Genomic DNA, 143727 nt, shown 5'->3' on the forward strand with positions numbered 1-143727 from the left:
ATGACAGACGTCCTTCTCAGCCGAGGAAATGTACCAGAATTTTGACTTGTGTTCTTTAAATACTGAAATATTTGAAAAAACAGCCGACTTATGTATCTTTGATCTTTGTTTTGCAGAGCAAAAGGGAGGCAATGATGTTCTACCCGATAGACCCCAATGAAGCGCACGGCCTGTTTGCGCTCAGGTTGGGGAAGTACAAGGCTCACTTTTACACACGAGGTAGCAGGCTGCTCTCAATCAAAACAATAAGTGCAAATCAGTCATGAAGACAGAACTGAGTTACCGTAATATCGTTCATCTTTTTGCATCAGGTGCATCCCACAGCGGTACTACCCCAGACCAGGACTGCCCGGTGTATGCAGTTCTCAAAGCCCATGACCCCCCTCTTATTTTTGACCTGGAGGCCGACCCCTCAGAGCACTACCCTCTCCCGCTGGAGGAGAGACCCGACATCCAAACCGTGTTGGAGCGGATCATGAAAGTCAAGGCACAGTTTGAAGCCTCCATGGTGTTTGGACAGAGCCAGTTGGAAAAAGGGACAGACCCGAACCTTGCACCTTGTTGCAATCCCGAGTGTACTCCCAAACCCGGGTGCTGCCACTGCTGACAGAACAAACTATTGCTGCTGTGTGTGAAGACGGTGAGGAAACGTCCTGGTTTGTTGCTCCGACATCACTTTAAAATTACTACATCAAAGTACGATATCAATGGTGCGATGAATATCAGTTTGAAGTTGTGCTGTGTTGTTTTCTTGCGGACGATTAATCTTCTCTTCATACTGAAACAATTTTCCTCAGTGAGGATGTTTTCATGATGTTAAAACTGAGTACTCTCAAAACTAATCTAAAACTCCAAATAAGAAAAAGTTGGAACAATATAGAAAATGAAAAAAAAAATATATGATTCTTATATTTACTCTGACTTGTATCTTGGGAGACAATATAAAACCCAAGATATGTGTTTCTTTGTCAAAGTCATTTCAGAGGTTTATTTACATCCTCATTGCACTTTATGCCTGAAACACATTATTAGCAGCTGAGGCAGTAAGGACACTTTGGCGCATGCCAGGGTTGGGGACAGATAGAGATGGAGACCTCCGAGTTGGACATTAATCAACTTTAACCACTACGAAGACATTTGTTGGCCTAAAATGCAAAATGTGTTTTTTAATACACAAATTAAATGACTGAAAACAAATATATAAACCGCATTTCTGGACTATAAGCTGCACCTGCATATAAGCCGCATCCGCTCTATTTTTAAAAAAATAATAAAAAAAAGATATACAAGCCACACCTGCATACAAGCCGCATCCGCTCTATTTACTACATGTACAGAAGGATTTTGAACTGTAAATGATGTACATGTTTGTACCTAAATAGATCCTTTCCTAACAGTGTCTTTTAACACGGCAGCAACTTTGCAACTTTGCTTCTACCTACTTCTATCTGCTAAAGAAGAAGTAGCGTATTCTTCTTTGCATTTATTTTTTCTTAGTTTTGATTGTAATTCCGGTTAGAGCAGCCTGAGCGGTGGAAGAAAAATCTGCAGAATAGCCGCACCTTTGTATAAGCCTCGTGGTTGAAAACCTATGAAAAAAGTAGCGGCTTATAGTCCAGAAAATACGGTATATATGGTTCATCCCATCTGCAAGGAAATAAAAAGTTATAAGTTATAAGAACCACTTCATTTTTATTTTTTTATGGATTTTTTGTTTATATTGTATATTGTTTCCACTTTTTGGGGGGTTTCTATAACTTTGTTCACTTTCTTTGATTTGTACTGTAACGTCCACTTTGCAATGTGATATTAAAAGAAGCGATTTGTTTGTGTGAAAATGTTTGCAGAGGATTTCAGAGATACAGATGAGCTGCTCAAAAAAATGTTCTGGTTCTGCCACATACTGTTTTGCTCTAGGTATACGGTAGAAATAGAAAAACAGAAGCAAGGTGATACAGATCGGGGATGGGTCACACGGTGGGAGGCAATTATTATAACAGGTTTTATAACTAGTTTCCCAGTGGCGGATGGCTCGGTCACTATTCAGGTCTAACAGCAGTTTACTCATTAGTGGGCGTGTCCCACACTGGTGACATCACATCTCACAAATGTGCCCTAAATGTGCAGCTGAAGCTGTCTGTGGAGTGTCGTGGAGCTGGCGTGGACCAGAATGCCACCTGCATCACAGGCTGAGATAACACCTGGTGCCAAAACATCAGACACTGAAATAAAATGATTGCAGATCACATATAGTTAGGTTGTTTCCTATTCTTTCGGGAGTTTTGTAAAGTTGCAATCTGTTTTAAATGTCTTTTTAATTCATGTACTTATTTCTTTAACATAAAAGACAGCACTATTTCAGATTTGTTATTGGAAATAAATCTGATCTAACGCACAGCGATACACGTGTGAATAATACTGTTTTGCCAGGGTTCCTTCAGGTAGAAATAGGGAGGACAAAGTGAGCATGAGTAGAAGTAACAACCTTTATTCAGAATACATCTAGGCAACCAGTTTCAGACCTGTAGGGGGGAGTCAGCTTAATTGTCCGATCCAGGATGACCCCCACACTTGTGTTTTATGCACGGGAAGTATGGGAGGAGCCAAAAGGCAAACACTTCACACCACACGACCCCAGCTGCCCGCATGCAGCTAGGGCAAGCAGAGGGCAGCACTGAACTTCCCATCAACTGTGCATCCCTTAGCCCCTTAACAGGATTTCCCGCTGGTGTATCTGAAACATCCAAACCAAAACTTCCTCTCCACCACCTGTTAAGGACCTCTAAATCTTCTCTGTAACTTAGGACAGAAACCCCTACGTTGGGCCTTAGAACGGACCAAGAGATGTTCCCCTTCAGTGTAATATTGACACTGAGCCCTCTCATTAAAGGGGACATATTATGAAAAACATGTTTTTTCTTGGTTTAACATATTCATGGATTTCATGTGACGTCACACAGTACTCGCAGCGCCATCTTTAGGACCGACTTTCAGCATGCCGTCTATCTGTTGTGCCGTGGGATGCGACAATAATAAGTCTAAAAAAACGGGATTGACCTTTTATCAGTGCTTTAAGTGGGCCGTGGGATATTGTGATATTTAAATGTTCTTTTATTTTCTTCCTTTCACTCGTGTTAAAAGCCGGTTGAAAGCGCTGTAGGAAACAGTCATGATGAGGAACGGCTGATCCAGTTAGTTGAAATGAGAAGTTATCTATGATTCCTCCTCATTTCACCACAAAAACCACAATAAAGTGGCAGAAATAAATAATATCCTATTATTATATAGGTCCCAGAACATCGGACGGGAGGGAGAGAAAAGGTCCTGTAAGTGGGGGGGGGGGAAACAATTAATAGCGTGGAATGAGCGGCGTGTTCGTGGTGTTAAATGCAGCCAGCATGTCAGCATGTCAGATCATTACTGAGATGTGGGGAAAAAGCAGAGGACACGAGATCCAGGCTGAGTTGGATTTGGGAGAGCCGCTTGGTGATGGAGACGTCACGGGACGCACCGCGCAGGAGATCGGGAGCGCAAGATGAACATTTGCATTAATAATATAATAAATCATATTTTATATTTTATGTTTTAATAAAGTTTTATGGTGACATGATGATATGCTTTTACTTTCTAGAGTAGTAACGTTACTGAAAAAGTGAACTGCCTTCTTACTTTTCATTACATAAACGTATCCTGTGCAGGCAATTCAATGCTGATGCTCTTCATCACCAGACTGTCAGTTACCTTTCCTGTTACCACGAACATTTTTTTGGCCTCCACATGATGAAGTTTGGCATCTTTAACCCATCCTGATGTGAAGTAGCGGTAAGCTTTGGTACTTTAAAAGCTTTGAGAGCTTGGCCGGTGTATGGAGAAGGATTGTGGACCAGGTAGATATGTCCGCAAACGACAAATCTGGCAGGTTTTTGGCAGACTGGAGTGGAGTCAGTAATTGATTAGCTATTATATACGGATCGAAACCTAAAGTGTCAATTTTCTGTAGATACCGTTGCTGTTCTTCGGGAGTTAAGTGAGTTATTAGGTGAGACGTCATATTGGCTGCGCGACGGAAAGGTCCTCGGTCGGTCCTCAAGATGGCGCTGACAACAAAAAATGTCACGTGACTGAAACCCATGAATATAAATTGGTCTCCCCTCACCCTGCCAGTAGAGGGGAGACAAAATCCCATGAATTTCTGCAAGGTCTCTGACCCCCGCCTTACAGAATCCCCCAGTGTCACGTGATTTTTTTTGAGCCGATTAGAATCTGCGCCTAGGGTGACGTCACCCGAGGCGCAGAGGTTCGGCCTCCGCTGCTGAAACCACGCCCACAACCAGCTCTCTCCGCCGGCTCGAGCGTCCGCCATTGTTTAGAAGCGGTGGCTGTTTGAACAGCGAGGGAGAGTAGAAATGAGATTTTGCATCGACATTTACCCTCATAAAAGGATCAGTTCCCACAGCACGGACCCGGCAACTGCACACGAGTCAGCGGTAAGTTCCTTTTTTTTTATGTTATTTATATTTGTATGATCTTTGCATGGGCTAAGTATTTAGCTTAGCTCCGGAGCACCGGAGCTGCTCACGGACCGGACCGTCGAGGAGCCCCGGGTTCGGAGCTCCGAACCCGGGGCTCCAGGGGAGCCGGCGGCTCTATTAGTACCGTAATACATTTTTCTTCTGTGGTTTCAGATCTTTCAAGCACCTGGAGCTGTTCACATTCAGAAGACGCGCGGTCCTTCCTTGAGCCAGCAATAGTGCATACATTTTATTTATATATTTTAACAATAAAGTTGCCATTTGTGAAAATTCAGTGTTGTGATTTCTTTACAGTTAACATGATTCATTTGTCTTGTAACATAAGAAGTGAAATGATGAGGAATTGGAGTAAATAACCGTGGTGTACCTGTTTAGAATTAAATTCAATCTTCCTGTTTGAAGACGAGGTGACTAAAGGCTGATTTATGGTTCCGCGTTACGCAGAGCCTACGGCGTATGGTACGTGTCGATTTAACGCAGAACCGTGGACACGCTTTGCTACGCAGCCACTGCTCTTCTGCCCGGAGCGACGCTTTGTTTCCTCCCCTGCTACACGTCATTCAAGCAGCCAATCAGCACAGAGCCTCATTATCATAGCCCCCCCCCCGCCCTGAAAATGAAGCACAGAAAAAGGCTTTAGAAGCGGAAAAAATAAAAACATGGCCCAGAGACTGAATTTCTGATTTATGTAGAAAAAACAAGCTTTAGATTGTTTTTAAGACATTCAAGGCCTCTTTAAAATATGCATTAAATGCCATAATATGTCCCCTTTAAATGCTTCTTTCTGCTACCCCGATGCTTTGATGCCTCTTTACTGCCCCCATTACTGTTGACAAAGTGTCCTTCGGTCGAGACACATAATCTGTCACTGCTGAAAACCGCTCTCCTTCTTCCACATCCAACATGATGTCCACTGGAAGCACCATTTCCTGACCAAACACAACTTTAAAGGGTGTGAACCCAGTGATGGAATGGACGCTACTTCAGTAAACCAGCATTACATAAGCCAGGAGTGCGTAGAAAGAAGGGTACGGTTAAACCTTTCAACAATCCCATCCGATGGATGGTATGTTGATGTACGAGTCTTTTGAATGTTGAACAGCTGACAAATTTTTTAAACAGCCTGGACTCAAAATTTCTCGCTTGGTCGCTATGAACAGTGCAAGGGGCCTCGAGTCGACAAATCCAACCCTCTACTAACACCCTAGCCACAGTCTGTCTGTGCTTCCTGCTTGGGAATGGGGAATGCCTCAGTCCGTTTAGAAAAATAGTCCCCAATGACAAAGTTATACTTGTTCCTACTTGTTGTTTCTACCAAAAGCAAAACCTCCAATGCCACCCGCTCAAAGGGCCTGGAAGCTGATGTAAAATGAAGGGGGGCATGAGGCTGGGGCCCCACGGATTTTCAGGACCCACAATCTATGCACTCTCTACAACAGCGACTCACTCCTCATCAGGATCCACATCCTACCATGGCCAATAAAATCAATCTTTCACCTTAGCCTGCATTTTTTGTTTATGCCCAGATGACCTGCGGTTACAGCTGTTCCAAGACTGCAGGATCAAAGACTTGGGGAGCACTACCTGCACCTGTTTGGCTGCATCTGAGCTAGCAGGAGGTATTCTGACCAGCCACGTGGCCAGCTGCCCCTCCAGCCTCTGGAAATTATGCAACCACCTCAAGGAACCATGATCTGTCCTCAACACAAACTCTTTGCCCAACAAATTATGTTTAAAGTGTTTGTTTAAGGTCACCATACTCAGAGGTTCCTTTTTTGTTGTAGCATACATTCTATCCTGTTTGGTCAGGACCCGGCTGGCAAAGTATGTGCCCCAAGTACTGCACCTGTGATGAAAATAAATTATACTTTACAGGTTCCACCTTTGAGTTGGTCAGTACAATTTGGTCAGTACATCATCCAACTGAGATAGACGTTCATGAAACGTGCGACCAAAGACAATAATGTCGTCTAGATAAACTAAACAAGTTGTCTGCCAACACAAGATCCATCAACCTCTGGAATTTTCCCGGGCTGTTGCATAATCCAAAGCTCAACACATTGAACTCAAAAAAGCATTACCGTGTTATCAAAGCAATCTTTTGTTTGTCTTTTGGGTCTACCTCGACTTGCAAAGTGAGTGTAGAAATCCAGCATGCTTTATTTAAGCAGTCAAGAGCATCATCTATGCAAGGAAGGCGTCTTTTTGAGTCACTTCATTTAACTTGCAATAGACAATGCAAAAGCGAAGACCACCCTCCTGCTTTCAATTCAATTCAATTTAGTTTATTTGGGAAGGGACAGTGTACATTCATATACATTTAGAATTAAAAATGCAAATGCACCCAATTTTGGCTACAGAGCTAGTTTCCATTGGCAGTTGACTTCGGACCAGAACAACTGGGCATGCCCATGCAGGGGCTATGAGATGGCTGTACAATATCCGTATAAGATGATCCGACACCTCCTGCAGTAAATGAAGAGGAAGTCTTCGAGGGGGTAACTTAACGGTTCAATTTTTACATGCAGCCCTTGGGAAGTATAAACCAGAATCACAGCATACATTTTCATTGCTATGCTGATGATACGCTGATGATACGCAGCTGTATTTGTCTATGAAGCCAGATGAAACAGAGCCGTTAGCTAAACTTCAGGCATGTCTTAAGGACACTTACTATGGAACCAACTTGAACCAACTTCCAATTTGGGTTAAAGATGCTGACACTACCTCCACCTTTTAAACCAAACTTTAAAACGTTTCTGTTTAATAAAGCCTATAGTTAGTGTAAACTAGTGTGTTAGGGCCAGTAGTCATAGCTGCAGCTGAAGGACAAAACTAGAACAGCTTGTCTTAAAACTTGCCTCGACATAGATATGCTGCTATGGACCTACGCTGCAGGGGGACTCCAATATGATCCACTGATCGGTGCCCATCACCCCTCCTTCTCTCCTCTTCTTCTCTTTCCTTTCTCCGGAACAACCCAAGTTTTTCCTTGACACTATTTGGCTTAAGGTTTTTCTCCCACTAGGGGAGTTTTTACCTGACATTGTTTATGTAATAATTGCTCGGAGGTCGTGTTCTGGGTCTCTGGAAAGTGCCTAGTGACAACTTCTGTTCTAATAGATGCTACATAAATAAAATTGAATTGAATTGCATTGAATTTAACTGTGCACACATGTGCAAAGATCTGTGGCTGGTATGAGAAAGAAAAAAGACAAAAGAACTGGATCATCATAATCCTCTCCTGCAACAGTTGAAACTGTTTTGTGGTGAAAAAAATGTATACTTAAAACAAAACTTTGACACAAAATTACAATTCTCAACAAGTCAGTCATGGCTAAATATGATCTACTTCAGGTCTTTTTTTTATGCGTTTTGGCATTTTCATGATCTTGACAGGGTATTTATTATTATTAAACACTGTAATATATTTGGAGTAAACTTCTGGAGTTTAGTTTGTTGAGTTTTTCTTAGTCCCCATGATTCTGCCGTTCTCCTGTTTTAGGTTAGCCAGTGTGTTTTAAGTACTGATGTAGTTTGAAAACCTGATTCCTTGAGCGCAGGTTCCGGTTTGACCTCCTTTCCTCTCATTTCTCACGATTGTTCTCATTTGTGTCAAGTCAGCCTTTTCTATTTCCTCTCCCAATCTGTCTGTTTTGCTGTCCTTCTGTGTCTATGAGTTCTTCTTTGCTGTGTAGCTTTATGTGTCCCTGAAAGTGTTGCTTTTGGGTTTTTTTCTGTATAAAGGTGCATTGCAGCACTTTTTGTTAAAATGAAGGACTTTTGTTGGCTCCTCGTGTTTGTGCATAATAACAAAATGTGTTTCAGAGGACCAAGTATCCAGATCAATTACTTACATAAAAGGCGGTTCATTTCAGATCTGGCAAAGAAATACATTTTAATACATTTGTAAATAATGTCTTTATAATAATAATACTAATTATTATTATTGTTGTTATTATTATTGTTATTATATTTTTATATTACATAATATTACTACTACTAATAAAAAAATAAATAATAATAATCATAATTATTATTATTGTTATTATTATTATTATTATTATTATTATTATTATTATTAGTATTATTATTAGTATTATTATTATTATTAGCAGTAGTAGTAGTAGTATTATTTCTGCGGGGGTCCAGCTCGGTGGAACCACTGATGTAGTCCAACACGATGAAAAGAAAACTACCTGTATGAGCATGTCGTCAAACATGCATGTAAACAAGCACATGACTCCGTTGCTGCATTCGCGTCGCCTGGGTATGAGGGTTGCTACATAACAAAGAAAACACCATTGTTAGGATTTAATGAAATTATTGAAGCTCAAAACTGTCTAAGCTCTCTCTTCAAAGTAATCTCATTCTGATTAAGAGCAAAAGGTTTAAATTAGATTAGAAGTGAAATACAATACACATATTGTTGGAGAGGAAACGGGGGAAAAAGGCGACACCTTAAGGTGACTTTCCTTGAAGCTGGCTCTTCCAATTAAATTAATTAGCAATACACATACAATTTGTTGAGAGAAGACAATGGGCAGAAACAGATGTTTAGCATTGGGGGGTCTGGTCTGCGGTCTGGTTTGACACCTCAGATGGGAGACAGTTAAAGGAAATGTAGAGCTGGAAGTGACAAAGTTTGGGGGTTTTTTCCCGTAGCTGACTCCCTCCACCAATGAAATTCACTTGCAAAGAACATCCTCCTTTTCAGTATAAATTCAACTGGACTCGTGAAAACGTGGTGCATTTCTCTCCGACTCACGCGGTCTGACAGAAGTGTACCCCGGCCGGAGACAACTGTACCTCCGACCGGAAAAAACCTTGTGCTTGACATGATTAAAAGTGTATTAACCTGTAATTCTTTCCACTAGTCTTTCTTGATTCACCAGACAAAAGAACATGTTTCTTTCACCATCAAAAGTTGTTTTTTTTTTCAATAATTCAAGACTTGTTTTTTAGATTCACACTATTTTGCAACGGTGTCATCCCTAAAACTTGTTTTCTCCAAAAGGCAACTCGAACACTAAAAACTAGTCTTTCTTTTGTTATTGTTGTTCAACCAAAACGCAAGACAAAATCACTTCAGAGCACATTAATTAATCTGTTATGACAGTTTATTAAGACACAACACCTGTAGGCTGTAGGGTTTGTTTTCTTTTCCGCGTGTGATCACAGAAATCATAGAATTTCGCGTATCAAACTGGATTTTCCGAGAACCTTAAATGCATCACTGTTTCAACCTGTAGATCTGACGATTACACTTGTACCGTCTTGGCTGCTGACACAGAACACGATGGACAACATCCGCCTTGCCTATGTGATTATTTGTCTCTTGTATTCCTGCTCGGCTTTGCAGCCGAATTTCGTCCTTCTCTTCGCAGACGATTTGGGTTTTGGTGACTTGGGCTGTTACGGCCATCCCAGTTCCCTGACTCCTAACCTGGACCGGCTGGCTGCGGGGGGGCTCCGCTTCACAGACTTCTACTGCACCAGCGCTGCCTGCAGCCCGTCCAGGTAACACATAGCTCATTGTGACTTTCGCAGCATTGCAACAAGTTCTACACGAAGCTTGAGTTGATTTAACCCTCTGATGCACAAAATAAGTACACCCCTTTTAATGCACAACATGGGTCAAAAATGACCCGCATTCATATCCCATGTTATCTCATGCAGGCTTCTTTTTCTTTCCTGTATCTTTTTAGATCAATGTATTTTAGTATTCAATAATCCACATATTATATAGATATCTTTTTTTTGAGTACCATGCATCTTTATTTATATGTCCCCAGCCTTACTTTTTGAATATACTTCATTTTTGTATTACTACAGTATATCAAGTTTACACACATGGGTCAAAAATGACCCGTTTATCCAAGTATGATTTAACAAGTATTTATTTCCGCCTCGGTTGTGTTCATGTTTCTCAGGGCGTCGTTGCTCACAGGTCGCTATCAGACTCGCTCAGGTATCTACCCAGGTGTGTTGTACCCGGGGTCCAGAGGTGGTCTCCCTCTGAATGAGACCACCATCGCCGAGGTGCTGAAACCAGTGGGCTATGCCACCGCCGCTATGGGCAAGTGGCACCTGGGATTGGGGGCCAATGGGACGTTTCTTCCAACCAGACAGGGATTTGACCAGTACCTGGGGATCCCATACTCCCATGACCAGGTCAGTGTGTGTCTGAAGTGGTGGAACATGTTAATGTTGCTCTGTTAAAAAAGAAAAACAAAACGAAACAGGAACAACCTGTCCGTCTATATTTGGTTGTCTGACTTCTCCGTTTCCTCCACAGGGCCCCTGCCACAACCTGACTTGTTTCCCTCCAGATGTCAAGTGTTTTGGAACATGTGACGTTGGTACTGTAACCGTCCCACTAATGCACAACGAAAACATCAAGCAACAACCAGCCGACTTCCTCAATCTGGAAGGAGCTTACAGGGACTTTGCAACCAATTTCATAAACACAGCCGCGAAGAACAAACAGCCGTTCTTCCTTTACTACCCATCACATGTAAGCTGCTTGATCAATCTGGGAGAGAAAACCTATCAGTAACTATTGTTATTAACCTCTAGAGAGGAATAAATGTCTTTAAAAATGCAAAGTACATTAACGTGACTTGTGAAGAGATTATAGTGTATTCAAATAACTGCACTCTCTTTCATGTCCTGTCACAGCACACTCACTACCCACAGTATGCGGGCAAAGAGGCAGCAGGTCGCTCTTTGAGGGGTCCATTTGGAGATGCTCTCTTGGAGTTGGACAGCACAATAGGAAACCTGATGATAACTCTGGAAAAGGCCGGAGTGATTAACAACACACTTGTCCTCTTCACATCTGACAATGGGTTGGTTTCAGGTCTAATCTTTATTTTCCACTTGTTTGCTTGTAGTATTAAAAAGAAATGGAAATCACAAGGTGAAGTTGATTGGTGAATGTTGAACAACATAGATGGACACTGGCCTAAAACATGTTACAAACTATAGACAGGGATTGAGCCTATTAGATATTGTTTTGCACGACTGTTGTTGCCTAAATAAATGGAGAAAGAAGAAAATGCATCCAAAGACAGCTGCAGTAAAAACCTGGCAAAGTCCATTCATTGATGAAAATGAGGCTGCACCCCTCAAAGAGATGGGATGCCTAATTTAATCTTGCAATCATTAAATTGCGGCTTCATATGTCAAGTCCATGTGCATTATGTAACTATAACTTTAATATGTTTTGATGAATAGCTAAAAAGACAAAAAAGTTAACTTTTATTTGTTCAGCCCTGAACTGATGCGCATGTCGCGTGGCGGACATTCTGGTCCGCTGAAATGTGGTAAAGCGACCACATATGAAGGAGGCATGAGAGAACCAGCCATTGCACACTGGGCAGGGACCATCAGGCCAGGTAAGGACACTAGGAATCTTAATTAAACTATGATGAATGTGAAGAGAGTCACTGGAACGGATAGTTAATACAGAAAAGGATGGTGTTTTTGCTTGTTTCGTTCCCACTGACTGAACTTTACTGCTGACCATATTCAAAAGAGCCATAAAGTGTTCACACATTTTTTTCATCCCTTGTGGTCATGTCACTTTCCCTGTAAATCCAACCCCCATGGACCTTGTCAACATCTACAACAGCACACTGTCTTTACCCCTAAACAAACTGGTCCCCCAGAAAACCAACACTGTCATGTTCACTCGCTCCCTGGTTCAAAAAACAAATGCAACAACTTTAACGACTTCGAAAACCGGTCTCCCAGTACACGCCCTCACACACAAAGAGCACACACCTCTAAAATTGAGCACTAAACAAAGCCAGTTCGGTCTACCACTCTGGCATCTTTCACTCCAACCTCTAACCCCCACACACTGTTTTCCACTATAAATAAACTCCTCAAGCCCCATGACAACTTTTCCTCCTCATTCAGCCCCGAGAAATGCGGCATCATTTCATTTTTCAACTGTAAAATAGAAAACATTCACAACTAGCTTGCAACCTCTTCTGCCTCCACCCTGGTCCCCCAACCCACACCTCTTTCATCCTTAGACCACCAGCTCCCTACCTTCTCACCGATAATCACAGCCCACCTCTCCAAAATATTCTCCACCATGAAATCAACCATCTCCCCCCTGGATTCCATGCCCTCGAAACTAGTCAAAGCATGTTTGACTTCTCTCACCCCACTCATCACTGACACCACCAACTCGTCCCTTACCTCTGGCACTTTCCCCCCACCTCTTAAGCTTGCTGCCATCGACCCTCTCCTCAAAAACCAGGTCCTGACTCTGAAGACCCCAACAATTTCAGACCCATCTCCAACCTCACATTTATCTCAAAACTACTGGAAAGAGCCATCATAACTCAACTCAATGTAATGTAATGTAATGTAAACTTTATTTGTATAGCACCTTACATCGACCTCAAGGTGAACCAAAGTGCTTTACATAACATACAACAAAATAAAACAAGAATAAAACATATGAACATATAAAAACATCAAGTATAAAAAGTGTCGCCACACTACTGGGTATTAAAAGCCACCCTGAATAAATAAGTTTTTATTTTAGATTTAAAAAGGCCAAGGTCAGAGATGGTGCGTAATTCACAGGGGAGCTTATTCCAGAGCCTGGGGCCGGCAACTGAAAAGGCTCGGTCACCCCAGCGCTTCTGCCTTGACCTGGGCACTTCCAACAAACGTTGGTTGGAGGACCTCAGAGCTCTGCCAGGCTCATGCACTGTTAAAATCTCCGATAAATAAGGAGGGGCAAGGCCATTAAGAGCTTTAAAAACAAACATTAAAAGTTTAAAATCAACTCTAAAACGAACAGGCAGCCAGTGAAGGGAATAGAGGACCGGGGTGATGTGCTCTCGTCTGGGTGTGTTCGTTAAAAGACGGGCAGCTGCATTTTGTACCAGCTGAAGACGGCTAAAAGAGGATTGGGCAATGCCAACATAAAGTGCATTGCAATAGTCCAATCTGGAGCTGACTAGAGCATGGATAGCTCTCTCCATGTCGTGACGGCTCAAAAATGTTTTGACTTTGGTTAAAAGACGCAATTGATAAAAACTTGTCCTCACGACATTGTCCACTTGTCGGTCAAATTTTAAAAAGCTATCAAAAATAACTCCCAGATTCCTAACTTTGGGACTAAAAGATCCGGACAAAGAGCCAAAGTCAGCCGTCACGGTGTCACCAAACAAAATGCACTCAGTTTTGCCCTCATTTAAATGTAAAAAATTGCGTGCCAACCACTGTTTGATGTCAGCAATGCATTCCAGCAGGGAGCTTTGTGCGCTAGTGACTTTAGGCTTCAGTGGCAGATAGATCTGTAGATCATCTGCATAACAATGAAATGATAAGTTATGTCTGGCTATAATGGACCCAAGTGGCAACATATATAATGAAAAAAGAAGTGGGCCTAGAATAGAACCTTGCGGGACGCCGCATGAGAGGGAGGCACAGGAGGAGCAGGAATCACCAAGCATAACGGAGAAGGTTCTATCTGACAGATATGACGTAAACCACTTGAGTACAGTGCTGTGAAGGCCAACATAATGTTTCAGGCGTGACAGAAGGACTGTGTGGTCGACTGTATCAAAAGCCGCTGTGAGATCTAGCAGCACTAAGACAACAGGGCACTTGACATCAACAGACAGGGCAATATCATTGTGCACCTTTAACAAGGCAGACTCAGTGCTGTGACGAGACCTGAACCCAGACTGAAACTTTTCAAAAACAGAGTTGTTCTCCAGAAATGATCTTAACTGGGTAAAAACAACTTTTTCTAAAACCTTAGACAGAAAAGGCAAATGAGAGACTGGTCTAAAATTTGACAAAACTGAGGAGTCAAGATGCGTTTTCTTTAAAAGGGGCCTAACCACGGCATGTTTAAAGGCAGCTGGGACTGCTCCTAAATTAAGACAGGCATTGATAAGCATCACAAGACTGGGCCCAACAGTATTAAAAGAACTCTTTAAAATTTTGGCCGGAATAACATCCAGAGGACAGTTAGTAGGCTTCAAAGACTTCATGATGTCAGCAAGGGAGGAGAGAGAAACCAGTTGAAAGTGGTCCAATACAGCGGAATGGGCCGGGGAAACAGATAAATCCGTACCCGAATAATTGCTGGTAGCCTGCCTGACAGAGTTTACTTTATCAATAAAAAAGTTGAGAAACTTCTCACAAGTAGCAGTTGAGAAATCAGTCACAGGAGAGGTAGGTGGGGTTATAACAGAGTTGATTGTACTAAACAACACCCTGGAACAGTGGCCACTTCTGGAGATGATATCAGAGAGAAACTGAGATTTTGCCTCCCTCACAACTCTCTGAAACTCAGCAAGACAGTCCCTTAGAATCTCCAGAGACACATGTAGTTTGTCCTTTTTCCATTTTCGTTCTGCTTGCCTGCACCGCCGCCTAACGACCCGTGTGGTTTCGTTTAGCCATGGCTCTGTTCTTGGCTTTGCAATTTTTTGCCTTAGAGGGGCCACAGAGTCCAAAATCCCGGAGCAAGTGGTGTGGAAGGAGGACAGAAACTCATCTGGACAAAGAGGGGGGACCATGTCATTCAACGCAAAAAACTGAGAGTCCCTGAATGCAGCAGAAAATTCTTCAGCTGCAGAAGATGTGATGATGCGACGCTGGCGGGATGGAATGAGAGGCTTGCTGACTGGTGAAGGGGCTAGAAATTCAAAAATAACGGGGAAATGATCTGAGATGGCAGTCTCAGAAATCTCATAAAGGGAGATTGACAGCCCGGAATAAACAATTAGGTCAAGAGTATGCCCAAGATGATGTGTAGGTTTGTCCACTAATTGAATTAAATTAAAAGTTTCTAAAAGCCTTTTAAAATCAGTGGCGAACTGATCAGGAGCACAACAAACATGAATATTAAAATCCCCACAAATCAGTAGTTTGTCATACTTGGGGAGAAAGTCTGCTAAAAACTCAGAAAACTCATGAATGAAGTCCTTATTATATTTGGGAGGGCGATAGACAACAGCGCATAACACAGGACTTGCAAACTCCAACACAAATAATTGTAGCTCAAAACTGGAGTAAGTATCTGTGTGGAGAAGCCGACATTTAAAACTGTCCTTAAACACAGCAGCAACCCCGCCCCCTCTACCCGAAAGTCGAGGCGAGCTGAAGAAGGAACACCTAGGTGGGAGGAGCTCTGAGAAGGCGCTGTTGTCACCTGGTTTCAGCCAGGTTTCCGTCAACAAAAGGAAATCCAGGGAAGAAGAGGCAAACAAGTCGTTCAGGATAAAAGTCTTATTAGCCATGGACCGAGTGTTCACCAGAGCCATGCGAATTAAACACTGGTCAGATTGTCGGGAGGCACGACCGATCGGGCGGAGATTCTCCAACACACAGCCCCGTCTGTGGATTCTCACGGGCCGGTGACAGGGGAGCGGATACCCGGCCTCCGGGACTGCCGGCAACAGCCATCGATAGCAGTAATCCGTGGAGCCTTGCGTGCTGTAGCCGGGTTGACGACCATAGTTATGGGTGGATGTCGAGGCCAGGTAAGCTCTCAGCCTATACACTACTCCACCTCTCCTTCCTCGTCTCCTGCGTCGGCCGTTGCGTAGCAACCCGATGGATGAACGCCATATGCACGGTGGAATAGACGCCAGCAACGGCGGCGGCGTCTTTGGCTGTCCATTAAAGTCCTGGATCGGTAGCTTGACCACAGAATTGCGGATATTTAAAAGGGCCAGACGATCATACACCAGTAGCGGTGACACATTATGGACAAAAAACGCCCAAAACAGGACAATACAAAGAAAAAGTAACAGGGGCAGACGGCCAGCCACACACAACGGCGCCATCTTCACCGTTTGACGTACATGCACGAAAATCGGTACACCAAGACTTGCCTCCTCTCCTACAACCTAAATGAAGGTCACCATTCTTCTCTTCCTGGACCTCAGTGCTTCCTTTGACACCGTCAATCATGCCATCCTCCTTAGCCGCCTGAAATCCATAGGCATCACAGACTCTTCCCTTTCCTCATTGAACTCATACCTGTCTGAAAGATCGTAGAATAAACAATCACAAATCTCACACCACCCTTGTCTCACACGGAGTCCCCCAAGGCTCAGTGGTTGGCCCCATCTTCATCATCTTCTACATGCTCCCACTTGGTTACGTCATCCACTACCATGGAGTTCATTTTCACTGCTATGAAGACGACACTCAACTCTGCATAACCACCAAAACCATCACTCCAGCTATTCTCTCCACCCTCACCAACTGCCTCACCAACATAAAACCTGGATGAACCACAACTTCCCAACTCAACAGCAATAAAACTGAAATTATAATCTTTGGCCCAAAATCCACTCTCACCATCTCCCAGAACTTCTCAGACTGCATCGATGGTCACTCTGACACTCCCTCCCCCCTGGTCATAAACCTTGGCTACTACATGGACCCCGCACTCTCCTTCAAATCACACATAAACCACATCACAAAAAAATCCTTCTTTCACCTTCGGAATATAGCAAGTCTTCGACCCATTCTCTCTTTCTCAGGCGCTGATATACTAAAGGGTGAATTATGGTTCTGCGTCAAATCGACGCCATGCCTACGCCGTCACCGTGACGCCGTCGGGAACCCTTCGGACTTCTCCGTCACTCCATTTCGCCGCGGTGCAGTACCCCCCGCGACTGCTTGGTCGCGATCTTTTCCTGAATGGTTTATCCGACTTTTCCGGTCACAGTGAATGAAAGAGATAAGGACAACTATTGTGCAAAAAACCAAAACAAAAAAAATCACACATACACAAGGAAAAGAGCGCTGAAAGTTCACGACTGCTTCAAGCCGGAAACCGGAAATGTGTTGCTACGAAGCGAACCAATCACAGCCCTCTCGTCTGCGTTTGGTCTGCGTCGCCTCGACGTGTAGTTACAATTTTTGAGAGGTACGCGTCAGCGAAAACACGTCACGCCCATCATCAGTCAACTTCACTGGCTTCCCGTAAAACAACGTATACATTTCTAGATCCTCCTCACCACCTACAAAGCCCTAAACAACCTTGCCCCTTCATACCAGGCAGATCTCCTCCATTGCTCCCAGAGAACATGCTCCACTGATGCCAACACCCTCACTCGCATCACAAAGACCAAATATCGCACCATAGGGGCCTTTGCCGTTCCCGCCCCTACTCTCTGGAACTCCATCCCTCACCATCCGTAACTCTGATTCACTGCCGTCTTTCAAGTCATCTTAAAACCCATCTATTCAACATCACATACAACACCTGATGAATCATTTGCCACCCTTTGAGTATCTGTATGTGTTTGTATGCATGTACTGTATGTACTGTATTTATTGTCCATTTGTATCCTTTATGCTTTTGGTTTTTGTAAAGCGTCTCACGGTACCTAGAAAAGCGCTATATAAAAATCATATATTGTTTTATTTTGTTATTATTATTGTGTCCTTTACCTCGTTGAATCTTTAAAGGTGTGACTCATGAGATGGCCAGCACTCTGGATATCCTCCCAACCATCGCAGCCCTGGCAGGAGCCCCACTACCCCCTGTGATGCTGGATGGCTTTGATATGACAGACGTCCTTCTCAGCCGAGGAAATGTAGCAGACTTGTGACTTGTGTTCTTTAAATACTGAAATAATTTGAAAAAAAAAATGATTTATGCATCTTTAATCCTTGTTTTGCAGAGCAAAAGGGAGGCAATGATGTTCTACCCCATATACCCCAACAAAGCACTTGGCCTGTTCGCGCTCAGGTTGGGGAAGTACAAGGCTCACTTCTACACACAAGGTAGCAGGCTGCTCTCAATCAAAACATTGAGTACAAATCAGTCATGAAGACAGAACTGAGTTAATATCATTCATCTTTTTCCATCAGGTGCCTACAAAAGCAGTACTACCCCAGACCAGGACTGCTCAGAGCATGCAGCTCTCAAGGCCCATGACCCCCCTCTTATTTTTGACCTGGAGGCCGACCCGTCAGAGCGCTACCCTCTCCCACTGAAAGAGAGACCCGACATCCAAACCGTGTTGGAACGGATCATGAAAGTGAAGGCACAGTTTGAAGCCTCCATGGTGTTTGGACAGAGCCAGATGGAAAAGGGAAGAGACCCAAACCTTGCACCTTGCTGCAATCCCGAGTGTACTCCCAAACCCGGGTGCTGCCACTGCTGACGGAACAAACTATTGCTGCTGTGTGTGAAGACGGTGAGGAAAAGTCCTGGTTTGTTGCTCCCACGTCAACTTAAAATTACTACATCAAAGTACAATATCAATACTGCGATGAATGTCAGTTTGAAGTTGTGCTGTGTTGTTTGCTTGCGGATGATTAATCTTCTCTTCATAGTGAAAAACTATATTCCTCAGTGAGGATTTTTTTATGATGTTAAAACTGAGTATTCTCAAAACTAATCTAAAACTCCAAATAAGAAAAAAGTTGAGACAATATAGAAAATGAAAAAAAAAAAATATGAGTACTTTCAAAACTAGTGATTCTTATATTTACTCTAACTTGTAACACAATATGAACCCAAGTTATTTGTTTCTTTGTCATCAAAGTCATTTCAGTTGTTTGTTTAAATCCTTTTTTGCATTTTATGCCTGAAACACAGTCCTAAACAACAGGTTGGGACAGTAAAGCCTTTACTTTACTTTTCTTGAAATGCAGCCCTCTGCATTTGTCTTGGCTTGGGACCAGCTCCATTATTAGTAGCTGGGGCAATAAGGGCAGTTTGGGGTTTGGTTTCCTCCCAAAGGACACTTTCAAATCAAATCAAATCAAACTTTATTAATTTAGGCCTTTTCGCACTTAGTAGCACAAAGTGCTTAGAAAATCAACGACATATAAAATCTGACACATTCATGGTTAAAAACACACATCGAAGGAACCTTGGAGAACCTGGAGACCTTCTAGTTGGACATCAACCAACTGTACCCACTACAAACACATTTGTTGGCCTTAAATGCAAAATATGTATTTTAATTCACAAATCGAATGACTTTGGTGATAAAAAAAAAACATCAAAATATATTTGGTTCATACCATCTGCAAGGAAATAAGGTAAGGTAATTATAAGAACCATCTCATTTTGTATGTTTTTTTTTGTGCATATTCTATATTGTTTCCACGTTTCGAGGGGTTTCTATAACTTTGTTCACTTTATTTGATATGTACTGTAAATTCCACTTTAGGAATGTGAAATCAAAAGTTTAAAATTAAATGTTTGTGTGAAAATGTTTGCAGAGGATTTCAGAGATACAGATGAGCTGCTGAAAAACGACAACAAATGTTTTGGACATCAAGCATATATTTTATTTGTAAGACCAAACCCATGACAAGGCAGAGTGTTTTTTTTTTCTTTTGTAATTTTCTTTGTTTTCCCTTAAAGTTTACAAGTCCTTCTTTTTAAAGATACGAGAGAGGATATGTTGGTTCTGCCACATACTGTTTTGCTCTAGGTATACAGTGAAGAATCTTGTTGAAGTCATGAAATCAAAAGTTGGTTTAAATGTATTTCTCAGCGGTTATGTGGGACTAGATCATCCTCAGAGGTTGTATTTGTGTAGCTGTGGAAAAGACAGATTTTAACTTGGTTGTAACAAGATAGAAAAACATAGAAGCAAGGTGATACAGATCAGGGATGGGTCACACGGTTTGGAGCTCGGAGGCGATTATTATACCGGGCAAGACACATTGATAGTTTCCCAGTGGCGGATGGCTCGGTCACTATTCAGGTCTAACAGCAGTTTACTCATTAGAGGGCGTGTCCCACACTGGTGAAATCACATCTCACAAATGTGCCCTAAATGTGCAGCTGAAGCTGTCTGTGGAGTGTCGTGGAGCTGGCGTGGACCAGAATGCCACCTGCATCACAGGCTGAGATAACACCTGGTGCCAAAACATCAGACACTGAAATAAAATTATTGCAGATCACATATAGTTAGGTTGTTTCCTATTCTTTCGGGGAGTTTTGTCAAGTTGCAGTCTTGTTTTTTCTCTCTTTTTTTAAATGTCTTTTTAATGAATGTACATATTTCTTTAACATACTCAACATAAAAGACACAGCACTATTTCAGGTTTGCTATTGTATATACATGATCTAACTGACAGCGATACACGTGTGAATAATACCAACTCTCCAGCCGTATTGAGTTCCAGTGGAGTCTTTCCACTGAAGTCCTGCAGATCTCTTTGCTTTGGTGTACTGGGTCCTAAAGCAGCAGGACAAGATGCAAAATGGTGTCTGAAATAAACCTGAAAGCCTGAAATTACAGGTTACAGTTGAATGTGGCGCCTGTCTCGTTTTTTTTCCAGATATACCAACTTCTCTTTATAAATATCATAAACTACAACACCAGCACAGGTTGATGTGTAACGTGAGTGATTTTTTTTTTTTTTAAACTTTTGTCCAACCCACAAGCAATAAACAAAGGAGGAGACAGGTAGTTATTTCTTATCATCCGTACTTAAAAATGAGATCAAGCCACATCATTTACACTGCTATAAAACCTCCCTTTTTAATGCTTTGTGAAGGAGCCGGTTCCTCTGTGGTACCAGGGCCAAGAGTTAGCAGGAGCTGTGCAAAGTCACTGACATGCAGCCGCTGGTCGATCTAGTCGCCCCCCCCCCACCCCCTCACTGAAAGGTCCGGGTCAATAGAAAACAGAGACTAGCACATCACCATAAATCAGTTAAACAGTCAAAGTTGTGGGAATATGGCTTGTCAGAGGGCCTTAGCTTTTTCTCACCTCAAGGTTTCATCGGTTTCACCGACGGGTACGGTGATCTACGATGTGCAAGTTTAACCGCTGAGTGATTTGCCATGAAAGCTCACGGTAAAAGGTCAACAAGCAAGTGCGACTTTCAGGACCGGGACAGAGGGGAAAAAGATGGCATCACATCATTACAGTTTTGCTGACAGTTAAGTCAATCTAATTCACGTTGAGTACAGTGTCTGTGAAGCTAATGACATTCAGAGTCAAATCCAAATAAACATTTCTTACTTTTCCAGAAAACAATTCTCCCCCCATGTCAAAATTATGAACAAAACCCACCTCAGCTGCTTCTTCACCGGTCTGACTGAGGCGCCCGCGTGTCTACTTTCTATACATGTATTTACAACACACACACAATGTTTTGTAGGGGACACAGGGGTACGCTCCACTCAAGGACTGCTCACTCTCTCTACCTAAATTCCAATGCCACCATCAGTAGAAAGCACATTAGCTGTATGTCAGTATTGGAAAAAAATTATTTACATTTAATTGAAAAGCAACCTCTTGAATCTACACCATTCCCTTTACTGATTGTTGAGCTACTTGCCATTCACCTGGATATGTGTACTTCTTAGTGTGTCTGTGTGCAGGTAACCTACTAGCCATGCATTAAAAAGTGATACAGCCATCGTAGGTATGTTGTCTTCATTTCAAAAGAGAAACTCTTAAATAAACAGGTGCTCAGCGTCTTGGTTTTATATGATAGAAAAAAGACAAAAGGAACAGGCAATCAGTCAGTCAGGAAATCAATCAATCAATCAATAAATAAATAGAGAGGTGAATGAGATCTGTCAGATGACTAGCATTCTGTAGAAATGATGATCCCAACTTTAGTGGGATGCAGAAGAGTATTTTACAATGAAGCGGAAAAAGAAATCCACTGACAGCGCTCTTGGATGAACGTACACAAGCTGTAGAGGAAGGAAGCTGTCATGGCAACTCGTCTTACTCCAGGTAGATGTCCTCGGTAGGGCAGGCGTACTCCAGGTGTTCTTGGTAGTACTCTTGGAAGGCTCGTCTGCAGAAAAGAGGGACACATGGAAACTAACCCTTTACCAAGGAGCTGCTAGTAGGTCGTTTTGGTCATTCTTTGTTTTCCATTGAACGGATGATGTTTGGGCGAGCAAAATATTTATTTTTAGTAAATATGAAGCGAGTAAAACTCCAGTTCCTACTCTGTTACTGCTGTTTGGTTCCATTCCAAGAGAGGAAGATGAACAGGAAGCCTCGACTCCGCCTCATCTAACTCCAGACAGTGAATTATCTGCATCTTTAATTATTTAAACTCAACACGGCTGAACGAGACATGACTAATGCTGCAATCATTTAACTGTGCACACATGTGCAGAGATCTGGGGCTGGTATAAGAAAGAAAAAAAGAAAAAAAGAGTTTTGTGGTTAAAAAAATTATACTTAAAACAAAACTTTGACACTAAATTACCAGTGTTTTAAATGTTATTCATGACCAAATCTGTATCACTTCTGGTCTTTTTTTGATCTGTTTGGCATTTCATGATCTTGACAGGGTATTTATTATTAAACACTTTAGTATATCTACGGGAGTAAACTTCTGGAGTTTGGTTTCTTGAGTTTTCCTTAGTTCCCATGATTCTGCTGTTCTCCTGTTTTAGGTTAGTCGGTGTGTTTTAATTACTAATTAATTATTAATTACATTCATTACTTAATGTAGTTTGAAACTCTGATTAATTGAGTGCCAGGTTCTGGTTTGACCTCCTTTCCTCTCATCTCTCACGATTGTTCTCATGTGTCCAGTCATCACCGGTGAGCGTATACATGTATATTGTCTCGTTTTTTCTCTTTCCTCTCCTGTTCTGTCTGTTTTGCTGTCCTTCTGTGTTTGAGTTCTTCTTTGCTCTGTAGCTTTAAATATCCCTGAAATTGTTGCCTTTGGTTTCTTTTTTGTATAAAGGTGCATTGCAGCATATTTTGTTAAAATAAAGGACTTCTGTTGGCCTCTCCTGTTTGTGGGTCTTTCACATCTCCATCATAACAAAATGTGTTTTAGAGGACCAAGTTTCCAGGTAATTTACTTAGATAAAATTGCTAAACAGCTATTGCTTAATGCTTAATTAAAAGTAAATGACCTACATTCTTCAGCTCAATAGACAAATAAATAATCATAAAAACGCCATAGTATTAAATTAGCCCCTTAAACCAGTATGAGTTCCCACACAGCAGAAGAAGTCCTGACAATCCCTTCGATATCTGTTTGACTTGGAGCACTTGATATTGTGATAACAATATGGACATACCCGACACACTCAGCTACAGGCCGCATGGACTCCTGGGATACAAATACATGGCAAGCAAATCTGTTGAGCATTGGATGCTTAGTGATGAAGCCAAAGTAACTGCAGAGAGGAAAAAAGAACAATCCCATACTGTCAGCAAGTTGTTATAGTGTGCAGTGGTAGCAGGAGCAGGAGAACAGGTCTGGCTGTTTACCAGTTGTTCCTCGGATGGCATCCGCAGAACGAGATGTTCTTCATCTGGAAGAAGTGACTACATCTGTCGTACTGAGAGAGAGACACGACACGACACAACAAAGCAGAATTAAATCACAGATGAACCCCTCATATAAGATTATTTGAAACTCAAAGGATTTATTGATTCATTTATTTGTCTTCACCTCATCAAGGGTTCCATATTCATCCTCCAGGCTCATGATTAATTTAATTCCTTGCAAGCTGATCTCCAATTCACACAGAGAGGGGGGTCGTACATGCACCGTTCGTTTCCTCGATATTGCAATCTAAAAGACAGAAAAAAAACTGTGCGTTGATTCTGGATGGTGCGTTTGCTGAGTGCAAATATGTACACGCGCTTTAAGGTTTGCCAGTTTTCTTACCTTCTGCATGGCGGCGCAGAGGATGCCATTGCCTTGGTGGTAAGGCACCTCAACAGACCCCAAAAACTGAACGGTGAACGTCTCAATCCATGCTGGATTCCTTTTCAAGCCTACAAATTGGGATTAAAAAAAAAAAGAAGTGATTTATTTGAGTTTTTCAAATGCATTAAACAAAAGAAGTGAGTCATCCACTCACTAAGCAGTTCTTTGGACTGGCCTATGACTTCGTGGGCATAAAAGGCGGGGAAGATGCCCCTCTCCCCTGTCCGCATGTTGTAGCCTCGGTACCAGTAGTCGTCCTCTTCCTCCTCCACATATAAAGGATCGTCCACGTCCAGCTCCAGCTCATCAGCATGTCTGGGGATAAACCTGCAGAGGGCAGCAGAGTGGTAGAGGACACGCAAAACAAGAACAAAAACATCTTCATTAAAGACATTGTTGGACAGGGTTACATCTGCTCTTCAACTCCATTTAATTTTCATAAAGGACCGTCCTGTTTGGGTTTTATGTGTCTTCAAGAGGGGGAGGAGTGAAAGAGGGGGTTTGGAAGCATCTGGCAAGGAAAGATGATGATGTGGATGAAGGAAAGGGAAAGAGCTCTCCACACGACACCTGAATGTGTACAAGAGGTCTGTTTTTGTCTGTGTACGCGTACACGCACGCGCACACACACACACACAGACTGACACACACACACACACACACACACACTGACACAGGTGGTGGGTGATGGGATTATTGTCAGCCACCCTGCAGCTCTAACGTCCAGCTGTAACCAGGACATCTGTGCTCCTCCCAAATGTAATTAGTCGTGCGGTCGAGCAGCAGAACCCCAACAGCAGAGAAATCAGGACACAAAGGAACAATGGATCGGTCACATACACATGATTTTCTTCCCCTCAACCCTTTCTATTTCTATAAGAAATTGAAAAATGATTTTCTTTTACTATTAATGTACGTTTTGTTTTAAATGACGTACTGTACCTACTACTGCTGTCTTTTAGTTCAAATAAGTCCACTGAAAGCTTACCTGTAGACGGCTCTGTGTGTCTGGTCCCGTTCCTCTCCATTGATGGTACAGGAGAACAGCCCAAAGGATTCTGTGCCTGTATGGGAGTCGGACATTGGTGATGTTACTATTATTATACATTATACATTACACATATATATATTATTATTAAGATGCAGGACAAAATTGATGGAACGTTGTGTTTCTGTGAAAGGAATCAATTTATGGAACAATCTGAACAAAGAAAACAAAGAATCCAAATCAAACATTACATTCAAAAGAACAATTAAAGCCTGTATGAAAATAGGAAATATAACGAAAAATGTTGAGTTTGATTGACATACCCGTAGGCGGTGGTAATTTTATTTAATGTTATTTTAATTTTATTTTAGTTGTATTTATTCACTTAGTTGTTTTTTTATTATTATTATTAATTTATGTTATTTGTGAAAGGGGCAGATCAGATAAGATTCTTCTTCTTTCTGCTCCCTTTTCATTCATAAGTTAGGAACATTTGTATTTGTGTTTGTATTAAATTGTTTTGTTTTTTGAATGAAATAAAGAATAAAATGAAAATGAAAAGAAATGAAATGAAAATTATTATTATTACTTGTATTCCTTGGAAGATGTTACCTACGAGAAACTTTTACGAGTCACATTAACCAAAATGAAAGCTTATTTGTCTGTAAAGAAATACAAATTCATAATGAGATTCTCTCTCTGATGCAAATAACCCATTATTAAAGATGAAAAGCTATCTTGAGGGAAAAAAACACATATTAATGAAGAAGTGGAGAATGTCTTCCAGTGGTTGTGGGTGGTGCTCCTGCCTGCCAAATTTGCCAAATATGGATCTATAAAATTCTCAAATGTAATCATAATTTAATAATAATTTCTGTTCATGGTTTTATTTTTTATTTTATTTTCTGCTCCTAAGTCCTCCCCCCCGTCAGGCTCCTGAATATCGTCTCAGATTTGAGAGTGAATTCAGACAACTTCAAATACTTCTCAAATTGCCACAGAGCTAAGTGTGTGCCTTACTGGAGGAGCGGGACGTGCCGTTGACAAACACATTGAGGAACTTCTTGGAAAACGGCATGTCGGCCTCAGGAGATGAGTCTTCAGAGGAGCTGAGGAGTTCTGGCCGTACCTCGTCGTCGTCGCGACTATAGCCCACCTCCCCTGTCCTCAAAGGCTCCTCATCACATATAGTGGAAAGCTCACTGTCGTCACTCAGAACAGAGGTGCACCTGAAAGGAGAAAACATGTGTATCTCAGCTGAAAAATGGACAACCACAAGAAGCAAGACGATATCCAGTCTAGGGCTGTTCGATTAATCGATTTTAAATCGTAATCACGATTATGTAATTAGAACGATGTTAAAACGTGAAAATCGTAAAATCGATTTTTCACTTTTTTTATTTATTTTTTTTTTACCTTGTCTGCACACATATTAATGATTGATACCATATTAATGATTGATGGAAATACCTCTCAATACCTGCGACAAGTGCCCCATCAGAGAGGCTCTTTAGTGTAGGAGGGGGCGTTGGAACATGCCACCGGGTAGACCGGCTCGTGTTCCTTGCAAAAAACTTGCAAATGTGAATAGCAAATGTAATGACTGACATTACACACCTCTACCTCCTTCATGGGTTGCATTATTATTTAGCATGCAAAGACCCAGTTTAGTTTAATTAGAAAATGTCTTGTTTTATTTAATTGGAAATATAACTTACTGTATGTTTGCAAGTGCTGATTTGCTGATTTTTTTTTCAGAGATAAAACTTTATATTTTATGATATTTTTAAAAACTTTTTTTCAACTTATTTTACAGAGTTTTGCACTTTATTCATTAATTTTTTGTTTAATAAGAGCAAAGTTTGCACTTAAAGCCCAATGGGGCAAGTTTTCAATAAAAAAACAGCATATTTGAAATCATTTCTTTGCCTTTTGTCAATTCACAAAATAATCGTAATCGAAAATCGGATTTTGAGAGAGAAAAATCGAGATTTTATTTTTGGGCAAAATCGAACAGCCCTAATCCAGTCCTAAATACTCTATTCTCCTGCTTTCCAAACACACTATCATGCGTACCTTCTGAGGCTAACGAGCTCCAGAGTGGTATTCTCATCCACCACTAAGGTGTACTTCATGGAGTCATATGCCAGTCCGTCCGCTTCATTGGGCTGCCTTAGAGCCAGGTCTTTCTCGCACAGTGGGAGGTCGTGGTCAGCTAAGGAATGCTCCCGCACACTGGAATCGATCGGTGGTGAACTGTCAAGCTCTAGGCCGCTGCCGGTAAAAGACTGCTTCCTCATGCTGCCTAAGAAAGGATAGGGGTCACCGTCATCCTCCTCTTCATCATTGTCCGTGGAGTAAGTGAGACTGAAGCAGCGGTTGGTCTGAGAAGTCGGTATGTCGAGTGTCAGGCTATTTTTGACCTCTGTGATGCGCTCGATGGAGGCCGACGAACGACTCGATGACCTGGGCTCCGTTTCTCGTCCTTCGTCTTTGTCGCTGACCACACTCTCGCTGAGGCTGGGTGAGTCCAAATCCCGTCTTCCCTTCAGCATCATCAAGTCATTATTGGGCTCTTCATCCTCCTCCTGTCCCCCAGCGTTCTTGTCCAGGTCTTTAGTGCTACACAGGGAGTTGAAATGCGTGGTTCCCCTCTCACCGTTTGAGCAGCGCTCTAAAATCAGCGGGGCAATGATGTCACCGGTAGGATTGCTAATGTAGAGGTGAGATCTCATAGACTCCTCATTGCTACTCCTGGATCCTGGATCCATTCTATCTATCCTGCACGCTTCACCTTCTTTCTCCTGGGAATTCCCCTCTTCTGCCTTAGTCTCTTCGTCCTCGTCATCTCTTTCCCCTATGTCTGAAGATGGAGAGATGGTATCTGAAACAGACACCTTCCTCTTAAAACACTCTTCAGGGCAGCTGATTGGATACGATCCCTCTGAGATCATTCTGTTGACTAAGTTGCTAAGAAGCCAGGGAGAGTCTGAGTTCTCACTCAGGTCATCTTCACTCTCAGATTCAGAGTCTCCCTCACTTGTTCCATCGTAGTCATCTGCATTCGGCATGAGCCTGGACCCCACCGGCAGGTAGAAGGAGCGCTTGAAACTCTCTAGACTGTGGTCTGGTTCTATTTCTAGCAGCATGGGTCTAGATAGACTGTCATCGCAGCATTGGGTAGGAGGCAGAGTCTCATCTGGGTCAGCCTGGTGCTCAAAGGACAGCTCATCGTTTAAAATGTGCAATTCTATGACAGCGTGACCGTCTTCGTAGGACTCGGGAGGCAAGATAGGCGAGTCAATAGGAGAGGGTGTAGCAATAGTGGGCGAGGGAAGAGGGGAAGGAGAAGGTAGAGAAGAGCCTTCTTTGATTGGGTCGGGCTGACCCAGAAGCAAGGATGTTTTCAGTCCAACAATGCCACTGTCCTGCTCTAACTCCGTGTCTGGGTCCAGTTCCTGGTCCGACGTGGGTGAGCTGGCCTCCTCAATGGAGTTGGTGAGGTGAGATGAGCGTCCGCTGCTGCTCTCATCACTGGTCAGGTCCAACTCTGTCTCTGAGATAGAGGAGATCATGTTAGAAACTACAGCACCCCCACAGGCGAACGCTGCCTCCAGCTCCACTTCAACATCAGAGTCGGAGCCTGGAGAACTGAGGTCTTTGTCCTGGTCCGAGGTCACATAGCCCCGCTGGTTCATATCTGCTATCCCTGGGTCTGAGGATGGAGAGGTGGAATCGTGCGCCGCTCTCTCCATAGTCGAAGCTGCTGGAGTATCTGAACTGCTCGACTGGTCGAAGGCTTCTGAGCGACTAGATGACTGGTAACTGGAGAAGGATCGAGGCTCGGAGGCTTCGATGGAGGGGAACTCCACATACGCGGACTGATGCTCCTTACACTCGATATCGTAGGTCCCCTTATACATGAATTCCACTTCAAAATCCTTCTCCAGCTCTTCATCAGACAAGGGTGTATCTGCACCGTCGTTAGCGCCCATGGGCGCGGTGGATGACAGGCAGCGACTGGTTCCGTCCGGGTCTAGATCCTGCTCCGCCTCCATCCCCTCCATCCCCGACTCGCTGGTGATTGTGTAGGTGTCTGTCGCACGCCGACTTGAGTGTTTGAGGTTGTGGTCGCTGTTTAGGTCATGGTCCACTTCTGTGTCTGAACACTGCGAGTGCTCGTCTACGGAGGGTACTCTTGGTGTCTGAATTAAAGGATCTGTCTTCGGCTCAGTGAGATCAGCAGTTGGTGGGCGGGAATTGTGATGACCAAAGGAGCCTGTGAAGATAAAAGATGTGGGGAAAGAGGAAATGGCATAAGGAGAGGGCATATGATAATATAGCAAAATACTGGTGATTATGAAGCAGATAATGACAAGGATTAGGGCTGGGCGATATATCCACATTTTAATATATATCGATATATTTTCAAACGCGATATGGTACGAGACAATATCGTTTATCGATTTAAAAAAAAAAAAAACATTTTTTTTTTTAATGATTTTGATATAGCTTATTTTGTGACAAATTGACTTGAATGTTTTATTTGAGATTTGCACAAATGTTTTGTTATTTGCACAACTGTCAACCTCAGTGGAAAAGTCTGCCTGTTACTGTCTACATTGTATTAATTGCACAGTGTATTTTAATTTCATTGTTATGCAGGAAAGGGATATTTGTTTTATTTTATTCAAGAAGCATTTTTATTCTATATATGCAGGCAGGTTATTTTTATTTCATTTGTTTTATACATTTTGATATTGTGCAGACCTCTGTTAATAAATGTGCCTGTGTGACATTTGGCACGAGGCTTTGTATTAAAACTGACTGTTTTTTTAAAGGTTTGCCTCAGAAAAAAATGAAGCTAACAGAGATGCTATGCTATAATGCTTTGGGGGAAACCCCAATTAAGGCACAGAAAAAATATCGAGATATATATCGAGTATCGCCATTCAGCTAGAAAATATCGAGATATGACTTTTGGTCCATATCGCCCAGCCCTAACAAGGATGATAAAAAAAGGAGACAGGCTAAGCGAGGAGACAAATAAAGTATGATCGTATTTACTGTTTAATAATCTGCTGAAAATGAGATGTTAAATGAACAAGTTCAGCAAAGCCTTTGTAATGAAATGTAATTAGAGCATGCTGGCTTGCAAGAACTGACACGACAGTGCTTTGCTGAACTTTTCAGTGAAGTCAAATTCACATCACATGATTCCACAGCACAACACTGATTTTGATGTGATGATCTCCGAGCTTGCCGACGGGCCTTCTCGTTACCGTATTCGAGCCTTTCTCGCCTGTTGCCCTCCATGTCGCAGAGGAGGGGCCTATGAGGAGACTGGGGATTCCCGCGCTCCCCTGCCTGTTTAGGGGGAGTACCTTTGGTCTGGGACCCCGGGGCTTGGGAAACGGGAGAGGCAGGGCACTGGCCTGTGACGTGACTGCCATCCTCCAGACATGTGTGGGTTGGAGACAGACGACCTGGAAGGAAAGTATATGTTTGTTTTTTTTAAATGTGTGTAATAAAACTGTCCTTGTTGGGAGGTACATCATAAAAAGAAAAGACTTTAAAGGAGCTTGAGGCAGGATTTATGAAAAAAAATTGTAAACGTTTTAAGTTTTCTAGTAATAATGTCAGATGAAGCGTTCCAAACCAAAAAGAATGAGCCCTCTAGTGTATCTCTCCGTTGCCTTGAACAGGCTGTGTGCTGCAAAATGTGCTGCAGTGCTGGGGCCGAATTTCCCGCGCTGTCCTGTGGATGTGACGTCACATGACGCTGCATGCGCGTTCTCCCCGTTCTCCCGTGCCGGCTTCACTGTTGGCTGCAGTACCCCCAACGGCCGTCGTTGTGAAGGGTGGCGCTAGAGAGTCTCATTTCTTAAAAGGAGCCTCATGCTCCTTTAAAGGAGCCGTCTGTAAGAAATGTCCAAAACTGGTACTGCAGTCACTTTCAAAATATTGTTGAGTGGCGTGTACCCTCCCCCTCCTCCCCCCGACCAGAGGTTGCCAGGTAGGCTGCAGAATGCAGCAGGAACGTAGGCTGCCATGGCTGCGATAATTAGAGCCGAGCTGGCAACCCGGATGCCGAAACAATACTGACTTGGTGATTGGGAGATAGGTGGAGGGTGGAGCTTCAGAAACAATACTGACTTGGTGATTGGGAGATAAGTGGAGGGTGGAGCTTCAGAAACAATACTGACTTGGTGATTGGGAGATAGGTAGAGGGTGGAGCTTCAGAAACAATACTGACTTGGTGATTGGGAGATAGGTGGAGGGTGGAGCTTCAGAAACAATACTGACTTGGTGATTGGGAGATAGGTGGAGGGTGGAGCTTCAGAAACAATACTGACTTGGTGATTGGGAGATAGGTGGAGGGTGGAGCTTCAGAAACAATACTGACTTGGTGATTGGGAGATAGGTGGAGGGTGGAGCTTCAGAAACAATACTGACTTGGTGATTGGGAGATAGGTGGAGGGTGGAGCTTCAGGCCAAAACAAAAAATGACAACATAAATATCAGTTGAGGGCTGCAACTCCTCTTTTTAAACTGGAATATCCTGGCTTGAGTGCTGTTGTCAGTGACATAAGTATTTGAAATGAACATGATTTTTAAATGTCTGTTTACATATCGGGGTCATTTTATGATTTGTTTTATTATTGCTCTTACATACAGCTCCTTTAAGGTGACACGAATCTTTAATGCTTCTAAATACCATAACAGCACAATAATTTACACTTTGTGTTTAGATAACTTATGACGCTCTAACCTTGTGAGGCTGGGTTGCGTAAAGAGTCTTGCCAGCTTCCTTTCTTCGGGGACAGACTGCTGTTGTTGTTTAGCGAGTCCTATTTCAAACAAGACAGACAATATTTAAAAGCTCATTTATGACTATAACAAAGAGCAAATACACAATACTTTTACTGAGACTGCTGCAGCCTCGGTCTACATGCCTGCGACACAGCAGTGGTTAGGTTCAGCGTGGTGGGTCTGCTCTTCAGAGTGCCAAGAGTTGGAGATAGAGGAGGGGAGGCGGAGGGGGACGGGGGCGCATCGGGGTCGACCTCTTCATCGTCTTCCTCCTCGTCATCGTCGTCTTCATCATCAATCATCTCAAACTCTTGGAAGTCATCCTGGAAGGAGCAGACTGGGTGGTGCATGTCATTCTTCTCCAGGATGAGGGAATCCTGAGCAGAGACAACAGAGAAATAGAGCTACTTATAGGAATGCATTACTAAATCAACTGGGATCTAATTTTTTGAATCAACAACACGGGAATCGGGGGGGAAGGGTGGCATCCGCTGCAAGTCTGAAATGAGAGAAACACAGGAAAACACACAACGGGCCCACAAGCCTTTGAAATCTGCAAGAGAGAAAACAAACGAACAGAAAGCGGAACAGGCAGAGACACAAACAGCAACCATTCAGGTCTCTAAAACTGAATCAAGACTACTGTGGGCTACTGTGATTAACTGTCCCCAAAACTGTGGGGTGAGCATGTAGGTGAGTGAGCAGGTGTTTGTGTCTGTGTAGCTGTGGGTGTGTGCAAAGTGAAAACAAGGCTTTATCTGAACTACAACTAGAGTGAAGGAAGGACGGCACAACCACGCTACCCGAGAGACCAGAGTACTAGATGTACTCTTGATAACAAGAAAACAGTCTTATAGGAAACAGTTACAAATTTCCCTAAAATGTGTTGTGACCAAAAAAAAAAAGCGACAGTGACAAATGAAATGAACTAGAAAGATCAAAGATGGTGGTTTGTTTAAACTTGTTCAAGAAGGAATCTATGGAGGATCAAGTGTGTCATGTAACATATAATAGGCCATTTTCATCATCAGGTATTAATTGGTAAAAAAAAACATATTTCACTAATTCTACTACTACTATCACTTCTCCTTTTCTTTTTTTTCTTGGCGCTTTTGGCCTTGAGCAAAGAAAAACAGATTAAACAATGTCACTCATTTATCTGACCAATCAGAGAAGTCCTTGAATGCAACAAACCTTGAATGCCATCGGTCAGAGACCTGATTTGCATTGTTTAACCATAGACTGTAAAAAAAAAAAAACACGCACAAGTTTCTGATGAGTGGTTTTTTAGCCTCTTTTTCTTTGATGGAGGCAAGTTGCCCAGGAAGCCGAGGGAACACACCCACGGCATGTCAATCAAAGTTATCTGTGGCTACCAGCTTCTTCGGCTGAAACTCTCCTGGTGTGGTATGAAAAAAAACAAACTAAACCCCCTCAGAGCTTTCATGGGTGTGATGTTGAATGCTTTTTAGAACCAAGCTGCAAATATATAGACTCGCTTTTGAAGCCACGCTCCAGCGACCAGTCGAAGTAGTGCAACTGATCTTACTCATGCGTGAGACTCAACCCGGAGGTTAGATGGCCCGGGCGCTTGCGTTTAACACGCTTTTCTTTGCTAAAGGCCAAGGTTTAGGTTCAGAAAAGACCATTTGGAAAAGGATTTGAAAATACAGCGGGGAAAAGAATATTGAAACAGAATTACCATTTCAAATCCCTGATTTAATTTAGCTGATTTAGCTTATTGAACTCAATACTCAACAAGAAAACACTTTATAAATTAGACAATTCATTCATGTATATATTAACTAATTTGCCATCTAATTTAATAATATATATTTTCATTTTCCAATAAAAAACTGATGATGATGAAAATTTGCATGAGATTCCTGGTCGTCCGGGAAATCATGTTGATCATGTAGATCTTCAACTTGTATAGACGAGTGCACGTGAAATAAAGCAGCTGAACTTCATAAACATCAAGTAAAGTTAGTGGCCAAATGAAAACATATAGGTGAAACTGGATTCCCACAAAAGTCCTGCATACAATAATAGTCCAGCCCTGGACGGTCATTCCTTAACTAAAGACTTGTGGCCTGTCATATTGACGTCTGCTCCTGTTTGTGAATGCTCATATGGTAAATAAATGACACATACGTTCTTACGTGCTGGTATTACACAGGATATATGAATTGATAAATGAATGAATGAATGAATGAATGAATGAATGAATGAATGAATGAATGAATGAATGAATGAATGAATGAATGAATGAATGAATGAATGAATGAATGAACTGCATGGAGAGGATACGTTCATAGAGCTTCCAGGGTCTCTTGACATATTTGTCTGTTTAAGAATCACCTCCTTAAAGTTTTTTCTGCTTGAATTGAGTACAAAATCAAAAAAAAAAAAAAAAGATTTTGTTTGCTATTACAACATAATAACTTACAAAGAAGACTACTTTGGTGTCAAGCTTTTTCATAGTAGGAGTTTAAATGGACCCGCTCATACTGGATGTTTTGTCATCAGGGACTTTACATAAACTCATGGATGTTTATATTCTAACATTTATCTCAAGTCAACATTTTTCATGACAACATTTTTAGCCTCTCCTCTCCAGCTGTGACAGCAGCTAAGTTTAGTTATTGCTGATTCTTCAGAATCGACTGCAGATCAAAATAGTAAATCAGAGAAATAAGTTCCTTCTCTAATTCAATTACCGGTAGTTGCATTTGAAAGGACACAAGGAATCCTCCATGTGAGCTGTTTCTTTTCTCTATTGGTGGTTTTTCTGAGCCGTTCCGTGCTCGCAGCCTCTTGTTGTCTGAGGTCAGAGCCTTCTGTTGCTGATCTGTCGTAGTGTTTAACGCAGCTTTGCAAATGCACATCTGGCCGTGGTAGAGGTTTGATGGCACAATGGGTAGATAAAGCCCAATTGACACATATAATCACAATTCCCTGGTGCATTTCAGTCTTACCATATGGGTCCGATATCATCCGGGACCTGGAGGGCTAACAGGAGTCCCACATGCTTTGAGACGCTCTGTACAAAAGTTGTGGAAAGAGCTAATACAAAGTATAAATTTGTTGGGGTAATGTGTCCTTCCGAAGTTTAATTCCTCAACCATTATCTCACATCTTATTTTATGTACTTTAGGGTTTTCAAGATTGTGAGGAAGTACCGCTTGAAACGTTATGTAACTCTTCAAAGTCATGGGCATGTTTGGAAATCTGAAAAGATGACTGAAGCTCATGCACTTTGTAATATAGGAACATAAATTGATTCCAGTGTAATTAACGCTGAAAACTGGTGTATTCACACAGTTGTAATAGTTTTTTTTCCCCTTTGTGGCAACGATATAATTATTCTCTCAGTTAGAGAGAGGTTAGGCTGTTATCAGCTTTGTACAGCATGGCTCAAGCTGGAGTGGAGACGGGAGGGACGCGCCTCCTCTTTTTTACTTACAATCCTTCAAATGATGCGAGTTGGATTTTGTTGTCTCTGCGCATACATGCACCCGCCGCGACCCTGAAACCACAGAGCTCGTCCCCATATTAGCAGTTGAAACAAGGGCTGGCATCAGCAAAGAGAAATAGATGTTTGCCGAGTATGGAATAATAGCGGGGCAGTGGGATGAGGGCGGATCGATGAGACGTCTCTCAGGTTTCAGCTTGTTTACCGGAAAGAGGATGACTAAATACGGTTTGAGGTTTGATAGACCACCGCCTCCATGAAATAAGCTTTCTAAAGTAGAGATTAACACATTTAATTAGCAAAAGGCAGCATGTTGTTTGGATACTATTACACCCTAAATGGTGCTGACCATCTATCTGTATAATAAGTCCAGCCCACTCACAGCTGAATTTCCCTGCTCTGAATTTGACCAAAACAGTCCTCTAGATTGATGTGTCAGGCTTCTCCGTTTGAACAGCGCAGCAGTTTCTTCGCTCCTGGGTGCAGGGGTCCTTGTGGTGGACGCGTCAAAGCTCACCCTCTCCACAATTTTGCTGACGTGTGGCACATCCTGAGGCAGCTGAAATCAGCTCAGTCTTCTGCCCGGAGAGTAAACATGAACATGCACACTTCTCGCTACTAGAGATGGGCGGTATGGACTAAAAAATGTATCACGATAATTTCTTGCATTTATCCCGATAACAATAAAAATGACGATAAAAAAAATACCAATTCAACTCCACCTATGTAACTATAAATCTATCTCGCTCTCAGATCCGCCATGTTTGTTACACAAAAACGTCATCAATGGGAATTTATCTTACTTTCTTTCTTTCAGGCTCATTTCTTTCTTTCTTTCTTTTTTTCTTTCTTTCTTTCTTTCTTTCTTTCTTTCTTTCTTTCTTTCTTTCTTTCAGGCTCATTTATTTATTTATTTCAGGCTCATTTCTTTCTTTCTTTCTTCCTTTCCTTCTGGCTCATATCTATCTATCTTTCTTTCTTTCCTTCCTTCTGGCTCATATCCTTCCTTCCTTCCTTCCTTCCTTCCTGTACGTTGTGCGTGGATTTAATGCAGAACCATAAATCAGCTTTACACAAAAACGTCATCAACGGGAAAGATTTTTCGTTTTTACCGCGAGATGACAAATTGACGGTGAGATGACGGTTTATCGTGAACGGTAAAATATCGTCCATTCCTACTCGCTACGTCATTAACTCGTCTGATTTTGCTGTAAGATGTGAAAATACGCCTGGAAAAGAGCCATTACTGTCGATACAAAAACACTCTCTGGCAAAGTTTAAACACCGTCAGATCTCACAGAGCTCTCATAGTCCATCACCAAAGCATAACTGGTTGACAGTGTGGAAAACCCACAGATCCAACACTGGTTGTGGATTCTTTATCTGCCAGAGGGAAACCAGATGCACTGTTCTCTAGCAAGGCCACCTGACAGGCAGACAGGGAGGCGGGCTTCAAGAAAAACTAAAAATAAGAGTTGTGTGTCGGCAAGATTCAACCCCCGCCTTCTCCAGTTCCCAAGGACATCCCATCAAGCCCTGTGACTGTTCTTTCTCTATCACCCTGCAGATAAACCTGCGCTCCAACGGGGGAGTTGTGAATGAAAGCGACTCTTATATGCACTCACAGAAATCTGAGAGCAAATGTGTTTAATATAAATTAAACCAAGCTCTTTAAATATCAGTACGCCAGGAACTTCTTTAACCTATACTAACCATACCTGTCCAACTGTTTGACGAAGGTATGTTTGAACTGTATGAAATCATATTTATCTGTTTATTTAAACAGTAAGCAGAGATATAAATAAAAGAAAATAGTTGAAGACAGAAGCTTGTTGATGTCTAATGAGGAGACTGCAGGCTTTTGCACTATGGCTATTTCTTTACCTTCTGACTCTGATGCTGCTGCTGCTGTTGCGCATCAGGAAATCAGTGAGACGGCAGCTCCGCTTTACAGTGCTGTACTTGCAGATGATGCAGAGAACAGAGGTTTTGGGTTAAACTGCAGGACCATCTTGCCCTGACATTAATTTATCTGACCCACTGTGCTGTAAAGAGAACAATCCAGCCTGCAGGACAAAAAGACTATAGCAGAATAGGAGAAATACACAACTCCTGTTTGGCAGTTCTGAGAATAATTTGATTACCGGGGTGTTAATAAAGGGTTGGCCACTAATAACTGAGAAAGGCCAGGCACACTTATATTCATATTGTCCCTAGAATGTTTAAAGAACCCGACACAGCCAAATTTCATCCTTAAAGATTTCAAACATACGGCCTTGTCATTTAAACATTTCAACATTAAGAGGAGCCCCACAGCTGAGACATGGACACTGCTGCTTTGAATTATCCATGCCCACATGTATCACAGGGTAATAAAAGTCACCTGGGCCTTAAAATTAGGTAAAGCCAACAGCTGAAGAATAATAACACATAACATTTTACACTGTGCCGTCATTTATGTAGTGAAAAAAATGTAAATATTCAGAAACACTATGCATCTCTCAGTGCTTCCACAGGAGTTGAGAGAATAAGTAAGACTGCAGTGCTGATAATGAAATGTGCTTGATAAATAAATCATCAGCAGGTGTGGTCACCTCTCTGAAAGCAGAGGTCTTGACAGTTTGCATGTCTGCAGCATTCCAAGGAGGAGTGATAAAACATCACAGCACCCATAAAACTGAGAAAAGCTGAAAGATCATTTCCATCTCAGACTCGTCAGACATCAATAAGGCTTATCAAATGTTCAACTACATGACGCCTAGAGAAAGAAAAGATAGCGCTTGTTTGGAACAGGTCCCAAGAGAAAGGGTCTGAAAAGTTGCATCTGAGAAAAATCACATTAGTTCAGGGTAGATGGCACCAATTTCGAGATATCTGTGCATCACACCCAGTTTGATATACCAGGTGACACATGTCAGCACAAGCACCTCATACTGACTGTTAAGCATGGTGGTGGAGGGGTGATGACTCGGGCTATCGTGCAGCCACAACACCTTGAGTCATTAGGTCAACCGTGAACTCCTCTGTACACCAAAGTATTCTGGAGACAAATGAGGGTTCAACCTTTCCTAAAATCTGAGTCACGCAATAAGAAAATGCTTCCTAACTAGTGATGCACCGATTGTTCGGTAACCGAAATTGTTCGGCCGAAAATGGCAAAAAAACACTTTCAGTGTTCGGTGGAATAAGTGGGAAAAAAAACGAACAATTGATAACACCGTTGTAATATAAGGAAATAGACTGGCCGCTCCGTAATGGTTGCGCACCACAAACATAAATCGTTGGCTAACCAAAAACTAACCACATAAGAATTTTACCTAACATTCACCAGCAGGTGGAACCAAAACAACATAAATCAATCTATTATAGGTGCGTTTAGATGACGAAATCAAACGTGGAAGAGCGTGGAGTGAAGTGGTGCAAACATGTCAGCAGTGTGGAAGTATTTTAGAGTGGCAAAGAATAATACAAGAATGGCTGTTTGCAATGAATGTTCTGCTCAAATATCTAGAGGGGGCACATCTGCAAAGTCTTTCAGCTACAAGTTTGATTTATCATTTGAAATGATAAAAAACCCTGAGCGCTTTAATGCATTTTTATTGTTTTAAGGCCTATGTTACAATGTTCAGTCAGTTAAGCCTAACGTAAGCTCAAAGATGGCCAAAAAATGTATTTTGCTAATTTATTTATTTTAAGTTATTGTTCTTTGCTGGTATAATGTCTGCTGGAATATTTAAGAAATGCTGGGAAATTAAAAAATGTTCAGTTTTTTATGTTCAACAAATGTTTTCTACCTTGTAATTTTGTAAAATATTTTTTTCTTTTAAAGGCATGCCTAAATCAAATTTATTTTATTTATGCAATGGTGAAAAAATTGGCAAAATAAATGAAAAACTGCGAAGAACCATGTTCGGTATTGTTCGGTATTCGGCCAAGTGTTTATTATTATTTTCAGTTTCGGTTTCGGCCATAAATTTTCATTTCGGTGCATCACTATTCCTAACGCCAAAAAACCAACAGCAAGGGATCAAGTTGATGCCATGTGCAGTTGCTGACTGAAATCTGACTGAAATTCTCCAGTGGGGCCTTGAGAGAGCTGCAAAACTCAATGACGTATAGCAACATTGTAGAGAAGGATGGCACCAACATTTTACTGTTAAAAACAGTAGAAAAGGACAGTCGGGGACAAAATCGAGACAACGAGAAGGCTCTGTTGTCAGTTACAGTCTTCTCAAAGACAAAACATCAGGTCAAAATCTGCAGAGGATGAAATAAGCTGCTTAATGATATTTGAGTGTTCGTGTTGATCACGTGCATGCTACATGCGTGCCCCCGTCACAAAGGCAAAGCACTAATCTACAGTGTTATGCAGATTATAAAACCTGAAGTCCAAAACGAAATATAATCTATCAGAGCCAGGGATTAGGACCTGAGGATAATCTCACCACTTAGATTGGCTGCTCGTCCTTAACATCAAAGACATGCTGCCCGATGTGAGTGCATCACACTGACGTGAAATCTGTCGTCCTCATCGCTGGACTGCGGGTGCGTGTGTGGAAAATTGCTGCTGTTGCAGCTGATGATGATGATGATGAGCTGACAAAGTGTCAACTACCTTACTGATGCAGGCAAAATCAAATACCATGTGAAGTACCCTGCCATGAAATTCTCCGTCTCGCCTATCGTTCCTTTGTTATTCTAACACACATGCACACGCATGCACGCCCAGAGGGCAAATGCTTTTGAGTTCTATCCATCCCGTGTCAGCAACAATGACTTCCTCTGGGCGGTGATGCAACGTAACAAGGACCGACACCGCCTCTGCCCCGCGCTTTTCATGTTTGTGAAGCGGCCAGTCAGGGCTTCTGCTGATGAGCGTGTGTCTAAACATTTGTGGGTGGGAGGGGAAGTGGAAAGAGGACACTGCTCCATTGTGTGACATCTCTGTCATCTCTCGTTCTCTGTAGGTCTTTTAATATTATTATTATTGAGCTTTATTTCGAATATGCAAATTAGAAAGAACAATACTAAAAAGTAAAAAAAAAATGAAGTACAAATATATATATATATATATATATATATATACATGCACATACACACATACGTACATATACACATACATACATACACATATATATACATATATATATATATATATATATATATATATATATATATATATATATATACATATATACATACATACATATACACACACACACACACACACACACATACATACTTGTCTGTAAACAAAAGACAAGGCAGACCTCCACCAGCATATTCGAAAGGGAGTAGGATTGAAGTATATACTTATCAGGTCCTACCCCTAAATCTTATATTCATTTTTCCAAAATAGCAAGAGAATCAATGAGCTTACTTATAGAACACAAAAAAAACCATAATATAAGTCTATATATCAACATGAATATACATCCATTTACCAACATATCTACATATAACTATATATCCATATATATTAACAGAGATATACCCATACATATATACTGTATATATAATATGCATCACAATAAATGTATAAATAAATAAAACAAAAAGCAGGTCTGTTGCAAACAGGTTTTAGAGCTTTCCATAACGGGTTTTGTCGGTGGATTTAAGCTCAGGATGCAAAATATCAGTCACAGAATTAAAGCAAGAGCTTAACCTTCAGTTACAACCCCCCCCCCCCCTCCAGTTAAATCCCTATTCCAGGGCACCTCAGTAGGCAAGAGAGGCAGAGAATGAGAAAGTGGAGGAAGGAAAGCTACAAGGGGGGAGGAGAGGTGGAGGGTGGCTGAGAACGAGGAGGGAGTGTGAGCTCTGTCTCTAAGCAACACTCTGCATAGGGAGGGAGCGAGGGAAGCACACTTGGGAGGGAGAGAAGGAGGTTGTCTCTGCATAGCAGCAAACTGCACTGGGTCACCCACCCTCTGCTGCAGCCGTGGCTCAACGCCACCAGCATAAAACATTTACATCCCACCGGATGGACAGAGAGGATGACTGTATAACTGACGCTGAAAAAGGTCAGACTGGTGGGATGATTATTTGCTCATGCTTCATAACACGGCCACTTGAATAAGATCATAATTGGAAAGGTTGCATGGAATTTGTTTTAGATACAGAGTGGGCGGGCGAATGAATACCTGTTACTCAGATTCAGTGTGATTTGTGCGTTGCTCCATGGAGGGTGTCCAGCTGTTCCCGTTAACCAGAGGAGGAAGCACCGAAGAAGCAGTGCATTCTCTTTACACATGTGAGGCAGGGGATGCACAAGTTTGGACAACTAAGAGGTTGAAATACTTTCTCCAGCAGATAACTGTTTAATGTGACCAGTTTCATGAACTTCAAGGCAGCTTATCCGAGTTACAGCTTCACCACTGCTATTAAGATTTGTGAAGACTGTTAAACGGATTACTCTCCGATCATTTTCTGAGTTTAATTGGACACTTTATCTGGCCTCCCAAGCTCTAACAGTGTAAGATTTAGTGATGTGTTAAGTTTGGGGTTTATTATTTCCCAATGCAATGTAACTTGTCTCTTTTTTAAGACAATCAATTATGTTGACATATGTCCTTTTTGTACTTAGTTATTTTCATAATTGAGATGGCTGTTGCATATCTTCAGACCAGCTGAATCAACCTTAATCTGTCATTATTTCCATAACCTCTAGCAACAACACTGATCCTCTGGATAAAATTTGTGCTGGCTTTTATTTTCAATTGTTGTGTCACAGCATTTCCGTATGCATTTCGTATGCATTTCATACCATGATTGTGGCATGAATTGGATGGAACTGGCCCAAGTGCCGACGCCAAGATGAAACAACATTTTGTTGTTTTAGATTAATCCAGGTTGTGGTTCGTACAACAGTTATGCAGCAGGGACATGATGCTTCTCAATAGATGAGTTACTAATAAAGGTTACCAAACAGAGAAAATGGGATTTAATTTAAGTCTAACAAAATTAAACTGGTCAGAAAGCTTGTTTTTTTTAATGTGTGAACTGTTACATGAACGAAGACAAAGAAAAAAAAATGCCTGCAATATCAATAAGCTGTAACAGATAAAAACAGACTCACCTTTTCATACGGATCAGAGTCATAGTTGAGTCCAATCCCGCAGTCGTCTGTGATTTCAGAGAGATCTTCATCATCAAACTCCTCCAGGCTGATATCGTGGGCTGGCCTAGAAAGAGAGCAGTTACAATCACTACATGCTGTGAAAACGATCACGGATGGTGTAATATGTTTCTTTCATCAGTGTACACTGCACAAGAGAATTTCTCTCTGATTTATGTCCACACGGTGGGTTTTCTAGTGGGGGAGACCTGCTCTGACTCACGGGCTGTCAGGCTGGGCCTGGGTTTCAGTCTCATTGACTGGACTCACACAGGCATGCAAATATTTTCTCTCTCACTGTGACTCTAGTGACTCAAATGCATAAGAGAACAAATAAAAAAAACCTGAAGAAGTCCAGTTTTATTCTATATACTGTGATGATGCCAAAAAGAAGGCTTGATGTTCATTTTTCGAACTTTCACTTAGTGCAGCAGCACTCCACGGCAGGAAAGTGTATACGCCTCTATAATGGGCCATGGTAGCACAAGTTTTGTTGTCTGGGCTCTATTTCATCTTTGCTCGATTATGTTGAGCAGACTCGCAGGTCTGCAGTGTTGGGCTTGTGATGTGCTGTAGGAAATGCTGCATTGCAGCTTTCCTGCTGAGAAGAGGACACACATTTGTGAACAGATGTAAGCTTACATCACAGTCATACAGGGGTTCCCATGAACACAATGTCATCTATGCTGTGGAGTTAATAAGGACATGCTGATGCATGTGAGGCCCTAGCAAAGAGGGTCATTCAAAGGTCATGAATCAGAGCATCACATCACACCCTTTGTCCGCTTTAATGTGCAGCAACTAAAACAATTCAGTAAAAAAAAGAAAGCTAATGCGCCAAGTAGAGGAATGACTTAAAAGTTTCCGTTGCGGTTCTTGAGAGATAACATTTACATGAAATTTGCATGAATTAAGACACTGATTTTCCATCAATGAAACTCAGAAAGGATTCAATGACCCGTGATATTCATTTAATTACCAGAAAGTGATTTAAAAGAAAAGAACATGAGTTATACTAAACTCAATGAATGAATCAGCTTAGTTCAGGGCACTTCTGACAGCGAAGCCAAAACATCAACTTTTCATTTATGTAGAACTAAAGTATACCAAAACTATGACTGATTTTATTAGAAAGCGGGTGATATTTGGTAAGAATTCTTATGAGAGTAGTTTGGGTGTATATTATAATTAAATGGATGCATGTGTGTCATTCTCCTGCCCTCCTTACTGTCACTCCCCACTGACTCTTAGAGACAAAGATGTTAAGTCCCCAGTAAAAAGAGCAAAATACAGCTGCAATCTTAAATTGCAGTCACAGTCAAAGTTCAGCTTTGTAGTTTAGGATTTGGCATCGGAAAAAATACATTTCTTGTCCTGCTTTATCAATACAGTTGATTCATTGTATCTTCAGGTAATCAGCTGACATCAGTTTTGGGCACGTCATGTTTCTGCAGCCAGACCTAACTGACTGAAGCAACCTCAGATCATAACTGCTTCAACAAGCCTGCATGGTAGATATGATGAACACATCACTTTATCAACAATTCTTCTGAAGCTGATGTGGTGATCACTCTGGACCAGATTAAATCGGGACTCATCAGATGTTTCTCCATTGCTCCAGAGTTAAAGCCCTATACTCCAAAATATAGCATCCCAAATAAACTTTGACTGATATTATTAGACACTCCCCCTGACAATCCAGGGTCCAGGCCAGGATGTACAACTGCAGTCTCCGTTGCTTCTCTGGGACTACCGCCTGCCAATACAATTATTGGAATACACTATATAATTGGCAATTTTAACATGGTGCCAAGCAAACTAGAATTGGTGTTGATTCCCTGCCCTCCAAAAGTTCATTAATTGCATCGTGACTGAGAGATTAATCAAAGTAACGTTGTAAAACTAAAAACCAATGCGCATTTACTACGAATTTAAGGCCAAAAATGCATACTACTAAATATTCGATCATTAAGCTTCAAGTCTCTATTGGTAAACAATCTAATTACCGAGACCAGGAGTCATATTTTCTGTTTACCAGAAACGTGGCTACAGGAGGAGGAGTTTGTTAGTTTAAATGAATCAATGCCGCCCGGTTACTTTAATTATCATATTCCCCAAAGCCCTGGCCGAGGCGGAGGAGTAGCGGCGATCTATAACTCTAGTCTTCAAATAAAATCTAAATTTAAATGGGATTATAATACGTTCCAAAGACTCACGCTTAGCCTAAAACTCCCGAGCTGGGAATCAGAAAAGCCAGTTTTGTTAGTGGTAGTGTACCGGCCTCCTGCTGGTGCTGCTGGTGTTTTCAGATTTCCTACCTGGTTTATTGATCAGTACAGACAAAGTCATTACAGTGGGTGACTTTAACATTCATATGGATGTTGACAGCGATAATCTTAAATTAGCTTTTAATTCTCTTCTAGAATTCATGGGCATTTCACAAAAAGTAAACAAACCGACTGCTTTATCATACCCTCAATCTCGTCCTCACCTACAGTGTAGAACCTAATAATCTGTTAGTGTCCCCTGTAAACTCCCTCCGATCCGGCCACTATTTAATAACGTTTGAATTTAACATTGTCAACGTTCAAGTGCAAAATAGGAGGTATTATTCTAGCAGACATTTGTCCGATTAAGCTATTGCAAAATTTACTACACTGGAACACAGTGAAGCAGTTGATGGCAGTGACCTAGGCTGTACTTCTGCAGATGCTGATATTGCTGGCGGTAACACTGAAGATTTGCTGAACTCAGCTTTTGTTGCAGTTGCTCCTCTGAGAAAGAGGGTCTCTCACCATAGGAGCTTAACTCCCTGGTATAATCCACGTGCTGAAACAAAAAGTGCGTAAAAATGGAAAGGAAGTGGTACTCTTGTAAGTCTGTAGACTCTTATCATGCATGAAAAGAATATGTAAAAAAGCTCTTCTGCAAAGCTAGAAAAGCCTAATTCATAGTTCATAGAGGATAGTAAAAATAACCCCCATTTTCTGTTCAGCACTGTAGCCAGTCTGACAAAGAGGCACAACTCTGTTGAGCCATGCATTCCTGCATCTCTCAGTAGTGAAGACTTTATGAGCTTCTTTAACAGTAAAATCATCAGAATTAGAGACGAAATCAACCAGGCCCACTCTGTAGCAGCTGTGGGCATTTCTTCAGCTTTAGCGACTTCCTTAGGCTCTGACTTGATTCTAGACTGTTTCGATCCTGTAGACCTCCCTGAGCTGACCTCACTCGTCAATAGAGCTAAATCTCCCTGGTGCCTGTTAGACCCCATCCTGACTCGGCTATTCAAAAATGTTTTTTTCTCTTATTGCTACGACAACACTGGACCAGATCAACGTATTCCTAAACTTAGGATATGTACCGTATATTTGCGACCATTAGGCGCCTATAAACGTCTTTTCTTTTTTTTTTTATTTACCACGCGCCCAATGACGCAATGCGCCCATTGTATTATTGTAAGGCGGACGTAATTGAGGCCACCATGAGAACGTTAAAGGGGGAAGGGGGGTGCGTGAATTGCCCATGATTGCCCGGCGACGGCTCCGTGGCAGGACACGTGGGGTGGACGGGGCGACTCGGGCTCGCTACCGAGAAGTAGACGCCCCGAAGGGCCCGAAGGCCGGAGGAACCACCCGACCGAGCGGCAGCCAACACGTCCCCGCCTGCAGGGACGCGTCGGCTGCCGACGGCGGAGCCCGCCGTCGGCAGCCGCTCGGTCGGCGGGCTCCGTTGTTTACTGTTGATGGATTGTAAATGCGTGGGCTGACGTGTCTGCTGGGCTGGACTGTTGGGCTGGACTGTTGTTCGAGCTTTCGCAAAAGCCGGCATCATTTCCGAGGAGCCGCACGGCACGGAAAATGACTCGGCTGCTCACCATGGCCAGAAAGCTGCACACCTGGCTTGTGCCCACCGCAGCGCTGATCAGTTCTCCCGGTCTCAGTGCAATCAGGCTCGGATGAAGCCCGACACGCTGAGTCCTGACAACTGTTGCATATTTGATTTAGCGCACCTGTTTAATGCAGAAACAGAGGATGAAGACTTCGATCTTGATGCAATAACGATTGTAATAACTTAAATAAAGCACAATAAAACTAAGTTTTGCTCCCGCTCTATTTTTAAACACGCACACGTGTATGCTTGTGTGTGTGTGTTGTTGTACGGCGGCGCGCATGTGTGTGTTGTGTTGTTGTCGAACACAGGCACCAACTGCAGGTATAACTCGCCAGGCGGCGCTCCATATGTGTGTGTGTAGATGGCGCCTTTTCGGTCGGCGCGCCGTGTGTGTTTTTTAAATACAGAAATGACACACAAAACTGAGGGTGCGCCTTTCCACACGGCGTACCATATGGTTGTCAAAATACGGTACCACAGATTTTTAAAGTTACAGTAATAAAATCTTTACTTAAAAAACCTTTTCTTGACCCAGACATTTTAGCTAATTATAGACCAATTTCCAACTTTCCATTTGTATCTAAAATTCTGGAAAAGGTAGTTTCAAGCCAGTTATGTGACCATTTGTATAGAAATGATCTATTTGAAGTTTTTCAGTCAGGGTTCAGAATGCATCATAGCACAGAAACATCACTGGTTTGAGTCACGAATGATCTTTTCATGGCCTCTAATAAGGGATTAGTGTCCATACTACTGGACCTCAGTACTGCTTTTGATACTGTAGATCACAGCATTTTACTGCACAGGTTAAAGCATGTTGTTGGGATTAAAGGCACAGCTCTAGGTTGGTTTAAATCATATCTATCTGAAAAATTCCAGTTTGTTCATGTACACGGGGTTTCTGCTATGGTGCTCCGCAGGGTTCAGTGCTAGGGCCAATCCCGTTCAGTTTATATATGCAGCCCTCTGGAAGTATAATCCAGAACCACAAGATCAATTTTCATTGCTATGTTGATGATACGCAGCTGTATTTATCTATTAAGCCAGATGAAACAGAATAATTAGCTAAACTTCAGGCATGTACTAAGGACATCAAGGACTGGATGTCCACTAATTTTTTGCTTCTAATTTCCGATAAAACAGAGGTTATTATTTTTGGTCCCAAACACCTTAGGAAGGGATTAGTTGGTGTTGATGAACTCAATTACAACTGTGCAAAACCTTGGTGTTATTTTCGGCGTTTATCCATCTCCGTAATATCGCAAAGATTAGGAACATCCTCTCCCAGAGTGAGTCTAATAGAGTAATAGTACTTCATGTTCCTAATGGAACTCTCTGTTCTCAGAGTGCAGGTTTACTTGTAGTTCCTAGACTCTCCAAATGTATGTCCAAATGTTTTGAGGACGGGCCTTCTGCTATCAGGCACCATCACTATGGAACCAACTTCCAGTTTGGGTTAAGGAGGCTGACAACACCTCCACCTTTAAAACCAAACTTATAACGTTTCTGTTTAGTAAAGCCTATAGTTAGTGTAAGCTCTAGTGTGTTAGGACCAGCAGTCATAGCTGGCAGCTACAGGACAGTACTAGAGCAGCTCGTCTTAAACAGAGCTTTGTCGTAGACTATAGACCTACATGATATACTGAGCGGTGCCCCTCCCCGCTTTGTCTCTCCTCTTCTTCTCTTTCCTTTCTTCAGAACAACCCTCAGTTATTAAATAGAAGTATCTCATAACAATAATGGTTCTACATTGTGCTTGTAGTTTGTTGTGCTGGTCTGCCCCCTCATTTTCTCTTCTGTACATGTTTGCTGGCCAGAGCTTCAGGAGCTGCATGCTGACCTGCAGTCCCCCCCTCTGATCATCCCACTGCTTACTTCCGTCTGTATACTATGTCTGTTGGATACCTACTGACATCGTGATCTGGAGTCCCCCCCCCTCTGACGACCTCAGTGTCTGCTGTCTACACCTGTTTATACGTTCATCTCTGTAGTCCACCAACACTCTTTTCCTGCTCTGCCCAGTCTGGCCTCCAGCAGGAGGGTCCCCCCTTATAATCCAGGTCCTGCTCAAGGTTCCTTCCCTCCTAAAGTTGAGTTTTTTCTTACCACTGTTTGACTTAAGGTTTTTCTCCCACTAGGGGGGGGGGGGGGGGGGGGGGGGGGGGGGGGGGTTTACCGACTATTGTTCATGTAATAATTGCTTGAGGGTCATGTTGTGGGTCTCTGGAAAGCGCCTATAGACAACTTTTGTTGCAATAGACACTATATAAATAAAATTGAATTGAACTGAAGCCTTTTTTTTCATCAGTCAGCTTCATTGATAAGTGGTTTTCTCACACAGCTATTTCATATCTTGATATTTACAATGTTCCTATGGAAATCCACTTTATTTTTTCTAGAAACACATCTCTTCCTCAAATCCATAATGCACTGGACACCTCTTCACCTCTTCAAGTCCTATATTTCTTTGTGAACCCTCTGTGGAACCACCAACATTAGAGTAATTTTCCTTGCATGACCCCCCACCCAGTCATTCCAGTCGGTGGGTGTACTCTGTCCACACTAAAGAAAGTACCAAAAACTTCATCCATCGCTGTCTTCACTGCGTATCTGTACATGAAAAACTTGTGCATGCAAACTTCAGTCATCTGCTTTTTTCAAGTGATTACTTACTGCACACACATGAGAATTATATTTTTGGTGTAATTACAGCCGTGCCATTGAGCAGTTTTGGACTTTGAGAAGTATTTCTCTCAAAAGTCAGCTCGGGACTTCCATAATCATGTGAACTGTTAGTCTGTCCAAAGGCTTTGACAGGCATAAAGACATTGAAATGACTGCAGAGGTAATCCAGATCTGTTATTTACAAGCACGCGTACAACGTTTAATCCTCAGCAGTGCTCCATCTAGTCTGAAAAGTCAGTTTTTTACCTCCCCTACACTGCTGGGAGCTTCTAAGGAGTCTGGATATGACACTGTCAAAGTGCGTTAAATCCTCTAAAAAAAAATCACTTGAATTAATACACACATATATATTTTATTCACGTTTAAGTTTCATGTTGTTTTTTTTAACATCAGAGACGTGAAGAACACGTATCAGGAACAAAGCTTCAAGGCTCCTGTCACCTCCCAGGCATATACAAGCAGACTTTTGCTCAAAGGGGTTCTTTTAAAGTTTTAACTTCTTGCTTCATACAACTTTAAGGATTTTTTGTGGTTTTCTGCCAAATATCAAGCAAGAAAAAACAAAAACGAGTGAAAAACGATTACAGATGGATGTTTAGGATACAGGCAGATTCTTGCAAGTCTGTCAGAGGAACCTGAAGACACATTTAATAGTCATCACAAATATGGCTGCAACTAACGATCAGTAAGTCGACTATTAAAACAATTAGTCGACTAATCGGATTATGAATCTCATATTTATTAAATGTCTAATTATTAAATTTAGCTCACAGCTTTTAAGTTTTGCATGAGGTTGTTTTGAATGATGTGCCAATTCTGAATTAAAGACCTGAAAGATGGACACTTCATTCAAAAATACATCTTTTAATGAACTTTATTGCCACATTATCTACCCGGTGCTGTACTCTACTGCACATGTGCAACTCTCAGGAGAGATAAGAAGGGAGGGAGACGTCTCACTCTGTCGAAAAACATATGTGGTTACGATAGCAGCTGAACGCCATTGTACCTTATGCCATTGTCAGCGGATGGAAATGGGGTAGATGCCTCACTCTGTGTCAATAGTCGACTTTTAAATTCATTGGTGACCATTTTTATTATCGATTTTTGTCAACAACGTTGACTAATCTCATATTATCAAAACTACGTTTTTCTGCATCATTTAAAATTCATTACAAGTGATCATAGTGACAAAGCAGGCCGAGATAATAAAAGTGCAAGTTTAATGAAAAATAGAAAAACTGGAGCTATGCATTTAAATTTTGTCTAAGCAGTTTTTTTTTCTCTTTTTATCTCATTCCCTAATTCGTTCTCCCTTATTATCCATCTCAACTCCACATGTATGATTATCCTCATCATATATGCCCACTTTTTTTCCTTATATGTGACAAGGAAATTCATTCCAAACTCCTGACTCCACCTCTGGCCACAACACCAACAACAGATACTGTACCACTGCTGCTCAGTGGGCATCCTTTCTACAGCCCAATCTCATGATGTAACAAGAAATAGCCAAAAAATAGACTTTAATAAACGTAATAAAGTTTAAATGATGTAATTTTGTTAATCTTGTTAATATATTTTCATCCTTTGCTAATATCTACGTGAGCGTCAAAACAGAAATTTCGCTCAGATACACTGGCTGTACGTGACAATAAAGAAGTCTAAGTAGTAAACAGATTTCTACGTGCATTGATTTTCAAATGTCAATGTGTAATCAATCAGAGAGTGGAATTAAAAAGAAAAAAAACAGAGAACAATCTGAAGTGGTGTTTAACAGGAAATGTTGACCCCTTTGGATCATGTGGAAGATGGATTCAGGTTTCCTGGCACGCATCTAACGCACTAGCCTCCTAATGTGGAGTTTTAACCTGTTACAACAAGCTGCATGCCCTTTGAAAACAGCTTCTCCTCCATTTTAAGGCTCTCTGTAGCAACAGTGGGCCTTGCCATGGAGACATGTTAATCGCATTACATGCAATGTAATCGTTCTTTGAAAAAAATGTTAAAAGATTGACAAGTATGTTACACTAATTGTAAAGTGGGACCATTGAAAATACAGTTTTTCATTTAAACTAGCGTGTCCAGGATTTTCAGGGTGTGTCTGAAGTCAAGCCTCCCTGATGCAGTGACGTAGTTTCCTCTCATGTGAGCAACCACAGGCCCCGGTCCAGACACCTCCAGATTACATTGAGAAGAAGAGCAAACGTTGCCGTTTTGCCGGGTATCTGACGACTATAACTACCTATTGACAGCTGTGGCTTGAACAGGAATTTCAGGATGCATCTTTATCTCCACATAAATCTGATTTTAAAGTTCCTTCAATGCTCCTCACTCTTACAAATCAGATCCCGGTTCAGAAAATTTAATTTAGGAAGCTTTTCGCTGGAAAGAAAATAGACTTCAAATGTCTGGCTTTTCCCTGATCCACCTGCTTTCTGTTACTTAATCATATTGTTTTTGTTGTCAGTTTTATCTTTTTTTTGATAAAGCGCCAGCTTTAGTGTCTTCACCTCCAGTTTTGTCGGTCACATTTGGGCTCTTATTTGCACTGAAATAACCAGTCGAAAAGTAAAAGCAGCTGTTTTGGATGGGAATTTGAAAGAGAGTAATGCAAACAAATATTTCTTATTCAGAGTAAACATGACATTATTTCAATTCTACATTTCAGCAGAAAAAGAAAAAAAAAGTGCATCCCTTTTAATCTGACAGTTTTCCTATCTGAGACTTATTACAATGACGACAGCTTCAGAATACACAATATTTTCACTTTTCTAGTCACTATTCTAATTTTTTTGCAACTCATCCTATGTGTCCACACTTTATTTTCCTTTGAATAGAATTTGGTCTTATTTCTGAACAGCAAAACGTAGGAAAGCTGCTCCTGTAAACACTACAAACTGAGTTTGTGTAGAATGATGTCCAGAACAAGGTTTGTCCTAAAACTCTCCTAAGATCAACGGAAAACTCGATGCTTTGGGTTGTTATTTTCCTAAATATTGAATATATCTTTGATTTCTGGGTCCCTATGAAAAAAGATGACATCACATCTTCAGCGTTGGCGTGATTGTTGACAGCAACCATGGGAGTGTTACGCCTGACACAACATGTTTACAGCTTAATCTGCCACCACAATGTGACTTCCACTATATTTAGTCCACTTCAGCTGAAAAACATAAACATGGAAAAAAAAGAAAATAGAAAAAAACACTCAACGGAGGCTTTAGATGTAGATAGAAGCATTACCACAAAGCATTAATCTTCTACAAAACACCAATCTCCATGTATTCTGTGACGTTCTGGGGAAAAGGAAATAACTCCACACCGTGACCGAGTACCGACATTAACACCAGTCACGACGCTGCGACTGCAAAGCCAGATTCAGTGCTCCTGGCAAGGTCTTCCCCATCTCTTTCCACTTTTTTAAATTATTTTTTGTTCTAAACGCCTTAGACCCAGTTATTGTCAAGGATTAGTTTAAACGAAAACTGAAATGCAGAGACAAGCAGAGGAAAGCCAGTCGTTATTGAAAAGAAAAGAAAATGAATCACAGCAAAACGATAAATCCAAGAACAGTTCGAATGTAATAAAAAAAAAAAGCGTGGAGCGAACAACAAAACTGGTAAGCCCATGCGAAAACAGAGGCCAGACATTAATCCAAGAACAGGTAAGTGAAAAACTGAGCATGGAAGAGGAACATCACCAAAGAAAAAAATAACACAAAATCCTGTGAACATGTAAAGAGAGTGAGTAAGGAGCAGCGAGACACAGGTGTGTATGGCAGGAGCAGGACAAAGGTGAGATGTAATCAACAGACATGAGAATAGATGGCAAGAAACCAAAAAAAAAGATGTAAAACTTAAAGATATTCTCAAAGGAAAGAGTACTTTACAAAATAAACAGGAAATGAGGTGAACTAAAATACAAGAAGGTGAAAAAATAATGCTAAAACTACAGAGTACAAAAGACGTTATTTACTGTGCTCTTTCAACATAACATACACATGTCCCCAATGAGCAAAGTTATCATCTCAGCGCAACCTGTTCATTAGGGGTGGGCAAAAATATTGATACGGCAATATATCGCGATACATAGTCTCCCAATACGATATCGATATTCAATGTATGTATGGCGATATATTGCCGTATCAATATTTTTGCCCATCCCTAGCTGCACTTTATTTTGTGATTTCAGTGTGGGTGAGACACTGCATTTTATTTTTGTCATTTTAAGTCAGGGGCAAGTAGCTGTACTGTATTTTTGTGATTTCAATTTCAGTGTGGGTGAGACACTGCATTTTATTTTGAGTATTTTGTATCTAAGAATAATGCACACACTGCACTTTTCATTGTGTTTCAGTGTGTTTTTTCATGCAAATATGTTGCATAATTAAAATGGAAAATTTGAATTACATTGTTTTGACTCAGTCTGTCCAATGCATTATCACTATCATCTGATGTACATATATACAACTTGGATTTTAAGATGTGTAATGCATTTTTAAATTTTTCGGTGAACTATGTAGAATATCGCGATATATCGGGATATATCGCATAATCGGGATATCGCAATTTGTATCATATCGTGGCTCAAGTATCGTGATGCGTATCGTATCGTGAGGTCCTTCCCAATACCCACCCCTACTGTTCATACATTCAAATGTTCACTTTTTTGTGTTTTTAGTTTTTTTCCCAGGGAGACCGTAACCATGCTTTTAAATGGGCATTAGGGGGGAAAAAATCCATCTTAGATCTCAAACATTAGGGCAATCAGGACTGTTTTAAGCCAAAAAGCCAAATATTTGATGGTTGCATTTTCTGAAACATAAGACAACTAATCAATAATGGATGGAAATGCTAGTTGCTGATCCAGCCTATAATCTAGAGAGGATTTACAGCTAGTCTCTTAATAACCCAAATCAGACTAAACTAGACTCGTAAGACTGCTCCGTTTCTACCAATCATGGCAAAAAAGACAGAAAACGCTGCTGAAGAACAACGTCTGACAAATACGAGGGTGTGAGGGTGAGGGGCACGCTGTCTTTAGTGCCACTGGTCTTTAACCACAGGCTCCTGCTTCCCAGTGACATCATCTTTAGAAGCTAAGGAGGCTCTGTGCCGTTGCTACTGAGTCATTAGCGAGATCATTTTCTCAAGCTTTTCTGCCGGCCTCTATCTCCAGTGGAGCCAGGGACACACACTCCCCACAAAAACACCAACACATGGATGTGTGAGTCACGGCTTTATCTTAATGAAGAACTCTCAGATGTCTGTGAAAAGAACGCCATGTTTGAGCAAAGGTGGCGATGATGCATCGCTTTGCTGCAGATGATTTCACGTAGATTTATCTGGATTTAGATTATCGGACTCATGAGATGTAAAGCCAAAGCTGCACTTGGACGGGAACCACTCAGTGCTGTAATATGTGTGCACAGAACATGTCACGGCCTGGGGGGGGGGGTAACTGCAGTAGCAACTGCTGCAAGACCGACGGTTACAACAGGAGAGAAAGAGGAAGTGTAAAAAAAATACAAAGAGGGAGAAAAAAAGGAAGACTGGGAAGAGAGTGTTTAGGCTAAAACGAATCTGTATTTGAGTTAAGCCTCTTACCCCCATGGTAACATACCCATCACCACTCCCTGCCCCCCCTCCTTCAAAGAGTTGGAAGGCAAAAGTAGAGCAACGACTGGAAAACATGAGGTCCACAGCGAATGAGAAAATCAAGATGATGCTCCGTGGAAATACATTTTTTAATACTGGCGCACCATAACAGAGAGGGTGTGAGAGGATGTGAGAGGGAGAACAATCAAAAATACCACCGGAATATGTTTCATCATAGTCTTTATGATGTTATAAAAAAACAAAACAATAAAATCCATGAATGGAACTGAACAGCGTTTTGATCAAATCTAAAACGTTCCCGCTCTGTTGTTGAATAAATGACGGCAACAAATTACTTTTCACGTCTTATTTCATCTTTAAAAGCCTTGCTTCAACAATCCAAAGTCTCAAAATAACCATTAAAAGGTTTATGACGACAGAAATTATTTCCTGACTCATACTGATAACAATAATCTCCATTGTCTAATCGTTTCAGTGCAAATGTTTTCCGTAAAAATATTTTTTTAAATATGAACAAGGTTAAGGATGAACGCAGGGACTCTGTTTTACCAGATAGCTTGTTATTTGAAAAGCAGCACAAGGGATGTCATTTCAATTTCATTTGGGCTTATGAGCTTTCATTTTCACCATCATATGAAGAAGATATTTGCTCATACTCGTAAAGTATCATCTCCTGTCGATCCTGTCAGCAAAAACCAGTCAAAGAAACGTTTGATTCTCGTCCCAGTCGTCTCTTGCAACAGCTGCGTGCAGCTTCACGGCATCACGTCACACATCAGCAGTGAGGAAATGAGCTCACAGCTCTTCCGTGAAGACCATGGAAGAGGCATAAGAGACTCTAGAAAGTAACGATGGAAGAGAAAACGAGAGAGCGAGCAAGCGTGAGACCAAATAAGATGGTTTTGTCAAGCATTTGAACCTCCGCACCTATGGGGGGAACCAAAGAGCCAAAAAATGACGAATTTCTCTCTGCTGCTCTAAATAAAAATGTCCATTTGAAGGGAAAATACATTACATTACATAAAGATGAAATGGCTGATTTGTTGATCTCAAAAACCATTTTTATTTTGACATCTTTGAACTGGATTAAAAATGTCAGGGAAGAGGATATCTAAGATATTTTTGCAGAGCACATGCGTGAAAAAGAACCCCCATTTATCTCCTTTATAAGTAGAAAAAAAACTACCAGTAAATGCTGATGCAACAAAACACCAAACCAGTAGTTTCTCTGAACCTATTTTTTTGTAAGATGAAGCCTTGATTTTAAAAAAATCAAGTAAAACTCAATACTAGAAGCTCCTCTTTCTATTGATTAAGTGTGCTGTGCCTCTTAGTCTTCGCTGGAGGGCATACACTCCCATTTTTCTTTTTTTTCTTTTTCTAATTGCTGCAAATCCTTTGCTGTCTTTTTCCCTTTATTCATCAAGGAAGTCCCATGGAGATGTAAAATCTCTTTTTTGAGGGAGACTTGGCGAGAAAACCCCCACGCGCTGCACTTGTTTTCTTTTTCTTCTGTTTTTTATTTACATTTACATATCAAATGTAACAAGAATGAAATACTAACATGAATCAGTAAGTGATCCTGATTTGTATGTATTTTTTTTAGTCCTAAAGCCAAAACTCTTGGCAGTAAAAGAGAAGTTGTGGATTGCTATAAACTTCTGCCATTCAAGGAAGAGAGCTACCCCCTTTATGGATTATGTTCCCCACTGGAAATAGAGTCAGGGTTATTTAAGGCAGAGCACCGTACCCCACTTTCACACTTCCAGTGCAAATAGCTAGAGACAAAAAAAAAAACAGTACTAACGGATATACTCATTTATAATTTTACAATTACACATGTTCTTTAAATATTATCCACATAATATTCCATTGGTGGAATTTTTTAGATATGACTGATGAAATGTAATTGAAGAGAGCAGAATGAAAGGGACCGGTCCCCACCCCATCTGAACAATAAGAGTGACGCAATCTTCAATTCATCACATGTCTGTAGTGGTCTGTAACGTCGATGTTAATGTCCGCATTCGACAAATGAACAGCGAAGGCTTCAAGTGCATTTGGAGTCAGTGGCATGAACCAAAAGCGAGTCATAACTGTACACAGAGAAGGATCAATACACAACATTTTTGTGATGTATTTAAGCTCAGGTTGCTCCAGCTCTCTGTCAGTGTTCAAAATGTAAAATATTGATGCCGTGGCCAGAACTGGCCTCTGTAATTTGAGTTGAGGTCACTGGCAGTCATGCAAAAAAAAAAAAAAAATCAGATATATTGATCTTAAATGATGCAGCTATGTATTGCGCTAATCGTACATGAGTGCATGGCCTGGATAGAAACTCCACCAATGCATTCCCTCCATATGGGGGCCATGTGGAGGCAGTCTGACGTGATAAGATGTTGCTGCATTAAGTGTATTAGTGACTTTCCTGCTCTGGAAAATGTGGTTAAATCGGTACTTTTAGTCTTTTTTCCTATGTTATTCATTTTGTGCCATTTATATTACGTTTCCTGTAGAGTTAAGTGCAGCATTGCTGCATATAAATATGGTACAGTGATACTCTTTACTTGTTTAGTTGCTAGTAAAGGACATTGTGATTATTACAAATGAAGTAAAACATACCATATTGTTGATCATATTTCTGCTACATAGGCCTAGAGCTCAAGATAAAATGCTGCGGTTGTCTTAAAACACTTCAGTCTTACTGACATCCATAAACCAATCAAAGCAGAAGGTAATGACTCTAACATAACCAACCTGCTGTAGTTGTAGCACTGATTCTGCAGAGACTGCTGCTTTAGTGTCAGACCCCACTTTCAATTGTGCACAGACTACAGGAGAGGACGGCGCATTTCCCGTAGAGGTCACCTAAAGTACAACGTTTCAAAGATGATTGTTGTCAGTGTCTTCCCTCAATCATTGTTCAGCAAACATGCCCTTGCTTCGGGTTGGACTCAACAGGGCGTGGGCCTCGCACGGAGAATGCGCATAACGGGGGGACTGTCGCGACAGTTTCAATCAAACATCTGCTCTGTGTTTAAACCATTTACGATGCTTTGCACTTTTTAAAGAAATCGGTAAAAGGCCTGGGTTTAAAAAAAGAAAACAACAAAAAAACGGACAGTCATGATTTAAGTCATCACCCAGCGCTGTGCAGCAGCAGCATCACCTACAGGAGCGCAGGGATGCATCAGCAGGCCCTGCAGCATCTTATTCAAATAATCCAGAGCTACCCAGTCTGGGGGCTGAGCGTATTGCTGTAATCACCATCACATATCCGAGAGATGTGTTGGCTTTTCTGTATTTTCTCTTCTCGTTATAACCAAAAGCGCATTTTTTTTTGTCCCCCCCATCCCCATCCCCTCCATCTCTGTCAATCTCGATGTTATTGCGCTTACCTGCACCCGGGAGGAGAGAGGGAATGGAAAGTGGATAGGGAAAACATTTCAGCCCTGTCCGCCATCTTCTACCACAAATGACTCAGAGCGACTGCAGAAAATCACGGAGGACGCGCAGCCCATTAACAATCACGGGGCGGCGGGCGGACGGACGGACAGACGGACGGACGGACGCGCTGGTGGGCAGAGGTTCGTCTCTCCCTGCGGCCCCGCAGAAAAGCCCTCCCGGCCGCAAAGCCTTCAGTCAGACGCTCAGCTGCTCCTCAGCAGCATCAACCCTGCCGTCAGCCCTCCAGCCGAGCACTGATGTGCGTCAGAGGAAACTCCTGCGCTACCCAGGACGCGTCCACGCCCGCGTGAAGCGCACGGTGGTGGTGTGGATGATAGCACTCCGGGATTTGCAAAGAGAAGGAAGAAAAAAAAAGATGTCTGTTGTTGCCGTGATGCTGGCTGGCTGTGCCACACAACAACAGCAAGGGGCCAGCAGTGCGGAGACAGGCGGGGAGGGAGGGATGGCGAGAGGAGGAGAGGAGGAGGAGAGGAGGAGAGGAGGAGAGGAGGAGAGGAGGGGGGCAGAAGCGACGTAACGTCAGTATGGCCTGAATTATGGTTCCGCGTTAAATCGACGCAGTGCCTACGCCGTAGCCTACGGCGATGAGCTGCGTTTGTGTAACGCGCAACCATAAATCAGCCTTATCGCTTTCCTGTACCAGCTGGCTGTGCCGAGAGGATGCAGGCGGATCCGAGCAGCAAACCAATCAAGTATAAAAACAAAGTCGGTAAAGTGTTTTGGTTTAGGATGGGAACAAATTACGCTTCCCAAGCGGAGGTCCGCGGACTTCGGCGGAGCCAAGGGTTTCCTGGAAGACATATCCACTCAGAAACATCCTGAACAGATTAGAACAGGGGTGCTCACACTTTTTCAGCATGAGAGCTACTTATAAAATGATCAAGTCAAAATGATCTACCACCTACTACAAAAAATGCAAAAAATATATGTATTTATAAATATATTGAGGATTCATTATATCGCATGAGCCAATATTGCACAACACAACACAATTAACTATGTTCACTCAAAAAACTAAGGATCTTACCAAGAAATATTCTTATTTCTAACCTAAAAATTGTTGTGTTTTTCCCACGTGTTTCAATTGAACTTTCATTTGTGTCACGCAAATTTGAAGTTCTAGTTAAGTTTTAAGTTAGAGTTTTGGCAGTGTTCAAAATAAAATGATGAGCCCTGCTGTATTGGAGCACATTAGACACCAGTGCTGCTTGTTTTATCCATGAATGACTACGGACCTAAAATTGAAAACTACCCAGTTAGCTTTATTACGTTTTTATTTTTCTGACATTTTCTGCCTTTTCTTTTAGTTAAAACTGTAGCGGGAACAGAGGTTTATATACCAGATAAAGGCTGATTTATGGTTCCGCGTTACAACAACGCAGAATGGTGCGCGTCGCTGCGTACCCTACGCCGTAGGCTACGGCGTAGCCATGGAGAGCCTGCACGGCAGCGCAGCACCGCCAGCCGGACCGGCCGGAGAGCGGCGTAGACTCTGTGTCGATTTAACGCGGAACAATAATTTTGGCTTTAGAGGGGGAACATAGGAGAACGGACCAGAAGAATATAGCGTGGATTAAAAATAAAAGTTAAGCACTGAACTACATGTGTCTCCCGTCTGGGCCATTGCAGACTGCCTGAGCATGGCATGTTACAAAACAAACATATCCGCCGCCTCTTTCTTCACCCTTTAACGTGCGCAGCGCATGGATGTATGGCGCAGCGTCAGCGCGTTGTGTCGCATTAAATGTAGTCCGGGCGTAATACGAGGATTTGAGCTGGTGAAATTAAACGAAAAAAAAAAGAAATTAAACGATTCCTGGAGGCAGAGAAAATTCCTCTATCATTTTTTGTAATCGAATTACTCGAATTATTCGAGGAATCGTTTCAGCCCTAGAAAAAACCAAAGGCTGAAAACTGGCCGTAACTCGCTGACAAGCTAGTTAGTTAGCACTTAGCGCAGTTGTTTGCTCATGCGCAGCGACCTATGACCTCAGACAAAATTCAGATGTCATCTGATTGGCTGCCCTGTATATCAATCAAAAGACGGGATGGATGATAGGTTGACGTCAATTTTTTTAATGTCACGCGATCTACCAATAATACCTTTGCGATCGACTGGTAGATCGCGATCAACGTATTGAGCACCCCTGGATTAGAAGATATGTCTATTCGTTTTTTTGTTTGTTTTTTTTTTGTAAATGTATAGTTAAAGGGGACCTATTATGGCATCTAATACCTATTTTAAACAGGCCTTGAATGTCTTAAAAACAAGCTTTTGATTGTTTTTGCTAAATAAATGAGAAATTCAGCCTCTGAGCCATGTCTTTATCTTCCCATTCTCTAACCTCATTATCTATGCAGGATTCTGAGTGAGCAGGGCTATGATAATGAGGATCTGTGCTGATTGGCTGCCTGAATGACGCGACACACCGCTACGAAAAATTGGCGGAAGCTCCGGCCGGCGGAGTTAGTTGTAGGGGTGGTTTCACGCATCAGAAGCCAAACTATGTAAATCACATTTTGGTTATGTAACGAAAGGGAGCAGAATCTGAACGGCTCGTAGATCCACGTCAGACTGGACGGCTCATCCGGGCGGCTGTACAGACACTGTAGAATTTGGTTGCTTTCCTCCTTCTCTGAGTTGGCAGGTTGAGGGGAGACCACTTTATATATGTTAAAGCAGGAGAAAACGTGTTTTTCATAATAGGTCCCCTTTAAGCAAACTAGTCATAATGATACGTAGCCTAAACACCCATCGTTGGTAATCATTGAAATACCGGCTATTGTGCATATGAGTAGTAGTTTATTCAGTGAGCAAATGAATTCAGTAGATATCATTTCATGCCAAAACTACCACCCAGAGAGATGTGCATGTACAGTTAGTAATATCCCTAGAGGGAACAGCATTGTGTATGATAAGGCACTGATAATTAGTCAAAATCAGAATCAGAATCAGCTTTAATGGCAGTTTGAGCAAGCCCAACAAACAGTAAATAAACAAATGTGGAACTTATTAACATATATACAATTAAAAAAGTGAAAGGTGCAGCAGTATGAGGTAGACATGGTAATGACAGCTCTTAATAACATAAAACAGGTGCCATTAATACAGGTAACGAGTGGAGGACAGAGGAGCCTCTTAAAGAAGAAGTTACAGGTCTGTGAAAGCCAGACATCTTGCTTGTTTGTAGGTGACCAAATACTTATTTTACCAAAGAATTTACCAATTCATTCAGTAAAAATCCTACAATGTGATTTCCTGGTTTATTTCCCCCCATTCTGTCTCTCATAGTTGAAATGAACCTATGATGAAAATTACAGGCCTCTCTCATCTTTTTAAGTGGGACAACTTGCACAATTGTTGGCTGACTAAATACTTTGCCCCACTGTATGTGTCACAGTTCTCAGATATTGATAGTAGGGTCTATGGTCCATAGTTCATGTTCCCCACTTTTTCCAACCAATGCACTGACACCAGACCTCAATTGTTTGAAAGTAGTTCTGAACAGACGAGACAGAAGTCGTCTTCATGTGGTTCAGACACAGGAGGGAGTGATTTCTTTTTCATTTTACGATCAACTTTTGATTGAATAATCTGTTGTGGCCTATTGTGTTGTGGTGGCTGGCTGATGATGAGGAGAGGCTGTGGTAGGTTTTCGATGGTCTGTGTATGTTAATTGGGCAAAATCTTCCTGCTCAAACAAACCAATTCCATTTGAGAGAAATCCAGACTGGGTGTGTTTCGGTGTTGCTGCCAAGAGAAATGCAGTGGTAATAAATCCAGACACATCATATATGGACATTGCTTTGCCTGGGTAAATTAGTATCTAGGCATCAAAAGATGTTTGTTTTTAAAGGTTCATACACCGAAATCTTGAAAGGCTGCAACAGTGTGGTTGAAGGGATAATATTATGATGCCATTTTCTACAGCATACTGTAACCCTGTCATTAAAAGGTGGGAATAGTGATGATTCAGTAGAAGGAGACAGGGTCTCCCTTTAGTGCATTTTACATTTTTAACAAAATGCTTGAGGAAATTGATAAAATGTGTCTCCTTCCACCTTGATGGGTTTGCCTTTCATTTTGCAGCCACTGAGGAAACACTCTAAAATAACATAGGGTTGAATTCTGTTTCCTGTGGCTGAGAAAGTACAGTGAAGGGTGACAGATATCCACGCGGAGCAGAGGCGGCTTAACCAAGCTGCAGATATATGCCTGCCTGGCAACCACCCTGCTTTCCATCTGCATAGTGGTGTCACCTGTCTCACCAATGTTCCATAGTTCAGATGCAAGAAACCTGTGTCTTGTCACCTCTACATTCTTAAAGAAGGCTCCAACACTTTTTTTGTTAAAGGCTGTTATTTAAGGCAAGGCAAGTTTATTTCTATGGCACAATTCAATAACAAGGTGCTTTACAGAGACATCACAGAGTAAAAATAAAAAGCATGATTTAAGATTACCGCTAAACAAAAAAGCAATAAAATAAAACAAAATAAAAACAGTTTTAAAGCAGTAATTAAAGGCAGGCAGACATCAGTTGAAAAGAATTAAACAAATGAGATGCTATAAATAAATGTGGCAGTGCATTATGACAAATTACTGAAAAGCAGCAGTAATGCTTGTAGCCTCTGGCTTTCTATTAAAAGAAAAAACTGTCTTTTCAAGACTGCAGTAAACCAGTCAGGACCAGTTTGCTGCATCTCTGTCCAGGAGCTAGGTATTTTAATTTACTTCACAAGAGAAAGTTTATAGACAAATATTTTTTTTTATTTTTGACTTAGAAATCAAAAGATTGTACTCATCAGAGCCACGGTTTCCTTTAATTGGTGACGTACGCAGTGTTTATCACATATGAACTGTACAGCAACACATCCACTGATAGAAAATTGACGGTACTATTTGTATGTGTAACTTAAGATTCATAAAATAAGATAGAACTGTCAAAAACAGTTGAACTAACTTTGTGTTTACTTTGTTGATGTGAGTAGCATCCATGTTGGATTTGGAAGTTGGGTTAGATGAGGTTTCTTTAAAGTTCTGAATTGAAATTCTGATGAAAATTTTGAACTTAGAAACTGTGAATTTAAATGGAACACACTAGCAGTAAGCCACCAAGCTGGAAGACAGTCATGTGACCAGCTCTCATTGTTGTGGTGCGTTATTGTCTGACGTATGGAGGTGGACATGTCAGTTACACAATGGACATTTTTGCAGATGTATCGAATCATTTGGGTATTTATGCATACTGCTGCAGGCTGCTTGCATCCTCCTGAATCCATTTTGGCAGAATCAGGACACACTAGCGCTACGATGCAGTTTCACTAACAGCCATGTATCAGCTCAAACAGCATGTCATGTTGTCCACCATAAATGCAAATAGGTTTTTACAGCAGGAAGATGGATAACTAAGTTGAAAAATAATAATGATAAAAGAGGGCAAATAAGCTGAAGAAAAAAATGCTGATAGGAGAACAAAGCGCACTAGTACAGTACAATGCAAAACCAGTACAATGCAAAAGGTAAGGAAAGTAGTTAAATAACAACAATGTTAAGGATACAAAATGTATATATATGTAGGTGTTCTTCAGAACACAATTGCTAAAAATAATATGAAATAAGGAAATGCCCATAAAAAAAGGCAACAAATTATGGCAACAAAAAAGACTTGATTGCAGACTCATCCTGCATATTTACCACTGCTGATTACAGTGGATCAACTGTATCTTGAAAAGAATAACAGATTAAAAAATTGAATGAATTTCAAGACGTCATTCAGCCTGGAGTTTGTTGTCATGGAAGGTCCAATCTTGCCATTGGTCAAGGGTTTGTTTGTATTTGAAACATCTGCAAGAGGCTTACAAAGCCAAACACTTGGCTCAAACTGTGAATTTTAGCAGGAGATTTAATGTATTTCAGACAAAAGACAAATATATATATATGTTGACTTTCAAATGACTGTGGGATAAATTAGCAGTGCTCTGTTTTGTTGTGATTGGAGAACGTGTATTTTAAATAAATTAATTAATAATTTTACATGCATCAAGGTTTAACTGAGCAAAGAACAATGTTGTCCACTGTCCGTGGTTCTGAAACTAAGCGCTTACTCAACTGCAGTTTTTTAGGTGTACCTCATGGGGTCACTAAATACTAAATGAAAACGTGTCTCATTGTTGCCTTTGTCAGGCTGAAAGTCAAAACTGCTGTTAAGACGACAGTAAAACTTTGTGGGGGTCCTTTTTATTCATTAATTCGTTCTTATTATTGTATAGTTTTATTTTCCCCGACATATTAAGCGTTTAGAATTGCATAGTAGACAGCTCTATAGAATATATAGTCTTAAAGAATTGTTATAATTATCCTTTCATGTATTTTTGTCAGTTCATCATTTATTGATTAAGTTCTTTGCTATTCCATAAATTGGCACAATTGCAAATATTTTTACTAATAGGATACCGTTGTGCCTTAAATCCGCTATATTTTTAATTGTTATACCTTTGATGTTCAGCTTCAGAGAAAGTATGAAAAAGCATTCCCAGTAAATGACAAGGCATTCCAGACAGTTTCACTTTTTATTTCTGTCAAAAGGAAAAGAGTTACAATTTATGGGGTCCAGAGGCAACATTATCATTCCACAGAGTGAAATGTTAAATGAGTTACACTTTGCTCTTAGATACCTCTGAATTCTTCCTTTAAGTATGTTGTTCAGCTTGGTTTTGTAGGATTTAACCAGATAAAGTGGGTTTTACTGTTTGTTTAAGCAGGACTGCTATATAATAAGGCACAGAGAGTTATGAACCAATGATAATGTTTATTCTGCGCCCATGGCCACAGCAGGATATTATGTTAAACCTTTGTCTGTCAGACTCTCTCTGCAACGGGGATGGGACCCATAGTGACATCACCTTCCCATTCCAAAACTGTGAAAAAAGAAGTCATAATGCACATTAGAATAGACACAACACACTAAAAAGAGCTGTGATCTGTTTATATCAAATACTTTAGAAAATAGATTTTTCCATTACATACCTTCAATTTTGCTCACATCACGCAATTTCCTTGGGTTACTAGAGTATCCACCTTTACCAACACCCCCAACACCACCAGCTCCTCCTCCTCCTACTCCTCCTGCTCCTCCTCCTCCTCCAGGAGAAACAGGTGGAGAAGCAGGGACAAAGTCTGGAGCAGAATAAGGTTCAATTCCAATCGATTCACAAGAGCCACAAGCTCCATTAGCTCCACTGGCCTCTTTCCATCTAGAATAAATGAATATGTTATCAGTAAATACGATACCAGCTCTGCGGTCATTATCATTGATATGCACCGACACGCGCAGACTCACCCGTTAAGATAAGAACAAGCTCTGTGTTCACTGTCATAAACATATGAAGTAGATGTTGCCTTCAAGTGGCAGGTGATGTAGAGCTGTTTAAATGATAGGGAATTTGGATTATCATTATATGTCATACATAACTAATGGTAATATTAAAGACAAATATTATTTTAAAGACTGTCATTGACACGCCTACCAATCCACTGTCTGCACCCTGGAACCTAAAGGCCTCCAGCTGGAACTGAAGCTTGTTTTCTTCACTTCGAGCCATGAACTTTGAATCAGAGCCTGTGATTCTACCATCAAGCATACATCTGCGCACAAGCAAAACAAACCAAAGGATATCACAGACTGACATAAATATTTTCCTTTTTCGTAAAATCTTATCTTACAGTCCAGAAGTGAGTCTGTATACTTTACCCATGGTTCTCGATAAAGGCATATCTGGGGTTGGAATTGGCGTCAGGTGAAAGAGTCGCCACACAGCTGTCCACATAAACGCGGAGGGGCACGTGGAAGTATTGCTTGACGGCAGCCTCGATACGTATCAAGTCTCCAAGGAAATACTGATAGCTTGGCCTCTCATACATCCAGTCATCTGTGCAACATTGTAGTTATTGTCAACAAATTGGTATTTTGTGTAATAGTTGCAAAACAGTAAAAATAGTCAGATTACTCTTCTTAAAATTACCTGTCATGAGTCTCAGAGAGAAGTACAGGAACTCCTCTGCCATCTTTACAGCAGAGAATGGGACATAGAGAGGATCAAGAGGGAGGCTGCTCACATTATGCTTTCTAAATGGATGAGAAAGGTCCCATGAAAATGCACGATTATACAGTAATCCTTAAAACAATGTACACCTACAATACTAATGCAGTTAGACTCAGTAATTCATCTATTAGTCTAAAATCAACACATTTATTCACACGGGGCAGTAATTACAGAATTCTAGTTAAACTACCCACCTTGGGTAGTGGCATTCCACAATAACAGCTGCTTGGCTGGTCCTCACCACATTAGAACCTCCTATAGGTTTTGGGTTATAGTTCAGAACCATGGTGTAGATGAGGGCTTCATTAGTCATCTGACATAAACAAACAAAAAAAGTATATGAAAAGTTAATCATACATTAATGTATATCACAAAAGTTAAACTAAAATGTACTATATTGTGTTTTAGTTTTTTTCATTTACTGATATATTTGATTGATCTTACCATTAATGTGCTCCCACAGTCATGCAGGAAAGCTTCATAAATCAAGACTTGAGCGGCAGAATCCTCCCCGACAGCACCGCAGGTTCCAAGAGTGAGGTCATTTGGATTTACGAACTGGCCGATCCCAAACAAGTCCTTCTTGACTTCCACATGAGCTATATCCTCCCTGCACTCAACAGCAACAGTTGCAGCAGGAACAGGATGTCTCAGCTCGAATGGCACATCAATCTTGGGATCAGGCTGAGGAGGTGCAGGATATTTCCAGGTTAGATCTTTTTCAAATGTCTGCTTTTGCTGTTGGTACTCTTGAGGTGCTTGAGGTGGTCTTTTGTCAGGTGCCGAAGGGTATGAAGGTTTTCCATACTGTGGTTGAGCATTAGAAAAGCTGCTGAGCAAAGCCAGCGCCACAAGACAAACAGCAATCGACTTCATCGTCTTGGCTCCACAACCACAAGTGATGCAAAGTGCTCACTAGGTGCTGTAAGAAATGTGGAACTGTGCACCTGCTTTTATATTAGTGAAACTGTTTACTTATGTTATAATTCCACCCCCATAATTGGCTTTTCCCCCCTCACATGAACTAAAGAGACCAAAGAGCAGCCAATAAAGTCATAGCAGTTGTTGACCAAAACCTATGATGACCTCTGAAACTAAATTTAGAGCCATTTAGTCTTTTACACAATAAAAAAAGGCATTTATTCAGAACTCCTTTTTTCAAGCTTGTGTTGTTTATATTCATATTTAGTGAAAATAATGATAAAAGATGTATAAATTGTTGACCTAGCAAAGGTCACAAAAGGTTATGCTGACCCTGGGTTAGGTGTATCTGCCCTAAACTTGACAGATCAAGCTGTTTATTCTGGAGAACATTTTTGAAGGTCTGTAAATCATTAGGCATGCCAATATCGACTTAGATTGCGTGCAAAATACAGTGTCTGTGTCAGTTTCACCTGCAACAGGTTGAGGAAAACTAGAAAACCAAAAGAACCACACAAACTAACATGAAAAACGAAAAAATAATTCATTATTGTTTGATGCCACATGCCATTGGAATCCTGCATCTTTATTTTGCTGCTCATTCCATCCACACTACCTGTGTCCTGGGAATGCTGAGAGATTTCATACTTGCTTACTTTCCAGTTTGAACATTTTACAGCTAGTTTAGAGGTCGATTAAACAAACAACTTTTTTAGCTACTTGCATGGTTTTAGAGTTATATCTGCAATTTACACCTTGTTGGCACAATTTCTTCCCCTACCCTTCCATCCACCTCCTGCCCCTCGTCTTTTGTATCTTCTGAGAATGTGAGGTCTGCGGTTTCCGGTTGTGACATGAAAGATAAGATAAGATAAGATAAGAAATCCTTTAATAGTCCCCCAGAGGGGAAATTTCCAGATTACAGCAGCAAAGGGGATAGTGCAAAACACAAGAGGCATCAATATCACACAATATCACACAATAATAATAATAATAATAATAAAAACACTATAAGCAGTATATACAATAATAATAATAATAATAAGAAGAAGAAGGAGAATAAAAATAGTAATAAATAAAAAATACTAGTATACAAAAAGAAAAACAGATGGATATTTACAGATGTTATTTATGCACGTTGCAGAGAATGGTATTGCACTTGTTTGTGGTCTACTGTGAGCAGTGCTGGTTGTGTAGTCTCACAGCTGCAGGGAGGAAGGACCTTCTGTAGCGTTCCTTCACACACCTAGGGTGAAGGAGCCTGTCGCTGAAAGAGCTCTCCAGCGCTCTGATGGTGTCCTTCATGGGGTGGGAGTCCTTCTCCATCATGGATGACAGCTTAGCCATCATCCTCCTCTCTCCCACCACCTGCACTGTGTCCAGAGAGCAGCCCACGACAGAGCCGGCCCTCTTGATGGTTTTATCCAGCCTCCTTCTGTCTGCAGCTGTGATGTTGCTGCCCCAGCAGACCACTCCGTAAAAAATGGCTGATGCCACCACAGTGTCATAAAATGTTTTCAGGAGACTTTCCTGCACACCAAAAGCCCTCAGTCTCCTGAGCAGATAGAGTCTGCTCTGGCCTTTTTTGTGGAGTGCGGAGGAATTAGTAGTCCAGTCCAGTTTATTGTTGAGGTGAACACCCAGGTACTTATAAGATGTCACCATCTCAATGTCCTTTCCCTGGATGTTCACCAGTGTCGGGGGGGGATTTATTACACCTGCGGAAATCCACCAGCAGTTCTTTGGTTTTCCCCGCGTTGATCTGGAGGTGGTTCTGCAGGCACCAGTCCACAAAGTCCTGGGACAGTTCTCTGTACTCGCTATCATCTTCATCAGTGATGAGGCCGACGATAGCAGAGTCATCAGAGAACTTTTGTAGGTGACAGGTTGGGGAGTTGTAGGAGAAGTCAGCAGTGTAAAGAGTGAAGAGGAACGGCGCCAGGACCGTTCCCTGCGGGGCCCCCACACTGCAGACGACCATGTCTGATGTGTGGTCCCGTGTCCTCACATACTGTGGACGGTTGGTGAGGTAGTCCAGAATCCAGGATGTAAGGTGACTGTCAACCCCTGCATTCTCCAGCTTGTCTCCCAGAAGTGCCGGCTGGATGGTGTTGAACGCACTGGAGGGAGAGTAGGGAGAGGACGCATGTAGGGAGAGGACGCACGAGCGAAGGCTCCCGGTTAATTTTCTATTACCTTCCTTTTTGAACCATTTTTTGTCTTGAATCTCGACGTAATTTACGCGGTAAAATCAATCTGACCACTTTGTCCCAGAGATGAGCAAGCCAAAGCAAGCGGCTAACAGCGGCGGAGTCCGACATCAAACTGCTGCACAGCCAGAACCAGGCACTCCTGGACCGGTGCGACGACCTGGAGAACCGCTCACGGAGAGCTAATCTCTGCATACTGAATATCCCTGAAGGCAGTGAAGTTAGCAAAGATCCCGTAAAGTTCATGTCAGAAGTTTTGATGGACATGATGGGTCCTGATGTTTTTTCCTCCCCGCCTGAACTGGAGAGAGCCCACCGGACCCCGACCTTCAGAGCCGCCCAGAGATCTTCCCCCCGCTCGTTCCTGGTCTGCTTCTCCAGGTTCCAGCAGAAAGAAGCCGCGCTGCGTTGGGCCAGGAATCATGAGCTCAAATACCAGGGTGCCACTGTGAGGATTTATCAGGATGTCAGCGCAGCTCTGGCCAAGAAGAGAGCCGCGTTTAACGGCGTGAAGCAAGCTCAGTATCAGAGGGATGTCCGTTTCCACCTGCTCTACCCGGCCCGGCTGCGAGTGATGTGCGGAGATGACGTGTTTACCTTCGACTCCTCTGATGAAGCTCAGAAGTTTTTCGACCGGAGGTTTGGTAAAAAATAAGACTGAATATCATGGCTTGGACTGCGTTGCCTGGCAACGGTTCATCACCTGATCTGGACGGCGGCCGTGCCCGTCTCTCTGACATACTGTCAACCTGCGGCTCGCGGACCCGAGGTATGGACAGTTATGGTATTGGTGGACTAATCAATATGATGCTGTATCATTGAAAAAGGAAAAAAAAATACTTTAATATTTTTTTTTTTTTTTTTACTGTATTGTTGAGGTTGCATGCGTTTTCATATGCGCTCATATTTACTTTTGATAGTTGCTGTACTGCTCAACCATCTCTTTTGTTTATACTGTGGTGTTAAGTGGTTTTGATATAGTTTATTATGTTAATGGAAATGTTATACCAGAAGTTGTTTGGAATAGCGTTTAGCCTGCAGCTTGCCTTAGAGAGAGTGACAGGTATAGGCTTAGTTTTAGTTATGTTTTTGTTCTTAGATAGGGTTGGGAAAAGGGACACCGCCACATTCTTGAAACATATACTTATCTCTTTAAGAGAAGAAAAGGACCAAACCGTGCACTTAAACATGATCACGGCTGTACTTATACATTACTTACCTTTCTGCTCAGTTTATTTTCTTTAATTAAACATGGTAAATGACATTAATGGAAGGGTGGCTGCTATGCGATTCATTAGTTGGAATGTGAAGGGTTTAAACAGGCCTGTTAAAAGAGCCAGGGTATTCAATCACCTTAAGTATTTAAAGTGTGATATTGCATTTCTCCAGGAAACCCATCTACAGATAAAGGATCAGGTCAGACTTAAAAAGGGATGTGTGGGGAATATATTCCATTCCAACCTTAATTCTGAAACTTGTGGGACAGCCATATTGATGCATAAAAAAGTTCAGTTTAATGCAACCACTGTTATCTCGGATCCACGGGGGCGATTTGTGATGGTGTTGTGCAACTCAGGTAGCTAAGCTCATCAGTTATCGGAGGCTAATGATAATTCCATTAAAGAATTATTAATAATTAATAAAGTCGACTATTTATCCAATTTAATTATCAAAATGATAATAATTCTCGTAGGGGCACCACCCCGGGGCCTTACTCCAGGGAAAAATGATAACTAAACAGCAGAAAATCAGTCTCATATGATTAGGATTATCCTGCAGAACAGCAAATCTTACTATCACCTACAGAATAACAATTGAAGGAGTGAGATCCGAACCATGGCTCTGCTCAAACAATCAGTTTGTGACCAAATCTTGTATGAAATAACAACAACCACTCATTAAAAATCAATCAGAATTTATTTACATATAGGTGTCAAAAGATGGTAACGTAACACCCCGAATAAATCCCGATGGCACACTACGTATTATAAAACCATTAATTAACTAGAAAAACAACAATCAATAAAAATGAAATGAAAATTAAATGCATGGAATGAAAAGAAAAGAATCAAATGTAATAATAAACATGGCATCAACGAACATCTACGGTTAAACAACGTGGGTGAAAGATGGCTCTGGTATTTAAAGAGGGCTGGACTGTAACCACGCCACGTGCAATTAGAACGGATGGTGATCCCGGTGTTTAAACCGTGATCAATTGACGAAACAGCGCTTTAAAACATGAATGACTAGCAGAAAGTGGTGACTACAAATTAATGACAACAGTCATGATAATGATGCTGATGTAATCTCAGCTCTGAACACAGATTTAGCTCTGAAACACTCCCAGTTAAACTAATACACCCCGGGTCTCAAAACCTCACGCCTCCTCGGGTCTCCGGGTGCCGATCAGGGGTTCCTGCCGGGTCTTTTGGTCGGAGTCCCCAACCCAAGAGGTCTCCCGTCTCTACCGCTCCTCCTCCTGACTCTGGAATCAAAAGAGGACGGTGGTGCAGCGTGAAGCAGCCGGCGCTCCCCCCCCGGTCCGGAGGCTCTCACGTCGTCTCGGGTGCGCGCGGAGCCGGTCCACTTCTGGGACGTGCGGGTTACCGTCGGGCTGATGAGCGCGTGGCCCCGGACGGGGCGGTGGGATGCGTCTCGGTCTGCGCGGGGCAAGCTGACCACAGGTCCTTCCAGGAGAAACTTAAGAGCAGAGAGAGAGGTAAGGACAGAGGAACGGGTCTCACCCTGGACCAGGGCCCGAGCTCCGAAGCGGCTTTCCCCCCCTTTCCAGCTCCCAGGGACCGGGGACACGTGAAGTGGGAGTCGGAGCTCCGGATGAAAAGTTGAGACCAAGAGTCAATGGGAGCCGGAGCTCCGCAGGCCCGGTCCGTTGCGGGCCTTCCGCTTCCCCCCAGCCGGGAGGAGAGAAGGGAGATGGGATCCTTGGCCCGCAGCCAAAGATCCAGCTGCTCAGTAAGAGAGGGTGATCGCAAGAGAGGAAAAAAGACCTTCAATCAAGAAGCATGCGGGACAATTTAGTATTCTCTGGGATCCCCGAAAAACCTGATGAAGATCCTGAAGTAACTGTTCAGGATTTCATCCGCAACCACCTGAAGCTTCCGAAAGACATGGCGAATTCCATCACGTTTCACCGCGTCCATCGCCTTGGAGGAAGAAGATCGGAAGCCCAGAGACCCAGGCCCATTGTGGCCAAGTTTGAACATTTTAAGCAAAAAGAGCAGGTTCGGAGACGGGGCCACAGCTACGCGGATTGCCGTTCTCCGTGAACGACCAGTTCCCCCGGGAGATCCTGGACCGTCGCCGAGTCCTCTTCCCGGTCCGGAGAAGGCTCTTTTCGGAGGGAGCTCGGGCTGTCATCACCGTGGACCGCCTGTACGTGAACGGAGAATTTTACCGGAACCCCAACATCACGCCGTGGCTCTTCTGAGAGATGAGTACAAATTTGCCTTTTTTTTCCTTTCTCTTTCTCTCTCACTAAATGGTGATTAGATTAGATATAGCTTTATAAACATTTGGTAATTAGATTAGAGATAGCTTCATAAACACTTGGTGATTAGATCAGATAAAGTTTCATAAACATTTTCGGCACATATTAAGGTATTTATAATTTTTGATCTGCTAGTCTCAATGAGTTACAGTCACACATTGGTGATCGTTTCTTTTTTTTCTTTTCTCTTCTCCCTCTTCTCTATCTTTTTTTCTGTTTTCTTCTTTCTTTTAATTATGATTAGAATTATTTCCCTCCCCCTCACCCCACCTCAATTGTCACACTCCTTTTTTCCTCTTTCCCTCCATGTCTCACTCTGCTGCACTTTCCGGTTGGTTAATTGGTACAAACATACATTTAGATTAACATGGCACACACACATCCAACTCCTGCAACATTACCATTTACATATAATGTTATTTTCAGTGATTGGATTATGGATAAATTAAAGTTCGTCACCTGGAACGTAAACGGAGCCGGGAACACATCAAAGAGATTAAAACTTCTTAATCAGATACAAACTCTGCAGGCAGACATTGTTTTACTACAAGAAACACACTTAGTTAAAGCTTCAGCAGATGCATTGGCCACGCCACAATATCCGCATGTTTTCTCAGCCTGTTACAACTCCAGACAAAGAGGGGTAGCCATTCTTATTCATAAAAGAATACATTTCACTGTAAAGGACACACACATTGACTCAGAGGGTAGATATTTCATTTTAGTCTTGCAAATTCAAAGCTTGAATTTATGTATTTCTAATGTATATGGTCCAAATGTTGATGACAACATGTTGTTGATCGTTTTTTCACTCTTTTTTCACCTCACTTTCTGCTCACCTAGACAACACAGTCATCATCGGAGGAGACCTCAACATGGTTCTGGACCCTGGAGTGGACAGGCTCAGTAATGTAGTCGGACACAGGAGTTGACAGTCAGCAAGTATTGTTAAGCAATACATGAATGATCTGGGTCTTTGCGATACATGGCGCTCTTTACACCCAACCCTTAGGAACTACACTTTTTTCTCAGCCGTTCATCACTCATATTCTAGGTTAGATTATTTTCTAGTCAGTAGCTCTCTGATGAGAGATATCTCAGAATCACAAATACACCCAATCAATATTAGCGATCACGCACCTGTTTCTTTCACTCTGGGGAAGAGGGGGAGCGTATCATCCTCCAAAGTTTGGAGATTTAATACATCATTGCTCAAAGACCCCGACTTTACTAACTTAATACTAAAAGATCCCTTGCTCCCATCGAGCTACCGCCCAATTTCATTGATAAATGTAGACCTTAAAATAATTAGCAAGGCCCTTACTGAACGTCTGAAAAGAGTCACCCCTTTTATTATACATCCGGATCCGGGGTCTGGGGCGCCGGCCTCTGGTGGCCCCTGGGGGGCCGTGGGGGGGGCCGTGGGGGCCTATGGGGGGGGTTACCTCATGGCGGTGGGGGGGGGGGGGGGGGGTGGCTGGGGGGGCTCGGGCGGGGGGCTGTGGCTTGGGCATCTCCGGGTCTCCCGGGGGGGCTGGGCCGTGGACGTGGGGGTCCCACTCGGAGGGCCCGGCCCTGCCTGGGTGGGGGGTGGCTGTCTGCGCTGGGGGGACATTGCTGCCTTGGTCCTCCGTCGCTGGGCGGGGGCCGAGTGCCCCTGCGGATGTGGGGACTCCGTGACCCTTGGGGTGTCCGCCGGGGTCGCCTCGGGGGGGGGTGGGGCCGGGTCCGGGGATTGGGCCTTCCCTAACCAGGGGGTGCACGGGCGGGCGCAGCGGCGGGGCGGCACCATTCCCAGGTGTCTATGTCAGTATGAATGGGAGGATGTTGGAACGTTTCCCCCTCCGTCTGGGGGCTCCGGCGGCGCCGGGGGCGCCCGTGGAGGTGCGGTGGGGCCCTGGCCTGGCTCGGAGGGCCGGCCCCCGTCTACTGGATGGCCGGTGTGGGGGCGCGGGTGTCTTATCAGGGCCGGCTTTGCTGGTCCTGCCTCTGTTCGGCCTCCGCTCCCCCTCCTTCCCCCCTACACGATTCATACGCACATAGGCGAAGGGCGGGGGGTCCGGGTCGTGGGGGGCATTGTCCCGCGTGGCCCGGCACTCCCTGCCTCACGGTTTTAACAGCAAAATAGACACTGCACATTCAACACTTAATAAAGACATTTGACAGGGACACGTAGTTCGGGAGGGGGGGGGGTCGGTGTCAAATCGATACTTGGCCCTCCCCCTCCCTGTTTTTATGGCATTAATCACATGCACTCAACACCAGGGGCGGGAGGGGGTCCCACATCACACGCGTTCCCTCACCGGCCTGGGATAGGTGGGTCGGGATACCCGGGCCCGGCGGGGCTCGCCGTGCAGCCTGGGGTGCCTTCTGGTGGTGCTGGACCCCCCCGGGGAGGGGGAAACGGTGCGTGATTGTGTGTCTGTGTCGGTGAGAATACGGTATGGAAGGGTCCTGCCATGGAGGATTTGGGCCTCCATTGGCAGGACATCAAAACTTAATAATTTATCAATATTATATTATACAAAGATGGTTATTATTATTATTATTATTATTATTATTATTATTATTAGTATTATTAGTATTATTAGTAATATTATTATGTATAGTATATCATATTATTATTAGTATAGATATCGGATAGTTGAATGGATGAATGAATGGGATGCCTGGGTCTGGGGCCTTCCGTTGTCGGGCCTGCACGGGTGTCGCCCTGTTGGGGGGTTCCCTCTCTCCGGGCCCGTCTCCGGTCCCCCCCGCTGCCTCTGCGGCGGGGCGCCCCTCTGGTCTTGGAGGGCCACTTTCGTGGGGGGCGGGTGCGCCTGCCCGCGTCGGCGGCCGGGGCGGCTCTGTCTCTCCGGGCATGCTGGCCCCCTGCCGGGTGGGGGTCGTTGGCCTGAAGGGTGAGGGCCTCGTGGCCGCGTGTCCGGCCCGGACCGGGTGGCCGGGGATTGCCTGGGTCGCGATCCGCCGCCGCGGGATCCCTGGCTGCTTCTTCCCGCGCCGTGGGGGCCCCGCCCGTGGTTTTTTGTTGCAGATTTCCAGTGCTTGACGTGTGTTTCCGTGTGTTCCTGCTTCCTGGATTGGCAGTGGATGTCGTCACCCCATTCTAGGAGGCACATTAAAGCGGGTTTCAGGCAAGGGGGGGGTTGCTAGTATTTATAGCTTTTGGGTCTGTTCAAAGAGGCAGCACCCCCCTCCGAGGCCTGGTTTTCGGGCTCCGCTGCGTCCGGCCCCCCCAGGTGTTGTAAATCCCCAGGGAGTCTGTTCCCTGGCAGAAACCCTGCTGATTCACTGTTTTGACCCCCCCTCTAGGGGTCATAAACTTACTATCTCGAGCCAGGCCGAGATGACCAGAAGTTGGCAGCAGAGGGTCATAAAAACTGACTTCAGGAAGAAGGGCCGACGTCTGGCTTTACTGGTCTTCATAATCCTGAAATTGTTCCTATACATTTATAAGTTCAGAGTTCACATGGGCATATGGGCGACGCCCAACAATGGTATCAGGACTCCTCCACCATAAGCCTGTGGTTCTAGTTAATATTTATGCCCCGAACTGGGATGATGATAAATTCATGAGTAAAATCATGTCATTAATTCCAGATTTGAACTCACGACAACTAATTTTTGGTGGAGATTTAAATTGTGTGATAAACCCAGCGCTTGATCGCTCCAATTCTACCTCTACGAATATTTCTAAAAAAGCCAAGCTATTATCTGCGTTTATGGACCAAATAGGAAGTGTTGACCCCTGGCGTTTTTTATTCCGACAGAGTAAATCATTTTCTTTCTTTTCCAATGTACATCACTCGTATAGTAGAATAGATTATTTTTTCATTGACCGGAACCTTCTATCATTTGTTAAAAAAGTTGAATATTCATCTATAGTAGAGTCAGATCATGCCCCTGTATTATTAGACCTTGCATTTTCTCCTTATCAATTTGAACAGTCCTCCTGGAAATTAGACAGACACCTCCTGACTGATGAGAGCTTTTGCCAAATGATATTGCAAAAAATAGATGATTTCATTGAATTCAACCAAAAGGATGACATTTCTCCTTCTCTCCTGTGGGAGACACTAAAAGCAGTAATCAGGGGTGAGATAATATCGTATTCAGCTAAAATAAATAAGAAGAACAGATTAAAACAAGAGGAGCTTATTAAGGCAATATCTATGGTTGATGCTCAGTACTCTGTCTCTCCCTCCCCTGAGATCTACAAAAAGAAGCTGGACCTTCAAATACAATATAATTTGCTATCTGCTGAAAAGACGGGACGTCTCCTTTTAAAAGCACGAGGGTATGTCTATGAACATGGCGACAAAGCTGGACGTTTACTATCACACCAACTTAAGTGCCTTAACTTAAGACTTAACTTAAGTTCAGCCTCTCAACAAATCCTACAGATTCTGAAGAATGATGGGGAATTAACCATTGACCCAGAAGAAATTAAAGAAACATTCACTTCATTTTATTCAAACCTGTATACATCAGAGATGACAAATGACTACTCCGACATGGAACTTTTTTTTGATAACCTTCACGCTCCTTCTGTTACAGCAATTCATAGAGCCGGAACGGAGCCTCCCGTGCTTTTGGCTGCACGGGAGGTGGTGCAAGACAGTACAGGGTTTAGCCCAAACGATCTAATATTTGGCCACTCGGTGCGGGGTCCCCTGTCTGTGTTTAAGGATGGGTGGAAGGGGTCAGACCCGCCCACCAACCTTATTGACTATGTAAATGGCTTTAAGCACCGGCTGTATTCTGCAGGAGAGTTGGCAAAACAAATGTTAGCTACTTCGCAAACTAAGATGAAAAGGAAGTATGGTCGTCGGGCTGAGGTTCGTGAGTTTAGCATTGGGGATCGTGTGTTGGCTCTTTGTCCACTGGTTAGTTCTCCCTTCCAGGCCAAGTTTTCAGGTCCATATACAGTGGTTAAACGGGTCTCCGACCAGAATTATTTGATTTCAACTCCGGGACGTAGGAAGCCTGAAAAACTGTTCCATGTGGATCTGCTGAAACCCTACTATGCTCACTCTGCTAGTCCATCCAGTGCTGTCCAGCAGGAGTCAATGGGGGAGAGTCCTGTTTTGATTGCTGACACAGTGGGTGAGTTTTCTGATGAGAGTGGGGGTGAGGCTGTGTTTGAGCCTGATGAGGGTTTATTGTCTGGTCGGCTGAGAAATTCAGAGACCCTCAAGAACTTGAAGAGCCTGTTTAGACATTTGCCAACAGCGCAGGCTTTGGAGTTTGAAGCGATGATTTTGAAATATCCTGTTCTGTTTGGTGACGTGCCCTCCCGTACTGATTGGGTTGAACACGATATTGATGTGAGTGATGCACAGCCTATCCGTCAGCATTTTTATAGAGTTTCTCCTGAGAAGCCTAAATATTTAGATGCTGAGGTGGAGTATATGGTTGATAATGACATTGCAGTGCCTTCTTCGTCAAGCTGGGTTTCTCCATGTTTGTTGGTGCCTAAAAATGACAACACGCCCAGGTTTTGCTCTGACTTCCGAAAAGTTAACAAGGTGACGAAGCCAGATTCTTTTCCGCTGCCTCGAATGGAGGATTGTGTAGACCAGGTGGGTGCTGCTAGGTATGTCAGCAAATTTGATCTGCTGAAGCGGTACTGGCAGGTACCCTTGTCCCAAAAAGCACAGGAAGTGGCAGCTTTTATTACACCATCTGGGCTGTACTCCTATAAAGTGATGCCATTTGGGTTGAGGAATGCACCAGCAACTTTTCAGCGGTTGGTGAACCGTGTGGTGGCTGGATTGGCTGGTTGTGCAGTTTATCTGGATGATTTAGTGGTCTACAGTGATATTTGGTTTTCTCACATGCAACGGGTTAGAGCTTTGTTTGATCGGTTGGTGGAGGCAAAGCTCACAATCAATTTGGCAAAGTGTGCGTTTGCTTGTGCAACTGACTTACCTGGGTCAAGTGGTTTATTTGTTTATTTAAAAGGATCCCCATTAGTCTTCGCCATGGGAAGACTATTCTTCATGGGGTCCACACATAGACATACAAAAGATAATATAAAAAATGATGATAATAATAATATAATAACATGACAATAATAAAGGTGACAATAATCCAACTCAAAAAGGGTGAAAAATCTTCACTACAATTCCTGAAATAATAAATTGAACCAAAAATAAAAGATTAAGTAGGTTGGGCAGGGGCGGGTGGCTACTGTGTTGGCAGTTCTGCATGTGGTTTATGGTGTTTTTTTCTTTTTTTGTAGGCAAACGTTGTTGTTTGGGGAGGGGGGGGTGACGACCCTCTTTGCCTTCCTGCCTTGTGGCTCATTTTCTCCCTTGCAGGTAGCAGTGGGCGGGGCTGAGGGTCATCAGAGAAGTGGCAGCACCTGTGCTCAATGAGCCTTTAAAAAGCTCTGGCTGCTCACCTCTCTCATCCCTGATGCAGCATTTTGTCTGTGGTTTGCTTTAGTTTTACACCTTACACACATGCACCCACATTGTTTCCCGCATACACTCACTTACACCACTGATCTACTGACTACACATGTCATACTTGATTAAGGTTCTTCTTTTAGGTTTATTTGGTATTTAATAAAAAACATTTTTGATTGGCTTTCCTTGTGTTGCGTCTCCCTCTTTGTCATGGCCGTGCAGCCCGGTTCGTGACATAATAATAATAATACATTTTATTTCTAAATGCGCCTTTCTAGGCACTCAAGGTCGCCGTACACAACATGTTAAAATAATAGAGCCCGCAGAATACATTTAAAAAAAACATCAAAAGCATTTAAAAACAGCAGAGGTAAGAACATTAGAAAAGATGAATCATTAAATGAGATAGGCAGTCTTGAACAGATGAGTTTTGAGTTGTGAGTGAATGAGTCAATGTTCCTGAGTTGGGGTGGTAAAGAGTTCCAGAGACGAGGAGCAGAGCGGCTGAATGCTCTTCTCCCCACTGTGGTGAGACGGGCGGGGGGGACAGAGTTGTATGGAGGAGCAGGATCTTAGGGCTCGGGAGGGAGTGTGGACATGGAGGAGATCAGAGAGATATGGGGGGGGCGAGGTTGTGGTTTGGCCTTGAATGTAAACAGGAGGACTTTGAATTGAATGCGGAACTGAACCGGGAGCCAGTGGAACTGTTGGAGGACAGGAGTGATGTGATGGATGGAGGGGGTCCGAGTTATGATGCGGGCAGCAGAATTCTGGACCAGTTGGGGTTTATGGAGGGATTTGTGAGGGAGGCCAAAGAGGAGAGAGTTGCAGTAGTCCAGGTGGGAAGTGACGAGGCTGTGAACAAGGATGGCGGCAGTGTGAGGGGTAAGGGAGGGGCGGAGGCGATTGATGTTACGCAGATGGAAGTAGGCAGACCGGGTAACGTTATTGTTGTGGGATTGAAAGGATAGTGTGCTGTCCAGGATGACACCCAGGCTCTTAGCTTCGGGGGAGGGTGAAACAGTGGAGTTGTCGATGGTAAGAGAAAAGCTGTCGGTTTTGGATAAGGTGGATTTGGTGCCAATGAGGAGAACCTCTGTTTTATTACTGTTTAATTTAAGGAAGTTTTGGGTGAACCAGGTTTTTATTTCAGAAGTGCAGTCAGTCTGCAATACGTGAAGCTTTGATGTTTTCAAGGAAGAACGCTGATGCTGCCTTGTTGAAATAATCTATGATATGCTGTGTATTGTGGATGGATTCAAACTATATGGTTCAAAGAAAACTGAATGAAAAGTGATCAAAATGAGTCAAACAAATGATGCTGCATCCTCGTGCTCTGATATGGCGTCTGTTAGACAACGGGAGAGGAGACTCACTGAAAAGGGTTTGATGCATAAAATTGAAATGCTGCAAAAAGAACGCAAACGTGATGTTGATAAAATAAAAGGTTTAATACCACAGATGAAAGAGTTAATGAAACAAGAGAAAAATGTGTCGGAAGTGAAACAATGTATGGAGAACTTAAACACACTGTGTGAAAATGCTACAACTACACACAGTAGACTGTTACCTTTACTTCCTGAAGATGAACTCATTAAACAAAAAGAATGGTTTTCAACTATCATGAATTACAGCAATACATTTCAAAAGAGCACTCAAAGCTGGATTGTTGAAATTGAACAAAACCCCTGTCAGGAGCACCAGGATTCATCAGAAATTAATGAAGAAATGCAAATGGAGGATGACATTAAACCAAGTGACAGTGTTTCAAATGTCGGAAGCCATAAAACGCTTAAGTCAGAGAGCTCTTCAACTTCTTCCATACGTCTAAAGGCAGAAGCTGAGCTAGCAGCCTTAAACATGAGGCAAAGACTATTAAAAGAAAAGCATGCTTTGGAAGAAGAGGAACAACTCCTGCGCAAAAGGAGAGAAGAACTCAAACTCAACACTGAAATTGCAGAAAAAATGGCAACGCTGGAAATTCTCAAGATACGAAGCACAACAAGTGGAAAAGTGGCATCAAAGGTTTCTGATGGGATGAAATCATACTTTGAAAAGACACAATCTAAGCAGTTATTTAATGTTGACGCAGATGAGTTCATTCCAAAACAAATCAAAACAAATACAAACACGAACCTAAATATAACTCCACATGAACAAGACCAAGTGCAACACCTTGTGAACCCCTCATTCAACACACAGGATTCACATGAACAACCAGGATTTAACGCAATAGATCTGGAACCCAGAAATGACATTATTGGCGTAATGATGAAGCAGAACGAAATAACAACGTTGCTAGTACAACAGCAAAGCCTCTCAGCTCTACCTAAAAGAGAAATCCCAATCTATGATGGCGATCCATTGGAATATCACACGTTCATTAAAGCTTTTGAGAATGGAGTTGAGAGAAACACAACTAACAGCAGTGATCGTTTATATTTTTTGGAACAACACACAAAAGGTCATGCTAAAGAACTTGTGAGAAGCTGTCAACACATAAACTCAGAACGGGGATACATAAAAGCAAAAGCTTTATTAAAGGAGCAGTTCGGTAATGAACAAAAGGTGGCCTCTGCTTACATGGATAAAGCCCTCTCGTGGCCTCCAATCAGAGCAGAGGACGTGAAGGCTCTGCAGGACTACAGCCTCTTCCTGAGAGGCTGCTGTAACTCCATGGAGGATGTGCAATATCTTTCAGATATGGATATGCCTTCCAACATGTCGTGTGTCATTAAAAAGCTTCCTTACAAACTGAGAGACAGATGGAGGAACCATGCCTATGAGCTGCAGGAACAACACAAGCGTAGAGCTAAGCTCACAGACATTGCTAACTTCATTGAAAAGCAAGTGAAAATTCTGACTGATCCGGTGTTTGGCAACATACAAGACTCTGAATCAATAACCATAAATCGAGGATCAAACAAACCCAACCTGCAACTTCGTCCTGGAAACAAGGAGAGTAGCTTTGCTACCACTGTAGGACCTGTGGAGAACAATTATCAGTCTGCAACGAAAGAAAGAGAAATTAAACAAACGGGAAGGAAAGTATGCATCTGCTGTGGAGGAGGACACACATTAGATGTATGTGTACAGATGGGAAGAATGCCACATCAACGGAAGATAGGCTTCTTAAAGGAAAATGGCATCTGTTTTGGCTGCTTGTGCGCAGGGCACATCAGTAAAGATTGCAGGAAAAGGATTTCCTGCTCAAAGTGCAGCTTTAAACATCCCACCATACTTCACAAGGAACCCGTCAATGATTCCGAGCAGACAGAGAGGAGCCCAGAGCATGTTGACGGTACACTTGTGTCAAGTGGTCTTACAGGGGCTGGAGACCAGGACTGCAAACTGCCCATTGTGCCGGTCCAGGTCAAATCCAACAAAGGAACCAAAACTGTCATCACTTACGCTTTCCTGGACCAGGGGAGTACTGCTGTCTTCTGCACTGATAGCTTAATGCACAAGCTCCACCTCACAGGGAGGAAGGGACGCATTCTCCTTCGAACCATGGGCCAGGAGAAAGTCGTAAGCAGTAACATAGTGTCAGGACTGGAGGTCGCAGCACTGGAGGGGGACAATTTCTTCGAGCTACCAAGAGCTTACACACAAGAGTCCATGCCTGTACACAGAGAAAATATTCCAACTGAAAGGGATATTGAGCAATGGCCACATCTGAAACATATTCACTTACCTCAGATTGATGCAGGAATAGAGCTACTGATTGGAACCAATGTTCCTAAAGCGCTGGAACCACTGGAAGTGGTGTGTAGTGTGGATGATGGACCATATGCCATCCGAACCTTGCTGGGCTGGACTGTTAATGGTCCACTGACAGGAAACAGTGGAGAGACTGTTAGCTGGGAGCATCCACAAGTAACTGTCAACAGAGTTTCGGTTGTGAACCTGGACAATCTCTGGCAGCAACAGTTTAAGAATGACTTCCCTGAAAGTAGCATTGAAGAGCAACCGGGGATGTCAAAGGAAGACAAAAGGTTCCTGGAGTTTGTCACCAACTCAGCAAAACGGGTGGAGGGGCATTATCAGATTGCTTTACCTTTAAGGAACATTGATATCAGCATGCCAAACAACAAGAGAGTGGTTGAGCAACGTTTGTGTCATTTGAAAAGAAGGTTTCAGAAGGACTCAATGTTCCACACTGAATATAACACCTATATAAACAACCGTCTGGCTAAAGGCTATGCTGAGAAGGTGCCAGAAGAGGAGCTGGACCGTGGTGATGGAAAAGTATGGTACATACCACACCACAGAGTTTACCATCCCACCAAAAGAAAGATCAGAGTTGTGTTTGACTGTGGAGGAAGATATCAAGGAACATCTCTGAATGCTGAACTTCTACAGGGCCCTGATCTTACCAGCTCTCTGATTGGAGTGGTGACCAGGTTTAGGAAGGAACCAGTTGTGATCATGGCTGACATTGAAGCTATGTTCCACCAGGTCCAGGTCCCTCCTCATGACAGAGACCTCTTAAGGTTCCTCTGGTGGCCTAAGGGGGATATTCAGCAACTACCTGCTGAGTATCGCATGAAGTTGCATCTGTTTGGAGCAACATCATCTCCCAGTTGTGCTAACTTCACTCTCAGAAAGTGTGCAGAGGACCACGGGCATTGCTACAGTGGATTTTCCCTGACAAAGTGGTTGAGTAACAGATCTGGAGTGCTCGAAGTCATCCCAGAGAGTCACAGAGCAAAAGACCATGAAGGAATATCTACCTCAGCTACAGGAGCGTCAAAGATGGACAGGAGTGAAGAGGAATCTGGTTGTGGGAGACCTTGTCATCATCATGGACAGCACGGCACCTCGTGGCCTGTGGGACGAGTGATACAGACCTTCCCAGACCGAAGAGGATTCGTCCACCAGGTGCGGATTAAAACCCGGAGCTGCCTGCCTGGATCGGCCGATCACAAAGGTTTGCCTGCTGCAGGAGGCTGAAGCCATCAGAGGATGCACCGGCTTCAGTTGTGACTTTTTTTTGGATTTTTTTCTTCTTTCCTTTGGACTGTTTGACTTTGACCATTGAGACTGTGGACTTTGAGTCATATGATTCAAGAAGAAAGAAGATTCGTGTGTGGATTATGGGTTGGACATTTTGAGCTTTAATGTTAAAATGATTGTCTAATTATGTCAGTAATTATTGAGATTAGTTCAATAATTAGGGGCTGGTGTGTAGGAGCCATATATTGATATTTCATTTGTTTGATCTGGTTGCCACGGTGATGAAGGAAGTTTGGGTCACGTGGGTCGTCACCGTAGTTTATGTAAGGAATCAAATCACCTGCACTGAGGTGGAGAGAGGAGCGAGTTGGGTAGCCGTAATTTTTGTTGACCGCATTTTACTGATCTCCCCGATTACACGTTTGTAGTGTACACGTTCAAAATCCAATTAAGCATGTAATCGGAAGGCCGTTGTGGCTGAAGTTGTCATTAAACGTATAAAACTTATCTCGGACTCAGCGTGCTTCCCTGTCAGCAGCAGCGCGTCATACAAACATACAGGACCTAACAAAACTCTCAAGCGGCTCTTAAAAGTCAAGGAAAGCCGCAATACATACAATATATAAATATATTTATAGCTAGAACACAGATTCTATCTGTGAAACCTGTTTGCGAAAAAGGCTGACAATAAGACCACTTTAGACAGTTGGCCTTTCCCCCTCACCTGAAATTTCCAACAGTCAGACCACCCTGAACGTTTCAACAGCCCAAGTATTGCGGTTTTTCATTGGGACTTGATTAGCACATCATTGCACCACCACTAGTCGGAACCCCTATAACGCACCAGGATGGATCCATCCTCTCATGTTGCCAAATTCTGATTCTGCAACCTAAATGTTGCAGCAGATATCTGTTCTCACCTTCAAACCAGGCAGCATTTTTGAAAATATCGTATTTAATTTTGGCGGAGTCCATGTGAATTTTAGTGTGGTCTTCTACAGCTGAAGTACATATGCTTTGGAATGCTGTGCATTTAGAGATGCTCTTGTAACAAGAGGCCTGTTTGAATTTGTGTTGCGTTTGTATGTATGGAAATGGTCTCCCCATGATCCACTGACTTCTGGTATCAAAGAAAGCACTTACACCAAGGAAAGTGCCTTTTGATAGATATATTCTCTTTTTTCTGATTTTTTTTTTTTTAATAATTCTTTAAAAATAAGTCCAAAGCACATTTTCCTTTCCTGTGAAACTATAATTGATGATACTCAAATCTCATCACACTATTTCATTAGAAACTGTTTACTCCCGATTCATACAGTCATAGTCACAGCAGCTATGTTGAAAACTCATCTAGATCCATATCTACAGTAGGCGTCCATGCAAACGTTTTTATTATTATAGGGGGAGTTTTACAACATTCAAAAAAAAATGTCATGTTGCACTTTACAAATTTTATTTTAGAAAATCTTCCCATGTGAGTCAGCTCTGTTCAGAAACAACTGCTAAGCCAATAGGACAGAATAAACACAGAAACCCGGGCAGGGGGAATGACTGAAAAATGACATTAAAAAGTTTTTTATAAAGGTGCAAAATTAACAAAACTTTAATGCTAAAAATAGAGGTGATACAAATGCATGATATTGAAAAAAAGGATGTGGTAAAAATGTGTGTGAATTGAAAAATGAAGCAATGAAAAGGTACACTGAAAACTAGAATGACAAATTATCATCTGATGTGATAAATTAAAGTGTCATTTGACATTTGAAACTATGTTGTTCTGATAATAACTATTCCATTTTCAATCAATCACAGTAGTCAAACAATAAGTGATAATGCAGTATCAAACTGAAAGAGATATCTTTGACCCTAAATGCATAGTGCAGGTCACGCAGACCCTCTGAAGGTTGCTCTTTTGAAAGTCAACAAACAAGATTGAGTTTACTTAATGGGAATATTAACTAACAATTGGCACTCTGTAGAAACCTCAAAGGCAGCAGTTGATAAATATTCCTGTATACTTAGAGTATACAGGAATACAGTATACAGGCAAGTATATTGTATGAATACTGCAATATACTTGCATGTTTACTGTGAAGAATTCTCACTGATACAGTAATAGTGTGACATTGACATAATTTGCCAATAAGTTTATTTTTGGCTTTATAGCTTATCTCTTCAGGATATTGACGTGGATCAACCAGTATGACTTCTGATTGGTAGCGATGGACAACAAATAGGATGTGACATGTCAAGTTAGTGTGACCCATATCTTATAAAAGTCTGCATGTTTGCACCAGTTTCCACAGTATCTTGTGTTTTACGTGAAACACTCTATGCTGTGAGGCTGTTGCAATGAGGCTGATTTGTTTCTGTCTTTTAGCAGTTGCTCTGCATAGCCATTTGGCTAATGCTCAGTATGGCCAGAAGCCTCAAGTGAGGCCACCTATGGATCCTCAGAGGCCTTCAAAGCCTCAGTATCCTAATGCTCCTCAATGGCCTCAGCGACCAAGCGATCCTCAACGGCCTCAGCGACCTAGCGATCCTCAACGGCCTCAGCGACCTAGCGATCCTCAACGGCCTCAGCAACCTAGCAATCCTCAAATGCCTCAGAAACCTAGCAATCCTCAACGGCCTCAGGTAATAACATCCCCACCAGTCTATAACTCTTGTGAAGTTGAAGACAGTTACAAGATAAAATGTGGCCTTCCTACCATCACTGCCCAAGAATGTGAAAATATAGATTGCTGCTTCGATGGACAAAAGTGCTATTATGGCAGAACTGGTAAGTGCTTTCCTTTTATCCTCAGAATTTTCCAAAAATACAGTATGCTTTACCCTGAGACTCCACAGTGAACAAATATAGAGTACTTAATGGACTAGTATTTGTTTTGTTATTTGTTTGTCTCAGTTACTCTTCAGTGCACCAAAGATGGTCAGTTCATTGTGGTTGCGGCCAGAGATGCGACTTTGCCCAACATTGACTTGGAGGCAATTAGTTTCCTTGGAGGTGGGCCAGAATGCCAACCTGTTGGTACGACTTCAGCTTTTGCCATCTACCAGTTCCCTGTCACTTCTTGTGGAACTGTCTTGATGGTAAGGATGGGAACTTGTTTACCTTTTAAATGCAATATGCATGCATTTTGGCTGGTAACAATGAAGACTGATATACTGCCAATGTACTGCAGGAGGAGCCTGGTGTTTTGATCTATGAGAACAGAATGTCTTCTGTATACGAGGTGGCTGTTGGACCTCGTGGAGCCATTACGAGGGACAGCCAATATGAGTATGTGCTTTAATTCCTAAAACTGAATGGTAACCATATAAACTGAGAGATTGGTGCTTGTTGGCAACAAGTGCATGAGTTAAATCATCCATTGTTGCCAAAAAGATGGGTTAAGGTTGAATTCATACAAATTAAACCAGAGTCTGGGGATTTCTGTTTGTTTTGTATGTTTGTTTTGCATAGTCTCAAAAAGTTCTTATTTCTTTTTTCAGGGTCTTTGTCCAGTGTAGATATATTGGCACTTCAGTTGACGCTTTGCTCATTGAGGTCGGTTTGATTCCCCCACCACCCCCAGTTGCAGCTCCTGGACCCCTGCGTGTGGAACTCAGGCTGGGCAGTGGTGGCTGTGCTGTCAAGGGCTGTGTTGAGGGTTAGTGTATACAACGCAGTTTCCATGGTTAATCTTTTCTGCTTGGATTTGTTTTTGGAAGTGACTGCATCCCCAACTTATCTTTTTTTGCTGTTGCTGCTATAGAGGATGTGGCCTTCAACTCCTTTTTCACGGAATCCGATTACCCTGTCACCAAGGTTCTCAGGGAACCAGTTTATGTTGACATCCGAATGCTGGAGAGGACTGATCCCAACCTTGTCTTGACTCTTGGAAGATGCTGGGCAACTTCCAGCCCATACCCTCAGAGTCTTCCCCAGTGGGACATACTGGTTGATGGGTAAGAGAAGGTACTGGTTTGATTTGAAAATATTTGTAAAACATCTTAATACTGTACACCTCATCCTCTCATCACAGCTGCCCCAACCGTGATGACCGCTACCTCACAAGCCTCGTCCCGTGTGATGCCTCGTCTGGACTCATGTACCCAAGCCACCACAGACGCTTTATTTTCAAGATGTTCACCTTTGTAGGTGAGGCGACACCTCAAGCTGCCAAGAAAGTGCCTGCAGATCCAACATTTGTTCCTCTGAGAGAAAAGGTATACAAACTAGTTATCTTTGAAAAAAAGGGGGAAAAAAGTTGATCTAAGATTATTTTCTTAATTAAAATATATTATTTTGACCAGATATATATCCACTGCGACGTTGCTGTGTGCCAACCTTCAAATACACATAGCTGTGAACCGAGCTGCTACAGGCAAAGTAAGTAATACAGCAATAATAGCACCTTTTCATGATTACCTGAGCTTTGCTTCACTTGTTCTTGGCTAACATGAACACATTGAACTTGTGTTTTGTGAATGTAGCTGCAACTATAACTATAACCATTTCCATGTTTTGTGTACAGAGAGAGATATTTCTTCTTCTACCAAGAAACTCTACAGAGAGGACGCCACTGTGGTTAGCAGTATGGAGGTCGTCTTCACTAATGAAAGTTCTGAGTAAAATCATGCCAACGGAGCAATAGGTGACAAATCTGACAAGGGTCAAGTGAAAGTTTGTGATGCTTACTTAAAAATAAGTGAATCTCAAATAAATCCTACCTTGGCTGAATGTGTTGGCTGGTCATTAATTACACCTTCTCTGAAGACTTATACAATAGTGCTTATTGAATAAACATTTTAAGCTTCAATTCAAGATTCAAGCTTCTCTCATGAAATAGACATATGTGTGTGTGTGTGTGTGTGTGTGTGTGTGTGTGTGTGTGTGTGTGTGTGTGTGTGTGTGTGTGTGTGTGTGTGTGTGCGTGTGTGTGTGTGTGTGTGTGTGTGTGTGTGTGTGTGTGTGTGTGTGTGTGTGTGTGTGTGTGTGTGTGTGTAATACTTTTGCGTTATTTTGGAATAAGGTATGCACTATGCAGGAAATCCAGCACTGGTCATTTTAGTACCACGCATAGACTGTATATAACAATGGATGAGGACTTTCTCTGAGGACTTTCTGAGTGGTATGCAGACATTTAAAAAAATGTTTTTTTAATTCAAACCTTAATTTTAAGATTTTAAACAGTCAGCACATTGACCATGAACAATACAAAGTCTGACATCAAGAAAATAAGCAGATACATTACAAGACATACATTGAATGACAATGAATTAAATGAAATTAAATAAAACTAAGTAAGACATTACATTTGTCAGAATATTCCTTCAATTATGTTAGCCGTTTTACATTCAAAGAGAAGGTGTCTAATCGTTTCCTCTTCGGTATTACTAAATACACAATTAACATCAATATTGAAACATTTTGAGACAAATCTGTTAGTAGGGTAAATGTTATGTATAATTTTATATTGAACTTCTTTGATTTTATTGAAGATAGCTAATTTATTTGGAAGGAGCCATGTTATGTTCCAGTTAACGTCAGAGAGAGAGGAAGACCTTACAAATCTTCCTCTAGGCGTGATTTTCCTTTTCCTGAAGAAATGATATGCATATATATATATATATATATATATATATATATATATATATATATATATATATATATATATATATGCTGACGAGTGGTGACTCATGATGTTTATTCCTTTCATAAAGAGGGTAAAGTCATCTTCATCTGCCTCATGCCTTACAAAGTTACCTTTTATCAGTTGGTGAATACCGCTAGGAATCGCTGTTTGAAATTCTTTATATGTAACAGGGAAGATTTTAGATGTAAGAAATTCTTCATAACTAAAACTTTCACCTTCATCATTTTCTCTTCTAATATGATCATATTAGAAAGAAATGCAATGCTTGTATAAACTCTCCTGGCGTGGTACAAAAAATAAATAAAATCACCCCCCCAGAGTTGTCATAGGTGTGAAATGATTGAACAAGGCTCAAAATATGTAATATGTATTTCTGCACTAACGTTGGACAGTTAAACATGGGAGTTAATGGAGATTGACTCATTTTTACAGCCAGCCTCTATTGGTCAGTCGATGATCTGCAACAAAACTTAGTTCTGTATGAGTGGAAGTGAGATAGTTGACCCTTAGTACCGCAAGTACTTACTAGTGCTTGAAGATGTTAAAAATTATACAAGTTTAGTTACAACAACACAAAAATTGACATTTTTAAAATTTACTGTTAGGAATTTCCCTATCTCCTACAGTAAAAAAATACAAAAAGAGAAACCAAATTAACTACAGAACTAATTTCATATTATTATAAATTGGATTGAAGATGATAAAACCAATATTAATAGTTTACAGTTTAAACTAGATGAATATTATCGTAATATAAAGTATAGGATCTTGAGCTAGGTGACTGGACTTTTTGTCCCAGTCAATTCAATTCAATTCAATTTTATTTATATAGCGTCTAATACAACAGATGTTGTCTCTAGACGCTTTCCAGAGATCCAGAACATGAACATAAACATAAACATAAACCCCCGAGCAATTATTACATAAACAATGGCAGGTAAAAACTCCCCTAGTGGGAGAAAAGCCTTAAGCCAAACAGTGGCAAGGAAAAATTCCCCTTTAGGAGGGAAGACACCTTGAGCAGGACCAGGCTCATAAGGGGGGACCCTCCTGCCGAAGGCCAGCCCTGAATACCTTTTCTTTGTTTGTCAGTTTTTAAAGACGTTAGCGAAAACTTTGCATGACCTCCTGACCACGAAATCCATGAACATAGATCCCTTCTCCCCTTGAAATTGTTTTATATTGATATGTATCCGGGAATAAAAGTGTGGAATATCTTATTAATACAATTATTATAATTTTAAAATGTTATATACATAAGTGCAGATATGGCAAATCTAAACCATTATGGTCTCTATTTAAACAGGAACTCCTTCTGTTACAACTGTCTTGGGACAAAGTTGATAAACCTGAAGGAAAAAATCATCACCTCTCAGATAATTTTGTTATGATACGTTATGATGCCCATTTCCTTTTAAATTATTTATTGATTTGTATACTTTTATTTTATTTTAGATTTGAATTAGATTTAGATTTATTATAATTAATTGTTGTTGTTGTTGTTGTTATTATTATTATTATTATTATTATTATTAATAATAATAATAATAATAATAATAAAAGGTCTGAGTAGTCCTTGCATCTGCATAATTTTAGTACTCTTTTCAAATGTCTAAAACTGATATGAAACCCATGCCTTTCAGGAAGCACAGTTTGAATGTGTTGCAGACCGATCTTAAAATAAAACTCAGCAAACCTCTCCAAAGGGAATGGGTTCCCCATATATCAATTTCCCCCAAGGGCTTCCGTAGTAGCCTGGGTTAAAAACACTACTCGCAAAAAAAAGAAAGAAAAAGATTTATTGTAGTTTTTCGCCTCCACTGGCCAGTGTGGTCATAAACACTACATTTCCCAGAAGCCTTCAGCAACCAGAAAGATGACGTGATCATAGACCACCAACCTCCGACCAATGAGGAAGATGTTCGAGACAAAACTTGAATCCTGATTGGACGCTGAATTCTCCTCGGCTCCGCCCAGCTTACAGGCTCCGCCCCGAGTTGCATGCGCGAGCATATGAAACTAATTTAAATATTTTATAGTTGATCCTGTCAACCACCAGTCCATGCGGCTCGGATTAAGCAGCCATGCCTGGTTCTTCCGGTTAAGCTGCTTTACGAGCCAACTCGGCGTGTCATCGAGCCCATCATCCTGCCACTTCTGCTCACCGACATTTTCCCCCGGAGTCCCGTTGCTCTCCTCCCGGATCCCCGCCATGCAGCCCGCTAGAGCCGCAGCCTGCGGCGGCTGCCAGGGCGAGATCTGCGGGGACAGGACCGCCCGCCCCGGGAACAACATCCCCGCCGTGGCGGAGCGGGCGCTCTTGAGCGTGAACGAGAGGAGGACCCGGACCCCGAGCCCGCTCCTGGAGGCCAGCAACGATGACGACTCGGAGGCAGAGTCTTTCCGGGATGGGAGAAGCGAGGAGGTGGACCGGGACACCCGGGGCCGGGCCTTCGCCTGGTGCCGGGACTTTCTGTCCGGGTCGTGGAGGACTCTCCCCGAGGCGCACTTCCACATCAGCATCGTGAGGTGAGCGGGGGCTATGAACAGTGGCGTCAATTCAGTGGAAGCTAAGGTATGGCAAGGTTTTGAGTCACAGAACTAAACTAGAATATCAATCAACACGTCCAGCGAATACTCATCACAGAAGTCTATGTAGTTTATCTGTGTGGTCAAGAAAAATGGAACTTTTTCAAATGCAGTCTCGCTCACTGCAAAAACTCAAAATCTTACCAGGAATATTTGTCTTATTTCTAGTTAAAATGTCTAATTTTTAGCCAAAAAATCTCATTACACTTAAAACAAGAGTCATTACCAGAAAAATAACTTATTTGACCATTTTCACCTGTTTCAAGTAAATTTTCACTTGAAATAAGTAGAAAAATCTGCCAGTGGGACAAGATTTATCTTCTCATTACAAGCAAAAAAAATCTTGTTCCACTGGCAGATTTTTCTACTTATTTTAAGTGAAAATCTACTTGAAACAGGTGAAAATGGTTGTTTTTGAGTCTTGTCTTAAATGTAATGAGATTTTTTTTTAACTAAAAATTAGACATTTTAACTAGAAATAAGACAAATATTCTTAAGATTTTGAGTTTTTACAGTGTACAATAACTAGTGAAATCGATCATGTTCTGATTTGCATTTGTAGTTATTCTATAGGTATTGAGTAATAGAATAATCAATACAAATAGACAGAGTAATTCCATAAATGTATTTAAAAAACAAACATTTACATTTTCCCTTGAAGCCAAGGTGTGACGGCTGCCATACCTTGCCATACCCAATTGACGCCCCTGGCTATGAAATATAGGATCTCTGCGGATTTTCAATGAAAGGCCACCAAATATTTTGCATGGAAAGATGTGTCCAGTTTTATGTTTGTGTATTGTTTTTATGTAAAGCACTTTGTTGTTTTGAAATTTTTTATGCATGAAAAGTGCTATACTTAAAGTTTGATTTGATTTGAAACCATACCTGTCAAGTTTAGGATTTAAAAATAAGGGACATTTTTCACCGCTGTCCCACCAGCCCAACCGAGGTCCAGTATCTTGCATTTTAAGACAGATTTAGGAGAAATCCAAAATAACTACATTTCAACCACTTACACACTATAATTATGTGCTCATAATCTGATAGGCTGACTTTTCTTGACACTGAAAATGCTATGAATATTCCTATGTATGTAATTCTTCTTCTTCTTCTTATTATTATTATTAATTCATATTATTATTATTATTATTATTATTATATTATTAATTCATATTATTTAGAGGTGTCTTTCAGGTCACCCAAGGTCACCTTACAAGTGATACAAACACACATTTTATAAGTTAAAATAGAAGTTAATACAAAAAAAAATGCATGAATAAAAAATAGTCTAAATAAAAACACAAAGGGGAATTAAAGCACATTTATTTATTTTAAATACTTTCAGTTTATACACACATTGATTGTCTTCAAGTGAAACATTTACATTTTCTTTTAATTTGTCATTTTCACTCATGTGGCTCTCTGGCATTCACTAGTAACTGGTGACACAGACGCATGTTTCTGAACCCGTCCTGCTCCTCTTTGGGAAAGTAAATTCGGTTTCCCATTTTTAGAGATATTTACACAAAGGATTTTTAATGAAACGTCACCACTTATTTTGCATGGAAAGGTGTGTCCAAACCTGTAATTTATACTAGTTATATGTCAGCTGTTTAACTGCTTTTTTTCTTTTTCAGTGGCGGGCTGAGTAATCTACTGTACCTGTGCAGGTTACCTGACCACGTACACTGCGTGGGAGAGGAACCTCGCCAGGTGCTCCTCAGAGTCTATGGGGCCATCTTACAGGTGGGTCTGTCCATCATGGCTCATCAACAAATTATCTTTGAATTTTTGCAATTGCATATAGATCGTTAATGTTCACATTGTTTGCATAGGCGATGATATTGATGTGCGTTTGAAAGGAAACCGTATTTCCACTGTGTATCTCTGTGACGCAGGGCGTGGACTCCCTGGTACTGGAGAGTGTGATGTTTGCCATTTTGGCAGAACGAGCCTTGGGGCCAAAACTTTATGGCATCTTTCCAGAGGGACGCTTGGAGCAGTACCTACCGGTATGACAGTAACTTCCTTCCCCACTACAAAGTTTTGTACTTGAAAGCCAGTCGCTTTAACCATGAAGTTGCCTTCATAGTTTCCTGTTTGGAAGTTGACTCGAGGCATTCCAGCCAATGTCATTCTGTTCCTCTTCCATAAAAACAATTGGTCTGGTTCCTCTTTGATTTCCAGGGGGCAGTACTGAGAAATGCATGAGACACTGCCCCCCAATTGCATTGGACAGGCACACAACCAATCAGAGAAGCAAAGCATGTGACACAGAAGGAAGAGCAGCCAGACTAGTATTAACAACAGACATCTAAAATTACTTGAAGAGCCAATCAAGTGCTTAGTCTGCTTGTGCTGAATCAAAACAATTTAGTTTCCACGGGCCGTCAAGACATGAAAGGGCATCCCATTACCATCAATGAGCTGTTCAAGTTTAACTAGATGCACTAGTTGCAATTCTCTTGGGAGTCTGACCTTCCAATGCTGATGTTGGCTGATTCCAATTGTTAACATTAACTCGTCTGATCAGTTCAGCCTAAACTAGTGGCTACTGGCCTTCATATATTCTTGATAGCGATGAGAATTGGTAGCTTGTTCTACTGACGACAAGCTTTTTTTCAGGAGGAACTAATTTCTCTAGAAGCACATTTGCACAGAATATAATTTATTTGGTATTTAACATTCCAGCAGTTGTGACAAAGTTAAACTCTGTGTCTCTTTAATCCCCAGAACACTCGAATGCGCACAGATCAGCTGTCAGATCCGGCCATCTCTGCTGAGATTGCCACCAAGCTGGCACGCTTCCATGAAATGGTTATGCCCTTCAACAAGGAGCCAAAGTGGCTGTTTGGGACCATTGATAAGTAAAGACAAGTCACCTTATTTTTTTTCTTGCTGCAATGGCTGTTTGTGATGTATTCATAATGACATATGTTTTTTTTTTTTTTTTTCCTGTTATGATTAGATACATGGATCAGGTGATGAAGATTAATTTTGTGCGTGAAGCACATCTGAAGAAGTACAAGAAGCTGATGAAGCTGAACCTGCCCGCTGAGCTGGAGAGTCTCCGGTGAGGAGCGACGCAGGTTTCAAATAACGCTACAAGGAGCATCTATGCATGTCGAATATGTGTGTGGAGCCTTTAAATTGTGGTTTCCATTTTCATTTAAAAGAGCATGAGGCTCCTTTTAAGAAATGAGACTCTCTAGCGCCATCCTTCGCCACGACGGCCGTTGGGGGTACTGCAGCCAACAGTGAAGCCGGCACGGGAGAACGGGGAGAACGCACATGCAGCGTCATGTGACGTCACATCCACAGCCCAGCGCGGGAAATTTGGGCCCGAATTGCAGCACATTTTGCAGCACACAGCCTGTTCAAGGCAAAGGAGAGATACACTAGAGGGCTCATTCTTTTGGGTTTGGAACGCTTCACCTGACATTATTACTAGAAAACTTAAAACGTATACGGATTTCTTTCATAAATCCTGCCTCAATCCGGCCTCAAGCTCCTTTTAAAAACCAAATCAATCTGAAGCCTCCAGTCCAAAGTGTTCCTGATCCACAAAATATCGGTGAGGTTTAATTGTAAAACTGAACTTCATTGCTGTTTTGATAAGTCACCTGTCAGTTTTGTTCTGTTTATTCTCAGTATAATAAGGTATCATTCAGTTCAAATACCTGCAGGTTCAGTTTAATCTGTCATTACGAAAGGTATTTTTCATATACATTTAAAGCAGAGTGAAGGCTTACACAGCTAACTGAAATATAGCTTGATAGCTGTTGTGAGTGAGGGATAAATGGGGTTTTGGCTGTGTAAGAGCCATTTTTACAACTGCGCACATTCCTTTTTAGCTTTCAACAGATTTACTGAGAGTAGTACATAAAAACCGGACCAGCTGTTTTATCTGTGTTTTTTGTGTGTGTGACAGTTGCTTGTGACCGTTGTCCCCAGTGTTGTAATTTGACCTTAGAGCCAACTCACAATCGGACGTGTTTATTTATTGTCCATGTTTATCTGAGTACAAGTGCCATCTTGTAGATATGTGGTAGTCTCTCTGCCCTGGAATCCCCCAGTTATCTGCTGCAGCCACGTGTCCTTAAACCTGTCTGAGCTGGTAGGGTTTTTCTACTTCTTCTTCTTTTTTAAAGGCTTGTTTTTCTTCTTGGCTTTCTCACCATCGTTCATTTTCAGATGCGCTGCACCTTCCATGAACTGGACAGCTGAACATGTCGGCGGGGGGGGGGGTTAACGTAACATTTTGTAACAGCATTCTGATCAGGCTGGAGATTCGAGTCTCTCCTTCAGCGTGGTACAAGCTGAACTGCTGCTTTCACATTCAGGAACGGTCACGCGCTGCAGCGACGGGTCAATTAGGCCTTTGATTGGCTGTTTACAAGCGTCTGACAGATAACGTTATTAAAGGAATTAATAAACCCCATGCTACATTTCCCTGTTAATTAGTTACAGTAATACGTTGTCTCCTTTAAAAACCTCTTAGCAGTTACAAGGACATGTAAGTGTTTGTGTAGGTGTCCGTGGCTCTCCTTCCCTTCACAAGCATCTCTGAAAGAAGCCCAGAGGAACACTGTGATTCTTGTCTGACTCTCGAACCCTGCACTGTTACATATCTCATGTCTGAAAAGGCTGAAATAACATTGATTAACTCTTCTTCTATTTTTCTCTTCTCTTCACCTGCTCTGTCCATCTGGTCGGCTCCACAACAGCGCGCTGCTGGCAGCGACGCCATCGCCAGTGGTGTTTTGCCACAATGATGTCCAAGAAGGTAAAGAGCCGATCTCCTCCCCGTCATATTAGGGGTGGGTATTGGGAAGGACCTCACGATACTTGAGCCACGATACGATACACATTGCGATATCCCGATTATGCGATATCCCGATTATTATATTCTACATAGTTCACCGAAAAATTTAAAAATGCTTTACACATCTTAAAATCCAAGTTGTATATATGTACATCAGATGATAGTGATGGATCTTAAAATCCAAGTTGCACGTTCATCAGATTATAGTGACAATTCATGGGACAAACTGAGTCAAAACAATGTTTTATTATAACTATACAAGCTAAAGTTACAACATATTTGTATATGTTTTTCATATTATTTACATCATATGAAATTAACATTAAATTTAGTATGAGGTTGCTTTAATTATGTGGCAAATGATAATAAACACAAGAAAGATGGAACTAAAACCAAGGACAGGCACAGTGATCAGTCAGTATATATATAAATCCATAAATAAATAAACCTCTGTCCATTATTTTTCATTTTTTAAGGACAGGCAATTGTGTTATATAAAAAAATAAATTATAAAATGAAATAAAACCGGAGCTCAGTGCAGGGCCCTCCCAGGGTTGGTAGAGAGTGGCAATGCCCAGGACTGTCACTTAGGTAGGAGCACTGGGTGATATAATGGGAAAAAAATCGGGGATAAAAAATATTTAAAAAAAATATATATATATATATATATAAAAAAAAAATCCATATTAAAATTTTGAATATCGATATTGAATCAGCTGGAAAAGTATCGCGATATATTGCCATATCGATATTTTTGCCCACCCGTAATCATAGCCCTCCTGATGCTCGCCTGCTGTGACGGATCCCACCTGACTCTGCACTCACATTTCTTAAGAGAGACACATGTTATATAAGTGAAAGGCAGTGTGGTTATTTATGGATACAGCTCGTATTTGTCGGCATCACGCCTCGACCCTCGAAGGCCTGGTGTAGCGTGTGAGCGTACCCATGGCCATGTCTGTGTTTTAGACACCACAGGACTTGATGGGTTGCTGTGGTGACAAGTCAAAGACTCAGTCTAAACATGCTTCATAAAAAAGTTTAAATAACCAAAAAAAAAAGCTTCAGTAAGATGCAGACGTATGAATGAAGCTCCTGTTTACGGTCAATGAAAATCATTCATTTCTGTCTCCTGCAGTAACTGAAGATTGTGACTCAGCAGTTAGTTGTAGTTGTTGGTTTTCTTGTTCTGCTGCTGCAGGAAACATCCTGATGCTGGAAGACCGGGACCACACCTCAACAGAGAAACTCATGCTCATAGACTTTGAGTACAGCAGCTACAACTACAGGCATGATGCAATTTGTCATTAAACATCATTCTTGTTTCGGTGGTCCCTTTCGTAGTGACATTAACGTCGCATTTTCTCCATTTCGTAGGGGTTTTGACTTCGGGAACCATTTCTGTGAGTGGGTGTATGATTACACGTACAACGAGTGGCCGTTCTACAAAGCCACGCCGAGTAACTTTCCTACCAGAGAGCAGCAGGTACCGACACGCACGTTTCATTTAAACTCATCTCATCTATCTTTTATTTCTCTAATGGCTTCAATAGTATTATTATTCTACGATTTATATTTGTAATGCTGCTTGCTGTTTCATCCTATTTATCCATTCTAGTGTTTTAAATTGTATAACAGCACCTGACAGATTACAGACCCAGAAATACAAGTTCTTTAATGACATAATTTGTAAAATATTTAAATATGACCTCAGATGAGCAACGTAGCAGTTATCGGTTTTATTTATCTTATTCACAGGTGCTTTTCAGATGCAAATCCTGGATTTATTTATTTATTAAGGATTCTTTTCTTGTAAGCTGATCCACAAAGCCCAGTTATTGTTCACGCTTTTATTAAAATTGTACAAAATGTTTAGGTTTTATGAGCATTGCATCTGACCTCGGGGTAGACTTGCTGGGACAATCCTCTTGGGAAAATCAAAATACTTTGTTAAATTTATTCGATACTTTTCTACTGAATAATATTTCTCACTGTGGAACAATGGACTTCAGGTGGTTTGAAAGTGGCTGTATGACCTCGTCCAGATTTGTGGGCAGTAACAATCCTCTAAGATCATCGCTGAGGCCTGATGTCTGTCTTCGTTAGAATTGTGCCTGATTAATACAGAGCAGGAACCTGCTCAAACTTCTGTTTTCAGTGAAGTGATCACAGAAACTGGTTCATCTGTAGTTGAACAAATAATCACTTGGTGTTATGTCATGTGGTGTTCATCCGAAGTTGCCTGTTACCTCCACTTTAAACCTGGTGAGGATCAAATTATTTTTTTATATCAGCTTGATGCACAAAACCTGAGAACTGAGAGAAGTTGTTTGATAAACACAGAAAAAAGACAGAGCCAGTTTAATACTTCTTTTAATTGTTTATTTATATAAATCCTAGACAGGTCTTCTGATGAATCTGATGAATACCAAGTCATGAGCTCATCTCCGGATAGATGCGCCTAAATGTTCTGGTGTTTCACCACCATCTAGTGGTGGACGTTGGTAAAGATAAGATAAGATAAACCTTTAATAGTCCCACAGAGGGGAAATTTGCAGTTTACAGCAGCAAAGGGGATAGTGCAAAAACAAGAGGCATCAATAGAAAAAGTAATAACACAGTAATAATAATAACACACTATAAACGGTAAACTGGTATACAATAATAATAATAATAAGAAAGATAAATAATAAGAAATACTGGTATATAAAAAAGATAACTGACGGATATTTACAGAAGCCATTTTAGATATTGAAGGATCCAGTCTGCAACACTTGCAGCAGGATTGAATCAGTCACGTCACCAGAAACCTGTACTTGGATTGCATTTATTAACATGTCAACTCATTTCAATTTTCATTTCAGCTCATTTTTATAAGAAGTTATTTGGCAGAACAAATAAGACACTCTGAAAGCACGGTGGACCAAACACAAGTCGAAGAGAACATGATAATCGAGGCAAACAGGTAACACAGAGTGGAAGTAATTGACAAGGAGTGAATTGTTATCACGACAAGTTATGACGTGATCGCCAGCTGTCTGAACTCATATCAATTTTGCTCTGTATTGTAGATATGCGTTAGCCTCGCACTTCCTGTGGGGGTTGTGGTCCATCATTCAGGCTAAGTTATCCAAGATTGAGTTTGGATACATGGTAAGGAGTTTTTTTGTTTTTTGTTTATTTTAGAGCTTATATAATACATAATACTACATTTAGAACAGTTATTTTCCCAAAAATGTTTTTATTTTTAAATTCATTGTAATTTTACTGAAATGATAGATTTGTTTTTAATGTAAATATGCTCCACACATGAAATGAAGATTGCTAACCACACCACAAGAGTGTAGTGGTGCTTTAAATGTCAGTGTGGCTGACGACAGTTTATTAATTGGGTTCAGAAGGGGTCACAGGTTAATTAGTGACTGTTGTCAGTGTTTCACTGTTGGGGATGAAAGGACAGTGCTAAAAAGTTTGAGCTGAGCATCTGATATGCTGTTGAGGGAGTACGCAGACGACTGTTTAGACCATAATGACGTCACACACTTCCAATAAAATGGCAGAAGCTGATCTTGTATACCTTTTTTTTTTTTTTAAATGAGGCATATTGTCACTGTTAAAGATGTAGACTTAAATCATGAATTGGCACTGCTTCAGAGAGGGTCAACTGATTGCTTGGGTCAAAAAAAACATCAGTTTGCATGAAGTGAACTGAATTCTTTACAAGTCTTGTATTCATGTTCTTTGGAGTATTTCCAGTCTGAGCTCAGTTTACGTCAACCTCCTGTAAACGTTTTTTTTTTTTGCAGGATTATGCCCAGAGCCGTTTCGATTCCTACTTCAAGCAGAAAAAGCTCTTCTCTTGAAATCCAGCCCGTTGATCAGAACACATCTCCAGATCCGCTTCGGCCATTCTTCATTTAATTTAATGTGCGTATGATGGTTTTTTTATCAGGTATTGTTGAGTTGGAGCTAAAAACTCTTGAGTAGGGATTGGCATTGGAGGGCTGCTGGCAATTGTGTTTCAGCCCCTTTATTTTACAACAGTCTTTCTTTTTTTTTTTTTTTTTAAACCTCTGTTCTTCGGACCACTTTGTAATATCGGCCCTCGCCATGTTTTCTGTGCACATCAGAAGTCGATAATCGCCTGTGAGGTTATGTCGCATCATGTCCAATTGCCACATCTACCGGTACTGTAACAGTTATTTTTGGGAGCTAATACATTACTAAAAGTTGAGAGCAGGGTGCTTCTATGTAACTTACATTTGCATTTTTTTGGTCTTTCTACCTCAATTTCACTTTTCACTTCTTTTTTTTTTTTTAATGGTAACTGGCCGTTCATTTAAACAAATTTCATCAGGACCTATTGTAACCAGTGAGGAAATAACTGATATTGCTGCTTTGTCATCACTCCAGATGTTCTCCCGTCACAGGCCGTTTTACTTTCTATGGTTTAGAAGTTGAAGGTAAATATAATGAGGGTTGTTTACTAAAATATCACTGTGCTTAACAAAACAGTGAATGCAACCAGAAGAACACTCGGCAGATCTCGGAGGTTTTCATACTTCAGCTCATCACCACTTTGCGACCTGTTGTGTTTACGTCTTTTTCTTTTTTCACTCATTACGTCATTTTCTGCCGTCATACAAATCTTTTTCTTTTTTTTTTGACTGTTTAAGGCTGAATACAGACATGTAAATCTCCATGTCACAACATCAGACCTTTTCTGTTTTACTGTAACTCATTTGACTGTAAAGAAGAACTTTTCACTGTTTGCAGAAACTTTGATTTTCAATTTTATTTATTTAAACAGTCTCCTCTTATAGCAATGAATGTAATCGCAATGTTTAAGAAATTCTTTATAGCCCGGTTTATTTATAACTTCGTTAGTCTGCTATGGGGAAAAAACAATAGCGACTTAAACTGTTTTTAAAGCTGTGCTAATTTATTGTAATGTCATCCTTTTACCGCTTGTCAGGATCTTCTTGGCCTTTTTCTTTTTTCACTTTTAAAGCCATTAAAAGGTTTGTGCTTGGAGACTGAATCACAACCTGTCTTTGTCTTTCTTCGTTTATTAAAGGTACCACCCCACATAAAGTGCAACTTAATACAAAATGCATATCATATTTACTCTTCTGCAAAATGCAGAATTGGGATTTTAGAGACATTCAATGTGACATCTTTTCCAGGGATGTAGTTTGGTATCCTCAGAATGAAATATTTTGTAGTAGTACTTTGCAAAGTGCAAAAATGAAGTTGAATGGGCAAGACCTCATTCAAGCTGTGCACCAATTTAAATTTTAAGGCGACTGTAAGAAATCACTTGTTTTTTTGTTTTTTTTAACTCACATTTTCCGTTCTGTCCCAATTTTTTCTCAATTTTAGACTGTCTTCTAATATTTCTTGCAAACTGGAGTGTGACAGCAAGTAATTCGAGTCGAGCCCCCGGTGACGTCACGGGTCACACGTCCCACATCCAAGACCCGAGAATAGAGCAGCGGGTCGAGCTGCGCTGCTCAAAGATCGAAAAATGGACTCTTGTCATTGAAGATTTTACATTTCCAGCTCGTTTTATTCTGCTGCCACGTGTGCCTGAACCCCCCTGCTTTGTTTGGGCCTGTGAGAGCTGAGGCCGGGAAAAAAGGGAACCACCTGGTGGCACATGACGTCCCCGTGTGTGTTTCCTCTGTACTGATTTATGGTTCAGCGTTACGGTGCGCGTCGCTGCGTATCCAACGCCGTAGCCTACGCCGTACCCTACGCCGTAGGCTCTGTGTCGATTTAACGCAGCACCATAATTCAGGCTGTAGTTGTTCCGTCCTCGGTCCGTCCCGGGGGCTTCATAGATATGCTTCGTAAATGTTTTTGCTGATTTGACATATATGTTAAAATCATCTCAATCTGCACAAACTCTGCCAGTAAAATGAAAGCTCTCAGGCGGTGTGTCGCGACTGTCCTCGAGTGGATGAGCGTGTGGTTGAACTATGGTCTCGCACGACTTTTGGGTGCTTTTTTCCCGAGAATCAGCACCTGGATACCGTCTCCGGGCCTCGGGCCCGGGGCACTGGCTCAGTCCGAGCCGGAGGAGTGGACGACTGACCAGGCGCTCCGCACATATCACCATGGAGACGACCGCGAAACCATGGTAACCATCCAAACCAGCACACACGCCTTTCATGTAAGTATGAAGCCAACCATTGGTCTGACTCGCTGGTCACAAACTAACCAAAAGGAGCAGGAAGTCCATTAATCGTATCTCCATACAAAGATGGAGATAAGCACCTGTTTTCCAATTACAGACCAATCTCTCTATTACCACAGTTTTCAAAAATATTGGAAAAACTCTTTGTAATAAGATAAGATTGAAAAATTTAACATATTAAAGGAGCTTGAGGCAGGATTTATGAAAAAAATTCATATACATTTTAAGTTTTCTAGTAATAATGTCAGATGAAGCGTTCCAAACCAAAAAGAAGGAGCCCTCTAGTGTATCTCTCCTTTGCCTTGAACAGGCTGTGTGCTGCAAAATGTGCTGCAATTCGGTCCCGAATTTCCCGCGCTGTCCTGCGGATGTGACGTCACATGACACTGCATGCACGTTCTCCCCGTTCTCCCGTGCCGGTGTCGGTGCTTTTTTTTCCCACCTGCTTTTTTTTATCGGAGGTCTCCCGTACGTGATGACGTTCCGTCTTGTGATTGGCTTGGATTGTTCTCATTGTTGCAAAATAGTCATAATACATTATATAAATATAATTAAAAAAATGTAACGTCAACTAAGTGCTCACTGATTAATCCGCAATTGCCAAAAAAGACGTTTTGAATGTGAAGACATGGTGAAAAACTACCTTCCTAGCTTAACATGGCAAAAAAATACCATCGCGGGGAATAAATGCACACTTCCGGGGAAAATATTTCAGCCCTATACAATCTGGTACTCACACCGGCTTCACTGTTGGCTGCAGTACCCCCCGACGGCCGTCGTGGCGAAGGGTGGCGCTAATGAGTCTCATTTCTTAAAGGAGCCTCATGCTCCTTTTAAGTAACTGCCAATATGGATTTAGATCTAATAGATCAACAGCAACAGCAATAGACAACAAGGAATACACGGTTGGGGTGTTCATAGACCTAAAAAAGGCTTTTGATACAATAAATCACAAACTACTGATGAATAAACTTGAAATATATGGCATAGCACATTACTGGCTCTGCAGCTATCTTGAAAATAGACAACAATATGTACAACTCAACAATGTCAACTCTGACTTGCTGAGGGTAACCTGCGGGGTGCCACAGGGATCTATCCTGGGCCCCAAACTCTTCATAATGTATATAAATGATATATGTAATGTGTAAAGCTTATAAATTGTGTACTGTTTGCAGATGATAGCACATTGCTGTGCTCTGGAAATGATATGGAGGAGCTTCTGAATACAGTTCAACAGGAACTGAAGACCTTAAAGCGATGGTTTGATACCAATAAATTATCATTAAATTTAAATAAAACAAAATTTATATTATTTGGATATCGGAAAACTAATAATAACATAAAAATTATGATAAATGATTATTTTATTAAATATTTTATTAAAATTTTGAAATAGAAAGAGTTTATGATCATACATTTTTGGGTGTTGTTATTGACCATAAACTGTGCTGGAACCCACATGTTGATGATTTACGGGCAAAGGTATCTAAATAAACCGGAATATTGCACAAAACCAAGGACATCCTCACTCATGACTCCCTGAATATGTTATACCGTTGCTTCATTGTCCCATTCATCACTTATTGTGTGGAAATCTGGGGAAAATACATACACAACAATCACAGACCTGATTTTTATCTTACAAAAAAGATCCATTAAGAGTTATAAACAAAGCAAGTTATCGAGAACCAACTAATAGATTATTCATAAATTCAAATGTGCTTAAATTCAGAGATTTAGTGGACCTTAAAAAAACGCAATTTATGTTCAAAATCAACAATAAAACACTTCCTGACTGTATTCAGAAGCTCTTCCAAAGCAGAGTTAGCCAATATGAACTCAGGGGAACATTTATGTTAAGGAAAACAAAGGCAAGAACCAACGTTAAACAACGAAGCATCTCAGTGACAGGAGTTAATTTGTGGAACAGCTTAAATACAGAAATGAAAATGTGTAGCACGTTATTACAATTCAAAAGCACCTATAAATACAAAATAATTAATAAATATAAAACAAAGGGATAATACACATAGGCATGGACGTGTGTGTGTGTGTGTGTGTATGTATACATATATATATATATATATATATATATATATATATATACACAGTATGCATGTGTGTGTGTGTGTATGTACTATTGTATTATTGCTTATACAAATACTGTATGGAATGATATTTATTAATGACATTGCACTAGTTTATAAAAGCTAACATTTTTTGTGAAAAGGTTTGGTCCTTGGTCTTTAGCTAAAAGTGTGTGTGTGTGTGTGTGTGTGTGTGTGTGTGTGTGTGTGTGTGTGTGTGTGTGTATACCAAAAATTATATATATTTTTTTGTATAACACCGACGAATTACACTTGTACTTTGGGTTTGTGAGAATTGAAAGGACCAATAAACTAAACTTAAGCGACTCATTTTAAAGGTGGACCTCCAAAGGCTGTCTGAGAGCAGTGAATACTTCCGCGGCCTGTCCCAGTCCAGCATGAGGGAGACCTGCGAGAGCCTCATCCACCTGGACCACGTCACCTCCTCCACTTTCCACAATCTCCTTGAGTTCTACTTCAATCACGTTTTCAAAGTTACTCCCCAAGAGCTGGGAGAACACATCCAGGTACTGAGACAAAAACATAATCTGGCTGATAGTCTCCATCTCTAGAGGACAACTAATGCTGTCCTGTGGTGTAACCTGACCAGGGCCGGCCCTAAGCAAAATGTGATTTTGGGGCCCTCTATTACTGACAATAATACTGATTATTGATCATTCACATGCCAACCGTCCCTTGAAAAATGGAATCGTCCCGTATTATAAACTAAAGTACGCGTCCCGTATTGAGCTGAAAAGGGAGGCACCTTTTCCGTATTATTATTATTATTATTATTATTATTATTATTATTATTATATGTGGAAGTCAAAAAATAGTCAAATGCCAATGGAAAATGGCATTGAGCTGTTGAGTTCATAAGTTATTTTTTTCTGTTTTACTCCAACTGTAGCTACAGTCATGGCCATTGAGGCACAAATATGTTTACAAGTTTTCTACAGACTTTGGCCGGGTTTCCCAGATCCAACCTCTCTTAAGGATTTAAGAGAGGTTCAAAGAAGGTTTGAACTAAGAGAGAACCCTAAGATACGGGTGTTTCCCAGATGACTTCTTAACACCGTCCTTTAGTTTCGCTCTTTCAGAAGCTCTTTGGAGCAGCTGTGTGGTTCTGAAACCAAATCAATCGATGCCAGGCAAATCGATCACCGATCACTATCAGCGCATTTTCACATGCAGCACTGCTACCTAACGCACTAATTCACTGCTGCCTGTGCGTTATAATGAAAAATTAAGATGATAAATATAATTCAATGACCCTTTTTCATCCAAACCGTGTGTTACTCCGTTATTTCTGGCTACAGTGAGGCTTTTTTCCCCACACGCAGAGACCGGGAGGAAACGGGGTGGGCGTGTGTGTGCGTTCAAAAACATGAGCCAAGAGAAGGCGAGTTTCGCAAATCGCAACGTGGAATTACAGCAATCCCTGGTTTTTCATAGGGGTTATGTTCCAAAAAGAACCCGTGATAAGTGAAATTCTTTTTACAATTATAGACGGCTTCTAATTGCGGAGATCACCGCCTCGCACGTATTCCACTGCTCTTCTGATGTTGCTGCATCCCGACTCTGAAGCGTCTTTTTATCCTAAAGCCGCGGTGCAGCTGTGTTTTTTCAAGAGAAGAAAATAGTTATGGGTCGTTGTCTTCGCTCTTTTTTCTTCTGGGCAAAAAGATTCTTTAATATAAACCGACACCATTGATTATATTTGAGACTGTAATGAACGATTCATCAAAGGATCCCTGCTTCCCTGTCATCACACAGGTGTAGGTCCGCTCGGGCTCGGGCTCGGCAGGAGGATAAAAACAGTTCTGCTTCGCGCACGGCGACGCGGTTGATTTGCAGCGAGAACATGCTGTAGAGCAGCCAAATTATCAAATAAATGATATTCATGATGATCGTTTTATTTGTGCGTAATGCATAAAGCATATACAGGAACACACTTGTTATTCCTTATTTTTCTTTTTTTTTTCCCTTTGCTGTCACCAATAAATGCTAAACAATATAAATCTAAAGTATAAAATAGATCAAAATTTGTGCGGGGTGCATTGTTTTAATATCTCATTGCTTGGTGTGATATTGATTTGCCTGACGCGCCTGGATCTGTGAGTCTTTGTTCACTAAGATGGTTGTAAAGACTGGGTCAGCAGCATCTTTCATTTCCTTCTTAATGAAAGAGATACTTAAGCTAAGAGCAACTCTGGGAAACGCGATTTTCTTTCACAGGCTCCTTAAGAAGGTTTGAAAGAAGTCTTTCGCTGTTAAGAACTACTTAACTGATCTGGGAAACCCGGCCTTTGTTTGCACTTTTGTTATTTCACTAAAAATGTGCACTATTACATAATGGATGTTCTGCTTGCTTTCTATTATTTTATATTAAGTTATACAATTTTAAGCAGGACAGGTTTCTGTTTCAGAAAGATACTTATTTTGTTCAGTTCATTTTGTTATTTCGTATTAAAGTGAATTGCTGGATAATAATTTGTTTTCCCTGTGTTCATGGCATTCAAAAATATGAATCTAATTCCATTCAAGTTTGAGTCAAATAGTTAAAAAATCGTTTCACTCACAAAAAAAAGGGCTAAAAAAATTCACCACGCCAGGAAGGGTGAAGGCAATCGGGTTGGCCTGCCCTGCCGATGAGGTGTCCCTTATTTATTTTTCAGGGAGTTGGCAACCCTAAACCTGACCTAAGGCCCATCACCTTTCCCTTGCTTCCTTCCCCCCGACTCCCAAGGTAAGCAGCTATCTCCTGGCCGAGGCCTTCCTCCAGAGATGCTTGTCAGCCTTGGCCGATGACCTCAGTCCGTCAAACTGTTTGTCATACCTGAGTCTTGCTGACAGCATTGCCTGCGCAGAGTTGAAGATGACCGTATTCTCATACCTCAGCAGAAACCTCCTGGAGCTGCCACAGATCCTCAGGTATTCATTTGTTTTAATACCTTGACTTTTTGCAACATTTGATCTTTTTTTTTTTCCTCATGACGGAGCTAATTTACACCTCAGACTTCTGAATAATGAGGAGAGGAAGGATGTTGTGAACTTGAGGATACAAGGAGAGCGACACGTGTGCAGCCTCAGGAAAGAAAACCTGACTTCTTGGAAAGATCCGGAAACGGGGCATGCCCGACACATTTTCACCCTAGGAGAGGACGGCGGAGAATGGCGCCCGGTGTCAGAGCTTCCTTTCAGGGCGGATAAGTGGTGTTTTACCACGGTGGTGCTGTACAACTACCTGTATGTGATCGGGGGCTACAGGCAGCGGATGAGGAGAGGCTGGGAGTTCAAGATGGCTTCCTTTAGGTATAACCCCTTTACTCATTCATGGGTCACCACCTCACCTCTGATAAAGGTATGACAGGAATTTAGCTGGAAAACCCGCCCGACTGTGATACCCAGAATATATGTTGTATTTATGACACTGAAGAAAACTGTCCTCATCTGTTTCTGTGCAGCAACGGAGGCATTTCAGTGCAGTGGCCTGTGAAGGCTGTATTTACGCCGTGGGAGGCTGGTATTTGGACTCGTTGGTGACCCCAGACTCCAACACAGCTCTCTACACAGCTGTGGAGTGCTATGATCCATGGGAGGACGTGTGGAGGTTTGTCACCTCTAGGGGTGGGTATTGGGAAGGACCTCACGATACGATACGCATCACGATACTTGAGCTACGATACGATACACATTGCGATATCCCGATTATGCGATATCCCGATTATTATATTCTACATAGTTCACCGAAAAATTTAAAAATGCATTACACATCTTAAAATCCAAGTTGTATATATGTACATCAGATGATAGTGATGGATCTTAAAATCCGAGTTGCACGTTCATCAGATTATAGTGACAATTCATGGGACAAACTGAGTCAAAACAATGTTTTATTATAACTTTACAAGCTAAAGTTACAACATATTTGTATATGTTTTTCATATTATTTACATCATATGAAATTAACATTAAATTTAGTATGAGGTTGCTTTAATTATGTGGCAAATGATAATAAACACAAGAAAGATGGGTACTAAAACCAAGGACAGGCACAGTGATCAGTCAGTATAGATATAAATCCATAAATAAATAAACCTCTGTCCATTATTTTTTCAAGGACAGGCAATTGTGTTATATAAAAAATAAATTATAAAATGAAATAAAACGTGAAATAAAACCTGAGCTCTCCCAGGGTTGGTAGAGAGTGGCAATGCCCAGGACTGTCACTTAGGTAGGAGCACTGGGTGATATAATGGGAAAAAAATCGGGGATAAAAAAAAAAAAAAATCGATATTCAAATTTTGAATATCGATATTGAATCGGCTGGAAAAGTATCGCGATATATTGCCATATCGATATTTTTGCCCACCCCTAGTCACCTCGTCGTTCCCATCGAGCGGGTTTCTGAGCGTTATGTTTCCCCTTTTTTTCTCAGTTGTGTTTGTAATTCCCGCTTTAGGTTCGTGTCCTCTCTGCCACTCACGGACTTCCGGTTCACCATGTCCTTATCTCACGACGTCCCTCTTGCCACCACCCTTGGCCACTGCGTCTACGTGCTGGGGAGCATCCAGAGGACCGGAGAGAAGTTACTGCTGCAGTACAACACGAGGCAAGGTGCAGAAAATCAGAACAGCACAATCTCTGCTTTCAGGTTTCAGTCCAGTATCAACAGGTCCCTTCTTGTGTCCTCTGTATTCTGTCCCCCTCCTAGACTCCTGGTCTGAATTGCTTCCCACCCTTACCAGGGCAGATGCGGACCTCCCTACCCTTTACTTCCTGGGGGCTACCAACAAGCTGTTCGTGATCGGTGGGAACAACTCTGAGAATGTGGTGACATCCTTCTGCGTGCAGTCAAAGAAGTGGGGACAAGTAAGAAAAGAACTGAATACTTCATCACCTCTTCAAAGGATGCATTCTGTATTCACATCTGAAATCTTTCACGCAAACCTGTCCTCCTTTTTTCCAGGTGCACAGAGCAGAGAAAGTGGCGTACGCAGGACAGGGGACACTTGCAGATGAGCACTTCTTCATGCCCAGCATACAACACAACAGCATCACACGGATGGATCTCCAGACGCTCTCTGTTACAGCGCTGCCTCCTTTACCCGTCTCCACTCGTTACGAGGCTACCTTTCATCTACACTTCTGATATCATAGTTATCCATTATGCACATAAGGTATTATGTGCTTGTTTTTGTGGCTAAATGTCACAACATTTCAAGCGTTCTTTGAGATTAATTTCTCTGGTGAACTATATGTTTTATGCTTAAAATGTTGCTGTACTGTCTTAAAGTATATATCCAAAGACAGGATACCAGAGCCTCTGTATGGACTTTGACTGACTTTACAGTGGGAATTCATAACTTTTAGTCAGTTTGTTACGTCAAATGCAAAATCAAAATAACTTTATTAATCCATCAGGAACTGGTGAGGGACGTTTTGTGAAGCGTCTCTCAACGGGACTGGCACATACGGGGATACTCACAGAATAGACTGCACAGAATCAGCCCAAAGATTTGAAATGAATGAGATAATAAAGTTAAACATGCTTAAAAGTGTCCACGGATAAATGACAGTGGTTAAATAAGGTCAGGAACAGGACAAACCGACCATTAACATGATACCGTTGCAACGCTTGACTTTGGCCACTTGGTCAGGAATGTCAAGTCACTCCAGCGTTTCCACCGACACCTTTTGATCATTAACAGCTGCCAGTTAATGGTTCTTGGTCTCACTGTCCATCCCACATTCAGCGTGGTTTGTGCTCGGTCATTGACGTGGGACTGCATGTCATAGTTCTCACAAGTACTGGAGAAAGTTCTCCTTCTGTGTGTGTGTGTGTGTGTGTTTTGTGTGTGTGTCCACACTGCAGGACCTAAAGCTGATTCTTGTTTTAGAAATCCTTTTATTAGCACTCAATGGCATGTTTAGAGAAAAAAAAAACAGTTCCCAGGGCTCTCCAGGGAGGTTTTAGTGACTGGGGAACCGTCTGAAGGACAGCGTGCATACTAGGAATGGGCGATATTTTACCGTTCACGATATACCGTCAAAAAAATTCCTCACGATAAGAATTTATCATTTCGCGGTAAAAACGATAAATTCCCGTTGATGATGTTTTTGTGTAAAGATGATTTATGGTTCTGCGTTAAATCCACGCACAACAGGAAGGAAGGAAGGAAGGAAGGAAGGAAGGAAGGAAGGAAGGAAGGAAGGAAGGAAGGAAGGAAGGATTGATTCCCCGTTGATGACGTTTTTGTGTAATCGGGATAAATGCCAAAAATTATCGTGATACATTTTTTAGTCCATACCGCCCATCCCTAGTGCGTACCTACATGGATTTATTCCGCAGTCACATTTGCCTGGTCATTCACCACCAGTGTCCAGGATGGAAGTCCATGACCTGCCCTTTGGTCCTTGGAGGATTAAGATCAAAGCATCCTCCCTTCACTCAGAAAACATGACCACGTCGGCAGACAGAGTTGATAAGTTATTGGCGTTCATGATGACTGCGTTATCTCAGCACCTGACTTCGGTTATATGTGGGTCTGGGATCCTGCAATTGTGTGTTTGTATAGAGTATATAGAGCAAAGGTGAGATTGCAAGGTTCTGGAGCGAGAACGGACATGGCGTGGAGCTGAATCTGCAAACGATGACGATATTGTGTCTAATATCCACATGTCGAGCCATGGAAGAACCTGTCACATAAGTGTATTGGAGTAATGGGAAAGCACTTGTGCTCTTAGTAGGTGAAATGTCACATGGCTCTCTCACTTTCATCCCGGCAGAGCCCTCAGCCAGCACAGCTCTTCAGCAGATCCAGTTACGTAGCAGGGACTTTGCAGCACATGAGACCGGTCTCGGTCTATGTTTGGTGTCTGGTTACACAGAGAAGCATGTCAGGGTGAGAGAGGAGAGAGAGAGAGAGAGCTGTGTGGAGGAAGAGGAAGAGGGGGGTATGAAAGCCAAGGAGACGGTGACTATGCTCGCCACCTGAGGAAAGCCACTTCAAGGGCACGGAGCACTCAAGCCGCAGAACAGAAGAATTCGCTGGCTCTGCTACACAGACCAGGACACAGTTTCCTTCACCTGACTTCTCTGGGCGACGAAGGTAAAGTATCTGCCTGCTTCTTTCAATCTTACCCGTATAAGCACTCAGTTTATTATTATTATTAATAATAATAATACTATTGACAGTTGTCAAATAAATAAGGTTTTGTTTACATTTGTATAATGCAAATAAGGATGAGAATTTCCATTTACCGACACGTTTAATATGGGATGCTTTCATTGTGTTACCTGTGAAAAAGAAAATTCTCACAATTATTATGTAGCATTTAACTGACACAGGCGAGTGCATGGAAAAAAAAAAAAAAGTACAAGTTGCACAGAATGTACTGGGTGTTCTGTGATCCCAGAAGGCCGTGACCCCTCCACCCTCCTCCGCCGGCTCTGTTCTGTGTTTATATTTTCATGCCCGTCTCAGACCTGCGCACATGTTCAGCCGCTACACCACTATATCTGGCCGTTGAACTTTGTCCCACTTGGTGACTGCTCGGTCATATGACATGGAAAAAGACATACTATACCTGTCCCCCCAGTCATTGTACGGAGTTATGTGGGAAGTCTAAAATTGTTTAGACTTTTCTGAAGGACATTCAGTTTGAAAAAAGTTTACAATATTTTGACCTTTTTTCATACAGACATTAGGGATGGGCGGTATGGACTAAAAAATGTATCACGATAATTTCTGGCATTTATCCCGATAACAATAAAAATGACGATAAAAAAAAATACCAATTCACCTTTTTAACTATAAATCTATCTCGCTCTCAGATCCACCATGTTTGTTACACAAAAACATAATCAACGGGAATTTATCCTTCTTTCCTTCTTTCTTTCTTTCTTTCTTTCTTTCTTTCTTTCTTTCTTTCTTTCTTTCTTTCTTTCTTTCTTTCTTTTCTTTCTTTCTTTCTTTCTTTCTTTCTTTCTTTCTTTCTTTCTTTCTTTCTTCTTCTTTCTTTCTTTCTTTCTTTCTTTCTTTCTTTCTTTCTTTCTTTCTCTTCTCCATTCCTTCTTTCCTTGTTTTCTCCCTTCCTTCCTTCCTTTTTCCCTTCCTTCCTTCTTTCCTCCTGCTCTCTCCTTCCTTCCTTCCTTCCTTCCTTCCTTCCTTCTTTCCTCCTGCTCTCTCCTTCCTTCTTCCCTTCCTCTTTTCTCCCTTCCTTCCTTCTTTCCTTGTTTCCTTTTTCCCTTCCTTCCTTCTTTCCTCCTTCCTTCCTTCCTTCCTTCCTTCCTTCCTTCCTTCCTTCCTTCCTTCCTTCCTTCCTTCCTTCCTTCCTTCCTTCCTTCCTTCCTTCCTTCCTTCCTTCCTCTTTTCTCCATTCCTTCCTCCTTTCCTTGTTTCCTTCCTTCCTTCCTTTTTCCCTTCCTTCCTTCCTTCCTTTCTTCCTTCTTTCCTTCCTCTTTTCTCCATTCCTTCCTCCTTTCCTTGTTTCCCTTTTCCCTTCCTTCATTCCTTCCTTCCTTCCTTCCTTCCTTCCTTCCTTCCTTCCTTCCTTCCTTCCTTCCTTCCTTCCTTCCTTTTTCCCTTCCTTCCTTCCTTCCTTCCTCTTTTCTCCATTCCTTCCTCCTTTCCTTGTTTCCTTCCTTCCTTCCTTCCTTCCTTTTTCCCTTCCTTCCTTCCTTCTTTCCTCCTGCTCTCTCCTTCCTTCCTTTCTTCCTTCCTTCCTTTTTCCCTTCCTTCCTTCCTTCCTTCCTTTTTCCCTTCCTTCCTTCCTTCTTTCCTCCTGCTCTCTCCTTCCTTCCTTCCTTCCTTCACGTACGTTGTGCGTTGATTTAACGCAGAACCATAAATCAGCTTTACACAAAAACATCATCAACGGGAATTTATCGTTTTTACCGCGAAATGATAAATTCTTATCGTGAGGAATTTTTTTGACGGTATATCGTGAACGGTAAAATATCGCCCATTCCTAACAGACGTGTGTAAGTCCCATATCAGTGACTTAACTTAACGTGTCATGAGCAGACAACAGAAGCATCCCTCACATCTGAGACTGTCAGTTCATCTGGAGAAGAGTACTTCTTTGAATCCTCACTGATCAGTCAACTGGAGTGTGGTTTGGTGCTGAGATGCTGTGCTGTCATGACCGTGTAACTTAGCTACAAACTGATCGTTATTCCTCACCCACGTTAGTGACACACAGAGATGGCTGAGGCGCACCAGGCAGTGGGCTTCCAGTTCACTGTGCGTCCAGATGGGGTGGACTTAAACTGAGCCAAGAGGTCATCAGAAACATCTACCTGTCAGGACTGACGGCATGGAAGAAGAAAGCCATTCAATTCAAGGTACAAGCACTGTCTCTAAAGCTCTGACTCCTTCTTAAACCTGGGAATTTTGTGTACATAAAGTAAAAGTCATCGTAGTGGATATTGGCATTATGCAAATGGAACCTCTGACAACAAAGTATAACTTTTCTTTTCTTGTCTGATCTCACCCCTCATTGCAAAACATAAATGACCAATTCTAACTCTAATAATTATTTCTGGCCTTTTCATGATATACTGTTTCATATTATTATATTAAGTTATGAAATCTCTTGGGATGTTAAACTATAGTATTATATTGTTATATATAATAGTATGGTGATATAATTTGGTTATATGTTATAATATTTTATACAAATTATGTTATATTAGGATATTACTATATTTATTATGCTATATTTATATGATATCATGTTACACCACTCTATATGATAATTATTTATTTGTTCACTCTCGAATCAATATTCTCAACTTATGTATCTATTTTCATCACCTTATTTACACTCAAACACGACACACACACACACACACACACACACACACACACACACACACACACACACACACACACACACCACACACACACACACACACACACTGATGCTGTCTTTTGTCATCGTTTGCACTGTATGTTAATAAATAAAAAAATAAATGAAATAAAAATATATATAACTTTTCACCATGTCAAAAAGTAAAGAAACAATATGAGCAATATTAAGTACCCCCCCATGACATAAAACCTTTGGAAGCAGTCGTTTCTTGTAAGACTGTATCAGTGTCACGTTGGTGGGGAAGAGTTTTCGCCCATTTTCTTTTGCATTAATGCTTCAATCCATTGAACTTTTTGAGCATTCACTCATGTGCATCTCTCTAAAGGTCCCGCCACAACGTTTCATTGAGGTCTGAACTTTAATTCGGCCATTCCCAAACTTTGAATCTGTTATTTAATTAATTTAACGTTTTTCTGTAGCTTTGCAAGTTTGCTTCAGATAATTGTCCTGATGCATGATCCAGGATAAGCCTAATTTTAGCCACAGGGGAGTTCATGGTTGATTTAAGGACTGTAAGATGCCCAGGTCCTGTACCTGAAAAGCTGTGAACGGCTTATGTGTTTTCCTTGTGGCGTTATGTTAATGCACACTTGAATGTCCCAGACCCAAAACCTGCCGATGATTTGTAAATGAACAACGGCATGGTGATAAAAGTTATGTTGTTGTTTGTCTGTAATAACTGTGGATGTCTGCTTTAAAAAAAAAAAGTAACTCAATGATATTAAAGTGTTGAAATATTGCAGTCAGTTTTTCTAAGCCGTGCATTATCTGTCCCACTGAACAGAGCAGAGGTGACACTTGGGAACGGTTGTATTGATTTTGAACTCTGTGTTTTTGTTGACAGAATGGTGTACTCGCCGGAGTCTACCCCGCCAGTCCGTCCAGTTGGCTGATAGTTGTGATCGCCATGATGAGTTCCTTGTATATCAACACAGACCCATCACTAGGAATGATTGACGTCATCAAGGAAAACCTGCCACACAAGTCAGTCGCCCCCACAGCCCAGCATACCGTAAACATTCAACGTTGAGACGTAGTTTATGAATATCAAAACCACAGTCATTCTGCTCCACTATGTTTAGTTTCACGTTCATCCAAATGTTGACAACGGCAGCATTGTGCCTTTTCTGAGCAGAGACTGTATGTCAGTGCAGACCAGAGCGGTGCTGGGGGCCATCCTGTTCGCTACGGGACTGTGGCTGTTCCTCATCTACCTGCTCAGATACACTCTCAAAGCTCTGCTCTCCTACCACGGCTGGATCTTTGAATCTCATGGAAGAATGAGTGCATCAACCAAAGTGTGGCTGGTATGTCCTTCTCTCTCTTTGACTTCTCTCCCTGTTTCTCTCTCTCTCTCTCTGTGTGCTGATGACTTGCTCCTTTTCCCAGTCAGCCTTCTCTGAAGATCTCAAAACTGACTTGGAATATGTTACGATGATGTTGTGGTTTTTTTTTGTCACCAGAGCTTGGTGAAGATGTTCTCGGGACGCAGACCACTGCTCTACAGCTTCCAGGCCTCCCTACCCAGGCTCCCTGTGCCCAGCGTGGAAGATACCATTCACAGGGTAGGCCGGGGCACATTCTCGCTTTACATTACGCAGACCTTCCTCGGATGTCATCCAGGACTTCTGTTTGCATGTCTCGGTTGCCCTGGAGTCCGTTTCACAAAGCAGGTTTAGTGAAAACTCTGAGTCTGTTAACCCTGAAATGAGGGAAACTGAGTTTTCCGTTTCACAAAGGGAGGTAACTCAAACCAGAGAAAGAGAGGTAACTCGAGCCTGTTTCACAAAGAGAGGTAACTTAAGCTCTCGGTCAGTTACCGTAGTAACAGACACTCTGAACCTAACCTGGTCGGGACCAGGTTTATATCAAAGAACCTGGAGTTTCTCTGTGTCTCCGCCTCTTTCAGAGACACACGCACATTTGATTTCCTCATTCATTCAATCAGCAGGCGAGTTTTGGCGAAGTTCTGTCATCTGTCATTAAAAACAGAGTCAGAATATATACCGTATTTTCTGGACTATAAGCCCCACCAGCATACAAGCCGCATCCGCTCTATTTAAAAAAAAAAAAAAAAAAGATATGCAAGCCGCAGATATTTATGTTGTTAGATTAGATATTTACTAGATGTACAGAAGGATTTTGAACTGTAAATGATGTACATGTTTGTACCTAAATAGATCCTTTCCTAACAGTGTCTTTTAACACGGCAGCAACTTTGCTGATTAAAACGGGACAGAACCAAGAGAAAATAACCGGTATTTATTTATCTGTTTATCTGTTTGAAATCTGCTTCTACTTCTATCTGCTAAAGAAGAAGTGGCATATTCTTCTTTGCATTTATTTTGTCTTAGTTTTGATTCTAATTCCGGTTAGAGCGCCCCGGGCAGTGGAAGAAAAATCCACAGAATAGCTGCACCTTTGTATAAGCCGCACGGTTGAAAACCTATGAAAAAAGTAGCGGCTTATAGTCCAGAAAATACGGTATATTAGAAGTCCATTGTCACGAACATGGCATGTCCTTTTGATGAAGACACAATTGATGAAGGTGCAGCATTAATGTGCAGAGAATTAAATATTCGTCGGGAGATGGTTATCAGACCGCGTAATACATGTATATTACAGTACATAGTCTCATTACAGGCTAAGCAATATATGTTAATCCTTTATTTGTTATAATTTTGATGATTGAATTGTTTATTGATTTCATAATATATTCAAATTTTCCGACCTCCACCTGTAGCCTATATTATTACATAAATAAATAAGAGCATAATATGTGTATGTATTGGTTCAATACGGAACGCAACTTTTAATTCCCAAGTACGGTGTGTGGCAATTACAACGTGGTTTTTTTTCCGAAATCTGCTCTCATACTCGCCATACGCACGTATTAACACTTCTAACTCCAGTGGTGTGAAGTATGTGGATCTTCAGAAACTAATGTTTCCTCAAAGGGATTTTGTAAATTGAAATGTTAAATAAAGTTTAAAAAAAAAAAGAAAACGTATGCAGATCTTTTGTTGTCGCCGGTTGCCATGGTGGATCGTTGTATCAGGGCTCAATTGATACTGGCTTTTTATAGTTGTGGTGCATGCGCTTAACTCCAGGTGAAACTACTTAGAGTTGAGTAAATTAACTCTAAACCGCTGTTCTGGAACCGAAAACTCAGAGTTTCCGATCTCAGAGTAGATCATCTAAGAGTTGAAGAGTTCAGGATTAGACTCAGAGTTTGTTGAACCTGCTTTGTGAAACGGACCCCTGGTCTGCCCGGTGTGTTTCAACATCTTTTCCACAGTACCTGGAGTCGGTCCGTCCTCTGCTGGACAACGCACAGTATGACCAGATGGAAATGTTGGCCTTTGATTTTAAAGAATCCAAAGCAGGCCGACTGCAGAGATACCTGGTCCTAAAATCCTGGTGGGCAACAAATTATGTGAGTGGCGCTGACGCGTGATGCCACACTGGAAATTCACTTTGCTTAATTTCTAAATGTTTCACAATAATAACCTGTGGACTTCTAAAGGTTAGTGACTGGTGGGAGGAGTACATCTACCTCAGGAGCAGGAGTCCCATCATGGTTAACAGCAACTTTTATATAATGGTAAATGAGAAAGTGCAACTTTCTTCATTGTTGAAGCTCCACAAAATAACATTTGGATCAAATCTCTGTTTTGTGATACTTGCTCTCTTGCCTGCTTTTGATATGTTGGTTTTGTTCATGCAAAGGACCTGCTGTACGTGACCCCGACGCACCGGCAGGCTGCCAGAGCGGGAAACATTGTTCATGCTATGTTGCAGTACAGACGGAAACTGGAGCGGGGAGAACATGCACCGGTAATTTGCCATTTACAGTATTTATTAATTTTTTTTTGCATTTCCAATGATTTCATCTTTTTTTTTCTTGCTTTTTTTACTTCAGCTGAGAGCTTTGGGGACTGTTCCCATGTGCTCCACTCAGATGGAGAGGATGTTTAACACCACCCGCATCCCTGGCATTGAGACAGGTGAGCACCTGTTCAGGTCGACATCAGCTGACACGATGTTCCAGTCAGCCACACTTTTGGCCACGGCTCCGTGAACTCTGTCACGGCACGTGTTTGCATGAAAAAAATAAAAGAAATCCTCTGATTCCTTACTGATTTCCCTTCTCCGGACTGGCAGGGGTTCATGGGTTCAACAATAACATGCTGCCAGACTGTATCCAAAATATGTTCAATTTAAGACAAAGCCATTACAACCTCAGAGGGGAGAGCAGATACAGAAAATCAACTATCAGAACCAACACTAAACTGAGATGCATTACAGTGGCAGCGGTGGATGGATGGAATAAATTAGATATAGATTTGAAATTATGTAGAACTTTAACTTTATTTAAAAAAACATTGAAAAGAAGGATGATTTCCTTTATATTAAATTAATGAGTGGCTTGATGTTGATTTGGGTATTTATTTAATTGGTGATTTGCTTTGATTTTTTAAGAATGATGGTAACATGTAGACTGCACCTTTATTTTAAAAATCTTCTTTATTTTTTGAGGAATGTTTGTTATCCCTACAGAGGCAATTTGTTTTACGGGCAGTCTTTCTCTTACTTTTTGCTTTTATTTTATTAATTTAATTAATCTTTTTGAGGGTAGGCAAATAATAAGCTTTGCTTCAGCCTACCCCTTTTTCGGTCTAGATGTTATTTGTTTATTTGTATACTGGAAACTTCTTTGTTATGTTTTCCTTGAACAATTGAACGTTTTCTTGTTGTCAGTTTTATTCTTGGTTTTTTATTATTTTTTTTTTGTGTCATGACCGAAAATAAACTAAACTAATTATGGGTAGCTTATTTGGGCCTATGTGTGCTTATGAGAAGACGTGGTATTCCTAGGCATATTTCTGATTTTTAACTCTAATACCTGTTGTTACAACCTTGGCTTTCATTTCTGATTCATCATTATCCGCAGACATTGTGCAGCACCTGACTGACCGGAAGCACCTGACTGTCTACCACAAAGGCCGCTTCTTCCTGCTGTGGCTGTATACGGGAGGCCGCCACCTCTTACCAAGCGAACTGGAGATGCAGTTTCAAAGGATCCTGAATGACACATCAGAACCTCAACCAGGAGAAGTGAAACTCGCTGCGCTGACTGCAGGAAACCGGCATGTTTAAATACGCACACGTGCGGGGACACATACACACTCAGATGTCAGTAAATATACACCATCTAAATTGCTTTCCCTCTCTTTTGTAGAGTTCCATGGGCACGGGCTCGGGTTAAATATTTCAGCCACGGCGTGAACAAAGTGTCCTTGGATGTTATTGAGTCAGCTGCTTTCTTCTTGACACTTGACGATGAGCCTCAAGGTTATGACGAAAAGAAGACCAACTCACTTGATAGTTATGCCAAGTCCCTGCTGCATGGAAAGTGCCATGACAGGTAGTCACAAGGAAGGCCTCAGGCCTCAGGCTTCAGCCTCAGCCTCAGCATGGATACGTTATCTGCAGCAATGCGTTTCCCTGAAACAGCATTGAAAAATGATGTTCTTTCCTTCTTTCTAGGTGGTTTGATAAGTCTTTCAACTTAATCTCTTATCCAAATGGAAAGATGGGTGTAAATATTGAACATTCTTGGGCAGATGCGCCAGTCGTGGGACACATGTGGGAGGTATAAAACTTAATTTAGAGATGGAAATTTAAGTAGAGTCCAGGTTTGAATGCTTCTTCAGCTGTATCTCCTCTCTGTGCAGTATGTTGTTGCAACAGACTGTTTCCACCTCGGCTACACAGAGGAAGGGCATTGTAGAGGCGACGTGAACAGGGGTCTGCCTTATCCCACTCGACTGCAGTGGCAGATTTCACAGGAGGTATAGTAGTTGAATTATTACCAGAGACTATGTCATTTGATTTTAGGAGTTCATCTGTAGTTTATTATTTCCGTATCCTCCAATCTTAGTGCCAAGATATCATAGAAACGTCATACCTGTCAGCCCAGAAGATAGCCGAGGATGTGGACTTCCACGGCTGCCTGTTCAATGAGTTTGGCAAAGGATTGATCAAGAAGTGCAGGACGAGCCCTGATGCCTTCATCCAGCTGGCCCTGCAGCTGGCACAGTTCAGGGTACATCTGCTTTCAGTCAAGCTACTTACAATTTTGCACATTGCTGTCTTCTGAATGCCTAAGAGCATCATGAAATCACATCGAAGCGTTTGCTTTGCAGGATCAGGGTGTGTTCTGTCTGACGTATGAGTCCTCCATGACCCGCATGTTCAGAGATGGACGGACAGAGACGGTGCGGTCCTGCACCCCTGAGGCTGCCGCCTTTGTGAAAGCCATGGAGGACACGGCTTCAACAGTGAGCAAAAAAAAAACCCACAAAAACATAAATATCAGATTTTAAGATTGTGTATGAAAAGCTTTGCCGATAAATTAGATGCTGAGCACATGTTGTGCCCCAAGGGGCCTCGCGCTATGGGCCGTTTTTTTTTTCCTTTTTTCCCTTATAAATATCAACAGTCACGTTCCATTACAGACCTAAATATATACTAGTCTGTGCATATCAATAAATATATGTGCAATGATGACGCGTGTCTGTTGTTCAACACAATGTCGAGAGAACGAGACAGAATCAGGAAATTTCCATCAGGGGATGAAAAAAGAAAAAAACGAAAGAAAATGGAAGAGTTTAATGCCTCTCTGAAAGGCACGTTTGATAAATTTGTTACAAAAATCACCGATCCGCCCGGGTCTCAAGCAGCCGCGGGGCCCCGCGTCGAGGCAAGCCCAGATGATGATGAGGCAGGGGAAGGTATCCAGTATTTTGCTAATTGGAGAGTTAAAATTGCGCATATAGACACCCGATCCGACCCGAAAAACCCAAAAATTTAGCACGCGCGCTCACGCGCAAGGGCCCCCCCAGCCATTTCACACAGGGCCTCACAAGTCTCCCAGACGTGTCTGCATACGCATACGCATACACATACATACATATACACATACAGACATACATCCTACAGCACACTTTGTCTTACTGCAAATTTTATTGGTCTTTGTAGATTTGACTTCTTATTTAACTGTTCAATTTAATCAACACATTTAATTAAGATTTTCTGCAAAATGCAATAGCTTAAAACATTTATCTTATTTTACTCTGTTTACATAGCAATGCTGACACCTATTGATGATTTACTAATACCTTAACAATGATACTCGCAATCGATAAGATAAGGATAATTTAATAGCATTTAATAGTGTTGTAATAACGTATAAATAATAAAAATCTAAAAATAGTCTGATAGACTGTTTAATATACAACACATGACTTATTTTGGAATACAAAGAACCAACTTGACTATGTAAAATGTGAATTAACTTTTATTAGTAACTTTGGTAAGTTTAAGATTTCATAAATAACATCGATGGAGGGGGGCCCAAAAATCACAGTCTGCCTAGTGTAGTCCATTTATTTAATCCAGCTCTGAACGCGCCAGATATGGTGACACTGAATGTCACGTTGTCCTGCCCAGGGCTCGGTCACCAACACCGAGGGGCAGTGTGTCTCGCGCCCTGGACTCTGAACTCTCGTGTTCTTGGGCGGTCATTATGTTAATGTCACCAAAGACTTGCACGAATGTTAAATGGTTTGTTTGTGTGACCAGAACACCTGTAGGCTGGCACTGTTTCGTAAGGCAGCAGAGAAGCATCAAAACATGTATCGTTTGGCCATGACTGGATCTGGCATCGACCGTCACCTTTTCTGCCTTTACATCGTGTCCAAGTACCTGGGTGTGGACTCACCATTTCTTGAGAAGGTTAGAAGTATAACCATGTCATCTTTCCAATCTTTCTGGTCTCTTGTTAACTAGTTTATCCAATGTCTATTCAACTCTCCATGCCCACACTACTAGGTACTTTCCGAGCCATGGAGGCTGTCCACAAGCCAGACTCCACAGCAGCAGCTCAACCTTATGGACATCAACAAGTTCCCTGAGTATGTGAGCGCTGGAGGTGGATTCGGCCCTGTGAGTCATTTCATTTCATTTCAGAGCTAAGGTCCAGTCATACGACGGAGTATTAGGGCCAAACTAAGACAAAAAAATTATGAGAATAAAGTCATATTACGAGAATAAAGTCGTAAAATTACGAGAATAAAGTCATAATATAATGAGAATAAAGTCGTAAATATATTATAATAATAATAATAATAATAATAATAATAATAATGACTTGGATTTATATAGCGCTCTTCTAGGCACCCAGAGCGCTTTTTACAGAGATCATTATTCATTCATACACATCCTCACCGGTGGTAAACTACATTTGTAGCCACAGCTGCCCTGGGGCAGACTGACGGAAGCGTGGCTGCCATATCGCGCCTAACGGCCCCTCCGACCACCACAAACATTCATACACATTCAAACCCATTCACACAGGGCGGGTAAGGTGTCTTGCCCAAGGACACTACGACAGCAAACTGGGACAGAGCGGGATTTGAACCGCTGACCTTCCGATCATTGGACGACCCGCTCTATCACCTGAGCTACTGCCACCCCATATATAACTTCACAAGATACTGCTCAATATTCCTAATTTTAACACAGGGAGAAGATGCTTTTCCTGTTAGAGTTCTCATAAATTATATTCTCATAAATTACGACTTTATTCTCGTAATATTACGACTTTATTCTCGTAATATTACGACTTTATTCTCGTAATATTACGACTTTATTCTCGTAATATTACGACTTTATTTTTTATTTTTTGTCTTAGTTTGGCCCTAATACTCCGTCGTACTGTCACACGGGGATTCATGTCATAACAATTCATCTTGTGCGCACTCAGGTGGCTGATGATGGATACGGTGTGTCTTATATCATTGTTGGGGAACACCTCATCACATTCCACATCTCCAGCAAGTTCTCCAGCTCTAACACAGTAAGCGCTCAAGACGAAAGTCGCTTTTATTGCAGACTGCGGATCTACTTGTGTGGCTATCTGTGTAAAATCAAAACGTCTTCTTCCTCTGCGTGTGACCCGCAGGACTCGTACCGGTTCGGCCTGCACATTCAGAAGGCCATGGTTGACATCAAAGCGCTTTTCCAGCTTGAAAACCATAAGAAGACCGCGGAGCACGCAAAGCACTTAGAAAATGGGAAAAAGCACATTTAGCCTAACCCTGAAGAGAGGGTCCTTGCTGTCCTTCGTTCATGAAAACAGTTCCAGAAACATGTTGCACTTAATGATCTGGATCATTACAGGAGCAGGGCATTCCACTCAGTCGGACATAAGGAATACTTGCTGTTCCTCTAATTTATTTCTATTTATATTGCACTTTCCAGAGCTGCTTTGTTTGCTGCAGAGGGAAATAAATTCTCTTTAATGACAGGAAACCTGTGCCAAAAGTTTGTATAAAAATCTAATGCAGACAAATGTAAAAACATCAAACCATAATCTTTATTTATGGCCTATGGTTTTGGCGTATGACACTTGTAAATAGATTTGCCTTGAGAACACAATACTGTTTGAAATGCATTGTTTAACGCCACTTGTATGAAGTTGCTCTTTATAATTGGATGTCATTTTCTATTCATAAATAAAACACTCGAACACCAAACGCACATGACTAGTTTGTACATTATAAACCAGGGAAATCCATCGTACGTTTCTTAATCATGAGCCCGACCCTAACACTTCCTTGTAAATTCAAATATATTTGAATACATTAAAAACGCAGAAAAGGAGTGTATTATAAGAGACGTTTATTGTAAGAGGCGGGATCGAGACCTTATCTTGTTTCTAACATTTACAGAGGTTTTTCAGATTTATCTATGAGGATTAAAAAAAAAAGGTCTAAACTTTGACGGTCAGTTCTATTACGTCTGGTAACATGATATAAACAAAGTAGATCAGATCCCAAACAAAAGCAACAACCTCCCCGACTACGGCAGAACACCCGTGGAAACTTCAGAAAGTTTGATCGTTTACAAGGAAAGTTGCATGGTGTCGCTGATTAACATGGCGTACTGGGACATGATTTCACTTCCTTTATGACTACGTTATGACCTTTCAAGAACGCACAATGGAGCAGAATCGCTTCATCAATTTGTTTAAGGTAATTCACAGGACTGTAGCTACAAAGTAGCGAGAACAAACCATCTTTCTTACTGAATATTTATTCGTTTATGTGGAGATTATACAAAAAGTTAAAGTAATTAAAAAAAAAAAAAAAAAAGCCATTCTGGTCATTCTATGTCTTCGGAGGCATCACTTACAGTAACGTACTAAAACTAGGCTTTTAAACTGTACAATGTGAATGGACAACAAACAAAAACACCCGAGCACAGTGTGCTTGTTTGATGAGAGCGATTTTAAAAGAGACAAAGAGGCAACGGACTCCAAACTTCCAGGGATTCAAAATGAACCAACGGTATGAAATTATTGTCTTCATCATCACTCTCTTGCCAGAAGCTGCCTGCCAATCAAGCACATTCACCGGAAAAAAACAGAACAGACACAAAAGGCAAATGGATTACACGTATGCTCTATTTCTTCCCAATTTCTTATCACGGGGTTTACTGCAGGGTGAGTTCACTGCCCCGAGGCCACTGTGTGGGGCTGCTTCCGCGCAGACGCACGCCAACCCAGTCTTTGTTGTGTACTTACTATTTTGTGTGAATATTTCAACACTCTAGGATGATGTTTTTGTAGTTTATGGATCTAAAATCTCTCAACAGAGCTTTTGGGTTCAGGTCTGTGATGTTGGCAAAACGGAAACAATTAAGAAGTTGCACCAGGTGTCGGGTTGACGTTCTGCGTGGCTGCCTGCGGTGCCACCTCGATGATTCGGGGCTTGTCAATGATTCGAGCAGTGCGGTTTCCTTTCTCTACGATGCCGATGATCCATGCTTGGTGGCCCTCTCCGTACTTTGGGGATTTGATCTCGGCACAGAAGCGGGCGGCTTGCTCCCGGGGTAAACAGATGAGCAGGCCTCCTGTGAATCAAAGGAGACAAAGGTTTCCTTTACTTGTGAGGCTGACGAGAAAATAAACTACAATTAGCACAAAATAGAGCAGCAAGAGTGGCACTTAATTGTTCATTTAGAACCAAAGTGGCAAGGATGCACTATAGTTTGACATGGTTAACTGTAGAGGCCAAGTTAACATGTAGTATCATAAGGTTTTCCAGAAATGCAATGATTGAGGGGAAGCCAGATTTCTTTAGAGATCAGTTACTAAATGCTGGTCTAAAGCATTATCACAATACTAGACAGGTAAGCTTAGGTTATTTGACACTTCCAAAACCAACTACTTAAAAGATCTGTTATTTATAGAGCCACCCAACAATGGAACACATTACCTGCAAATATGAAAAGTATCAAAAGCAAATATTTATTCAAAAGATCTATTAAACAAAAATGTATGAGTGAGACCACACAGTTAGAATAATCAATGTTTTTGTACATGATGCTTGACAAATGTTTCTCTATTTTTATATCTCTATTTTTATATTATTGCCATTTTTAATGTACTTAGATTTAGACTGACAAGTGTCAGTTTATTTTGTATGTTGTATTGTATGTTTATGTGATGTTTTATGTGGATCCCAGGAAGATTAGCAACCACGACAGTGGAAGCTAATGGGGATCCGAATAAAGAATAAAGAGATGACGACGAGCTGGCAACTTGGGAGCGATCAGAAATGTCCAATCTGCTCCCACCGATGAGCTTTGTTGTGTTGGTTTAGACATTTGACACGTTGAGACAGGCAAACATTTATTTCTATTTTTTTGGTTATCAGACTGACATCGTCAGCTTCTATGGTTTAACAATCAGCAGCTTTTTGGGCCAGAAAGAAAAATCAAGACAATCAAATAGTGCCCGGGTAATCAAGATCGGCATCCGGCAGGTTTGCAATCACAAAGACTCTGTAGTCGGTTAATTAAAAACTCAGAAGGGGACCTCACAATAACAAATAAGGACTCTGACTACATCACCCCATCGCGTTTTCTGGAGGGGGTTGGACGTGCTCAATTATAGACTCTGTCCTGATTGAGAAGGAAAAAGAGAAACACTGGTCCTCAAAAACCAACGCTGTGTTATTAACCAGGGAAAGAAGTTCCCTGACTAAGACAGCAGCTGAGCACCGGAGTCAAACACCTAATTACACCTACATAAACATGAAATATATAGCACCACAAAACAATGCTGTCAAAGACTGCTCATGAAAGGCCTTAAATCACCGATCTTAAAGGGAAAGTTCGTTTTTTTACAACCTGGACCTTATTTCTGGCATTTTTTATGGTCGTATACTCCCCCAGGCAAGTTTGGTGTCATTTGGAAGATATTAGGGGTTTTTTTGCGAGCCACTTCTCCATATAACGGTAGTGAACGGGGCACAGCGGGACACAGACGGTGCAGCGTCTAAATAACACATGATTGCCACGAAACTCTTCATTTCTTTTATGAATCACTAGATCTGCTTCCAGGACCTGTTGTCTACATCCGGGGCTGTGTGTGTATTAAATAAATCAGTTTGTAAACAAGACCTCTGAACTCATGACGTCATCTCTGTGCGCGCACTCTGTCCTCCGTTCAGTGAGCTCTTTAGCCGTATACTCTGGCTCAAAACGGTAAGGACGTCCATCATATTCAAAGTCGTCGTCCACAACCTCAGAATTTGACAAATATTCAGACATGTTTCAAATAACTAACAGTAAACTAACAGTAGGAACTCCAGCTGTACACGGAGCTGTGTCTGGGATGCGCGCACAGAGATGACGTCATGCAGGTCAGAGGTCTTGTTTACAAACGGATTTATTTGTTACACACACATCCCTGGATGTAGACAACAGGTCCTGGAAGCAGATCTAGTGATTCATAAAAGAAATGAACGAGTTTCGCGGCAATCATGTGTTATTTAGACACTGCATCGTCTGTGTCCCGCTGTGCCCTCATGCGCTACCATTATATGGAGAAGCGGCTCGCAAAAAAACCCCTAATATCTTCTGAAGGACTCCAAATGACACCAAACTTGCCTGGGTGAGTATACGACCATAAAAAATGCCAGAAATAAGGTCCAGGTTGTAAAAAAACTAACTTTCCCTTTAACGCTGGTGCAGATAATACTTGGCTATCAAATGAGTTTTTTTTCAGGTCTCATTGATGATGAGATTGAAAACTTGTCAGCAAAGCTGAGCTTGAAGCCTTTGTTTTTGTTATCAGGGTTTCCAATCAAATTAAATACATGGGATTCATCTATCTTTCCTCTGCCGTGCCCGTTCATGTCTACATTAGTAGGCCTTCTCACGTTTGCAGAAAAGTTGCATCCTATTTTGTTCACGGTATACTGATATTCTGACCTAAGTAAAGTCTTCTTTCTATTAAAATAAAAAGATCTCCTTAAATCTAAAGAAAATCATTATTCTTCTTTCTTTTTTTTCCTCGATATTTTGCCCTGCTTTTTATAAACCGGCTTCTGTAAATATCTGAACCGAACCGCTTTTACTTTACTGACTAATGAATCGATTTCTTCAGTTTTACACATACGTTGAGGCTTAAACTACTAAGAGGCTATATACAGTGATGCCGTCTGAATTAAAAATATACGATGCTGATAGTAAACGACGGCAGATCTGTGCACGTTCATACCTGATGTCTCAGGGCAGGTGCCGTGCATGAGTCCAAACATGTTCCCACAGGCCTTGGAGACGGCTGCCATCTTGGCGAGAACTGGAAGGTTGTGGATGACAAAGGACACCTCACTTCGCTGTTGTCGTGCCAACGTCTGAGCGTGTCCGAGGATGCCAAATCCCGTGATGTCGGTAGCTGCATGGGCGTTGAAGGTGTGCATGAGACCAGCAGCTATGAGGAGAGAGAGGGAGAGAAGGAGCTCAGATGTGCGTTGGGATAACTGAATGGACTTTAAGGGATCAAGTCTCCGGTTATTCAGTGGTATAAGATAAGATAAGATAAGATATCCTTTATTTTCTCCCTCAGTGGGGAAACTTATTTTGTTGTCAGCAGTACACTTAGCACACACATGTAGGGGAGGGGTAAAAAGACTGAAAAGTCAGAAATAAAAATATATAAAAAATACAAAAAGATACGTATAAAAATATGTATAACCACAGGATATGAACAGTATATACAGTTAAGAAACAGTGCAGAAAAGCAGGTGGAGTGTATCTGAAAATTGCCAACTTTTATTTATTTTGCTCTGATATTTATTTTTTATATATATATATATATATTTTTTTTTTTTTTTGCTCTGATATTCAATGCTAAAAGTGTTAATTTGCAAATATTTTAATGACGACAAAATCCTCTATATAACTACTTAGCCACAGAGGGTGCAATATAGCCAGCTGCCTGCAGAGGCTGCTGTGGTTTCAAATTTCATCACTTTTTAACATCTGATGAAGTTCTGGTCAAACGTATTCAGACACAAACCACAAAAACAACTACAATTCTGAATAAAAGGGCAATGCAAAAACCAGTTCAGGGGACACGAATAATGGTTTTACCCGTCCTGTTGAGCCGGGCCATGTTCATCATAGCTTCATGGTAGGCCAATTCTACATCTTCCTGGGTTACCACCAGCTTGATCTTGTTCCACTTCTCGGGCTGAAAACGAAAAGCAAATACAGCCAGAGCCATTAGTGCATTTCCTAAGAGATGTAGTTCCTCCAATTAATAATGAATAATGAATGAATGAGCAGGACTTACAATATCCAGCCACTGGTGCACTGCGACAGCCACTTGTGTTCCTAGAGGTTTGGTCAACACCAACACGTCTCCTGGTACTGCATTGTCTGGCCTGAAGGGTGTCAGACGATACATCATCAGGATTTCTTTTCTTACTAAGCCATACGAGGAAGAATAAAGGTGACAAGATGCATCTGAAAGTCATTCCTACATGATGAACTCATTGGGCTGACAGACTGTCGTGGCAACTCCTCCCATCACTACCCAGGGGTTGAGCACCGTTTGTCCTCCTGTAACAGATGTGCCAGCCTCTTCTGACGCATCCTTAAAGCCCTGGATGATTAGTGGGATGACTTTGTCTCTCTCCTGTAAATAAACAGAAACGTTGGAGCCTAAATGAACGGCATAATGCAACGATGACGATAACAACTGCGACTGACAAGAGACATGTATGGATGTACTGGCACCAACTTAAACAAAACGGATGATGACGATCCACTGACGAAGAAGTATGCAAGACCAACAGTGCTTCTGGAACTTAATTGAGCCTAATTTACAAAAACCTGATCAATGCAGTTGTAAATTGGAACATGCACCACGTCGGCTTTATTCAATCAAAACCTGCACAGAAATCAAACTTGAACTAATTTAAGGTTATTGCAACATGTGTGCAGACCTTGACTGTGGATAGATGAGATGTCGCCCCTGATTAAAAAAATACTACATTAGGTGAACGATCAGCTTCCTGTCCACTTGCAGAGAGCACACACCCTCTCTGTCGCTCTGAGCTTCATTTCCTAAGGTTTATATTTATAGATTTATAGAGCCAGTGTTTCATGAATTTCACACTTCACTAATTGTTTTGATTCCCCGTCTCCTAAATGTCTTACAATTATTTTATTTTAGTATTTTTTGTCTTGCAATCATACTTTTAATCTTATATTTCAAAGTATATCGTTTTCGTACATCTTTAGCCAACTTTGCAAATGTTCTGAGGGGATTTTGTTCCTTTCTTCCTCAGTTTGGCCTTTTAATGTTTTACACTTGCTTGAATTATTATCCCTGACATTCAGTGACAGTTTATGGGGCACTTTAGATTACAAGACGTAGAAGGGAATCCCAGACATCTCTATGAGCTCCTCATTAACAGCTCCTCAGCTGTGAGGTCCCATTCAAGACTTGATGAACTGGACTGATGAAAGACTGATGGAGCTGGCTGAGCTTTGCCAAGCCGCATAGCCCGACATTTCAAGCCAGCTCCATCAGTGCCATCTGGCCTGTGTGTGGGTGTGCGTGCGAACACCACGCTCTAAAAGCATACGTTTTGTGTTGCTCTTTAATTTTGAAACAGTCACCAATACTACCTGATATTCTCCAAAGGTGCATATTTATGCAAGTATATTTTACCCAACTTTCTTTTTTGTTATATATGATTATATACAGGGGTGTGCACAACCCGGGACTCCAGGGCTAGTCTACTGTGTTTTAGATGTTTCCCTGCCTTCAACACACCTGATTCTAATCACTGGTCGTCATCAACATGTCATCAAGATCTACACAACTCTGTTGGTGACACAGCCTTGTCTATCAGGGTTGTGTTGAGGCAGGAAAACATCTAAAACGTGCAATAGACTATCCCTGGAGTCCCGTGCACCCCTGATTATATAATCCTAAATGAAGATAAATATTAATAGAATTCACATGTAGGGTGAGATGCATATCTCTTAAGTGTTTGGTATCAGGCTTAAGGAAGCAGGCAGGAAAAGTGGCTCATGGGACATGTTTTAGGGAAAAACTGATATTAAGTGAACCTCCTGCAGGGGGTTAACTACAGATCAACTGCCCCAATAATAATAATAATAATAATTACAATAATAATAATACGTGTTTATGTAAATCTAACCTTGTTAAAGTTTATACACAAATTTTAATTCTCAGAAACTTTATGATAAGGACATGCGTCTTACTTTCTCAGACATTTTGTTGCTGACTCCCAGAAGCATCAACATGTTGTCACACTCCGTCACTCCCATGGCATACAGGTCACTTAGAACATTGGCACAAGCAATTCTCCCCTACAAAACAAAAATACTCATTAGCAACAGAACATTTTTTTTCTTGGCAAAAAGCATAGATTGAAAGTAAGGCAACATCTCAATTAATTCATTTCAAAGAAACATTTTTTTAAAGTCTCCCATCTACAAGTAAGAGGATCACAATGGAGCACAGAAAAAAAAGTTAAATAAATGAGAATGTCCGTACCATCATGTAGGGGTCGTCCACAATGGGATATATGTAGTCTGTTGTCTGGACCAGAGAAAGCCCACCATGTCTGAGAGGAATCACACACGTGTCCATGCCTATGCCTTCAAGAAATAAAACAGCACTTGAAGAGACTCTTTACAGGTTAATGTCTGCTTGGAGGGAGATGGAGGTTCTCCTGCAGCAATTTAACGGACAAGAAAATCAACTAATTGGTTTAATACATTTCTTTCACACTTTGGACCTTTTCACTTCAAAACTCAGTTTAAAGAAATGATCTCATGTGCATCAAAATCCTGTTAAAGACACTTCACAAAACCAGAGTCAACTTAATCAGGATTTTGAGGTTCGTGCATAAAAACAAACCGGTTTAAACCAGGATCAAGAATTTGTGTCATAGCTTGATGATGACTCATAATTACACCTTTTTTGACAAGCCGGACATTGTTTCTGAATGAGCAGGTATGTCAAACCTTTGACCTGAACTGCTTCATTAATAATAAATCTTCAACAATTATGCCAAAGGAAATAGGTTGTGGTCAGAAGAGCAACTCCTCTTAGACTGAAAGACACTGAAGGTTTGTGTTATCACAATACTGTAGTCATAATACCATATTTTCTGGACTATAAGCCGCACCTGCATACAAGCCGCATCCGCTCTATTTAAAAAAAAAAAGATATGCAAGCCGCAGATATTTATGTTGTTAGATTAGATATTTACTACATGAACAGAAGGATTTTGAACTGTAAATGATGTACATGTTTGTACCTAAATAGATCCTTTCCTAACAGTGTCTTTTAACACGGCAGCAACTTTGCTGATTAAAACTGGACTGAACCCAGAGAAAATAACCGGTATTTATTTATCTATTCATCTGTTTGAAATCTGCTTCTACTTCTATCTGCTAAAGAAGAAGTAGCGTATTCTTCTTTGCATTTATTTTGTCTTAGTTTTGATTCTAATTCTGGTTAGAGCGCCCCGAGCGGTGGAAGAAAAATCCACAGAATAGCTGCACCTTTGTATAAGCTGCATGGCTCAAAACCTATGAAAAAAGTAGCGGCTTATAGTCCAGAAAATACGGTAATTGACATACAGTAATAGGTGACATAATTACCTAACCGAGGCATAACTGCCCCCAGGAACTGTTCATCCTCTTGATAGTGGTTTTCCTGTAAAGTTTCTAGCAGCTTCTGTAAAACGTCTTGGGGGACCTAGGATGAGAAAACACCTTAGTAATTTTCATACCTAGCTTTTATATTGATGAGGAGAACTCGTGTGTGCAATAATACATCCAGGGCAGATGCATATGGACACCTAACCTTGCAGCCTGTGCCCTTGAGCTCAGCAAAGCGTGTGAGTCTGAAGTTCTTGTCCAGCTCATAGCTTTCAGGGTTAAAAGATTCCCTCACAGACATGACTGAAGAAACTCTGGGTCGTCACCACTGAAACCACATCAAGCACTAGGGGGAAAAAGACAAAACAGAACTATAACAACTGGGGTTTGAAGCACTAACTGTACCACAAGGAAGAGCAAGGCACAGACTGATTCACTACACACACATCATTTCAATTAAAATCAGTACAACATCCATCAGATCTGCATGATTAGTTTAGTTTAGTTTATTGTTTTGCAGTTTTTCTTTTAAATATACAGGAAATATCAAATATAAATACTATAGGTGCAGGAAGAGGCAAAAAACCCAATGGGCTTATTTGAAGCCTCCACCGAAGATATTAAAATTTCATGTCAAGATTAACATACACAAAACAGGAAGTAAAACTACACAAAAGTGATGGCAAACTAATAATGCAATATATAAATAATAAAGAATAAATACAAAAAAATAAGTGTGTGTGAGTGTGCATGGGATATTGTTTTTACAACTTATATTATATTGACTCCTGAGCAAATAAGATGGTACATGTCACTATGAGTGAAACACAAAAAAAAAAAAAAAAAAAGAACATGGATACATGTATAACAATACATTGGGAAAACAGAAGTCAATTGGTCCTTCAAACGTCTTTTGTAATATTTCAGAGGACGAGCTCTTTGCCAAGTGGTAAAAATCATTCCACAGTTTAGTCCCTAAATCTCACCGAAAATTGACCTCTGCAAGTGAGAAATTTAGGAGGATGAAGATCTGAGGATTGTCGAGTTGAATAAGAATGAATCTCTGAATTTAATTTAAAGTAAGTCTTGAACTGTCCAGGAATATTACCATCACTTGAATTTAGCTTATAAATAAAAACGCATATCTGAAAAATATTGATATCATAAATAGTAAGAATCTGGAGTTTGTGAAGTAAAGGAGTAGATGAAGCGAGTGACTCTGAAGCGTGATCTTATGAAACAGCCCTGAAATGAAATTTTATCGGGCTACAATCAGCAATCAATGTTTTCACATTCAGTTATATTGTTTACATAATTAACTGTTTCGCCTTTAAGGGTTCCCTTTTTTGACTAAACATCTCAACAAATGAGGGATGGACAAAAACCCCTCTGAGATCTGAAAAGACAATGCTTATTTTGGTGAGTTGGGACATTTTCTGAATTATAAATTAAATGTCTATGGCAATAATTGGTCAAAAAAACACAAAAATAAACTATATGAGCTCCATTTTCAACCACTGGTGTTACGGCTTTGTGACGCTCACTCGCAGCATGATAAATGCAGCATGATGTGAAGACTAGATGGTTTTGCTCTGATCACAGTCTGTGATGTCACAGTAACTGGATTTATTAACTGCTAACTGAATGAGAAATTTCCAGACCCCAGTGACCCCAAACGTGCAACGTGTATTATCTCTTTTCTTTTTTGTTGTTGTGTTTTGGAATTGTTGTTGTTTATGCCCTCTTTAAATGTAAGTACCTTTCATTCACCTGAATGGAAAGAACAAACAGAAATACACTCATCTAATATACTGATCTGATCTAATCGGTTTCGATTATGTTTTTAAATCATTTCTATGCATTTCTTGTGGTGCCAAATGATTTATCTGACACGACCCTCTTCGACTTTGACATCCCAATTTTAGTGTGAAAGCAACACAACACTGGACCATTGTAGGGCAGTGCAGAGATATACATTTAAACCTGTAATTCAATATATATACACAAACTTCATTAGAAGATATTCAAGGTTAATGATGCGTACCACATTGTTGTCTTTTATTGCCAAATTAATGGCATTGCTTATATGTGACTGAATGTATTTATACTGATTACTAATGTGAAGAAAGCTGCCCGGAGTCTCACCAGTAATTGTCTACATAAGGAAAAAAAACAAACTATGCTAGATAAAAAGTTAAAAGTCCATTTGTCTTAACGTTAAATTCATCCGAGACTATTTTTAATTCATTACTGCTGAGATCAAAATAAATTTTACCTTGGTTTAAAAAAAAAAAAAAAAAATACATTTGACACAAATTGTACAACACTTATACAAAATGTACTACACAATAAAATCCCTACGCTGCTGTGTTAATGTTACATTTATTTTTATTTATCTTAAATAACTGCACCACCCAACAACGAGGCTAAATGAATTGCTTGTCATTTAAATTTCGGGGCTTCTGCTGCACAGAAGTTGCGTTCAAGCCTAAACGATCCTACGTCCTTGAACGCACCACAGCAACAACACGAGTGGTGGCCGCAGCGCGACTCCCATGCCGCGCTCTGTTACTACAAGCTGCATGTACGCCCATCTCTCAAACCACACACGCTGACAGGAGCAGCCTCGACCTGTGTCTGTTTACTTTCATGCAAAAAGCAGCTCTTGAATTGAAGCTAAGTGTGGCTAACAAACGCTCCACCGTGCACGCACTGGCGAGCACAGGCAGCCCTGTGCAACAAAAGGCGCGCTGGTGTGCAAAACTGCAACACGTTTAGAAATGGAAACACTGCACATTCTTGCTTTTCACTGGTTTCACTGTAGTGAGTAATAGTGCTGGCTAACCGTGCACATGTAAGTTGTGTTTTTCTTTTTTTTTTTTTTTGAAAAAAGTTGCCACAGAGCGCCGAACAAAAATGTCGGCGGCGGAAAAAATTAACCCTTTCCTGTCCCTCGCCATGCGATGTGTGCAACATCAGAGTAAGTATCAACAGAAAAAACGCCACGCATCCAGCTTGTGCAAAGTTTGTGATGATATGATGCAACAGAAGTGTTTACAACTGTTCTAGATGTAATTTAAGGGCCAAATCGGAGTTATATTCGTGCAACATTTCCCCTTTAATTGCTCCGACCAGTTTCTCCTTACCAGCTTCACGTTAGCGGCGGATCCCGACACAAGAGCGGGGACCGCACCACCACGGGTTAGGGCGAGATCCGGGCGCCCGCCGAGAACGCCTGACCAAAACTCACCGCTCATCGTCCCTAACCTTTGGACTAAGTCAAATTATACACTAATTATCAGATACAATTAAAAACGGGCCACGTGGAAGTATCAACAACACCTTTCTGCGTATCAGTCATTTCAAAAATGTATCGTATTTAAAGGAGGAAATCAGCTGGATAGCCAGTGGTCCTTCGCTTGCACTCTGGCGGCTTTGACATCCCCTTTAATGAGCTAAAAGTTGTGGCAACAAAATTTCTACAATGGAGTGTACCTTTAATTGATGTTTTCTTTCCTCCAACAGCAAAACATTCAAATAAAAGTCAAAATACATCATAAACATCCAAGTTTCAGCTTATCTCTTACAATCTTTCAGTTAAGATTGAAATAAACATTTTCTGACACTGTTTAATTAGAAAGTTTGTTGTTATTTATCCCTCATGGGTGTTTTTGGCAGAAATCCAACAATATATAAGTTAGGATAAGCTCATACAATGGAGTGAGTGCCATGATTTTTTTTTAATAATTATTCCGTCCAACAAGCAAAAAAATAATAAAAGAAAATTATGCAAACACCTTTGAGAAAACTGTATTTAAAAGTGAATACAGCTATCATATCTACATGCACAGCACCAACTTTGAAAATAAAATGTACAAATAAAATGCATCACTGTTTTCTGTAACGTTTGGAAATGGAGTGGATTTTGCCTTGTACATTACACCCACTAAATTACTGCTCACTTAAAGGGGACAATAAACATCTTCTTAAAGCATGGTTTATAATGTTATCATACGTTGTCTCATTTGAAATGTGTGGTTCTAATAATGACACAAAATAAAACAAAAACAGACACATTTTGAGGGAATACTGCCTACAATGTAAACTGAGTCACTTCTCACACTTAAAAGTTTGGAGTTTACTGTAAAAAAAAATATCTCAGATCCCCGTGTTTAATTTCTGTCCAATGAAGAGACATAATGACCATGAGTATTCTTTATACATTGTGTGAGATCATAACAGAAATAAAGAAATTATATAATTAGACTTCTTATTCATTTGGTATTGTCATTTTCTTTACATCCAGTGCACACATCATTTCACATTTGCAAAGACAACAGGTTTTAAAATGCATGAAAGCAGAGAACTCATGAAATAAATATATATGCTGCAAAACCTTGGTCGCAGTTGTTGACTCAATCCTTCATGTTCAGCTTTGTGTGTTCCACATGTGTAAGGTTGTTATGATCACAACCTGTAAAGAAAAGGAATTTTGTTGTTAATATGTAATTTATTCAAATCAAGAACTGCAATTAGTTTGTATGAGCATGCACTGCCGGTTGAAGACGATGGCAAATAAAGCATGGTGTGAAGATAATTAGCTGACATTTTAGGAAGCTACGTGAAAATGTCATGTGTCACTGCAACAGCATGACAAAAGACCCGTGAGCCAATGAGCAACCTGGCGATACCTGTTTGTGTGTGTTGTGACAATGAAATGAAGATAGGCAAAGCAATTGCATGCTCAGCAGGGTGGTGACAGAAAAGTGTTGCAAGATGATGTCCTTTGATGCAGGTATAAAACTGTAAAAGCAGACAATTGACCTGGATAGCGCAGGAGTTTGGGTAATAGCCATGCATATTACACTGATTTTCAGATGAGGTTAATACTTGTGGACGGTCCATTTGAGTTTTCTGCTTCTGCAGCATCTGAGGAGCCAAAAGAAGACCAATGTTTACTAGTAGGCCTTTTCTTGGCCTACCAAAGGACTACTAGTTAATCAAATTCCCAATTAAAAAAAAACACCTTCACAGTACCGATAATAACACTTTTGCAAATATCTAAAATGGAATAAATCTTTATGCAATAAGAGTATGATAATTTGAAAAATAAAATCAAAAACAATGTTGGATAAAGCACAAAGTAAAATGTACTATGATTATTCTCACTAACAGATATGTAAGGAACCTGGCAGCAAACCTCTTTTTAGCCTCCTCCTGGCAAGTTTAATCTGATCTTGAAGGATCTGCACCCAATCTCGTGGCCCAGGCAACTTCTCGATTCCATGTTTAGTGCAGTATTTCTCTGTAAACACTGGACACAAATGAAAAATGATATACAAGTTTAATTAGAAATTCTATCCTAGCATTGTTGAAAGATCACATGTATTTCATTGCTTTTGAAATGTTCTCTCCCTTACCTTTAATGGCACCTACAATATTCTGGTCCAAGCCTTTACGGTTATCGTTAAGCCCTCGCTTCCTTTTACCATTTGGCAGGGAAGTAGCCAAGGTTGCATCATCAAAGAAGGCGCACACCTAAACACACAGCGCACTTCTTGACCAGCCACCAGGTTTACATTATACCTCTCTATAAATGAACAACTATTTTACAAGCATATTTATTTTACTGAAAGAGAATGACCATACATTTCTCTGTAAAATTAATGTAAATATCCCTTAAAAACTAGGTCTGCACACCAGTTTGCGGAACAGCAGGCTGCCAGAGCGGGTATAGTTGACCAGGATGGAGTCTAGCTGGGCCTTGGAGATATACACATCATAATCCTCTGCAAGACGCACCTCCGACTGTGAGGAAGTCAAACAACACACAAGGTTATTTATACATCATTTAAGGAGAATTATCAGTTGGAACATGAGAAAAATGTTTGTTTTTGGAGACGAAGAACAAGAGAAGTCATTGTCATTAAAACCAACCATAACCAAAACCCCCATATACGTAAATTGTAAAATAAAACGTGGCTAGTTTTTCATGAATGAATATTCTGTCAAACAAAACAAAGGTTTCTCTTAGAAACAAGCCTGTCACATGACATTCTAGGCCTTAAATGCAGCAACACAATGCTTGTCTCTTCATCATACTGGAAGAGAGACACTTTCTTTATGTTAATGACAAAAACTTTCCCAGTTACTGCTTTGTAACAGTCCAAAAGTGTACTGAGGCAGCTTTCAATTTGAAAATTGTTAATCAAACTCTGAACTCGTGCTGCTACAAATGGTATGTGAAGATTAGTGGGTGTATTACCTCTAACGCCTGGGTTTCCCTCATTTGGTTCAGCAGAGGATTGTGGATGTTGCTGACTATTACTGGATTTTTCTGAGGCAGTAGCATAGAAGCATCAGGAGAGATGGGATGTACGTCAGGAGTTGATGAGTCTTTTTTCTCACATTCTTCTCCATTTTTAGATTCTGCAGGTGCCACACCTGCAGCTTTAAGTGCTGAGACCCCCAATGGGAAAAAAGCATTTTTTTTAGTGCTGGATGCACTAAGTGGAGCCATCCTATGGATAGGCCTTCTCTTTCGGTGCATACAACGAGAAGTGGCGCCAAGTCCAAGGCGAGGTTGGCATGCTGATGCTGCTTGGTCCTGTCTGTCAACTGATCCTAGAAAAATAAATAATTATGCATAGTTTCTATCTCTCTCTCTCTCTCTCTTTCTCTCTTTGTCTCACAGTTTGCATTTGGTTGCATTTTCTGACCTTTTTGAGTTTGCATCAACCTCCTCATGGCTCGCAGTTCCTGCAGTATAGCCTGCAATGTGCCTTTACAGTTACACATACAGCAAGCGGCTTCTGGCACTGCAGGAGCGAGAACACCTGGAAGAAAAACAGTCATCTTTCACTCTAACATGCAAACTCACATGAAATGTTGTGCTTTCTTGACAAATATCTGACAACACGTGTCTGAGATGAACGTGCCAGCTTTTCAAGTGTCTGTTGTATGACTTTAGTCTTGTTTGCCCATTTACAATGGTTGTATTTGGTCAAACATCAGCTCCAAAAAAGTTGAAAAATTGTGTGAAATCTGAATAAAAACTGAATGCAACGATTTGTAAATAAAAAAAAAAAAATCAAATGTTTAAATTAAGGAAATGTACAACTGTATACGTGGATGGCACGGCCAACCGTGTTCTTCCTGAGCCTCTGCATTGATTTCTATAATCATGCCCGTTTTACATCCAGTGCTGCCTGAGGGCCCAAAGATCATCCAGCACTAATTTGAGGCCTTTACTCTGGCATGCAGATATTACTCAAGATTACCTCAATCTTTTAATCACATTGAGTAGTGTAGATGATGAGATAGTCATCATCTTCACAATTTACTCTGAGGAAGATTATTCTAAAATTGTTTCTCAATTTGTAGATACATTTTTTTTTTTTTTTTTGCAAATTGCTGAATCTCTGTCCATTATTATTTCTGGTTATTTTTATACCAATCACTCATTGACTAATGACCAATCAATCATTTCCTTGACTGGTTGCATGTTAATTATTTCCAAGATATTTTCTCCAGGTGTTTCTTTTTAGTAACGCTTACTTTTCCAGCCTTTTGTTGCAAATGTTACAATTTTTATTTTAGACTTCTTGCTGTCAGATTCAAAATGAGATCGTGATTTTCTTTAAAGGGTCAAATGTCTCACTTTGAACATTTTGATCTTGTCTCTTATTATCCTATAGTGGTTAGGGTTAGTGAAATATGAGCTAACAAGATCTGCAAATCACTGCATTCTAGACATTTTTTTTTCTCCATTTTATGCAGCATCAAGTGTGGGTGTTTTCTTGCCTTCTAACACATTTTGGAACCATACCATTTGTTTCATTGGCTTTGTTTGAGTCCTTTGTGTTGCTGAGACTCTTGAGGGCTTTGGAGCGGGTGCTGTACTGGCCACAGCCCAGACCGTTGGGCATGGACGCAGATGTGGATGAAGGTGAATGCTCTGAGTCCCTCACAGAGATCCAGTGGTTGCTCTGGTGGTCCTCTGACACAAGAGAGATAATTGGTGGCTGATGTATCCAGTTCAGATGCCTGTCTTGGGGCTCTGTTATTGAGCTGTCCTGATCCGTCCCAAGACGATGATACACCCGGCCAGACTTATCGCTCAAAAGCTGCATCATTCCCGTGATTTGCCTCTTGATCTCCATACCCTCGTTGCCCAGCCAAACTGCGTAGGGAAACAGTGGGTGTGGGTGTAATTTGAAAAGACTTGTCATTTAATATTGCAGAAATCAATCTACAATTTGTCACATACCCTCAGGTACAGCAGCATCCTTTACGCCATTGGCCTCTTTGCAACTGGAATTCAGCTCATATGAAGTGTCACATTCTGAAAGGAAATGAAAATGTAACAATTTTCTTATGAACTGCACAATAGTGCTCTGCAGCTGTAAGGAAATTCAATAAAATGTGTCATTTGTTATGGTCCCCATATCAGCCAGAACAGATTACCCCTCCCTCTCCTATCCCATGCAGAAACCACCACCTGTAGGTAGTATGAAGTAGTTGAGAGAGGGCGTCTGGGGTGCACAGTTTCAGTACAAGGAGATTGCGACATGTTAAGGATGCGCAACAGATTTTCACAATTTATTGTCACATTAAATTAATAGCCAGCATAAACCTTTAATCCGAGCGACACGTTAAGACGTAGGGCTTTCTTTTTTTTTCTCTCTCTCTTTCTCTCATTCTATACTTGGACCCTGAGTCTCACAGCTCTTGGTAAAAATCGAAACCAGGGCTGGGCATTGTCGTGGCCGTCTCTTTTGTGTACGGAGTCGTCTGCGCTGGCACACCGCGCCAGACAAACACCCAGACACAGGCGCGCGTTAAGGCTGGTTTATGGTTCCGCGTTACACCGACGCAGAGCCAACGGCGTACGGTACGCGGCGACGCGCACATTACGCAGTACCCTACGGCGTAGGCTCTGCGTCAATTTAACGCGGAACCATAATTTATGCTTTACAAGGTCTTCAATTCATTCAGCCTCCTACCTTCATCCGTGACCAATTTAAAGCTCTGCGACTTCCTTCTCCTCTTCCTTTCCCCAAACTCCATCTTCAGGGGGAATATTCAATAAGTCGTGCGGCTGAAATGTGCTCTTCAGAAAGATCAATGACCAGAATACTCTCAGTGGAATTACTGTCCGTCCGCCTTATTATTAATCACCTACATTTCTCCTCCGGCTACACCTTGGATCTGGTATCGGGGGGTTCTTCTCATTTTCTTGCGCTAAAATTGCCCAAGGAAATGCAATTGTGGAATCTAGCCCCTTTCCCAGTGTGACGCTGGTCCTTCCCTTTCGCCATGTAAATACATTAATGACTTTAATATTAAGAAATCGTCACATATCCCTTTGCGCCACCTGATGGCATGTTTCATTTAAAAAGGTCGAGTGAGAAATTTACCAGCTGTGCCCAGACGATAAACTAATATTTGAACAAAAGCAATTGAATCAAGTCCCCCACAGATAAAACTAAAATAAACTTTAAAAAAAATGTTATTATAGCTTATTATATTATAATACACTATAAGGAGACATAGTGACTCAGTTGTTCAATGCTCTGAATAAGTCAAAGGTACACAATTTGATAGGTGCAGTAGCTTTAATTAAAGAACATGCTGTGAGACAACTGTTATAATCAGTTAATAAACCAACCCACAGGTAGCCGTCTAAAATTGGTGAAGTGTATGTTGTTGCTTTTTTCTTCTTTAATGTAGATATTTATTGAATTGAAATAGCCCACATTAAAGACAGTTGTGTCCAATGTCTCAGTGATTTGTATTATTAGTAGTACTTTCTCAAAACTGAATCTTCAGACTTTGAGTAGATAAAATCAAAAAATAAAATAAATCCTATCCCAGCTCTCTGCAGGGGTTTACCCGGGAACAGTTCACCACTTCATCAGAGGGCCAGAAATACACAAAGCACAAAAATAAAACGAAGTAAATTCAATAACTTTGCATTTTATAAAAGACATTTGAATAATATAATCCTTTGAAGGAGTAGATTGTAGTCCT

At 41.4% G+C, this 143727-nt stretch overlaps 9 protein-coding genes across 10 annotated transcripts in view; 5 read left to right on the plus strand and 4 right to left on the minus strand.

Annotated features, from left to right (window-relative positions):
- Positions 1-1877, plus strand: part of arsa (arylsulfatase A) — a 5757-nt gene extending 3880 nt beyond the window's left edge. Inside the window, exons 6-8 of the mRNA XM_061722028.1 lie at positions 1-30; positions 117-219; positions 312-1877. The exon at positions 1-30 is cut by the window's left edge and continues 98 nt beyond it. Coding sequence (XP_061578012.1) covers positions 1-30; positions 117-219; positions 312-607 — 429 coding nt within the window. The 3' untranslated portion in view covers positions 608-1877. The remainder of the gene's footprint in view (positions 31-116; positions 220-311) is intronic.
- Positions 1878-9793: 7916 nt separating this feature from the next.
- LOC133444322 (arylsulfatase A-like) lies at positions 9794-19037 on the plus strand. The gene is made up of 8 exons (XM_061722029.1): positions 9794-10052; positions 10466-10706; positions 10831-11049; positions 11214-11383; positions 11808-11932; positions 18006-18133; positions 18221-18323; positions 18411-19037. Exons 1-8 carry the CDS (start codon positions 9832-9834, stop codon positions 18704-18706), a joined length of 1503 nt encoding a protein of 500 aa, XP_061578013.1. The 5' UTR covers positions 9794-9831; the 3' UTR covers positions 18707-19037.
- A 791-nt stretch (positions 19038-19828) lies between these two features.
- mapk8ip2 (mitogen-activated protein kinase 8 interacting protein 2) lies at positions 19829-58681 on the minus strand. Of its 2 annotated transcripts, none has more exons than XM_061722014.1 (14): positions 58210-58681; positions 42573-42678; positions 32163-32396; positions 31979-32057; positions 30591-30692; positions 27283-29485; positions 26227-26435; positions 25207-25282; positions 24373-24545; positions 24177-24286; positions 23958-24080; positions 23774-23844; positions 23581-23679; positions 19829-22325 (listed from the first exon to the last, which is right to left on the minus strand). In XM_061722014.1, the coding sequence occupies exons 1-14, from the start codon at positions 58272-58274 to the stop codon at positions 22253-22255; spliced, it is 3723 nt and encodes a 1240-aa protein (XP_061577998.1). In that variant the 5' UTR covers positions 58275-58681; the 3' UTR covers positions 19829-22252. The 2 variants fall into 2 exon arrangements, with proteins under 2 accessions (XP_061577998.1, XP_061577996.1); XM_061722012.1 differs by having other exon boundaries at positions 30489-30692.
- Positions 58682-64887: 6206 nt separating this feature from the next.
- On the minus strand, positions 64888-67271 carry LOC133444326 (zona pellucida sperm-binding protein 3-like). The gene is made up of 8 exons (XM_061722032.1): positions 66827-67271; positions 66577-66695; positions 66302-66405; positions 66031-66208; positions 65807-65924; positions 65620-65702; positions 65307-65533; positions 64888-65197 (listed from the first exon to the last, which is right to left on the minus strand). Exons 1-8 carry the CDS (start codon positions 67256-67258, stop codon positions 65139-65141), a joined length of 1320 nt encoding a protein of 439 aa, XP_061578016.1. The 5' UTR covers positions 67259-67271; the 3' UTR covers positions 64888-65138.
- Positions 67272-92090: 24819 nt separating this feature from the next.
- On the plus strand, positions 92091-102502 carry chkb (choline kinase beta). Its single transcript, XM_061722030.1, has 11 exons — positions 92091-92567; positions 94268-94376; positions 94529-94642; positions 95364-95497; positions 95599-95703; positions 97358-97416; positions 98657-98744; positions 98833-98941; positions 100320-100420; positions 100527-100608; positions 101262-102502. Exons 1-11 carry the CDS (start codon positions 92101-92103, stop codon positions 101316-101318), a joined length of 1425 nt encoding a protein of 474 aa, XP_061578014.1. The 5' UTR covers positions 92091-92100; the 3' UTR covers positions 101319-102502.
- A 430-nt stretch (positions 102503-102932) lies between these two features.
- Positions 102933-111290, plus strand: LOC133444320 (kelch-like protein 6). The gene is made up of 8 exons (XM_061722026.1): positions 102933-103630; positions 106083-106271; positions 108494-108673; positions 108758-109108; positions 109212-109357; positions 110210-110364; positions 110462-110619; positions 110717-111290. The coding sequence occupies exons 1-8, from the start codon at positions 103376-103378 to the stop codon at positions 110897-110899; spliced, it is 1617 nt and encodes a 538-aa protein (XP_061578010.1). The 5' UTR covers positions 102933-103375; the 3' UTR covers positions 110900-111290.
- Positions 111291-114956: 3666 nt separating this feature from the next.
- cpt1b (carnitine palmitoyltransferase 1B (muscle)) lies at positions 114957-125017 on the plus strand. Its single transcript, XM_061722024.1, is given in 19 exon segments — positions 114957-115017; positions 115020-115096; positions 116471-116610; positions 116762-116933; positions 117090-117191; positions 118925-119062; positions 119153-119230; positions 119356-119463; positions 119549-119633; positions 120581-120776; positions 120869-121054; positions 121177-121282; positions 121365-121481; positions 121571-121735; positions 121836-121970; positions 123274-123426; positions 123523-123636; positions 124457-124549; positions 124655-125017. Coding segments are annotated over 19 exon segments (2355 nt in total). The 3' UTR covers positions 124784-125017.
- Positions 125018-125046: 29 nt separating this feature from the next.
- Positions 125047-136961, minus strand: sephs1 (selenophosphate synthetase 1). Its single transcript, XM_061722033.1, has 10 exons — positions 136842-136961; positions 133901-134041; positions 133696-133792; positions 132581-132684; positions 132286-132393; positions 130530-130684; positions 130340-130430; positions 130138-130237; positions 129263-129475; positions 125047-126606 (listed from the first exon to the last, which is right to left on the minus strand). The coding sequence occupies exons 2-10, from the start codon at positions 133994-133996 to the stop codon at positions 126392-126394; spliced, it is 1179 nt and encodes a 392-aa protein (XP_061578017.1). The 5' UTR covers positions 133997-134041; positions 136842-136961; the 3' UTR covers positions 125047-126391.
- A 1607-nt stretch (positions 136962-138568) lies between these two features.
- Positions 138569-143056, minus strand: bend7 (BEN domain containing 7). The gene is given in 10 exon segments (XM_061722793.1): positions 138569-138624; positions 138896-139009; positions 139116-139233; positions 139396-139503; positions 139961-140319; positions 140415-140531; positions 141524-141877; positions 141965-142039; positions 142701-142807; positions 142977-143056. Coding segments are annotated over 10 exon segments (1488 nt in total).
- Positions 143057-143727: the final 671 nt, after the last annotated feature.

The sequence above is a fragment of the Cololabis saira genome, chromosome 5 (genome assembly GCF_033807715.1).
Source record: "Cololabis saira isolate AMF1-May2022 chromosome 5, fColSai1.1, whole genome shotgun sequence".
NCBI lineage: Eukaryota > Metazoa > Chordata > Actinopteri > Beloniformes > Belonidae > Cololabis > Cololabis saira.

Bases quoted from the DNA above. Each gene is read 5' to 3' on its own strand.
- LOC133444322 (XM_061722029.1), top strand. From the start codon at position 9,832: ATGGACAACATCCGCCTTGCCTATGTGATTATTTGTCTCTTGTATTCC. The intron at 11,384-11,807 runs GTTGGTTTCAGG...TTATTTGTTCAG, and splicing joins CTCTTCACATCTGACAATGG to CCCTGAACTGATGCGCATGT. The intron at 18,324-18,410 runs GTAGCAGGCTGC...TTTTTCCATCAG, and splicing joins GGCTCACTTCTACACACAAG to GTGCCTACAAAAGCAGTACT.
- mapk8ip2 (XM_061722012.1), bottom strand. From the start codon at position 58,274: ATGGCGGACAGGGCTGAAATGTTTTCCCTATCCACTTTCCATTCCCTC. The intron at 42,679-58,209 runs GTAAGCGCAATA...CTCTCTTTCTAG, and splicing joins CTCTCTCCTCCCGGGTGCAG to GCCAGCCCACGATATCAGCC. The intron at 26,436-27,282 runs GTACGCATGATA...TTCTCCTTTCAG, and splicing joins GAGCTCGTTAGCCTCAGAAG to GTGCACCTCTGTTCTGAGTG.
- LOC133444326 (XM_061722032.1), bottom strand. From the start codon at position 67,258: ATGAAGTCGATTGCTGTTTGTCTTGTGGCGCTGGCTTTGCTCAGCAGC. The intron at 66,209-66,301 runs GTAATTTTAAGA...AATGTTGCACAG, and splicing joins CTCTCTGAGACTCATGACAG to ATGACTGGATGTATGAGAGG. The intron at 65,534-65,619 runs GTGAGTCTGCGC...CATTTATTCTAG, and splicing joins GCTTGTTCTTATCTTAACGG to ATGGAAAGAGGCCAGTGGAG.
- chkb (XM_061722030.1), top strand. From the start codon at position 92,101: ATGCGGCTCGGATTAAGCAGCCATGCCTGGTTCTTCCGGTTAAGCTGC. The intron at 92,568-94,267 runs GTGAGCGGGGGC...TTTCTTTTTCAG, and splicing joins TTCCACATCAGCATCGTGAG to TGGCGGGCTGAGTAATCTAC. The intron at 94,643-95,363 runs GTATGACAGTAA...TTTAATCCCCAG, and splicing joins GCTTGGAGCAGTACCTACCG to AACACTCGAATGCGCACAGA.
- LOC133444320 (XM_061722026.1), top strand. From the start codon at position 103,376: ATGAAAGCTCTCAGGCGGTGTGTCGCGACTGTCCTCGAGTGGATGAGC. The intron at 106,272-108,493 runs GTACTGAGACAA...CCGACTCCCAAG, and splicing joins AGCTGGGAGAACACATCCAG to GTAAGCAGCTATCTCCTGGC. The intron at 110,620-110,716 runs GTAAGAAAAGAA...CCTTTTTTCCAG, and splicing joins AGTCAAAGAAGTGGGGACAA to GTGCACAGAGCAGAGAAAGT.
- sephs1 (XM_061722033.1), bottom strand. From the start codon at position 133,996: ATGTCTGTGAGGGAATCTTTTAACCCTGAAAGCTATGAGCTGGACAAG. The intron at 132,394-132,580 runs GTACGGACATTC...TTTGTTTTGTAG, and splicing joins TGGACGACCCCTACATGATG to GGGAGAATTGCTTGTGCCAA. The intron at 130,685-132,285 runs GTAAGACGCATG...GTTTATTTACAG, and splicing joins GCAACAAAATGTCTGAGAAA to GAGAGAGACAAAGTCATCCC.